General features: G+C 38.5%; 7 protein-coding genes across 7 annotated transcripts; 6 read left to right on the plus strand and 1 right to left on the minus strand.

Annotated features, from left to right (window-relative positions):
- The first annotated feature begins 26,216 nt into the window (after positions 1 to 26,216).
- On the plus strand, positions 26,217 to 32,751 carry ndufv1 (NADH:ubiquinone oxidoreductase core subunit V1). Its single transcript, XM_083899863.1, has 11 exons — positions 26,217 to 26,272; positions 27,114 to 27,223; positions 27,305 to 27,387; positions 27,596 to 27,766; positions 28,383 to 28,566; positions 29,411 to 29,600; positions 31,056 to 31,268; positions 31,427 to 31,593; positions 31,680 to 31,761; positions 31,916 to 32,061; positions 32,493 to 32,751. Exons 2-11 carry the CDS (start codon positions 27,119 to 27,121, stop codon positions 32,577 to 32,579), a joined length of 1,428 nt encoding a protein of 475 aa, XP_083755989.1. The 5' UTR covers positions 26,217 to 26,272; positions 27,114 to 27,118; the 3' UTR covers positions 32,580 to 32,751.
- A 590-nt stretch (positions 32,752 to 33,341) lies between these two features.
- Positions 33,342 to 38,132, plus strand: LOC310935947 (uncharacterized protein). The gene is made up of 5 exons (XM_083899954.1): positions 33,342 to 33,382; positions 34,419 to 34,553; positions 34,778 to 34,896; positions 36,750 to 36,899; positions 37,030 to 38,132. The coding sequence occupies exons 2-5, from the start codon at positions 34,454 to 34,456 to the stop codon at positions 37,531 to 37,533; spliced, it is 873 nt and encodes a 290-aa protein (XP_083756080.1). The 5' UTR covers positions 33,342 to 33,382; positions 34,419 to 34,453; the 3' UTR covers positions 37,534 to 38,132.
- An 893-nt stretch (positions 38,133 to 39,025) lies between these two features.
- On the plus strand, positions 39,026 to 67,440 carry kmt2ba (lysine (K)-specific methyltransferase 2Ba; the record flags this gene model as incomplete). The annotated part of the gene is made up of 36 exons (XM_083899392.1): positions 39,026 to 39,328; positions 42,788 to 44,228; positions 44,505 to 44,671; positions 44,964 to 45,044; positions 45,268 to 45,424; positions 48,187 to 48,451; positions 49,172 to 49,233; positions 49,352 to 49,564; positions 49,965 to 50,068; positions 52,905 to 53,009; positions 53,279 to 53,392; positions 53,593 to 53,739; positions 53,881 to 53,973; positions 54,104 to 54,221; positions 54,435 to 54,548; positions 54,995 to 55,185; positions 55,273 to 55,374; positions 55,523 to 55,633; positions 55,773 to 55,849; positions 56,404 to 56,546; positions 56,743 to 56,831; positions 57,197 to 57,331; positions 57,481 to 57,639; positions 57,728 to 57,845; positions 57,989 to 58,067; positions 58,261 to 58,421; positions 58,700 to 58,861; positions 58,995 to 61,245; positions 61,637 to 61,753; positions 62,443 to 62,558; positions 62,855 to 62,980; positions 63,225 to 63,477; positions 63,907 to 64,017; positions 64,138 to 64,221; positions 64,315 to 64,444; positions 65,803 to 67,440. The coding sequence occupies 36 exons, from the start codon at positions 39,026 to 39,028 to the stop codon at positions 66,076 to 66,078; spliced, it is 8,475 nt and encodes a 2,824-aa protein (XP_083755518.1). The 3' UTR covers positions 66,079 to 67,440.
- Positions 67,441 to 68,697: 1,257 nt separating this feature from the next.
- On the plus strand, positions 68,698 to 71,730 carry LOC310935415 (trypsin-like; the record flags this gene model as incomplete). The annotated part of the gene is made up of 5 exons (XM_083899309.1): positions 68,698 to 68,737; positions 68,823 to 68,976; positions 69,674 to 69,927; positions 70,201 to 70,337; positions 71,581 to 71,730. 5 exons carry the CDS (start codon positions 68,698 to 68,700, stop codon positions 71,728 to 71,730), a joined length of 735 nt encoding a protein of 244 aa, XP_083755435.1.
- A 438-nt stretch (positions 71,731 to 72,168) lies between these two features.
- LOC310935545 (small ribosomal subunit protein eS19) lies at positions 72,169 to 76,231 on the minus strand (the record flags this gene model as incomplete). Its single annotated transcript, XM_083899474.1, has 5 exons — positions 72,169 to 72,216; positions 72,753 to 72,807; positions 73,395 to 73,578; positions 74,661 to 74,761; positions 76,161 to 76,231. 5 exons carry the CDS (start codon positions 76,229 to 76,231, stop codon positions 72,169 to 72,171), a joined length of 459 nt encoding a protein of 152 aa, XP_083755600.1.
- Positions 76,232 to 110,127: 33,896 nt separating this feature from the next.
- Positions 110,128 to 114,417, plus strand: LOC310935945 (uncharacterized protein). The gene is made up of 2 exons (XM_083899952.1): positions 110,128 to 110,219; positions 111,600 to 114,417. The coding sequence occupies exon 2, from the start codon at positions 111,623 to 111,625 to the stop codon at positions 113,177 to 113,179; it is 1,557 nt and encodes a 518-aa protein (XP_083756078.1). The 5' UTR covers positions 110,128 to 110,219; positions 111,600 to 111,622; the 3' UTR covers positions 113,180 to 114,417.
- Positions 114,418 to 119,664: 5,247 nt separating this feature from the next.
- LOC310935546 (uncharacterized protein) lies at positions 119,665 to 124,090 on the plus strand (the record flags this gene model as incomplete). Its single annotated transcript, XM_083899475.1, has 4 exons — positions 119,665 to 120,355; positions 121,630 to 121,824; positions 121,908 to 122,130; positions 123,898 to 124,090. The coding sequence occupies 4 exons, from the start codon at positions 119,665 to 119,667 to the stop codon at positions 124,088 to 124,090; spliced, it is 1,302 nt and encodes a 433-aa protein (XP_083755601.1).
- Between the last annotated feature and the right edge of the window lie 20,089 nt (positions 124,091 to 144,179).

Below are 144,179 nucleotides of genomic sequence, written 5' to 3' on the forward strand. Positions count from 1 at the left end.
TGTCATGCCGTGGAGGGGCTACTTGTGTGTGCTAAGGAGATTTCATTCATACCTCTATCCCAGCACATGAGGAAGGGGCTACAGCCACTTGTTGCCATGGAAACACATGTCTGTCCCTGCCTGTGTCTTCCCGAGTCAAGGACAGAGAGACAGCTTGCACCTTCGCAACCGCGCATCACATACGGTGAACTTCTTGTGCAAACAAATGCACTGACTGAGGTTCTGCCACAACTGCACCAGCGCTCTCAGATAACCCAAACACCAGTTCACTCTCTGTACGCATACACACAGAACTCTTGTTTCCAACTTTTGTCAACAGCTTCGTTAGCCAACAGTTTCTGGCAGAACTCCTCAAACAGGGAAATATTAAGGTCTGTTGACACACAAATCATGGAAAATGTAGAAGATTCCCATCCACCATAGACTTTCTTCTCAGACAAGTTTTGTCTTTTTAATATTTTCTTGTTATCCACAGCCGCAAGACAAAAATCATCCGCAGAGAAGCAAGTCAGTCTCATCCATGAAGTCCTCTTTTTCTGTCCACTTCTGAAGTACTCCTCCTCAGTGGCCCCTCTCTGATGACAACACTGTTTGTTTTTTGCCTGAATTCTGCCCCATGCCTGCGATCCGTAGTTACACAGTTGCCAGGACCCCGTGATGGTGAAAAGAGACCGATCCTTCGGCAAAAGTCCAAATCCAAATCCAGCAAGTAAAATGTTGATTCCAAATAGATATTGAGTCAGTAACTACTGTGCTCACATAAAACAGAAGGCAAATGAAAACAGAAAAAAAGGAAACAGAGACAGTGGGGCAGAGAGAGAGAGGGAAAAGTGCAGCAATTGTTTCAAGTTGAATGAGAGGAAAAGGAGGACAGAGCAGCACAACTGACAGAAAGTTGAGTGGGGAACAAGGGAACTTGAGAGAGTGCTGCTGCAAGAGCAGGAGGAGCCAAAAACTATTAATATGCTAATCTTGTCTCTGCCATTCATTGGTAACCACTCCCACTTCTGTTTATGAAGCTGATCTCAAAACAGACTGAACTAACATTGTTAAAGAGGAGAAAGGAGAGGAGAGAGGGCCAGATTTGTTTTTTGTTGCAAACAAATCTGTTACTCTGGCAGAAATTAGCATGTGAACTCCCAGCTGTTATGATTAAACTTCCAAAACACAAGGTCTCATTCGATAATACTGCACACTTTTGTGGTCATACTACATTTCTGAGGTACGTTCAAGTCAGCACTTGGGAAACTGTCTCCAGGGTAACGTATTATCTACAGTTCCATAGAAGCACCTTATGTTATGAGGTGGTGAGCATTACTGCTAACCAGCTACCACTTTAATCAAGTGGACATTTGTGAGGCTGAACACCTTCTTAAACTAGGATCCAAGACTTTACAGGTGTGTAGCATTTATTTTTTTATTAAAGAGACATCGACACCAGCTGATATTGGCTGCTATAAACTAGTGGACAACTCAAAGTATTACTTTAGGCGACATGGACACCAACCAAATCTGCACCATCCCACATTCCCACCAGCCACACACCTGCCACCACAAGAATCTATATAAACACTTTTATCATGTTTCAGATAATCTTGTCATACAGTGTTTTGTGTGCTTTGTATGCTTTTTTATGACCCCATTTAGAACTGGTATTAACATGTATCCCGAGTCATCCTATCACATGCTAACAGCAGTAAGTACAGGTCTGAATTTACCATAACTCTTCGAATCTGATAACAAACATCACATTGTGAGGTGGTTTGGGACACATGGCCACATTTTTTTCTTTTCTTATTTTTTGTCCTCTGAGCCGCTGCTGCACACAGTATTTTTATACTTCTCAATCAATCAAGTATTAATCAATTACTAAATGAATCAATAATTAATACAATTAAAATTAAAACAAGCTCTTATCTTCTTAAATGTGAATATTTTCTTGTTTCTTTGCTCCATGTAACAAAGACATTATTAAAAGTGAGTAATTTTGGTTTGTGGACAAAATTAATTTAAGAACATCATCATTTAGAGTTTTGGAAAAACACTGATCACATTATCTAACATTTAATGGACCAAACTACTAGTCAACTACATTCACACAGCCCACCCTGACTCTTTTTTTTCCTCTTTTCTCTCTGCCACTCAAATCTGTGTGAGTGAATAAATACCAGGTGTGAACAGTCATACTTAATGCTGTCCACTTGTGATCAAATTTCTAACGATAGATCTTAACACAATGTCTGAACAGAGCCTAAGTGCACGTGTGGGTTTCCTGTAATTTGTGCTCCATCCCAGGCGGTGGCCATTGTTATGAAAATCTGGTGGGAGAGGGGGGGTGGGGGGGGTCTAGTACAAAGTGTGCTTGCATGTGCATGTATGTGTGTGTGCATGAAGACGATTGAAAGCCTTTTGTCAGAAGGCCGGATGTTGCCATGAATGGGAAGCCCTCTCCTGGGGATGAGCCAGAGTCTCTGTATCTATTCCTATATTAATGTGTGTTTATTTTTTTATTATTTTTATTGGGGAAGAAAAACACAGAACTACTCACATGCTACTAAATGCAAATCAACTTCCTTCCTTACTTCCTTGCAGCTGCAGTCAGGTATTCGGAAACACATTTACAGGAGAGGATACTTAGCTGAAAAAAAGAACCAACCAAAGAAATGTGTGGCTGGAGAAAAGAACTTGTGCAGTTAATTTGTGGGGGTCAGTTTTAGAAGGTGCACTGCCTTTTAGGTCAATGAGCTCAAAAGGAATGGCTTGTGATATTTACAACAGTGTTGGACCCTGGTATTTCATCTGTGTTAAGTGGCCAGCAGGGCGTGCTTTCTGGGCATGATGATGCCATGATACCTGAATATGCTGCCATGCTTTATTCATCCCAGTAACACAAAGGAAAACACATTTCCACCCTCAAGCTCTCGGGAACATATTTGGTTTGTGGTATCTACTGTGTGAAATTCACAATTAGTCACACACATGTCCACTCTTTCACTCATTGCTGTCTGCACTAATGAGATCAAGATACACAGATAAAGTCTCACACTAACCATTTTTCCTGTAATTATCCTGTGCATTCATAATTATGACTCACAGACGGACAGAGACGTTTCTTACTACAAGCAGACAAAGATTTACTCCCAGCATGATGGTTCTATCATTATGTTGAAAAACAGACACACAACAAGGGCTGCAACTATTGATTAATTATAGATTAGTAAAAAATCAATTACTAAATTCATTGTCAACTATTCTGATAACCTGTAAAATTACAAAAAGTTATTCTTTATGTGAATATGAGATTTCTTTGCTCCATATAATAAAGAATTGTTTTGGTTCATGGCCAAACCAAGACATTTGGGAGCATCATCATTTCAAGGTTTGGGAAACGCCAATCAACCTTTTCTTTTACGAGACTGTTTGTGGTTCAGTGCTTTTCATCCCTGGACATATGACAACAGCTCGTTTGCAGCTGTGCTTCATTATACATCGACTGTCCAAAGTCCATCATGATGCCAGCTTGTTAGTTTCACTTGAGTGAATTAGCCAACACCATCCATCCATCCATTCCTTCAATCATCCATCCATCCACCCATCCTTCCATTGCTGGACCGTCTCTAAGGTCAAGAATGAAGTTACCACCATAGTGGTGCTCTTTGACCTCCACAGCAGAGAGTGTGGTAGTTAAACAGTTTCATCATGGCTTCATTGTTCTGCTATGTGGGGCAGCTTCTGTGAATGTGTCAGGCTCTTCTTTCTCACATGCTCAGGGTAAATACGGTTTTGACACTGCAAGATACCTTTTCTGTATTAATCTGTTTTAACACCAATGTGAAGCAAACAAGTAATGTAATGTGATATTTGGTAAATGTTTAGTTTGAAAATATCAAAGAATCAGGACTGCTGCATCAGCAATTTGTAGAATTTTCAGCATGACTGGGGTTGAAGTCATTCATTCATTCAGTCAGGTTTCTCTGGCTGGATTCAAACAAATGGCAAATTTACAGCATTTTCTTTTCAAGACATTTTAGCAAACATATTAGAGTATAAATGTTAGTAAATGTATGAACCTGCCGAACGATTCTGAATGGTGCAACTGCTCACCTGTGTAGTAGACAATCCTGGAAATATCTGAAAAACAAACAGAAATAAGAGTTTATTACGAGGATCAGCGTAAAGAGCTAATCTGACGTTTATAAGGTCTCACAGCTCTCTTACAGAGGGGCGACCAGCGCTCGCTCCATAATGCTTACCAAATGAAATGTCAATATCCTGTTGACATTTCAAATGAGTATTGATTCCATTGTTACACAAATTATTCACTAACCCCCTTCATTGGGTTGCTGTAGTTTAAAGAGCTAATTGGGTCATAACAAGGAACAGCTTAGTTGTTCAGTACCAGTACCAGTTTTTAGACTAGCCTAGTCTTTGATGAACAAATACAACAGGATATGTGGTTGTCCTAATAAATGTTGTCCACGTCAAGGTTTTGAAGCACAACAAAATCATTTCTAACAATGCTAAACTGGCTTCTGGGATGTTCATAAGGCTGTGGATTAGCATTTGAACTGTTGTTGCGTGTGGAGATGAAACATAATTCAGGGCTAAATTTAGCATAAAATGCTGATTGGTTTATAAATTGAAACTATATGGTATATATATATGGTAGAGTGCAACTCCTTTTATTGAGTGGATATAGGTTCACCGCACTTTATTGACACTACTGCTCCCAAACTCTCACAGGAAGCTCAAGATGAGCCTTTTGGGAACCTGACACCCATTTAGAGCAGTGAAAGGGACTCTATGTATGAGGTCAGCAGGATAAGTGTCAAAGTGCTTAGACACCCTGATGTACACACAACTACTGGGTGTACACACACAGAGGGGTGAAATGACAGCAGGGTTGTCAACAAAGTCTGATGTAATGGTGAGAGGAAAACCCTCAGTGAAAGGGAAATGCCAATGAGGTGACTCATGGTGTGTGTGTGTGTGTGTGTGTGTGTGTGTGTGTGTGTGTGTGTGTGTGTGTGTGTGTGTGTGTGTGTGTGTGTGTGTGTGTGTGTGTGTGTGTGTGTGTGTGTGTGTGTGTGTGCGTGTGTGTGTGTGTGCAAACCCTTTGAAAAACAAAACCATAACCTTAGAGTTGAGCAAATACAGTAAAGGGGATTAATCATAACAGGAAGATGATAATTAGCATTAATCAATAGCATCTCAATTACAGATAGTTTTAACACACTATTCTCCGGGAACTTATTACCTTCCTTTTCTTCAAATTCAATGTTCGCATTAAACAACATTAATTTCAACATTAAAATGAAGATTTTGTTCCTTTATGCAAGCTTCCATCTCACTGCTCTGAACTCAGAGCTGATATCAAGCCCCATTTACTATGTCCAATGCCCCATTGACAAATTACAAGATAATGATGTTTTTCATCAATAGCATAATATTGGGGCAAAATCCCATCATAAAGTCATTTATTTCATAACATATTATAGTTCTATTGAATCTAAATCTGCAGGTACATTCAATTTAATACTATACTAGCAATTTTTATAAATGTTTGCCCTACTATATATCCATTACGGAGTGGTTAAAAGAGACCATATGTCCTTTCCTCTGTGACTTTACCTGTCTCTTTTGTAGACATGTGATGTAAGTGATATGTAGCCTGACATCTGCAGCCCTGGTAATTTTCCTGCAGTCTAGGCTAAAACCTGAAGAGCTGCTGGAAAGTGTTAGCTGGACATTCTTTTTCCTCAAGCGTTCCCTTATTTGCCCTTAGTGTGACGACCCTATTGTAATTCTGTATTAAAACTGTACTTGCTTTTGTTTTTCAGGCGTTGATTTGAAAATGTCTGGGTTGAAAGGTGCTGGCTCAAGCTCATAACGTCATTGTTTCTTCATGGAATATTATGCAGGAGCACCAGCATGGTGCTAATTACATACTAGTCTGTTTAACAGCCTTCACTGCACACACACATACACACACAGAGAGACTGGCAGACAGCCCAAAACACCTGCTCCTCAAGCTGTTGTCAAAAAAGAAAAGAGCTGAGAAGAGCGGCAGGAATTTCACAAGTTTGTATTTTTCAAATGTATTTGACTATAATTATCATAAATGATGCTAAAAAAAATTTACTTGATGCATAACAATACCCTCTTTGGCACTGCAAATATTGTTTAACTGTGAGTTTGTGGCCTAAACAGTCTCTTGTGTAGGAGTGTTAGTAAAACAAAGAAAAGGCGTCAGTCTCATGCTAAAACAATAGCTTACACAATTGTAATTCTCAGTGCTGACGATTAAGGAGAAAATATGGTCTTCACTATGGGGGATGGGGGGTGGTTTATAGCCTCATGTTTTGACTTGTGTGGTAGGAAGCATATATAGAAGATGTTTGTATATGTATATAGATGTGCACAACTATTTACACACCATGAAACTGCATTTAGGTGTCAGAAATCATAAATATGTGTGGTCATTGCTGCTGTGGGCCTATTTCAGGGTACACAATGCAGTACAGTGAACGACTGAGATGGTAGGTGTCCTTCCAGTATTAGGCACAACTAAATCAGAAACTACTAATTATTTTGCCCATCTCTGTCTGCTGATGAAAGTGAATCTATTTTAACTGTCTGCCAAGATGCTGACAGTCAGGGGTTTCTCACAGTTTTACTGACAGCCACTTCAACTTTGCCAGGCCCACACATTGGATACAGAAGGAAAGCCCACTTGCATTCAGCACCAATGTGCATCAAGTCCGACAAAGCGTGGGCCTCCCAGTGATCACCTGCACTTGTTGTCTGGTCTTTTTTCCTGGATGTGCTGTGGAAGCAAATCTGTCCGGAAAACACACTCAAATGTAATATATAGAAGTCTCATAAATGTATTGTATACCATCTAAAATGCTCATATTCTAATAAATCATCATTGTCTTCCTTTTCACACACCTCTATGCCTCCCTTCACTAACACAGCTGTTTTTGCATATGCGTTTTTAAATATATATACATTCAATTAACACTGAGCACAGACATAGTCCATATTTGTCATTAAAAGAAAGGAAGAGATATGCACAAGCATAGAGGAACAGTTACCAGTTACAGGGCCAGAAAAAGTGTGGACCAGCATGTGTGCAAAATGTGAAGTTTCCACATCCAGTGTGGCCTGGGTGAACAGCACATACTATTATTACTGTTCATGTCTGTGCAGTAGTACCAGCTACAAGAAATGTAACAGTGACAAACCAAATTGGTTGAGGAGTAGCAGAGCCAGATGTGAAAGCACTCCTCTTATAAGAATCAACTGATTCAACTTAAGAAGAGCAGCCAGCTGCTCTGCCTCAATGCTCAGTGTTTATTGGCTAACCTTCAAACTGAGCTGGCACACATCTGCATGTGTGTGTGCGTGTGTGTGTGTGTGTGTGTGTGCGTGAGAGCGTCTGACCCCCCTGGACAATGGGCTGTTACTGGAGCGTGCAGTCTTACGACGCAGCAACATAACGCCTGAGGCATCAGTCACACCTGCCACACACACACAAAATCAGACAATCAAACCAATTTTTTTTGTCCCTGCACAGTTTTGACTTTGACCATGATAATGTGCTTATTATGTTATAATACTGGGGCCAAGATGGTGTTTTAAATGACTTTATTTAGGAAATAAATAGTGGCATGGTGAGATTGAGGGGGCATAAGAAAATATTTATCCACCAAAATATTGCAATATTTCATGATGTAATACTGTATTGATTCTTTGAAGCGCTGTGTCCATATATGAGAAATATATTTGACAGAGGTAGTTGGCAGCAGGCCTTCACATTTGACTTTCTCCCCCTACTTCCACTCCTCTCTCTCGACAAAGCACATTTTATATTGTTTATGCATGTAACACTGTTAGTTTTACTGTAAAACTGCCCAATGTGAGGGGAAAACTCCCACTACACTGCAATATATAATTTTTGCCAATGCACAGCCCCACTGAGTTGTACAGGTAATGTCTTCCAACAGAAGTACATCACATTATTTAATTATTTAAACCTGCACAGACACACAGCGCGCACACAGATGATGCATACTCCAGATAAGTCCTACACACATGCAATATAATAAGGTCATGTTAACACATGAGTGCTCATACACATTTATCTGCAAAAAGCACACACTGCAGTGACACACGCACGCACGCACATTCATTCAAGTGTGTTCAGTTCAGGTGCAATGATGAAGCTAACTGGCTTACTAGAGCAGCACGCATGTTGACGTATCATACTCACTCCAGATACACCATTATGTATAATTCAACACAACAGATTGAGGGCGAATGAGCGAGGGAGATAAGCGCCACGAGTTCACACATGATACCAGTCGATGCTTTTTAAATAAATAAAAAGAAAAACATCTGACATCACTATCAACCGACATCTTAAAGTGCTGTCCCAGGTGAGGGTTAAAGCATAAATTTACACATGCTTACCCAGTAAAAACATTTGGTCAGAAGAAATTGAAACTGAACATTAAAAATTGAAAGCTTCTTTGATTTTTAATGATAGCAAACACTGGGGAGCTGGTTAATTAGGCTAAAAAAATGAATCCTTAATTAACTGGGCTCTATGCTTGCTTTGATGGTACATTTGATGCAAGTAATAACAGACAATGCTATTGTATCTTTGCGTGTATATTTAACAGTTTGAATTATGCAAACCATTCCAGACCTTCGAACAGAAAGGGAATAAACTCTATTTTATGTTCTCTAGCCCTAACTGGATCAAGTGTCTTAGGATAAAGGATAATTAATAATAAGCAGATGAGTCCAAACCTCTTGACATTTTAGGGTACATAAATAAATTAAATGTTACTTTTTATTGTTGCATTTTTATCTGTTGTGCTTCTGTTTAACCTGCATGGGATCTCTATTGCAGAATGTGAGGCAAGTAAAGTTGACCTCTGTGCGTGTGTGTGAAAGATGGTTGCTCTGTTCCTTGTTAAATAAATCTCCATCAATTATGAGCCAAGATCAAACAATTAAAATACACTGAAATATAGATGATTCAACCTAGAAACAAAACGCTGCAGGATGATTACAAACACACACACACACACACACACATCTAAACGTCCAACAAATGTACACAAAGATAGAACACACACAAATACACACTAGCATCTACACACGGGGCCACACTGGCAACATCACTGCACATAAACCATGTATCCCTGTACTTTAAACCGACTCATTTTATACAAATAGCATCTCTGTCAAATCCACTCCACCTCCCACACATGCACACAAATAAACACAACTGTAAACACATTAGCACACACATTAGTACACACAAGTGCACACATGCTGCGCTCACCCCTAACATCACTGCACACGCACACTTGAAGTCTTCTTACAGGCAACCAAAGACATCGTAAACCTAATTGCATAGAACTTCAAATGCTGGAGTCAATTATAGAGCATCCAAACTGACTTTGATCCAACTTCTATTACGGATTAATGTGGTACCATTTTCTTATTTATCAAACAACAATGCGTGACACAGATAGAGCAAAACCTACACTTACAAATACAAAGTTGTTCACAAAGACATGAAACCACAAATGTTTCACATTTGTCTTTTTTTGCTTAAAAATAATTTCAATGAAAAGATTAAACAATCGTTTTCAGCTCTTGTTTCAATTACAGTTCAGCGCATGCAGGTGTGTTTTATAGTTTTGCAACTCCTTTAGCCCCTCCTCGTAATCATCATCATCACTACAGTAACAACTTTTGAACTACATGCATCATAGTTGAACCCATACTTCAGGTCACAAATCACTATCTTGAAATTACAGAATTTCAACACACAGCACTAATATACAGTATATACACACAAGAAGGTGACACAAACGGGACAAGTTACTTCAATGTGTTAAAACCCTTACCATGATATAGTCCTTCCATGGAGAAGAGAAGAGAAGACTCTTCCTGACAGTGACTGACAGTTAGATAAGGGAAAGCCAAAATCCTGGGCTTCTGTCTTCTTTGGGTTTACTCTTTATGATGTGCTAGCCAGCTAACTCAGTAATGATGATGAGCTTAAAGCCCAGCCTCCTCATCCTCCTCCTCCTCCTCTACGACTACTACAAATACTGCTGCGACTACACACTGACACACACACAGCAGGAGTGGGAGTAGAAGAGCACGGAAGAGAGAGAGAGCAGAGGGAGAGAGGCAGTGGTAGCCTCTGACCGTGAATGGGGGGAGGGAGGCAAAAGAGAGGAAAGGAGGAAGGAGGTGGATGGGGGAGAATGAGGGGGAGGGGGTATCTTTGTCTCCCTAGAGAGGGATGGAGGCAGCAGTGGGAGGGTGAGATGTTCAAAAGGCAGAGGGAAATAGATGATAAGAGAGGGGAGAGGAGTGATGCAACTACTGCAAGAAAGGGGGGGGGGAGAAGCTAATGGGACGATGCAGGAAAAATTGATGATAAAGTGAGGAGGAAATAAAAAGTGAAGAAGAGGATGACCTCACAGGTTTAGGACAAGAGTATGGTTGATTTAAACAATGGGCTGGAGAGCTGTGTTGCCTTTGGCTGTTCTGTCTCTCAGATACAAATGAAGCCCTGAGGAGCTACTCAATTAGTGATAATGCGACTCCTCACTGTCCCCATGGAATAATCCATCTTCAGAACAGACTCGAGAAACTGTGGGACTTCAGGAGGAAACAGTCAGCTGTTCAACTGACTTGGTTAAATTGATGTAAGGACATAGAGGAGGGTTAAAATGCAAACTATTATGGACATAACTTTTAAATAACCAGACAGAACAGTTTACTCACCCTATGGATGTAAATCACGGCAACTGATTCCTAAATACATGAATAAAGTGAGACAAGGATGTATGTAAGCATCACCGATCCTTACATGGTCATATTAATTTAGCCATGCATGTAAATGTTAGATGAAGATTATGGAAAAGTTGCGGGAAAAAATAAAATAATAATACAAGTACATTTTTATTTTAGTTTGTGACTTTTAATTTAATTTACACTCTTCTGTAATATCCTGAATTCATGCTATGTTCAACAACCAACAGACTGACTGCCTGTGACATGGTGTCCTTGATGAAACACTGAGCTTTTCATTTTTCTAAGTCCATATAAGCTTGACCAGACAGGGATATTCCTAACAGCACAATTCAAAGATGACCTGCTGGTGGTGTATGAGTAAATGTCAGGGGACTAATCAGAAAGAGTAGGATTTTACACCACAGATGGTAACGGCACGGTGGTGCTGAAAGAAAACTCGGGACAACAGAGGAAATGTGTGGTGGTGGCTGAAGCGCAACTGCCATAAATGACCCTTTCCCGATGTTAGTGCCATCATGAATTAACAACTAAATGTTCTCAAAGTGTCATAAAGATCATGCAGTCATCCTGGCGCTGACTTCTGCACCATCCACCCTAGATACTGTGAACACTGAGAAGGCAAGAATAAATCTCTAGTTCTTTCACACACACAAACTATATATTCAGTGTAATACAGACACATCCACAAGTACAGTATTATGGCATGTGCATGCGCACACACACATACTGTACACGCTCTGGCACAGACACAACTCACACAATCCCAACAGGCAAACAGAAAGGACAAGAGTTGCTCATGAGTGAAGCAGATTAATGGGCCACTGGATTAGTGGGCCAAGATGTCAGAGTCTCTGTCACACACACACACACACACACACACACACACAGGTTTGTGCAGCTATTCTCATTAGGACACTGCATTGACCTCCATTCATTTGGACAGCCTAAACAAAGTATTGTCCCCTAATGTTAACCATAACAACGTAACGAATTAAGACTTAACCTGAACCTTAACCTAACCACAACCTTTGTCCAAAAGTTAACCACTTCCTCAGGACCAGGTTTTGGTCACAGTGAGGTCTACTGGTCCAGACAAGGTCGGCGTTTATGCCAGATCAAGGTCCTAAAAGAGGTAACAAGTACAAGCACCCACACAAGAATGTGCCTAATGCATCTAAACTATGCCTCCTGATTAATGAGTAGATGTGTTAACATCGCCCTCTGGTGGTGGTGGTGCATTTTGAAGTGATGTGTCCTGTGTCTAATTAGAAGCCTGCAGCTGGTTCATCCTAAAACAATACATCCAGGCACAAGGAAAACCAGATTTGAGCAACTTCATAAAACATTCACCTTATAAAACCTATGCCCAATGCCTATGCCTCCTGTAGTCTTTGACATCTTAGAATATGTAACTAGTCACATTATTTCACTGGTTCTGACAACCTTTTCTGACTGGCAACATAAGTTTGTGAACTTCTCACTCTACCGCATCAGAGTCCATAAAAAAAGCAATTTGGGCTGTCAGGAACACAGGAGCCGCTGGACTTCTGCTGCCTCACTTCGTTAGTTCCTGTCACTCAGGTAAACCTGAATGAAGGATTCCAAAAACAGGAATCTCAAAACACAATAGAACTTACTGACAACAGCAGTGGATCAATAATTCCTGTGTGCCATGATGTAAAATCACTGATTTTCTCTATGGACTGTATAGTGTGTGTCGAGCACTTTACAGGGCAACACAAACTTATTTTTCCAGTGGGAAAAGACCGACGAGATAAAGCTTAAATCTTTAATGCAGACAATTCTTGGGGAGAAATAAACCACAAGCATCATGTTTCTGACATGTCTTTCATTACCCTGTTTACTAGCGTTTGCAAAAACTGAAAACAAAAAACCCATCTAACAGACGGAGAGAGAGGAAGACAGAGAGACAAGACAGCCTCGAGACAGTCTATTCTTCAATGAACCTTTGTTACAGGAGAGCGCCTGCTGGTGACTAATGACACAGACACACACTGTGGCATTACACCCACTGCTGACCTCAGCAAAAACCCGTCTGTGAGTACATGTGTGTGTGATGTCACACCTATGGCACGTATCCAGGTATTTCACAATGTGTGTGAGAGAGAGAGGGAGAGAGAGAGAGACTTCTGTGATCTATTATGACTGTACGTTTATATGGGTGCGTGGGTGCATAGTGTTTGTATGTCTGTGGCTGTGCATGAATATAGAGATGAGGTCATTGGTTTGGTGAAGCAGACACTGAGAGTCTCTCTCTCTCTCTCCATCATACTACTCACACTTGTTATTTTGAGGGTTTTCTTCAAACAGAGATTTAAACAACCAGCGTGGTGGATTTAGAGCAGGGTTCATACACCTCTTCTCAGGTCAAATTCAAGTACCTTTCAAGCACTTTCACTGTCCATTTTCAAGTGTGTTCAGCCCCTTTCCAGCTGTGGAAAGTTACATAATATCTGTAAAACCAATACATACACTTTTTTAAACCACATTAAAACAAACAACGTTGTGCTAACGATGACCTAAATTGTATTTTGTATCAGCAGAAACATTTGAAGAAAAAGATGTCACCTAAGTAGACTTACAGCAAAAGTTTTCATTTTCCAATTTTTTTCATTTCTCCATCGAATAAGCAAACTCCTCACACTACGTTTGTGAATGAAATACACTAACATTTTCAAGCACTTTTGGAACCTTGAGAACACAAAGTTCAAGCACTTTCAGGGATTTCAAGTACATGTTCAAACCCTGCTAGAGGCATCTACTGTATCAGTGAGTCTGAGTACAGTATTCAAACATAATAGCACTCACCTCCACCCTCCCTCCCTCCCTGTGGCCCTCCGGTAACATAAAAATGGGAAAGCCCCCCGTTCTTATTCATAGTCCATAAAAAACATGACATTGCAACAGGACACACTTCATTAAACAGCACCTTCTCTGAATGTGAATATGAATTCTACACTAATAAAACCCTACACAACAATTCTTATAGTTTCAGGCAGAAATGAAGAGTAAATCTAACCTCTGGCACAAAAAAATATCCTGTTTCACTTTCTATGAAAGAGCTGGAGGGTGAATAGCACTCGTCTTTTTTTCTTTATCATGTCATACGTATTCACATAACTGCTTTCCCGTTCGCATTCATGTTTCTTCTATAGAAACAACATACACAACAGAATACAAAGAAATGAAAAAAAAACATGTTAAAAGTTTTTGTTTTTTTTAAGAGAAAACGTGGTTTCTATGGTATTTTAATTATGTTCCACTTTATTTTCTGAGTCATCTTCTATGTTGATTTGTGTTTTTCCATACGATTACATATCTCCTTTCTTCAATTTACAAACTCCATCGAGCAGCATTTCTAAAATAATTTTTTAACACAATGTGCTGAACTTCACCAAAATGTAAGAAGAACAAGCTGCAAAAGACATCACCCAGAAATAGTGACATTCAACACTACTGTGTTACGAAGGGATTAAGTCTCGTTCTACACTTTGATTACATCTGGTAAGCTCTTGTTGTAGATTCATAGTGACCTACACAGATATGACAGCGACTCTTATCTTTTCATCCGTCTCACTACACAAAAGGCATTAAAAAAATATAGCGTAACTACAACCTAATCACTGTCCTGATCAAAAGTTTTTACTGTACAAGAGTTGGGAAATTAAACATCCTGCCTATGAAGCTAAAATATATTTGGTGTTCATGTCACATTTTCAATGTATACAAAAGTAATAGGAGGAAGAACAGGAGGAGGAGAAGGAGGTCCTATCTCTGGATCATTCCTCCTTCAGCCTCTCTTCTTCCCTCATCTCATTCTTTCTGTTTTTTTCTCCTACAACCTCTTTTCTCTGTCTATATGACAAAGCCGAACAATTGCTTCTTTCTCTCTCTTGCTGTCTGACTCACTGCAATGTAATTACGGTGGCTGTCCACTCTCTCACACACACACACACACACACACACAAACAGAAAGAGCAAGAAAGACATTCACTTATGTAGAATATCTGTGATTGTAATTGTTCTTTCAAAGAGTGTGCTTCACTTACTGTTTTTATCAAAGAAGATTTAAGGGACAACGATTGTTATAAGTTAAGCCAAGGAGTCAGCTTTATGCAAATACACTCACATACACCATTTATACACCAGAGGAAACCACTATCTTCCAGTTCTCTCCATGTGTGCACTTTTTGTCACCATTTTAGGGCATTTTTCTGGCATAACCACTATCCTTGTCAGGACCAGTAGGCCTCATGGAGACCAAAAATCTGGAACCTCATTCCTTAAGTTAAGATATATGGCTTAATGGATTATAGTTTTTGTTTGGATTGTTAACAAATTAATAGAAGTAAATGCAGTGAAGAACAGCTGCAAATGTATGTGTGTGCGTGTGTGTCCCAAGGAGTTACAAGTCATTAACTATGATGTAATTTCCTTCCATTGTAGACAATTTCAGCACACACTACACTGTCACAGTCCATCCACACACAAGCTCACACTGGCAACCGTATCACCTTGCTCAGAAAACCTCATATGGTACTATTTTCCATTAAACTGTGCAGATGTTACGTAACTTTTACCATAGATGAAATACAATACTATAAATGTCATAGCCACCTGCTTCAAATTATTTCTATACATGTTGCAATACATGCAAGTCCACACAACCATACACACACACACTCACACTCAGTGAAGTTTTATTATGAGATAATGATATTAAGGAAGAAGAAGGAAGGAAGAAACTATTGGATTAAGTTAAACATTACATTAAAATACAAACTCTCTTAACGCATTTAGCCACACAACTGCCTGTTGTACTCACTTCAGTAATATAATGTTAACAAAATAAATTACACATGCCACAGAATCAGAAAATTTAAGCAATCAATCCCCCTTGCTATAATCTAAATGCCCCTCACCCTAAATTCCTAGGGTTATACCCTTACCCTAACCCATTAACCAAAACCTATACCAGTATAAGTTCTACCTAACCTGAATTCTGAATCCAAGTCTTAACCATCAAACAGCCTTTTCACGTTGTGAGGGCCAGCCCAACGACCTCACAATGATGGTTTTAAACCAACATTTGACCACACACACACGTGTGCACAGACATGAACACACACTCATCAAAACACACATAAAGTCTAAGAGAATCCTGAATAGTGTTACTGCTGCTTCTGAGAGGAAGAAGGCGTTTTCCTTTTCAGCTCCTGAGGGACACAGCATGTTTTAGGATGTACAGTAAGTGCTCTGTGACTGTGTGTGTGTGTTTACAGACTAATGAAGGTCCTTTCCCTTTGCTTCTGGATTGGTTGCATTCAGGAAGCAGCCCCCACACCCTTCCATGCACATGCACATGCACGTGCGTGCGCGCGCACACACACACACACACACACACACACACACTTTTTACTTCATAGAGGAAGAAACCACATGCAGAAGGATGCAAGGGAATACCAATTAATCATTTAGTTGTTTTCGGTCGGTAAAATATCCTCAAATGGGGAGAAATGTCGACCTGCATTTCCGTCTCAAAAAAGACAACGTTCTCAAAGGTTTTTCATTTTGACTGCAAAACAAAAATATTCAGTTTATTGAAGAAAAGAATAATACATATGGTTAAATTAGTCATCTAGTCAAACTAGTCAATATAATCAATCAGTTCTAGCAGCCCTAATATGCAGGTGTACGCAAACATACGTACACATCCCTATCCCTATAACCTTAACCTTAACTAGTTAACCAGTTAACCCTCTATAACAATAACCTTAGACTAACTACAATTCAAATATTAACCCTAAACTTAAACAGGCTCTGTCTCTTTCAGACCAGGTTTTGGTCTCCATGAGGACTCCATCAGCGCTTATGCTAGAAAAGAGTTAACAAAAACAAGTATCCACGCAAAAAACCCACACACATAACTAAATTAAGTTGCTGGTGCAAAACAAAGGACCTCAGTTGTCCGGGTCAACTATTCATTCATGTTTTTTTCCTTCCTGAGGTGAGTATGCAAATCGCACTCATACATTTGTGCAGGATACGAGACATCCTCACAGCTGCATGTATTTACACAGTAGGTACGAAGTGGCCAATCACTGGAGGAGGAAAAATGCCAATGTGTTTGCTGGAAAAGAACAAGCAACGTATTCAAAAAATGCTGAGGTACAGAGTGATACTTTTAACCCAGTCAAATTACTTCATTTGGCATCATGAATTCCTCATGACATACAGATATTAAGAGCACACAGGCATATTCATGGACTCTACGTGCCTCCACACACTCATAGTTTGCCTCTACAGTGATTGCTATCATTAGTTAGAGTCATTATGTGTCCCACCACATGCTGCAATCTACTGACACTAGACTGCTGCCTTTGTTGCACTCTTTATGTCGTTCTGTGTGGTTCTTAAATCTAACAGTATATCTAGAAAACTACAGGACATAATATAAATCTAAAATATGTAGAAAACAGGTAGAATACATTGACCAAAAACACAGGATGATCACAGGAAAAAAAAGAGAGACATCAGGAGAGTGATGGATTGGATCTCTCTGCCATGTAGTGGACTGGTCCTGTAAGTGTGTAGTCAAAGTGTTTCTATAAATACAGGCCTCCGGCACTGCTCTGCAATTTACACACACACAAACATGTACTTCTGTCTCAGCGAGGACACTCACTGACATAATTCATACTACAGTTTAACCACAATAATTAAACCCCAACCTTTACCCTTAACCTAAATATAAACTCAATCCTCAAACCAAGTTTTAACCATCAAACGGCTGTTTGAAGTCATGACGATTGGCCAAAAAGACCTCAATCTGTCAGATCTGTTACTCAAACTTGTCTGCACAAAAACTGAAATACAAATACACGGGAAAAGTGGAATCAGAAAGGTGACACTACTACACCAGTTTACTATCGCAAAGCCTCCTACATTTCATTTGCACAGCAATGCAAATTTTGTGAAATACTAAAACCTGAATGAGACAATCCACATAAATGGATTTACCAGAGGCACATGGTGTATGTCTAAAAATGAAGCAAAACAACTACTTTTCCCGCGTGTTTCACACAAACGAGGTAATGAGAAGTTTCTGCTGGAGATAATGGATTACACTGCATTCATTTTGGTTATATGACACCAATTTAGGAAACTGGGACTGAACCATATGGTTCAAATCCACATATTTGGGAGTGCTGCCTCAGACAAACGTCATTATATATCAACATATAAAAGTTGAGAGCCAGCATTTGACACACATGCACAGTAAATGTTCTGCACAAATGTGTAATTGAACATGGTAAATGGGTTTATGAATGCAGCCAGAGTAGGACTGAATTTAAGCGCATGATGAACTGAATAAGATAAGTAGCATTGATGTGGCTTCTTTGCTGGTGTGTTCTGTGAATGACTCTCCCAACTAATTACTTTTAAATTAATAGGTGAGAAGATTTGGTTTTACAGTTAACAGCGTTTGGAGCTAAGCGGTTGCAACAAAAGATTTCATATGAGAGAAATCATTTTAACTCCAGCTAGTGTAGGAAATAAAGTCTGCAGGACATCATCCTGGCAAAGGTTATCTACTCATCAGAACAGTGATTCTTCAGATGGCATGGATTTTATTGTTACACCTCACCTTTTTCAGTAAATGAATAAATTATACCCTGTGTGAATTTAACATACCTGAATCAAATATGACACAATCATGCATAACACTATTGTGCATGTAACAGATTAAATTGTGTCAGTGATACATTTCTTCACTGCTGATTTTGGTTTGGCTCGTCCAGAGAATTGCAAATGTTAGTGTGCATAACGACACTCTTATCTGGTCTGAAGCTTCAGTGGCCTCGGGATACTGCAATTCATTAGCATTTTCTTGCATCTGGAATGTGAAGTGGAGGTAAAAAGAAAATAAATAAATAAAAAGCACAGCATCGTGTGGGAAATGCAGAGCATCCAGTGTGTTTTCTATGAGGAGTAAGTGACAAGCAGGTTGAATATTTGGCAGTAACTGATTTTTTAAAGGGGAAACCTTATCAAAGCTGAAGTCATTTTTTGACAAGGCTTGAAGATGCTCCAATATGCCAGGAAATAAATTACTTCATTCATTCATTCATTCATTCTCCATTGTGTTCCCCATGGATTAATTGAATCAAATGTATGTTCAATAAATAAAAAAAGTCCTCCGAACCCAGCCCAAAAACTTGTCCAAACCAGATGTCAATCATTAAAAATCCTCACTGAAGTCAGAGACCCTCTGTGACACTGACCCACTAACGTTAGTAGTCAATAACTTACTGTGATACAGTGCACCGATTTCCATAAACTACACATTTCTTTATAGATTTCTTATAATATTGTTACATATATTTCATTTTTACAGTATAGTTTCTTGAAATGTACGCAAAAGTAATTTATCACCAAAACGCCAAAGCAAATTCCTCTAATGTGAAAACCTACTTGAATAATCAGACTAAAGCAAATCATTTGCGTAATTAAATACCTGAAATTACTAAAGTAATCATGTTGCTACAAATGGCCAAAAAACGGTATGGTACCAATGGTTTAAATATTGGAATGCTGGCCAAACAAGAGCCAAACTGTAGTGGAAATGTGCTGCTAATTAAGTGAATAATGGAACAGTCAAAGCACTATTTATTGCACTATATGTGAACACAACATTTAGAAATAAATGTAAGTGTTAATCTGTTGTTTAGTCTGTGTAAACTTATATATATACATATATATATATATATATATATATATATGTATATATATAAATCACTATATCACTAATTATTGGTGTTGATCATCAACAATAATAATCACGAAAAACTACTACAATACTACAATGAATCATGTTGTTGGTTTAGTGCCAGGTCCTTAATTTGACAGTTTTAGGTGTAATTTGCAAGATAAAACATGGATGTGGATGTTGAACTCTGCAGGCTCTATACTATTAAAGGTGCCATATGTAAGAATGTGGCCAAAAACAATTACTACATTCAAATTCAAAATACCAAGGTCTTTTAGGTTTGTTTTCTGTCATAACTGGCAACCCGTGGTTGCTTGGCAGCTGAGACTCTACTGACTGCAATGATTGGTAGACGGCGGTGGGTGGCGCCACATGCCAAAATATGATTTCAAAACATTAACATGATTTGCAGTCTGCAAAATAATTTTTTTAATGCAAATATTCTGGCTATACTGTTGCTGTTGGTGTTGTTGGTTTGTTATATGAACATTATTCCTGAGTCTCTGTGACATATTAGGAGGATTTTATGGCCAGTTGATTTAGATGTATTACATAATGCACCTTTAACAAAACCTCATATAACCCTTCATATCTTAAACTTAAGATGAACTTTAAGTCTTTACTGTAACTAAATGGGGGAAAAGAAACAGAACTGCTCCATTAAGATATAAATAAGGAGTTCAGCAAGTTGAGACAAATCAAGGTGGCAGGGCAGACATGAGTAGGTGAGATAGTAGGAGGGGGGGAAACTAACGCTGAATGAAAAGAGATTTAGGAACTGAATGTAGGTTAATCCGGTTCACTTCATTTGGTGAGTTAACCTTTCTCCGCAGTCACTCCTCCATGTGACGAGCTCAGTTTGATGGCAGTCAGTGGGTCACTCTTCTTTACAACTTACTGTAAAAGGAAAACTACTGCTGCTGTGAGGCTAAGCTAACTTCACCGCTCACTTTGAAGTCAGTAAAACTGTACATGTGTTCAAATGTCCGGCAGAGGAAAAGGCTAACGACAGGACGGACGTGGAGAGAAGAAGAAGAAAAAAGAAGCAACGGCATCACACAATTTCTCAAAACTGCTGAAATAATCCCAGAAACACGACGTCACTCACGTTGACTTGTTCCAGGAGACGTCAGCGACGTTTGTTAGGACTTAAGTTGCGGGAGAAGCTGCTCACAGTCGGTAGATAGTCCGTTATTTCAGTCGCAGAGCTGGGAGAAGTTGCTGGTGGTGTTTTTTCACTCCTAGCTGTGTCTGTCCTCATTCCCTCATTCCCTCCTTCTCTCCCTCTCTCCTTCCCTCCTTCTCTCCCTCGCACTCTATCGCGTCGCCTGTTCCTGCTTCCCCCCTCTCCACATCGAGCATTCCAATATGGCTGCTGCTGGGAGCGAAACACACACGGGTTTGCGCTGGTAGTCTTATCAGGACACAACGTTGACCAACCCGAAACTTTAAGGAAAACCGTGACCACAACCAAGTCAAAGACATACCTCAACCTAATCATGATTTACACATGTACATTAAACCTTAATAAGTTCCTGTCTCCCCATGACCAGGCTTTTGTCTCCACGAGGACAATACTCGTCTTGGTAAGTTCATATCAGGAAAGGTCCTAACGAGGACACAAATACAAGTATGCACACACACAGAGTGTGTGAGGGTGTGAGTGTGTGAGTGAGAAACCTCATTGCAGCAAGCAAACCCATGAATGAATGAATGAATGTGTGCATACTTAACAAGTTATTACGTGGTTATTGTACCATAGTACAAGGGAGTGGTGCAGTTCATACTGATATGTGTCTTACATAAACTGAGGAAAAAAACACTTTGAATGTTTACTTAAATGTACAGATATAATGTCACACACTCCACATTTTACTGTAATAAAAGTACAAAATCAATATAGCAACAATACACAAGGATCATCAGATCATCATCAGACTAATGTCAAGGAATAACAATTCTAATAACTTGATTATTATAGTTATATTGATTGTCTCAATCTAAATAAAATGTCATTAAAAAAACATCTGAAATATTTATTTCAGTGCACCATATATACTGAGATGACCCAAGAGGTTTTGAGGAGGCCCCTAGTATTTAAATAAACAATATTAGAATTTGACAGTGAGCATGATTGACAACATCCTCTACAGGCTAAATATTCGTATCAAATCCCTGTAAATCCCTCACCTTTAGCCTGCAGTGAAATGCTTTCACTTATTTATATCACTGTCAGATTCTGCTCTGGAATGGAATACAGTGCTTGAAACACTGTTCAAAGCTGACATCTGGTGGTCATTACTCGCTAGTGCATGTGCATTATCTGGGAACATGGATTTTTGCAGTTTTGCATTATTGTGTCCCTGCAAATTAATCGTTAATGCTTTGGTTTTGACACATTAAATCAAATTCGTTGTTTCTGTGGTTCCTTGGTACTTTTCTGTCTGTCTGGCCAAGTCCTCTGTGTAAAAGCTGCCGTGACCCGGATTCGAACCGGGGTTGCTGCGGCCACAACGCAGAGTACTAACCACTATACGATCACGGCTGCCAGATCACCTCCTCTCGTTTCAGCCGAGTCTTTCATATCCACTTCCCCCTTCAATACTGAGCATGACTTTAAAATCACCAGCGCCCCTAATAGTGTGAGGATAAAGAAAACAACGTTAGAAAACAACTTTATGACAACATCCTCTACAGGCTAAATATTCCTATCAAATCCCTGTAAATGCCTCACCTTTAGTCAGCAGTGAAACGCTCTCACTTATATTTATATCACTGTCAGATTCTGCTTTGCAAGGGAATACAGTATGTGTGTGAAACATTGTTCAAAGCTGACATCTGGTGGTCATTACTCGCTAGTGCAGCGTATGCATTACCTGAGGACATGGATTTTTATTGGTTTACATTATTTTGTCCCTGTAAATGAAGGGTAAACGTTTCGGTTTTGCCTGCTATCTCAACAACACTGGCACCAGCGATTGCATCAAAGTCGTTTCTTTTCAAATTCTTTAGCACTTTTCTTTCTAAGTCCTCTATACAAAAACTGCCGTGACCCGGATTCGAACCGGGGTTGCTGCGGCCACAACGCAGAGTACTAACCACTATACGATCACGGCTGCCAGTTTTACCCTTCGCTATCTCTGCTGACTCATCCAGTTCTGCTTCCCCTCTGAATACTGAGCATGACTGAAAATCACCAGGGCCCCCAATAGTGCATATTAAAGAAATCGAAATATTTTAGATACAAAGATATTTAGATAGAAATAGTAATAATACAGGATGAGAAATGTAAAAATATTGCAGTCAATACAGTCAATACTGCAGTAATCATTAACATACTTTTCTCTACAGGGGTGAATTACATCAAGCTAATGCCAACCAATAATAATTCTAATAGTTTGTTTATTACATTACTATTGATTATGTATATATAAGAACACTTCCTCTGAAATATTTATTTTAGTGCACCACATACTGAGATGAACTGAGGGCTTTTGATAACCCTACTATAAACAATATTTATATTTGACAACTTAATGACATCATCCTCCACGGTGAATTCGTTTTATCTTCGTTTCTATCGTACGTTTCTGCCTGTTTGCCCAGGTCCTCTGTGTAAAAGCTGCCGTGACCCGGATTCGAACCGGGGTTGCTGCGGCCACAACACAGAGTACTAACCACTATACGATCACGGCTGACGATTTCACATCCTCACTTTTGCGCCACAGTCTTTCAGCTCTCTTTCCGCCTTCAATACTGAGGATGACTGTAAAATCACCAGGGCCCCCAATAGTGTGAGGATAAAGAAAATATTTTTACATATTAAATAAATCTACATATGTTTTAGATATAAAGATATTTAGATAGAAATATTGAAAGTGCTCATAATGCAGGATGAGAAATGTAAAACTATTGTGTGTCATATTATTTATCTGTTAATGACAAATACTGCAGTAATTATATAATGTACTTTTCTCTACAGGGATGAATAGCTTCAGACTAATACCAACCAATAACTATTCTAATAGCTTGTTTATACATTTCTATTGATTATGTATATATATATAGGAACACTTCCTCTGAAATATTTATTTTAGTGCACCACATACTGAGAGGAAGTTGGGGATGTTGACGCTATTTAGATAAAAGATATTTTGATTTTACAACTTTATGACACCATCCTCTACAGCACGTGTCAAACTCAAGGCCCGGGGGCCAGATGTGGGCCGCCACATCATTTTATGTGGCTCGCGAGTGATTAATTGGTTTTAAAAAGCTGTATTAAAATAGGTCTATGCTGCTTTAAGGCGTGCGTAGACCATAAACTACATTTCCCACAGTGCATGGCGATTGCGTTACCTGCAAAGTGATGGTACCTCCACTGAATCGCAGTGTATCATTGTATATGCATCATGCAACAAGTGAAATTGAATAAGTAAATACAGAAAGTTATTTAGCAATATTTTACAGAGTAGTTGCCTTTATTTTACATTACATTTGGTTACATTTAGTTGCATTTATTCTGTATGACTGTTACATCTGGCCCTTTGAGGGTAACCATTATGCTGTTGTGGCTCTCAGTGAAAATAAGTTTGACACCCATGATGCACAGTGAATTAATTGTATCTTTGTTTTTATTGTACTTTTCTGTCTGTCTGCCCAAGTCCTCTGTGTAAAAGCTGCCGTGACCCGGATTCGAACCGGGGTTGCTGCGGCCACAACGCAGAGTACTAACCACCATACGATCACGGCTGCCAGATCACCTCCTCTCGTTTCAGCCGAGTCTTTCCTCTCCACTTGCCCCTTCAATACTGAGCATGACTTTAAAATCACCAGCGCCCCCAATAGTGAGGACAAAGAAAACAACGTTAGAAGACAACTTTATGACAACATCCTCTACAGGCTAAATACTCGTATCAAATCCCTGTAAATGCCTCACCTTTAGTCTGCAGTGAAACGCTCTCACTTATTTATATCACTGTCAGATTCTGCTTTGCAAGGGAATACAGTATGTGTGTGAAACATTGTTCAAAGCTGACATCTGGTGGTCATTACTCGCTAGTGCAGCGTATGCATTACCTGAGGACATGGGTTTTTATTGGTTTACATTGTTTTGTCCCTGTAAATGAAGGGTAAACGTTTCGGTTTTGCCTGCTATCTCAATAACACTGGCACCAGCGATTGCATCAAAGTTGTTTTTTTTTTTTATTCTGTTGCACTTTTCTTTCTAAGTCCTCTATACAAAAACTGCCGTGACCCGGATTCGAACCGGGGTTGCTGCGGCCACAACGCAGAGTACTAACCACTATACGATCACGGCTGCCAGTTGTCCTCCGCCCGTTTTTCACATGACTCTGACAACAGTCATCAAGCTTCCCTGCCCCCATCAACACTGAATGTCACTGTAAATTCACCAGCCCCCCGCCCAATAGTGTGAGGATAAAGAAAACATTTTAACATATTAAAGAAATCGTTTGTTGGATTAGTTAAAGTTTGCATATTTAGTGCACATTTGCATATCTGTTTTAAGTTTAAAAAAAGCAAAATCATTAAACCATACAAAAGTGAAAAAAGACGTGTGCTTTTACTAATGCTCTGTTCACATCGAACAGGATGGTGAAAAGAAATGACGACTTTATTACACAATTGTAATAAATGCAAATTATAGTCTTACATTTGTATGAATAACATTCAAGCAGTGGCTACTCCAAGGCGTTGGGAGGGGGGTCTACAAATCAAATTCAGCTTAGGGCCCTATAAAGTCTTGAACTGGCCCTGCCATGGATAATTTAAAAAAAACTTTGAACAATTCTATGTGTATGACTTAATGTTGAACAAATATGACAGAAGTGTAATTAACAGTTATTTAAGCAGCAGAGTGTTTTACTATTGGCGCAAGCGGCAGCAATCTTGGAGTCTTGGAATAAATGATTTGATTGCTCCTACTCTGTGAGTTCGGACCTTTTTTGGTTAGTGATCATGTTGGATTAAATTGTGTGAAATGAATCTGTGTTTTTTCTGTTAGTTGGATATTCACACCAAAATAAAATATATTACTTTGTAATATTATTTTTTGAAGTCAACCTTCAGTGTAGTCTTCACTATGTGGAGCATTACCACCACACAATCAAACCATTTGAATGTAGTAACTGTTTTTGGCCACATTCTTACATATTGCACCTTTAACTAATCTAACCCTTATGAACGATATTTTTATTGCTGTAGAACACAGAACAATTTAATCAGGATAATATCTGCAAGGTCATTTTTACTTGTCAAAACTACAGTGTTAGATATCTGTAATTCCGTTTTTACTAGTAAGATTTAAATTACTTTTGCAATTCATGTGTATGGAGTTCGTCATTATAGATATATCTGTAACTGAATTATAGATATCTCTATAATTCAGTTACAGGGAATAAAGGATGTAAAATGTGGAGAAAGTCGACAAGGCGTATAGTTCCTGTCTGTGTGGATATTGCAGGAATTAACTGACACCAGAGGGTGGCAGTAATGAAGTCAATAATATATTATATGTAAACTGCTGTTAGACACCATAGAAGAAGAATGAGGAGGACGAGGAGGAGGAGGGCACTTCCTGTCACTATTTCATAAACTCGGGACGTAGAGGTAAGTAAGCTACACCGATTGTTTGCTTTCGTACATCGAAGCTTTCTTCGCGTGACTGGTTTGAAAGCAAATGTTATCATTAACAGTTGTATTAATATGTTGTGACTGTGCAATCTGCAGACTGTGTCGTGGATGCGCTGCTTTTATTTTGACATTACAAGGTTAACTGCGCGCTCACTCGGCTAAGCTAGGCTAGAAATAGCACAATGAACATGGAGGTCAGTGTGAACTCTTAAAAGCGAGGCAAAAGCGTCCAAATATACCAGTGGTTATTTAGTTAAGTACGTGGCTTTGTTGAACTAAATTGTCACAATTGGACAGTTGGTTCAGAGCAATCCCTGTTGTCTTCGCTTCGCGTTTGTTTGCTAGCGTAGCAACACCTCTGACATCACATTACTTAAGAGGTTACACAAGGTGTCTGATATAACAAAGAAAATTAAGGATGTCTTTCAAAAAATATTGCAGTGTCACGCAAATGTACTCTACATATCTATAGCCTGAAGTGTCTGTGAATTAGGTGTCCTTTTGAAATAAATTCTTCAGCCATAATCCAGTACAGCTTATGTTTTGATGCTGTTCTGCAAGATGTAAATTGCAACCAAACGTTATTTTTGCTTATTGCAACATTAATCTTGTTTTTATATGGACTGATGTCAACTGCCGGAGCCCTAACCCCAGTTAGAGATCTGTTAATAAGTCTTATTAGTACACATTATGTAGTAAAGTATAGGGTTAGGATATAGGATTAGTATTCCTGTGTAATCTTGGACAAAGTTACGTGCAGTTTCTTTGCATCATGATTGTATGTATATAACATGTTGGCATCTGTCCATGCCCCCAGGAAGGATGTTGTCCCTCTCTCGTGCTGTGGTGTGCGGTGTGACTCGAGCCCCGGCTGCCATCACTCAAGGTGGAGTGACTGCTTTAACTCGATTCAACAGCACAGCGCAGGTAAATGGACTGAATTCATTTGCAACAACTGTAAAGCCAGAAGTTGCATTTACCTTATGTGTCTTTGCATTACTTTTCCAGAGTGCTCCAAAGAAAACCACATATGGTGGACTGGCAGATGAGGACAGAATTTTCACAAACCTTTATGGCCGTCATGAGTGGAGGTAACATCATCAATGTTACAGTCTAAAGTCTTGTTGCAGTCTCTTACCACTACATATGTTTTTCATCTCCTTATACAATGTAAAATATTGGGCATTGCAGTAAGGATAAAGTCATTGTTGTTAACCTGACACTTTGTTGGATTAAAACCTAATTTCATAATTTCTTTAAACAGAAAACAGTCCTAAGCTGTTCCTATTTGTGCTTCAGGTTGAATGGAGCTTTGAAACGTGGTGACTGGTACAAAACCAAGGAGATCCTTCTGAAGGGTGTTGACTGGATCCTCAATGAGATTAAGGTCTCTGGTCTGCGTGGGAGAGGTGGAGCTGGTTTCCCTACAGGCATGAAATGGGGCTTCATGAACAAGCCCAGCGACGGCAGGTCAGTGAGGAGAACGACAGGCATGCACACATTTACATTTCCCCCTCATATTAATCGAAAATATTTTCCGATTTATATCAAAACAAAAAAAGGAGTCAGTGAAATGGCAGGCTTTCAGATTTCATCTCATGAATAAGTATTTGCACTGATTTTGGTTACCAAGGATACTTATGAAGCACATAAGTGACTAATCCAATCTTAAAGTTGCAGTGTGTAAAATTTTGCAAGATTTCATGTTTCATGTTGCCATTCAATTAATTTGTCCCTTACAAATATGTTGTTCTAATTATGAGCTGTTGCGGATCCTGATTTAAATATTAAAGGCTCATTCTCTCTTAATGAAAAACAACAATTTCTACAATGAGGTGATTGTACAATGGTAACATTTAAGTATTAATCTTTTATTTTCAGTTTCTGAAAATAAGTTCACTTAAATTTTTAGTGTAATACCTGTGTCTTGTATGAACTACACAGAACTACAATAGCTTCAAAATATGTAATACAGACCAGACATGAACAAAAGGTCCAGAGTATTTTGGCATTGACTGAACATAGTTGCTGCTTTTGAAAATATAAAAATAAATAAAGACTTCACTGTGTTCTGTTCTTTTTGTAGACCAAAATATCTGGTGGTGAATGCAGATGAAGGAGAGCCTGGCACCTGTAAGGACAGGGAGATCATGAGGCATGACCCACACAAGCTGGTGGAAGGCTGTCTGATCGCAGGGAGGGCCATGGGTGCACGTGCTGCCTATATCTACATCAGAGGAGAGTTTTACAACGAGTCATCCAACCTGCAGGTGAATATGACACTGTTGAATACAGAGTGTGGGTGATTGAACTAATACCACAGTACTTTAAAATTGCTTAAATATGACAACAGTAACAAATACAGTTAGAATGATGTCACTTGTGCGGCGGAATTGTGCATTTCCTTCTCGTTAAGGTATTTAGGTTTATGACAGAACATCGCTAGATTTGTTGCTGTTTGTTATTTATTTATTTTTTTTAAGAAAAAGTCACATGGGGTCTGTAAAGTAATATGCACTCGAAAACGACATGGAACGTAAACAAGTCATCTTCTCTGTTTTTTTGTGGAGTGCTACAACACAACTTTCACTCCTGTCGCATGTACTACAGCCAATGGCGATATTTCCTGAAAGAATGCCAAGTTTATGGGGAACTTTTTTGAAAACTGCAAAGGAAAAAAAAGATTGTTTACGTTTCGTGCCGGTTCCATCTAGACTTGGCCACAGTCTCTCCCTCTTGTTTATCGCTCATCTTCAGTGTGGTGTGTGAGGGACAGCATGTGCATAGGGGGAGGGACTGACTGTGAGCTAACTTCTCAGAAAGTGAGTGAGTGAGAGAGAGAGAGCAGAACAAGGAGTTGGTTCAGAGATGCTTTTCTGAAGCAAAACAAAAGTTGACATCTAAAGAAAGAGATGACTTTGCACATCCATGACCGCAACAATGTATAGATGGATGTAACTTTTCTTGTGGAAATAAGGCATCACCAACTATGGCAAGTCCAGATGGACCAAATTAGAATGTTGCTTCACCATAATAAGAATAGTAAAAACAAAACTTCTTTCAATTCATCCTGTATTTTTAATTATATCTTCATTATCGCATCACTTTTCCTAGGTTGCTATCAATGAGGCATATGCTGCTGGGATGATTGGAAAGAACGCCTGTGAATCTGGTTATGACTTTGATGTGTTTGTGATGCGTGGAGCTGGAGCATATATCTGCGGAGAGGAAACTGCTCTCATTGAGTCCCTGGAGGGAAAGCAAGGAAAGCCCCGTCTGAAGCCTCCATTTCCTGCAGATGTGGGTGAGTTTCACCAGAAAAGGGGATTTTGGAAGTTCGGACATTTGATCTTCGTTTGTAATTGGTGCTTGTCTTTTACATTGGTAATATTTTCTCCAGCCTGCCAGCAATTGTAATCTGGGGCCGTATTTATCAAGCGTCTTAGAGTGCCATTTTACACTTAAGTCCTGAGAATTTGTGAAATTTAGTCCTACTCTCAAACTTAAGAATAAAAGCTATTCATCAACTTTTTAAGTCTAAGAATCACTCCTACTCTCCCAGATATTTACAAGACCTCCAGAGGTGTCTTAAGTGGTTAGGAGTTGCCAGCAGGGGGCAGCACTGAGGTGAGAAGGATGTCCTGGCTTTGTTATATGACGAGCAGCTGATCAAACGTCAGGGGCGCGGATTTATGTTTTTGCTGATGAGTTCTCATCATCGTGCTTGCATGATTGTTGCTATTTTGACACGCGCACATTCGTCTCATAGTAAAACACATTAGATCAATTAACAGCAGCGGCCGCAATGAACGCACGCACGCAACCGTAACCGCCGTAACCGCCTATAAGTTTAAGGTAATAACAGCCTACCAACCGAACTGCAACGTCACTCATTAATTAATCAAAAGCTGATATTAATTATACTGTTATACTGATCATAACTGGTTTTAATGACACAAATGTAGGTTAAATCTAAAAGTGTTACTAACTACACACACCAGGAAAGAAATAATCATATCCACCAAAACTACAGCAAAAAGGCAACGCAAATCATGGACCAAATCCGCAATTCAAAACCATCCCAACACATCCTTTAAAACACAGTACCACAGTAGGCTATAACAAATATTTAATTTGTCGTTTTGTCACTCACCATTATTTTTAATTGGTGATGAATGCGTTTCCTCTGGTAGCGGTGCGTCTTACAAACTGGTCCGCGATTATTTCCAGGTTGTTATTCCTTGACAATGTCTTGTGACAGTTCAGCCTTGGTCTATTGTTGACCGCAGATAGGTTTTCCGACATTACAATGCAACCCGTTAGGTATTGGTCATTAACAAATCAATGACAAGCGTAGGCTGGCACATGTGAGTGCTCGACAATCTCCGTGGGTGCTCGGCAATATCCGGGAGCACTATTCTTAGACATGGGATTCCCTTCCGTGATTGGTAATTTCTATGGACACGGAAGTGACGTCACCTAAAATTCAGTTTACGGCACAAAGTACTGTCGTAATTCAACTCTGAGAGTGACACTTAAGATTCAGTCCTACACTCCGCTGAAACTGTGAGTAAGACGCTTGATAACTAACTTTTAAGTGCAACTTTCAGCGAATAATTTTTTTACTCATAAGTCTACTCTTAGCAGGGTTCTTAGGAGTAATTCTAAGACGCTTGATAAATACGGGCCCTGATCTTTAATTCTTGCCTAATTAAAATGGTTTAAAAAAAACAAAACTTGTTTTAAACTCATTTTACAGGGGTGTTTGGTTGCCCGACAACTGTTGCTAATGTGGAGACGGTAGCTGTGGCGCCCACCATTTGTCGCCGTGGAGGCTCATGGTTTCTGGGCTTTGGCAGGGAGAGAAATTCGGGCACAAAGCTCTTCAACATCTCAGGCCATGTTAATCAACCCTGCACTGTGGAGGAGGAGATGTCCATCCCTCTGAAAGACCTCATTGAGAGGCATGCAGGTATACATGACGTCAATGTTGCAAAGAGCCCAGACAAAACAACAAAAATTATATCTGGATTGCATTTCTCTCTACTCATGGCCTGAAAATATTAAGATGGCTTAAGCACATCTCAGTTTAAACATTGTAACTCCGTTGAATCAACACCTGTCTTGTAGGTGGAGTTCGTGGTGGGTGGGACAACCTGCTGGCTGTAATCCCCGGTGGCTCCTCAACACCACTCATTCCTAAGAGTGTGTGTGAAGACGTGCTGATGGACTTTGACGGCCTCGTTCAAGCTCAGACTGGGCTTGGCACGGCGGCTCTTATTGTCATGGACAAATCTGTGAGTTTCCCTTCTGGAGCATAATTGATATTACATAAAGACGTTTGCAAACATGTAAAACATTGACTGATGCTTTGTTTCTGCAGACTGACGTTATCCGAGCCATTGCACGTCTGATAGAGTTCTACAAACATGAGAGCTGTGGCCAGTGTACTCCATGCAGAGAAGGTAAGGATGGCTTCAGTGTCATTTAATACAATCTACAGTGCCATAGTTAAGTTTCACATGCCGGGCCTTGGTTAGGGTTTCTCACTGTCTGGCCTCTTCTCTTACAAATGTCAAAATTATTAAATACTATTTTCCTCCTCCTCTTTTTCTCCAGGGGTGGACTGGATGAACAATATGATGTGGCGTTTTGTACGCGGTGATGCACAGTCGTCAGAGATCGACATGATTTGGGAGCTCAGTAAGCAGATTGAGGGTCACACCATTTGTGCCTTGGGAGATGGTGCGGCGTGGCCAGTGCAGGTATCCACATTTGTTCTCATAATGCATTTTCACACTTCTATGATGATTTACCAAATGGAAAAGTGTTGAAATTTTGCAGACTGTGGTTTGTGGTGCCATTAAATCGTACTGCATTACATTAAAAGCGTTCTATACTGATGGTTAACAATCTCAAAATTCAACCAATACCTCTCCAACTGTAAAATAAAATCCTCTTGATGATGAAAGGATTTGTTGCACATATATTATATTGATTTGTAACAGATTTAGCAAGGTATAACAAAGAAGAGTAAACTCACAAATACAAATCATAACCTCAGAAAGTTCATAGACGTAATGCTTTAAAAGTGATGGACATACATTTTTTTTTCTGCATCTGTTCTTAATCTGCATCAATGCAATCATGATTAATGTATTAATTCCCTATTGTGGACTTTTTGTCTCTTTCATAGGGATTAATCAGACACTTGAGGCCTGTGATGGAAAGTCGAATTGCTGAATACCAGCAGCAGCAGCAGCAGCAGCAGGCCAGGGCTTAAATGTTTCTTCTCTGTCCTTTAAATTCCTTTCTCTCATTCATGCCCAAAGTCCCATGTTTGTGTCACTGAAGAATTATTTAAGATAACATGCTGTTCACTTCACCATCAAGTGTTGCATTGATGAGTCGGCCTTGTCTGAAGATATTGTCAATAAAGTTCTATGAACCATAAATTGTCATTTGACTTGTTTCTTAAGTCTTTTTATTTTAAGCCAATTTGTTGTCACAATATTTTTGTTCGAATGCCAATATAACAAAAATCACAAATGTATAGGGATTTTGAATTGTACAAACACACTTAAAGTTGTAAAAAAATTATTGTTTTTAATGTTTACCACACACTTGTTTGTGTAAGGTTTTTCACAGGTGCAAAATTTAGTCTGAAGTTAAATGACATTTGTCAGAATAAGATTTGAAAATATGTCAGCTTAACTTTTTCATATCACCCACTCCTAGTTTTAAATCACTTGAGCTCCAAAGGCTTATGCAGTCGCTACCCTGAAGCATTCAGCAGCTCATAACAACAAAAACATTTATTGGCAAAGTGTTTCAAAAGTGAATAATTATAGCACATTATTGCTTTTAATGTTTTGTCTCAGTAACAGGGGTTGGTTGACAACCATGTCTGTCTTTGTTAAGTTTATTTCCAAATTGTTTTATGTGTGCCTGAGTCCAATAAAGATTTGATATTGATCCCGGTGACGCTGAATTTTCATAATCTCGCGATAACGCCATGTCCGCAGTCTTGGTCGTGTCACGTGACGTGGCCAGCCTGCAGCTTCCTTTCAGTGGACGAGCCAAACGGTAAGAAGCAGTTACCTTTTCGAATTGTTTTCAGAGACCACATACAGCTTCAAATACAACCAAAACAAGAAATAAGTAAGCCCACATTTGAAATGCTGTTGAAATATATTAGGACATCCATCTAGCTCTGCTCACGGCCTCTTCCTCCATCCTTCTCTCAGCTAGCTTAGGCCTAGCATTCGCTGTTTTGTTTTTATATCATCACTAGTAGGCCTCATAATATATGGAACTTCACTCTGTTATTTGGGGTTCATCTTTAAATAATTCGCGTAAACACCCGGGATGCACTGAAAATCCGGCCACCGAAACATATTGGCCGTAAATGGCCAAAAAAGGCATTTTCGGTTTTCGGCCGAAAGACACCGAACACCTAAACAAGGACGGTGAAATGATGCATGCACGCAGAAACTGCGGCCAGCACACGCCTGTCTATTCCCGTTTGCAGCCTGTCCAAGATCAGTTTGAAACACCGATAAAACGGTTCCAAAGAGATGCAAGAACAGTAAATGCTGGAAAGTATTTTTGCGCAAAAGAGAAACTTGGCTGCATACAGCACAGACTGTGAACTCCCCGCGACATTCACTCGGATCCCCTATACTTAAACGCGACTGTACGCGATCCTCGTCATAAAGATCATTACTTGTACGTGGGGAGTGCGTCGAGTAATGATCCATACTGCGTTGGATACCGAGAGCGCGGATACGGAGAGCAGATGAGCACCCTCTTCCTAAATATTTTCATAATTTCTTAATTGAGTTATTATTTGAAGCATGAAAATTAATCTATAGATCTAAAATATAATCAACACAATTGCAATGCCTTGACTTTAGTAAGGTTAGTACACAGAAAGTTTACATCATTTCGTTTGGGGTTTCGGCCAAGTGTTCCTGGTTTTCATTTTGGACAACAATTTTCATTTCGGTGCATCCCTAGTAAACACCCGGGTGCTGCTATGATTTCAGCTGTATCCACAAACTTAACATGCATGGTGCACATCCTGTGTGTGTATGAAACAACAGTGTGTTCTTTATTACAGGTCTATGTGGCTGGGAGGTGTGAGGCAGCATCAGCATGGAAATGTTAAAGATAGAGCAAGTCATTGTTGGGAGTGAGGTGAAATCCACTTCAACAGAGATCAAGTCTGAGCCTGTGGTTATACCACTGCAACCAAGTAAGCTGACATTTACTATGTACCTGATACCTAGATGGGCTTTAATACCCATTTATACAGTCTTTTCTTCCACAGTTGCAAAAAAAAAGTGAATTTCTCTGTGAGGTGAATAAAGTATCTATCTATCTATCTATCTATCTATCTATCTATCTATCTATCTATCTATCTATCTATCTATCTATCTATCTAATCACCACACCACTTGTCATGTTATTGCTATGCAGATCATCAACATGAGGGTCTGCAGTGTTTCCAGTGCCTAATCACCTTCTCTGACTTCAAAGCCAAGGAGAGACACATGAAGAAAACTCATCGGGAACAGTACAAAAACCACCTGCAGCAGGTAGAAAATAGCAGACATAAATTACGAAGCCAAATATTGAGTAAACAAACTAAGTAATTCATGTCATATACAGTACAATACTTATGATTATTGTTTCTACGGCCTATTATTTTGCATATCAATTATAAACTATTAAATGGCTTATACAACTGTGAAATTGCAGACAATAATATTTTTCACTTTATTATGTATTCAGTAGGGATGCAACGTTACAGTTTCTCCATGGTTCAGTATGTATCATGGTTTTGGGGCCACAGTATCGATACTGTTACGATATCTTAATATAAAACTACTCAGATTAGCAAAGGCAATATCACATTTTAACAATATTTCAAAGCACAGATATAATATATATCTATATATATAACACACCACAAACTTTATTTAAACAATAGTGCACTATCGGATCAAATGAAACAGCAAACATGATACCACAGAAATTAAAAATAAGTAAAGTTTAGTGCTATCCAACAAAAATAAACAACATTTTAACCCACTCACAGAAACTACAACTACAACTACAAATACACGATGCTGCTCCAAGTGAAAGAGACGGATAATGATGCTTGCTCTGGGTGGCGCTGTAGAGCACGTGTCTGTCCAATATCCAACTTCAAACCAACTTCACTGCGCTCCATAACAGATGCTTGCACACCGTGCATCTAACAGAATTACTGCAGTAGATTAACTTAGGATGGTCTATTTTACTGTCATGAATACTGTAGAATAACTCCACACTAGTACAGGTTTGCATGGCCCCAGAAAATAATGCTTTAACAAAGAAGAGCTACTCATGATTCTAATGAAGTGAGGAATTGGAATGCAAAGACAATTTACAGAACACGGACTGTGCAAATCAACATCTTTTATAAAAATCCCTGTGTTACCTGCTGATGTGGAGGGTGCTGACCTTAACTTCATGCATTCTCGATATTCCAAGACATGCTTACTAGGGCTATCAAAAATGCTCAAAAAAGATATTCGAATATTCCCTCTAAAAAACACAGATATTCGAATATATTCTCATAGTATTTGCATCGCGCATCTGGGGTGCGTTGCATCCGCTGCATCTGGAGGCTTTCAATCAGTCAGACTGTCAGGTGATGACAGCATGACGTCAATAACAGGACAAACTAATATAACGAGACATAACTACCTGTAGATGTAGTTTATTTAAGTGTAAACATATTTCACAACATATTACCTACACAAAAATAAGTAAATGAACTAATGACCAAGAGCGCACGCACTCGCTCGCTTTCTCTCTCTCTCCAGCCCCGTGCCAAAAATGCCTCGCGCTCTCCGCGCACACAGGTTTAAATGACCAACAAACAAATGCTGAGTGCTGATCAATAGTTTTGTGCAAGTGATTTAAGATCCTGACTCTTGTCCCAAATATGACATGCTTTGTTCAGTGATAAAAAAAAAAGAAAAAAAAGAATCTGCGCGGATGCTGTGTAATCAAATATACCGGTATGGCGGTATATTCAAAATTCATATTGTGACGGAAAAAAAAAAACGGTATTCGGTATGAACCGGTATACTGCCCAGCCCTTCGTATTGAACCGAATGGTTCGGTAAAATACAGAATACTGTTGCATCCCTAGTATTCAGTGGATCTTTTGTACACCTGTAAGTCCAAATCCTTATTACTTTTAGTTAACTACTTCTTGGAAATCTTGCTGTGAGGTGGATACGTGATTAATGTTTAGGCTTGACTACAGTTGAGAGAGAAATTTGCTTATATATGATATGGTAAACCTGTCCCCTTCTTAATAAAATAAACCATTGAGAGAAGTGTCAAGTTGGGATTTCATTATTGTTTAACCAATTTTCTGATCATCTCTTTTCAGGTTAATACACTCTTTACTTGTTACCGGTGTGACAAGTGCTTTTCCTCCTCGGACGAGCTCAGTGAGCACCAGGCTACCCATAGCTCAGGGGACGGGGACAAGCCCTTCCTCTGCATTTACTGCCAGAAAAGCTTCCATACCTTCACTGAGGTGAGGACACCACAGGCTACATCCAAGTCTGCTTTTTCTGCAGTATATTATATACATATAATATATGTAGTTCTGTTTGAAAATGATAAGATAACTGTGTATTGTTCTTGTGTCATCTGTCTCACTGCAGGTGAACAAACACAGAGGAAATGATTGCAAAGAACGACAGTATCCCTGCAGGGACTGTGTCGCCGTGTTCCCCAGTCGTCCACGACTTCGCAGGCATCGCAAATCAGTGCACGTCGAGCTGCCGGAGGACCCTGATGAAATCTGCACCTACCAATGCTACAAATGTTGTCGTGGCTTTCAGACCGAAGAACAGCTCCTGCAGCACCTTGAGAGAGTTGCCAATGATGTAGACTGTGAAACTAAGTTGCCAGGTAAAAAACGTGGCCGTAAACCCAAGAACACAGTTCAAGGAGGGATAGTTGATGTCAAGAAGATCAAACAAGAAGAAGAAACGGGGGGATTGGAAGGATATGGTGAGTCTCTGACAGAGGGATGTCGCTCCAAGGAGAAGCAATCGCAGCTAAAGATCCCTTGTTCTGAAACAGCTTGTGACCTCGAATTCCCTTCTGTTGCAGCCCTACGGGCACACAAGAGGGAGAAACATGGTCTTCCTTGCAAGACTTAGACTTGCACAGAGTCTAGTGAGAGCAATGCTTGACCGGAGCAGCTCAAAGCACTCGAGCTGTGGACATACCTGAGGAAAGAGCTTTGCACGAGAAGATCCACCAGAATACCCAAACTGGGGTAGCAGAAAAAAAATGAACTATATGGGGAAAAGACTGCAGCTTACTCTTATAACACTCAATGAAAGAATTTATAAGAGTATTTCTTACCATATTCTCTACAGTAAGAGGATGATTTTTATGTGAATCATTAGGGAGCAAGTTTTTGACACAAGGTTGCAATGTGTTGCAGCACCTTTTGAATTATGGATGCTTTTTTCCGGAACTTTTTTTCCTTTAAGGTCTCTTTCACTTGTAATGAAGAGCCTGTGCATCATTATGATTTACAGTATGTCCACCGTGAGATCGCATCACTCTTGCTACTCGTATTTCCTCTGTTGTCACTAATAATGTAAGTAGTTAATTCTTAAAGTGTGACAATGATTTACCTTAAACTGTATTTCATTTTCAGGAACACTAGTGAAAGTGACAACTTCATGGAAGATCCTCAACATAAAATCCAAAATCTGGTGGGCAAATGTATTACTCTTGTGGTATAATTTGTCCTCCAAAAAGTAAATAATTGTTGCATTAAATAATACGTCACGTGTCTGAGGTGTTTTGTCTGTTATTGTCTCTTCAATTACTATTGTGATACTTGGTGATAAAATAGCATTCATTCACTGTCAAGAGGTGGTTGTATATGTGGGCCACTAATTGGTGTGGTACCATGATGTAAATTTCTGAATTTATCATGATCTCCATTATTGGCAGTGATTGTTATCTGCTCTTAGCTATGCTAATGTGCAGTAGTGAATACTGCATGTGAACATTTCATTAATTCTCAACACACCAGTGGTGAGTGCAGCTTGAGGCATTTTATAGGTCTTCATCACCAACACTGACAAGAAAGTGCAATTCTCTAATGTCAATATTTGCTCTTTAGAGTTCTATGTTTTTAAAACTTTTTCAGTTTGGTAATAGAAAGATACCTTAGGAAGATTTCCTAAGGTTTGAGGTGTATGTCACAGTACAAGAACCACAACGTAGGTACACATTTATGAGGGTCAAACATGAGACATTCACATGGAAAAAGATCAGGGCCATTTGTTTTGATTTTTTGTGGAAAGAAAGAAAACAACAAATAGACAGAAGGCAGAATACCGAGATCAAAGTCAAAATGATGGCTTTAATCCCAGAATTCTGCCTTTGTTTAAAAAAAACGCATGTGGTCCTTAACCTCTTCCGTACATTTAAGGTCACTGGTGCTCTGAGAATTTGCTTAACTCAAGCGAAGTCGAACAGGGGTGGCACTGCGCCGGCGAAGTTCGTTTTCCCATGATGCCTCTGTGTTTTTTGCTATCTCGCGCCTTTGCCTCAGAGCTGTCCATCTTACCTCTCACAGCGCTGCAGTCTCCGTCCGCCTGCGCGCAGTCTGTGTTGTTGTAGTAAATAATGGCGGCATCGGGAGGCGGATTATCATCTCCCGCTACTGTCGCGGGCTTGAACACCCAGGCTCCGGCCCGGGCTCGCTTCCCAGGTCGACCGTGCTCGCTACGCAGCAGGCTGCGGTCGGAGAAACGTACCCGACGCGGAAGGTTGGGCTCCGACGACGGGGAGCTGGATGTCGAAGGGCCGAGGCCCGTAAACATCGGGCTCGCGTTGAGCGAGGATCCGTATCTACTGCGCCTTCTTGGGGTGACTGAGAAGTACAGGCGGCAGGGAGATGCGGGCTTTGACTCGAGCAACAGCGAGGAGGTGAATAAGCTAACTAATAGCATGTCAACTGGATTTGCAAGTGTGCCCTAACAGCACACGGGTCCATATTGTTTTAATGACGGGCATTTAAACTGTTTGTTTGCTGTTTACAAAAAGTATTTAAGCTAACGTAAAGCTAGTTAGCGGCAAGTTGGCTTACATTCTCTCATTTTTAAATGTTGCTTTGTAGCTAGCTCTCTGTTATGCAGGGTATTCTTCAGAGGGGTTGATATGTGACTATTTAGTCTGCACTCATTAGTATTAAATTGTTTTGAAATGCCAGCAGTTTACATGCACAGAGACCACTGTCTCCACAGCTGTGTGTGTTTGCATGATAAGGGCATTAGGCGGAAACTTTGGCGGTATGTTAGAAACTGTAAGTGCGTTTTGTTTGTCGAAACCAGGATGTGCCTTTGTTCATGTGCATCCCTGACATATTTTACAGAGCTTAAGCTCCCAATCTGAGCTGAAATCCACGGGCTGCTAATCTTGTCGTACATAGAACGTTTCTGGGGATAACTTGCAGAGACCACACATCCCCACGCTGTCAGCTGACCGCTGGGTGTTTCTAACGTCAGTCTAACGCAGGGGTGCAACTGAAGGGTACACATAAAGCTCCAGGTTACTCTTGCGATGTTTGTTTTTTTTAAACCAACACTTGGTTTTGCACAGTATATCATCACGGAAAAATAATTCTGACACTTATTTACATTTTTAGTTCCTGTCTATTTCAGAGAGTATGAAAACTAGAGAGGGTGCAAATCTACACCAAGGCTTCTCAATTTGTAACCGTGTTAATATGCGTCTGATTCCATATCGCAACCAAAATCCATTCTTAATCTAATCTCCAGAAAATGTATTTTATGTCTATCCTTTACTTTGAGTTATGCTGCTCAGAGACTAACAAACAAACACTGCCACAAACAGGATGTAAAAATGTGTATGTGAAGTGGGGACTGGATAGTTGTGCTGGAACACTGATATTCTTAAGTGGAGCTCTAAGTCTAAAAAGTAGTCAGTGATAGAAAAATATATCAAAGTTAGCAGTGTAAATCCTCTGATAAAGGCTTTGTGCCAAAATGTGTTTTGTGCTGTAGTGAAATTTATTTGTCCTTACTGCTAAATGGGAATGTGCTTCCTATGATATATATTTTTATTCAATAAATATATTTGTTAGTACCCTGCACCCTGCAACACAATTTTAATGAGAGCTATTTCTAATTGTTAATAGATTGATGGTCATTATTTCAAATGTTGTTGACTGCAATACACGAGCGGGTACAAGGTCAATTGGGGTGACATTTTTTAATGGTATTACGCTGATTTCATCCTTGGTGAAAGGCGCACCATTATGCCATTCAAGTTGTCAAACATCTGGAAAAGCAGTTTAAATTTTGTAACGGTGTGAATTCCAAACTCTTTGTGTACTTTTTACGAGCGACATTAGCTACGGCTGCAATTTGCTCTTATTTTCACCAGTGATTGATCATTTTATCCTTTTAACACTTTATCAGAAAGCTGTGAAAAAAAACAAAACATGAAAAGTTCTTGGTCCAAAAGATGATTGTTTCAACCAGTGGTCTAAACCATGAATATCTGCTCTGTACAACCATAAAATACATTTTAGACATTGTTGCCCCTTTTCACCTTAAGAATGTGTTTTCTGTGATCAGACAGCGATCAGATAGCTCTTCACCACATGCATTTACACCTGGTATTAACGTGCGTCTCCGGTGTCCACATCAAGATCCATCCAATCGTTTTCGAAGCAGGGGGAAAACTATGAAAGCAGAGGAGAAAGCGCAGCTTTGTCGCTGCTGTTGCGTTAGCTGTGCTTGGAGCCACCAAGTACCTCCGCTCTGCTCAGTTATTGTGGGTGGAGCCGGGAAGCATCTCATTTACACTGTACAAAGAAAACACATTTTAATGCCACGTGTAAAGGGGGCCTATATGAACAGCACAGAGGATTCAGATATGTCCATGTGTTGATATTGCTTCTTTACAGATTGCTTCTTTTGTGTGCTCGAGCATTCTCAGGTGGTGTTTTCTCAGCAGCAGCTACACAGATGGATGGTGATAATGATATAATCCCGAATTGGATCTAATCATATTACTGACGCTCCATCACAGGGGCTTTTGTATCTGACATCAGCCAGACTTCACTGATGCAATTCCCTCAGTGTGGACAGTAACAGTCACATGGCTCATGCTAAACCTTGTGGGTGATGCAAGTGGTGAAGTGCCTCACACTTGTGTTCTGCAGTGGGAAGAAGGAGGTTTCATTGGAGTAGTTTCATCTCTGACCGATCTACTGTGTTGCTATTTTGCGTGTGAAGATGGATGTGAGTAATTGGAAACCAAGTTGTCGGTGTGCTTTTGATCTGCTATAGTATGCAGTCAAAGTGTCTCTGTGGTGCCTGAATTAGAGGATGCTAGACACTAATCGCGTTTCAGAGCTCCCTAAACTTTGGTGGTGCTGCATTACTGCTAGATTACAGATTATTGCACCTTATTAAAGCTTTTGTGCTCATGTGCACGGAGATGGTGCTGCTGCTCAGGTAGAAATCTGCCAAGTTAATTCTCATAGCTGACTCAGAACTGTATTATCTAAGACATGGGGGTAAGGATGCTGTTGATAGTTGATGTTTTAATGCCTGTAATGAAGTGGGTGAAAAAAAATATTTCCTTAAAGATACAGTGTGAACAATGTAGCAGTATTTATTGGTGAAGTTGCATGTTGCAGCCTAATATCCCCCTTCACTTCCAAGTGTGTAGGAGAACTTATGTAGCATTTGTTTACTAGCAAAGCTCAAAAGACGTTTAGTTTGTCCATTGTAGGCTATTGTAAAAAACAAACAAACATGGTGGTCTAAAATGATGGCCTCTGTCAAGCTGACCATGCTCCTGATATAAATTTAAAAGGCTCATTCTAAGCTAATAAAAAATCATACAATCATGCGATTGAAAGATGAAATGTATTTAATCCAAAACACACTTAACCCTCTGGACAAGGAAATAATTTATCTTCAGTTTGATTTGTATATTGCCTCAGATGTGAGTGTAATTTAAGATCAATTGCATTAACAGCTGTGCTGCAGCATGTCATCATGATAGAAGGAATGTGACATCCCACACACTTGGAAACCTGAGCACCTGCTGAACCCATTAATTGCATTAATTGTCCTTGCTTAATTGGTAATAAACTAATAATTGATTCATTCGATATATTTTCATCATATTTATCCTCCCTTAACTATGGAAATAATATTTCCAACTGTGGTGTATGTCATTCTTTCATTCATTCATTCATTCATTCATTCATTCATTCAATATTTTTGTGTTTATACACATATAAGACATTATTCAACTGAGTTTTAATATGCTGTATATCAACTCAATACTTGAATCTTTTGTTTTTATCAGTTAAGTTTTAAAATATTCTTCTTTTTTTTCCTCTAGGAGGAAGATTTCACTGGATTTGGGACCACAACAGTTTGTCCACAAAAAACTCGCCCTGTTTCTCGGTCTTCAACTTTGAGCCAAGCAAAGTCTTCTAGTGCTTCAGACCCAAAATCAGCTCTGATTGGGAAAATTGTACGGAGGCTTCCCAAAGACGGACAGAGTGTTAGAGAAACCCCTGGAGAAAACAAACCATCACCCAAGGTGGTAATTAAACTGCAGAGTGAGCGTGCAACTCCCACTACAAAAGCCAAACATGCAGTTGAGGAGGTGTCAGGTAGACAGAGTAGTACACGATCAGCTGCCTTTATCAAGAAGTCACGAGAAACAGCCAACTCAAGCACCAAGCAAAACCAAACAGACATCACCCCGGCTGGCAGCAAGCACTATAAGCTGGTGAGCACTCTGACAGCTGTCAAGGGTGCAGAAAAACCTACCAAGGTCAAAGAACAAGGTCAGGTGTCAGAGGACCAGCCACAGACTGCTGTAAAACGATTTATTCACACCAGACGCACATCTCAAGCAGTTGCTCTGTCCTTTACAACCTTCCACAAACGGCGAAGGAAGAGGATCACTAAGAATATGGGTGCCTCTCCTGAGGCTGCAGCTGAGGCTGGTGCTCACAGCGGTGTGGAGGCAGCGATGCCTCTCGAGTGTAAGCCTGCACAGTCTCCTGCAAAACGAAGGCATAGAAGACCACGCAAGTCTTTGTTTGGGACCAAGAGAAAACCACCATCAACAAGTAACCCCCCAAAAGTGCGTTGTTCTCGCCCTCGGCGGGTATTTTACGCATATGTTACAGAGCCTGTTCCAGCCACAATGAAGCAGGATGACAACAAGGAGGAAGCACAAGGTCAGAATGTCACTCAGTCGAAGGGGGAACCCAGTTCGATATTGGAACAAGTCCAGCAGAGCTCAAACACCTCCACTCCTGTAACCAGTGCACGGTCCTCCCGAGTTATTAAAGCTCCAAAGAGGTTCTTTGATGAGGAGATGATTCGCTTTCCAAAGGGTCATGTGTCAGCATGGCTCAAGAATCAACAGATAGAGGATGAAAAACACAGTGCATCATCGAATGAGTCGAATTGTGACGGCAAGTCTCTACAATCAGACAACAATTCTTTTTCTGTTTTTAACAACCCGTCTGCTGGGGCGAAGTCCCCATCAAAGCCTAGTCCAGGTGCAAGCCACATAGAAATTTACAAGAACCTGAAAAAACTGACCTTGAAGCTGGCAGAGAAAAAGAAAGGCCAAAGTGACACCCAGGGGGATTATACACATCATGAAGATGGCTTAACTTCCCATGTCAGGAAGAGGCGGCGATCAAAGATCATGATGGAGGAAATGGACTCTCCTGGAGTCGTGAGGAAACTAGCAGTGGTGGTGAACACTGATGAGAAAACACCCTCTCAAGCGCCAGTGGAAGATACTGGAAGCAAAAGTAAGGAATGCCCCTTTTTTTATCATAATTATTTAGAAATTCAGCAAAGGTTTTCTAAAAACAAATTGGTTGATTTGATTTTATAAGTTGAATGCAACACATCTCTAGACCCAAGAAACTCATAATTTTCAATGTCCCACAAAAGATAAGTAGGCACATTTAAGTGTTTGCTTCACTTCTTCATGTTTGTGTTTTTGTAATGTGGGCCTGCACCTATGAAGCATTTGCTTGCACCCAATCTAATCAGAGCTCCTCTGTTCATTCTGTTTGGTGCAGATCAACCAGGAAGTATGACGGGAGACGGTCACGAGGTGTCTGAAGTCACTGCACCCAGCTTTCGAATTGGTCTCAGTGGAGCTAATAAGAGGATGCTCCACCTGCTGAAGAAAGCCAAAGTGCAGCTCATCAAGATTGATCAGCAGAAGCAGCTCAAATTGTCACAGGTAAGAATCCACCTCATCAAATCTGTGCAGAAGAAAAACTGAAGGAGGTGTTGTCATGGTTATTGAACCAATGCTGCTCAAGTGGGGCATATGGTTGTCAATTGTAAATTCACTAATCTGCATGAGGAAAAAGGCAAATATTCAGGTTATTGTTATGATTATAAATTAAATCAGAGGTATCTAAATCAGAGCACTGTGTTTTGCATTTTCTCCATTTCATATCTGTAGGAATATAATGTTACCATTCTGTTTTTTTCTAAAACTTTTTTCTTTCATTTTTCTACTAAAAAAGTTGGGCTCCAAAGAGTCACAAGGCCCAGTGACTGAGAGGAGGAGGAGACTTGGTGCATCCCCAAAAGATACCAATCGTCAGGTAATGCTTAATATGTTTGATTAAATCTGCATGTGTGCATGAGTGTACTCTATTTCATTGAGGCAGTCAGTGTTTTGTTTCATGTGTGCTGCTGTCTGCAACACAGACACTCATGAGAAACTCCAGAAATGCGCAGTATAAAGGTGCTGAGCTGTGACAGCAGAGTAACTAATTGGTTGTTCTTTTACCCCCAAATATTTCTCTGTTCTTGTTTATTGTGCAGGAGCAGCCACTGGGTGGTCCCAGGATCAAACATGTCTGTAGGGCGGCTGCTGTGGCTTTGGGGCAGCCACGTGCCACGGTGCCAGATGATATTCCCAGACTGAGTGCCCTGCCACTGCACGAGAGAGAGGGCATCACCTTCTCACCAGCTACTGAAGGTACAGTGTATTGACAGAAGTGAATGTCTCTTTGAATTTAGTTTAAAATAGTATTTTGCAATGCACTGTGTGTGTATATGCTTATGAGGGCCACGTCATACTTTCTGGGTTCCATGTCTGCAGATATGCAATTCATGATCCACGATACAAAGATTCTGTGATAATCAGTGTATTGCGACAGATATCTGTCCAACTGGAGGAAACGTCCATGAAAAGTTAAAATTACAGGAGTTTTCTGTTTATTCACATCATGGAGAATAAAGTGCATAAAGTCTATGTTTTTAATGTAGACCAGGTATCTCTAAAAGTAGCATTCTCCGATGTTATCTCGCTGTAAACTCCTCTTCTTTGACCAGGTAACTTCTGCCCGTTTCACTCAATCATTTGAGCAGCGCTGTTGTGAGGAGACATGACGTAGTGACAAAACTGACAGGGACTGTTTACCGTAGAGCGCTTTAGTTTGTTAATTAAAATATCAATATTTGCCCTGACACATCAATTGTTGTATTGCATGAGGAAGGACGACGAACGATGTATCACCAAATGCATATTTTTAACCGAATGCCCTCGGTTCCATTCATCCTGCACGAGAGTCCAAGCTGGTGTAGTACTTTGCACATGCATTCTCAAATTCTATTCCATTAGTTATTTCTCAGCCCTCTTTTGTATGTCCTTGTATTCTTTAAGAGCCGAGCTGTACGTCTGTGTGTGTGTACTGTCGGACCTCCTCCCATGATCTCAAGCATGTTTCCATGGCTACCATCTGCTTCATTGTATGCTAAAATTTCACATGATATGAACAGGCTCGGTGTTTCCTCTACCGTTAAGTTGGAGCAATATTTGCATTTTTCAGTTCAGTGTTTGTGTGTTTTGTAGTGCGTTTGTTTGCAACTTTGCTGTTGTGGGGACATCCTCGTGTGTTCTTATTTGTATGTTGCTTTGACTGAGAAAATCCTCCTCTCCTCGACACAACACCACAGGTTTAAAAGTGAAAGTACAGTGATTCAATACGGCCTGTAGCTCTCAGACCTAAACTCAAAGTAAAGCTACACCACATGACCAGGAGGAAAAAGAGATGGAACCATCTGTCTCTTAATAATGTATATTTTAAATGCACTCACTAATGGTCACATAATTTATCAACTTTTTATAAACCAACAACCATGCCCATTCCTCCTGTTTGTCTGCCTGGAGTTTGTATGGACCACTGTGGAAATGGATGAATTGCAAAATTTAGGTTATGCGGACCTCTGCAGACATGTGGATGCATAAAGTATGATCTGGGCTTAATAGTAATTGTTTTTATTATTACCGTTTTAGTAATACAGAATTCTTTTAAAGGTGTGTTGACATTCCCAATAGGTTGCAGGAATTTCCTCATTGTAAACTTTGTGAATGACATACAAGTTCTTTGTATTGGTAAGTTGTATATAAAGTCAGGTGTGTGTGTGTCCCCTTTCCTTTGGAGCAGCAAAGTGCACCAGCAAATCCAAGAAGTGGAAGCAGAGTAATCATGGCCTTTGGTGCCATGAAACACCCGATGCTGTTAACAGAGGCACTGAATGTCCTCGTTCACAGCTAAATATAATCGGGTTGAAATGCCCAGAAACTGACACTAAGGAACACACAACATACAAAGGAAAACCAAGTATAGAGTCACATTCTACGTGATCTTAAACGGTCTTAAGTAAATGTAAAAAAAGCTTGCTGACGCTTTCATCGTTCAAAAGCCCATGACCTCCCAGTATATAGAAAGGTGGAATAATTACTGCAACCCTGAAATAGGCAGAATTGATCCAGTATATAACCATGATCTGTTATATTTCAATCCATTAATACTCCTCTGGCTTTTTCCATTCTTTATCTGCCATTTTGTTTGACAAAGCTGCACTGTAGTTTATTTTAAACTGGCATAAATAAATTCCTGCAATTTGTAAACGCAATCAAACCATAGAATATTTTTATTTTGGGAATAAAAATGCTTTTGGCCATTTTAATTTGCTGAGCAAGAAACTGCTTTGTTAGCTCAATGTAGTTGTTACTAAAAATTATTTGCCAGCAAAAAATTATATCTTTTGTCACACACAGATTAGCCACCGCTGTTGGAAAGCTATACCCAACACTGGTCGAGTGAGCATCACTCAGTATAAGGTGAGGAAGTGCTGTTTGACAAATAGATTCACTGCCCTGAATCTTTTCTCCTAATGAACACATCTAGTGCTGTTGGGGGGGGGGGGGGGACAGAGCTGTACACCAAGTACTACATTATTCTTTTTATTTTTTTTTTAATTATGCCATGACTCACAACCTCCAAGTATGTGAAGTTGCTTTGTGTCAGCTCACATTTACATGTTACCGCTAAAAGATGCAGGATGCATTATCAAAACTTTATTTTATTTATGCATTTCTTTTTTCTTAATAACCATAACTATTACGGGAATTCTTACCAATTTTCACCAATGGATTTCTCTCAGACTCCTGATGTGTTCATTCTAGATTGATTTCTGGATATCCAACCCTGATGAGAGCCACTAGTCACCACCTGTAGCTATAGAAACCAAGCTTGTTTATTGGACGGAAGACCAGTAAATGAGAGTAAATGTGTACAGAACACCCCCAAAACACAGCATTTAGAGCTGTAATGTTTTCTCCAGACTGAGTAGTAAGTTTCGGCATACAAAGACATCATGTGTCTGTCTTAATTGTTGTCATCTCTGTTGGCGGCAGCTCATTTACTCGCCCACTCTGTCTCTCACCCGCAGATGTGGCAGATGACGACGAGGATCAGGGCAGAGCTCAGTGGGCTGTCACGCAGGAAAACATCCAGCAGCGGAGTAGAGGGAGAGGAAGAGGAAGGGGCCGCAAGGTCTCGAGGAAGATGCTGAGTCGCTATAAATCCAATGGAATTCGCTCCCGTCGTTGTGGACATTGCGAGGGCTGCTTGATCGACGAGGACTGTGCCAAGTGTATCAACTGCCTGGATAAACCTAAATTTGGAGGGCCCAATACCAAGCGGCAGTGCTGCATGTGAGTCAGACAAATCATGAATTTTATTTTTGCTGATTCTTGTGACAAAACTGGAAACTTTTACAAGCTCGGCACCCAAGTGATATGATTCTTAATTGGTCTCACTGTGGAACTGTAATGTCAATCAAACAGTGTGTCTCTATTTCAACTTTACATTTTCCCCAGTAGTTTGAAGGTAATCATTTGGGGAGATGAGCTCCCTGGTGAGTTATGTAAAAAGATCAGTATCATTCATATCTTGTTTTATTTTTACACTTTATTTTTGCATCTTTCATAGAAACAAGGTAAAATGTGCTGATTCTTCAAAAATGGCTAGAGCTTTACCTTAGGATAGAGCGAGTTCACACTTTTCAGATCCGAAGATGAGCTCCTTCTGGCATCATTTCTTTTTTATCATTCAGACACGATTGGTAACAACTTATTCCGAGCAAGAAAGTGAAAACCATCTCTCTCCCAAAATGTCACAATTTTGATTTGAAGATTGACAGCACTTATCACCCAGCTGTCAGTTTTGGGGGATAAAAAGTAGCAATGATGTTATTTGAATTTTTAAATTTTTTAAATTGAAGGCATTCTTTTGAACATTAAACTTTTTATTACTTGCTGGTAAATTAAACCATTTTACAATCAAGTTCATCAAGACAAGTTAAATAAAGATTTTATGGATGGGTACATATGAGCTTTACTGTGGACATGTTACAAATACTCCTCTGTTCTCAGATATAGAAAGTGTGACCGGATTGAGAGAGCAAAGATGGATCGCATTTTCAAACCACTGAAAGGTATGTCTCTAATGCTGTAATTGTACATGTCCCCTGATATGTTTTGCACTAATTCTAAGTAAATCTGAAATGACATCTTATTATGCACATGATTAATAATGAGGCTTCTGTTTCTCAGTCAAAGCGAGGCAGTTCTCCGGCGGCTCCATGTCCAGCAGTGAGGATGGAAACTGGGGAAATGGAGCAGGCGAGGGGTCGTCCTCCATGGTAGGGGTCAGGAAACAGTCCCTGCGTAACATCACACCACGCTCGTACAGTAACCTGCTGAAGTCCGAATCCGAAGGAGAAGAGGAGATACCTGAAAAGGCGACAGCTCCTGCTAGCAACCAAGGTAGTAAAGCTACTTTTATGGTGTTTAAACATTTCCACCTGTCAAACAAAATTCACCTGTGTGATTGTGTTGAATCACCATTCACTCATGGGTGGACACATAGCATTACTCGTTGCAGCAAACCTTACTTTTTACAGTTTGAGACAATGCTCAGTCATTCTTATTTCATCAGTCAGAGGATCTGAGTGATCAACTGAAAGAGAGAAACCAAAGTTAAAGATACAAACTAGTAACCACTGTAACATTGTCACTGAGCTCCATAATTGTCGTGTTCTTTCTTCTTTGAGTGGAAAAAAACAGACTGTTTCTACTGATTTGTAGTGCAATTTGGGTACAATTTTACATAAAAAAATCTTCAGCAGACTCTAAGGTCTAAAATTTTTTTTTTCTTTTCTTGGAGATCCTGCGTCTCAAGATGTAGCACCTAACGACCCTCCATCTGAAGCGTTGAAGCACCGCCGGCTGTTCTCCAGAGGAGTGGTGAGCAGACCCAGAGCATACAAGGTAAAAACATGCAGCAGATTTCCCTCCTTGTCCAGTGAGCTACCTAATCAAGCCTGGGTAAATTGTATTTTTTTGGAAAATGGTTTTGTCCTGCAATGGTCTTGCACTGTCTAGATACGTGCTTTACCAAATTTAAATAATACAAAAAACAGTTTCTTGTTAAATATACATATATAATAATAATGTAGCAATAACATTTTGATCTATATTGTAAATAATAATCATTTGGACAGCAATCAAAGCCTTGTTACTTCCAAATAAAAATTTGCCCAGGTCTTTATCTCACTTTCACTTTCACTTTTTTTCTGCATTTTCAACTTAATCATCTTTTAAATAAGTTTTTATAAATATAGTCCTGCTTTGTTTTCTCATTCACCTTTACCACCTTGCATGCATTAACCTCAATGATAAACTCCATTCATAATATTGATGGTGTTTCACACATGGTTTTTGTTATTTACCACAACTTTTTGACCTCCAGGTTTAACTTTTTCTACTCTCTAATCTTGATCTTGATGTTCTTATCCAGAAGAAAAACCCTCATGGTGACAAATACTTCACCATAAGGCAAACGGGCAACAGGGTTTTTTTATATTCTGCCGGTGTCGGATAGAGATGGCTGTGTATTTATAGTCGGTAAACAACACCACTATTTTGTCACTGACATGGACATTCACACAGCACATCTATATGCATCATTTCTTCTGTCGCGTCAATTGCACAGTGTCTTGCTCAAGGACACTGACTTGAGGCCCTGGGAAGTGAATCATTGACCTTCTGCAGATTGAACAACCCGCTTTACCTCAGTATGTCTGATCAGGAAGCCCCACCAATGCTTGCTTTACTCCACTAATTGAGATGTTGAAAGAGCTGTCGGTTGTACTGTGTGATAATTCAAGCTACACTCATCCCAGTGGCTGCACCACTTTATTCTCTGCTTCTGCTTCTGATTGAGGTTGGCATGTAAAACCCCTCAAGTTACATGCCAATGAATCCAATCTTAAAGAGCTCATCTTTTTTTTCTAACCTTTAAATTTCTACAGCTTGAATCATCCATCATGACCCTGTTTTTTGATCATATTCGTCATATATCACACACTGATAATCCCATTTTCCTCCATCCAAAATGCACAAATAACAATAGAAGCCAACATATTTTAATGAAGCTGGTGTACAAAATCAACCATGTATGCAGGTTAGTTTGATTTTATGTTTGTGGAAGCATTTATCTCTTTCTGCTGACAGTTCACACAAGCAGCTGAAAAAAGTAACGCTGACACCTAAAATAATAATAATTAGCACAACTGATGTTTTTTTGCACCTTAACTGTTACAAAACAAAAAATCTTCAGAATCCTAAAGACAAAAAAATGTTTTTTGGTCTCGAACAAACTAAATACTTTCTCCTGAGGAGCAGGATTGTTGGGCCAGTGAATTCCTGCTGCACTGCAGATTTTCTTCCTCATGCTGTTTTGACAATCATTTTGTCTCAAGTAATTTCAGTGTCTTTGGTTATATTCCAATTATGAATATTTTGCAGTTAATCTCACAATCCCTATCTATAAAGGTCATTAGTAGAGACCCACTGTTCAGGAAATACTTTTAAAATGTACATCTAAATGAAGTACCTTCACGAATTCTTCTTTGAAATTTCACTACAGGTACTTGCAAGGCACTTCTAAACACACTGCATGTACATGTGTGTCAGTGTCACTAGATGAACACCTTTACACAGTTGTAATCTGTTGCTCTTGTTGGTACTGTAGTTGTAAAGCAGCACTGGAAATATGAAAAAAAAAACTAATTTGAAACTAACAAACTAAGAACGCCTCTTTGCCATTAATCTGCCTTTTTAAGTGTTAACAAAAATGCTTTACCCTTGTTGAGCTTTGCTTTGCTGTTTGTTTTGCAACTTCTTTTACCTTTGCACCCCATCACACCTGACTCCATATCTATTGCATTTGCTAAATTCTACTTCACCTTTTCTCAATTATTTGTCTTGCCTAACACCCTTGAAATGTGTCAACTGTCCCCTTTTTCTGTTACACTGGCTGCTGTCGGCCGCCGCCTCTGCATGCCACTACTATTAGTGTCACTTTGGAACCTGTCTTGCTGGTTGGCTTAGGCAGTCCCCTCCTCCGCAGGAACAAGAGAACATGGAAGTGATGGAGGCCCGAGAAACTTTCCCCGATACCAGCCCGCCCAGGAGCCCACTGCCGAAGCTGCAGCAGCAGCTAAAAATACACTTACACCGTCTGCCCGATTTTATCCTGCAGTCTGGTCTTGCTTTTACACAGCAGTTGGCCAAGTGTCTGGATCAGTGTACTGCACAGCTGCAACCAAAACTGTCCCAGCATGTAACGCAGCCCACCATTTCACATTCATTGCACTCCACCACTCAGACTCTTCCAGATTTGCCACAGTCTGTTGCTCCCCACCCTGCTCCTCTGATTTCCACACAACCCATAACAAACCCTCCACAGAAATATCTGCGGTTACGTTTACACCGTTTGCCCAAATCTGCGGTGCAGTCAGGCAAATATATGTTATTGCCATCCCAACATTACCAGACGCTTCTGCAGTCGACTCCTAAAGAAGTTTCTTCAAAGTTGTGTTTGCAGGAACAGACTGAGACACACAGTGATGACAAAGCTCAAACTGTGCTGGTGCCGTCTCAGACGGTTGATCCAGACACAGAGTTACAGCAGGGCAAACAAGATGAGCTGGAGGACCAACGAGTGGATCAGCCCCAAGAAGAGGAGGAGGACGCCGCTGTAAAAGAGACAGTGCTGAAAAACTGTCCAGCAACTGACACGCACTATCTCCTTCATTCCCAGAATCCTGCAGAGTGTGCATCAGTGAACACCCTGACGGGGTTAACTAATGGAAATCCCAATAAGGGCCTGTTGCAGAACAAGTACAAGATCCGCGTTGACTTCAAGGTGGGTTTAAAAATTTAGAATAGAGATTTTTCATGAGTGAATTGCTTTTATCCTGATACATTTAGTAAAAGTTTTATTTTTGTAACATGTTCTATCCAGTCAGTCACTAAGCTCTCCTGGCAGGATTGTATCAAAGCTGCTTCTTTCCACACATTTTAATTAAAAAGAAAAACTTTGATCATCTTTCATACTCGTATGGAACAAAGCACTGGTTGCCTTTTTAATGCTAGTTTGATTGTGTTTATTTTTCCTTTACTTGTGTCTACCAGGAGGACTGTGCTGTCCAGAATGTTTGGCTAATGGGAGGCCTCAGTGTCCTCACCTCTGTCCCGACCACACCACATCCAGTTTGTTTGCTCTGTGCCAGTAAAGGACAACATGAGGTGTGTAACTCTTAAATACAAACAAATGTCCGTTAGGTTCAAACCATTGTCAAATACTGTAAATTCACACAATGCTGATTAAGCCTCTCAGCTCCCCAATCTCTCTGTTTTTCTCAACTCAACAGTGCTTTCAAAGAGTTTTTGTTTCACCCACCTAGTTGTTGCTTTCTGTTACATGTAATCTTTTTTTCTGCCCTCAGATGATTTTCTGCCAGGTCTGCTGCGAACCTTTCCACAGTTTCTGCCTCTCGCCAGATGAATGCCCCCAGGAGAAGAACAAGGAGAACTGGTGCTGCAGACGCTGCAAATTCTGTCACGTGTGTGGACGTAAAAGCAAGACCACAAAGGTATGCAGCCCAGCAGAGTTCTCACGGCGTCAATCTACTGTATATGTGGTTTCTTTGTTGAAAACTGTCAGAGGTGCTAACCTCACAGATAAACTTGACCCTTCATAGATGTTCCCTTCTCTGTGTTTATTCCACTTGTAGCCCGTGTTGCAGTGCAGACGTTGCCAAACCTCCTACCATCCTTCCTGCTTGGGACCAACGTACCCTAAACCTATGAACTGCAAAATTCCCTGGGTAGTGCTTTTAATTACTTGAAACTCTCTTTTTATGGTCTGTACTTTGCGTCATTAGGAATTGTGCAGAGCAAAAAGAAATCTCTGGATTTCCTATTTTGTGCCACTTTCTGACTGTTTATGCTATATAGGTGTGTATGACGTGCATTCGTTGTAAAAGCTGCGGTGTGACGCCTGGTAAAACCTGGGACTTGGCCTGGAACCACGAGCAGGATCTTTGTCCCGACTGCACGTCTCTCCACAGCAAAGGTAAGACACCGGTATTTCCTGAAAGCTTTGCAGCTAACGGTAAATACACGGTTCACTGCTCACAGGGCTCTTTGACCCAGTAATTAATTAACCGAACAAATTCAGTGGTGCTTCAAGGAACTACTTGTATTTGTTTGCATAGAAGACACTCTGTGTACAGTATATACCAAATGGATGACATGCAAGGTACTAAAAATGTTTTTTTTATGTCAGGTAACTTCTGCACTGTCTGCCAAAAGTGCTATGAAGACAACAACCAACATTCGCAGATGATTCAGTGTTCAGCGTGCAGCCACTGGATTCATTACACATGTGAAGGACTTTCAGGTGAGTGACTTTATTTAGAAATGCTTTTTAATAGAAAGAAAACCTTAAATCAGAAGATTTCACTCATAAATATCTGCTCTTTGTTGACAGGTTTATTATTTATATTTATAATAAATACAGATGTTTTCCATCTTTGTCATTGACTGATATGAAACGAATCAGATTTTTCAAAATAAAACACCTGTTGTGCTGTGTAAAATATCTCATCACAGAAACACACACGCAATACTTCTAAATACATCTTACCCACATTAATAAATCAAGGAGAAATAACTATGTCTATCAAATCAAAAATATTCACATTTAAGAAGCTAAAGGAAATCCAATAACTTAATTCTTAAAAAAATAGTTATTAAAAGAAAAAACTGAAGCCGATTTATCAGTTTTACCAAATGTTATTTTGTAAGAAGCAGATGTATTCAAAACTGTTTTGCGTGTCATTGTAGAGGAGCTGTGTGGATTGCTGTCCAGCCAAACGACGGAGGTGGTTTTCACTTGTTCACCGTGCAGCCAGGACCAGACTGGAAACAACGGGTTGAAGGAGGAGCTTCAGAGCAGGCTGTTGGCTGGGCTGGAACAGGTGCTCACTGACCTCCTCTGCAGTGAAGCCACAAAGCACCTCCACATCTGTAAAGAAGTAAGAGATTTCTGCATACCCACGACAGACAATATGACAGTTGTAAATCATTTCTTTGTAATTAATTTGGAAATCTTTGTCTTTCAGTGTCGGGAAACAAACAACTCAGGGTTTTTCAGGGAACAGCAACCAGTCTGTGATCTACAATTCATGGACAAGAAGTTTCAAGGGAATGGCTACCACTCAATTGTTAGTGTTTTCTTGATTATAATCTGTCACCACATTCATCTCAATGAAAATTATGATATTACCACTGTATTTGTTGCTCTTTTCTTTTTCTGATTTTTATTTTTTTTTGTAAGATGATCTTGATATATTTTCCCTATTCTCTATTCAGAAAACTTTCCATATGGATTTCATGTCTCTGACGAGGAAGTGTCTGAAGGAGGAAGATCTTCTCCCTGAGGATCAGAGGCCATCTACTCAGGCCAGAGCGCACTATTTCAAAGTAAGTCTCCTACTCACATATGTTGAGCTGAGTCACTGAACAATAGATGGTCAAAATGATGCTGACTTGGATGTTGCCTCATGTATTGACATTAATGTAACTTTGGTCTGATCTGAATTTCATTATATTTTTCTCACAGTTGCTGGAGCGAGTTTTCACTTGGTTTCCTCAACGTATTCTTAAAAAGTGGAACTCATTCTCTGAAGAATGTCCAAGGTACATTTATGACTAATGTATGACTAATATACTAGGGCTGCAACTAACGATTATTTTCATAATCTATTATTTGTGGATTATTTTCTCAATTAATCAAGTAATCTTTTGGTCCATAAAATGTTGAAAAAATATTGAAATCAACTGGAAATGATGATGTTCTCAAATGTCTTGTTTTGTCCACAAAACAAAATGATTTGGTTTTTAATGATTTCTTAGTTATATGGAGCAAAGAAACCAGATAATATTCACATTTAAGAAGCTGAAAAATCCCAGAAACTGGTTTTAATTATTTTGAAAACACTCAAACCGAATAATCGATAATCAAAATAGTTGATGATTAATTTAGTAACTGATTAATCGAGTAATAATTGCAGCCCTAGAATATACACATTCTCCTTAGTTCCTTGGTTATGTGCATTTTTCTATAATATAGTTGTGACTTCAGGTGAGTGTTCATCCTAAATAAATGCAATTCAAACTACTTCTACAATGTTGTGTCTAATGTCTTCTCTGGTCTTCCCCTCTGTTTGAATTATGTATCCATCGCTCTGCAGTGGCATGCTCCCTGATGCCGTCCTCCCACCGTCTAAGGAGCACAGTTATGCACAGTGGCTGGAGAGGAAGCCGGGCTCTCTTTCATTTTCACTCGCTATGCAGCAGTGTGGTTCATCAAACAGCTTCCCTCTGCATTCGCACGGTATGGAAATTACTGTATTCTTCTCTCTATCATGTGGTCTCAGTAAGAACCTCCAGACATACATTTTACGAGTTTAATATCACATCTGTATAGTTTATCACCTGCATGTACATTTTTATTTGCTGTATTTCGGAATTAATGCTGTTTGATTAGGTTTAAAACAAAAAAATGTTAATGTGTGGCTCCTTCCTCACAGATGTAAAAGGAAACCTTTTACCAAAACCAAGGACTGACGACATGAGGCAGTGTGCGCTGTGCCAACAATATGGAGACTACGCTCCTCGTGTGAGTTGAGCTATTTTACTGGAACCAAAACTCCAAATAAAATATGTTTTTACAATGTTGACGATTTATTTTAGTCATTATAATATTCAGAATATTAAGCAAGAATATTCAGTCTTAGTTTAAAGAACCACAAAAGGAAGGAAGCATCAAGTCCTTTTTGTATATATATATATATATCTTTGTGTATATATATCTTTGTGTATATATGCTGCTTTAGAGGCTCTATGTTTTTAACAGATACATATTTGACGACAGAACAGGATGCACCGTGTTTACACTGCAGATCTGTCTCATGTTGACTTCATGTCCTGTAAAAGTTTGCTTCTTTTTCCTGCTCATTAAGCGAACCGTTTCTATTTCCATAGGATGCAGGACGCCTGTTGTACTTGGGACAAAATGATTGGGCTCACATCAACTGCTGCCTCTGGTCTGCTGAGGTGTATGAGAACAATAATGCTCTGTTGCAAGTGCACACGGCTGTCTCAAGAGGGCGCCACCTGGTAAGACATTATCAGGAAATAAGCAGTTGTGATGTTTCGAGGGGTTCATTTTGTACAAGTTGCAGATCTCTTTTTTTCCAGAACTGTATGAGAATGACGATAATGGACATTAAGATTACAACGTGAATGTTTTTTTTTGTCATCGTCAGCGTTGTGATCGTTGTGGACAGTCAGGAGCCACAGTGGGGTGTTGTCTTTCCACCTGCCAGAGTAATTTCCACTTCATGTGCGCTCGTGCCCAGAATTGTTTGTTTCAGCAAGACAGGAAGATGTACTGCTACAAACACAGGGATCTTGTCAGTGCAAAGGTATTGTTGAGTTCATTTTGTCATTAAATGATATGGTTTGTCTTCATGTCTGATCAAACCCTAATAAAATTCTTTACTTTCCTTGCAGGTGGTGTCTGGGAAAGGATTTGAAGTCCCTCGGCGAGTGTTCATAGACTTTGAGGGCATTACGTTCAGGAGAAAGTTCCTCACAGGCCTTGAGCCAGAAACCATAAGCATGACCATAGGTAAGAAGATCTGTGTTGTCTGTTGAATACTGCTGTGTGTGGGTGTATTTTGTAATGGCAACAAAAATGTTGCTTTAATGTATGTCGGATGATCTTCAGAGTGCTGAACGTCCTCGTTTATTTTTCTTTCCCAACTTTTTCAGGCTCTCTGCAGATTCAGAAACTCGGTGTGTTGTCAGAGCTGTCGTCTAATGGGAGAACGCTGTATCCTGTTGGTTATCAGTGAGTAGTCACATTTTTATGTCCCATTTAGGTCATGGAAGATTTGTTAAAGACACATTTCTTCGTAAGAACTATTTATTCCACTCTTGTTAAATACCAGTCTGTTATATTTAGTTTTTTTTCTATGCACCTACACTTTATAATACGGTGTGTATGATTTATAACGCACTCTTCTTCTGTTTTTCCTTTTTAGATGTTCTCGGTTGTACTGGAGCACTGTGGACCCCCGCAGGCGCTGTAAGTACACTTGTAAGGTGACAGAAGTGAGTACACCTCTCCCTGGTGAGGAGCAAGATCCGAGATGGGATCATGGAGAGAATCACACCATCGTCCACAGCCCCAAACACCACAGAGGTGAGGAGAACCTCGAGGTCCCACTAAGATTTGAACCAATGATACGCTTTAACACCACCCCACCCCAAAGGAAGAGGGCTGAAAATACAAAGGCTGAAAGAAGTGAAAAATTATCATTTGATCTGTGGGGAACTGCAGTGAAGATTTTGCTTTTACCACTCGCTTTCTTACACTGCAAGTTGATCAGTTCCCAACTGAAAAATATTGATTAGAACAACTTAAGATAATATTTAGTTTTTTTGTTCTACTGTGTTTCAACAAGATTCTTATTATTACAGATATGGAGTCCCCAGATCGTTTAAGCTCCTCATCCAGCCCCATAAAGTCCACTACTCCATCACCCGACTCTAAACTGCACTATAGCCCTGGATCTAAAAGTCCTGGTTACACACAGACCAGGAGACCAGCAGGAGGATCATCTCGACCGCTCCCATCTCCAGGTAAATAGTGAAACTATAATCAATCATTTACCTATGCAATGGTGTTTTATCTTGTGTTTCCAGTTTGAAGTGATATATCAAAGTGCACTCATTAGGTAGAGCCCATTAATCACTGTAATTTTGTGAATTTCAGGATCTGTGCTCCCCAAATCACATCACATCTTGACACTAAGGGACCTGGAGGAGACCCGCCGCCCTCGCAGGCTCTCATCAAGAAGCCGCTGCAGTTCCTCTCCCACTGACAGCGACCCATCTGCCCCAATGACCCTTCGCTCTGGAGGCACCATCCACTCCAGATGTGCTCTGTTTGGCTCTCCACCAAGAACCTCAAGCTTTGGACCAGCCTCGCCTCCGCTGTCACGGCAAAACTCAACATCACCAGTGTGGAGCTCCCCGCCCAGATCCAACTCCAGCATTTCTGCAGGGATGTCACCTCGGCAAGGGGTCATCACTCACTCCCCACGAGGGAGACAAAACTTTAAAATCACGGCTCCTGTCTCTGCTGAGGTTCCCCAGGACTTCTTGGCATCGTCTGAGGCTGAAGACGCAGCAGTGGCCACGACTAACGGGATCTCACTGGCGCCTGATAACTTAGAAGAGGAAGTTGCCCACCTGATTTCCCAGGAGCTGCCTTACACTGTGTTTGACACTGACACAGAGGTAGCAGTGGCTTCCATGCTCAATACAAAGCTAGATTTTGATGAATCCCTGCTTACTGAGAACTTAGTACTGCACTGTGTAGCACAAGGCGGCCGAGGTGAGGTGGAAGGAGCAGTGCAGGATGTAGAAATTCAGGAACACAATCGGGAGAATGACTCTGAAGATGAAGACTCGAGCCATTACATTAAGTTTTCAAGGACAGTGGTGTGTGATGCAGCCAGTGGCTCCGAGGCCCCTGATCAGCTCCCTTCCACACAGACGATCTCACAGTTAGATGGAGCAGACAGTGGATCAGAGAGTGATGAAAGTGAAGTGAGCAGTGATGAAAGTGATGACACTGATGTTCACACAGATAATCCTACACCGACTAAACAGCTGTCGATTGCTCTGAAGAGGCTGGAGTCGATCTACACTGGCTCAAAGTCAAACGTCCAACCCGAAACAACTCAGTCAGGGTTCCAGGAAAATTCTGCTCTTCTTGAAACCTGCTATGCACACGATGACCTGTCACTTCAGGAAGAAGAAGTTCCAATGAGATCTCAAAGTGACATTCTTTTACATTCTGACTCTGGCCAGTTTGTCTCTAAGGATGGCTCTGGAGTGCGACCAAGTAACATTCAACAAGTTGATGAGGATGACAGTACCTCATCAGCTTCAGATTCTGTGGAAGGATTTAAAGATGATTTAACTGACCCAGATTACTCACCAGAATTTACAAGTAAAAAATCCCCCCCTATACCACAGATGAAAAAACCTCCCGCATTAAACCTCAAACACATCACAATACATCCTCCTCCACCCAGGCAAACTATAAGTAATGCACCCATTTCCCCCGCTCCTGCCACTTTTTGCATAGCTCCACGCACAGTCACATCCCCCATTGTGATTAATGGCTTAAACACTTTACCTGTGCAGGCTGGTGTCAGACAATGCAAAACGTTTGCCATTCGATTGGACAAACCCAGTCCACAAAGTCAGCAGCAGTTGGTGATTCCAAATCAGGCTGCAGCAACTAACTCCCCTCAGGTTCCTCCCCCTGCCCCTCAAGTTCTGCTGGTCAACCGTCAAGGTCAGATTCTCATCAAAGACCAGAGATCGAACACATACCAGATGCTCAATTCAAATTCTGCGGCTTATCACAAAATAAGCCAGATAGGCAAGATTCTCCACAGCAGTGGCGTTGGGCAGCGACCTACCGCTCGAGTCATCGTTAAGCCTCGATCCAACCCCTCCTCCACAGTCACCCCTGCTGCCAGTAACCACACACCTCCAACTGAGAAAAAAATCATTATCAGAGTGATGCCCTTTAAAAGTGGAGGTACTTCCTCCTCCGCAGCGCCTGCTCGCGTGCCGAGTATTCCAAAACCTATTATCCTAAACACAGAACAAAGCACAGCTCAGGCCATCATTGAGAGAGCCATGGCTTCCCATCGCAACTCGGAAAAGACAACACCCAACATTCTTGGTAAAACTCAAAAGCTAAAGGCCAAATGTCAAATATCATCCCATGTTCAGGACGCAGAGAAATCAGATCAGTCACCTGCCGCACAGTCGGCGTCGCCCAGTGGATTAACGTGTGAACCCAATGTGAAATTGCAACCGACACCTGCCCCATCACACTCGCAGGTGAGAGTCAAGAGAGTGTCATCATCATCTGAAAGACCCTCGAGGAAGAAATCCAAGATGGACTTCTTGGTGGATCCCTCAAGTGAGCTGGAAGCAAGGTATTAAAAAGATTTCTAATTCTTCTCTCAGCATCGTTATAAAGACAGTAACTCAACATTACTAGTATAGTGATACAGTAACTGTATCACTAACGGCATCACAAACTCAACACATTGCCTTTGCGTATCCTCTCTCTATTGGACAGAGAGATGGACAATCTTTGAATTAATAGATAAATGTTTAATATCAGTAGGTACTTCATAACTTCTCTACATAAAGGTGTACCACTTCTTGGCACCCCGAAGTGCTATGTTTGGTCTGGATACTGGAATTTCCCTAAGAGGAGGAATAAAGTTGATGTCTATATTGTCCATCTAACTTCTCTTCGTTGTTATCTAAATGAACACATGATTAAAATCTCAACTAATGTACCGAGCCACTTTTACTCAGCAGATCGAGTGGTGTGAGAATGAAAGCTCCAACCATGAAGGACGTTCTTGATCTAGACGAAGAGAAAGTGCGTGAGCCGTTGAGAATTACCGCTCCTCCCCTTCCCAAAAGTCCAAGGTTAGTTCCTTATTTTGAGCCTTAAGATGGTGCAGGCAAATGTTCACTCACTTCTGTGCCAACTTTCACACATAATATTCATTGCATTTGCACACGGAATGTCCCCATCCAGATCTCGAGTATTCTAGTGGAGCGGATCAGGGCTTTTTTTTTTAACAGATCGGCAATCATCCTGATCAGTAACACAGGTGCCGTTTTTTCCCCTGTCACCTGTGTTTGATGTAATTTGTCATATTTTAATATGGTGCCTCATTTTAAACCGCTTCGGTGAGGCCCTCTCTGCCCTAAGCACTGTAACACACACACACACACATGGACACGGTGGGTGAACATCACTGTAACTCAATTTCCATTTGGATTTTTCTCCATCTGATGAAGGAAAATGATTTTTTTCTATGCAAATGTAAGTCAGGAATATTATTTATTTTAATGACTGTAAGCATTTGTTTTAAAATGGGCTACGATGCATCTTTGGTATCCAGGCAAATGTAAGTGTCAGGACTCTGATTGGCAGATACTAAAAATTAAGGATCAAGATCATAATAATAAAAAAAATAAAAAGTTTAAATACAATTTAAAGAAAATCTTGTAGCATTTTATTTTGTAAAATAAACTATAAAATCGTTTGATAAAAACCGCCAACAGAATTAGTTTGTAATATTTCTTATGTGTCTTCCCTTTCTCTTCAGACCTTCTCCGGTTGGGAGTCCAACTGCACAAAGTGATACACCCGGTACTGAGACTAAAACACACAAGTGGGTCAGCGCTCGCCATGGAGACCTCTCTGAATGGGGTCCTTATTCAGGTGTGTGTCTGAAATATTGAATGTCTATTTATTTAATGCTCCATCGTCCGTGCTACAGCATCTCTTCTTGGTGTCAACAAGAAAAAAGGGTGTAATTAAATCGGTCAACAATTAGTTGTTAAATCTGTCTGTGAAACACAGCCACAGCTATTCAGAGATCGACTGTGTCTTTTTTTTAACCTATTTCTCTAAATACAAGAGAATACAATACTTGACTTGGGTCAAATTCTTAAATTGCTTAGTCAAAGTCGTAGCTGCAGTGGGAATGTACCATTATTTTTGTTTCAATTGCACAGGTTTCAGCTCGGAAGAAGAAGGTCATGCGCCTAAAGCCAGGAAGAAAACCTACATGAACCAGCCTCACCTGCGCTTTGAAATCACCAGTGACGACGGCTTTAGTGTAAAAGCCAACAGCATCGAGGGTAAGAGCTTCTGTTAGAAACAGCACAGTTAACGCCACTTAAACCACTAACTTAAGTACATATTTTAAGAATACATAAACTATTAATAGAATGTTATTCGATGTTATGGTCAGTAAGCGAGGAATACTTTTTAGAGTATACATTTTATTTAGATAAGATGAACCAACCTCGTATATATAAAAAAAAAGTAATTGTAGAGTGTGTGCAGAGCTCCCACACCTTCCTCATATCTCGTCTCCCTCAGTCGCCTGGCGTGCAGTGATCGACGGTGTTCTCGAAGCTCGCGCGGGCTTCCACCTGAAGCATCTGCCCCTGGGCGGGATGACCGGGCCGCGGGTGCTCGGTGTCCTCCACGATGCCGTCATCTTCCTGCTGGAGCAGCTGCAGGGGGCCACACACTGCAAACACCACCGCTTCCGCTTCCACCGCTGCGATGACATCGAGGAGGAGCTTCCACTCAACCCAAGTGGCTGTGCACGAACTGAAATCTACACGAGGTATTCTGTCACTTCTCTTTACTCTTGTCTTTTCTCTTTTAAGGGATCCATTTCTTTTTGTAAAACTGACATGATACAGAAAAATATGTACACAGACTTAAATATAATGCAATGTGTAATGTGTATATATGTCGCATTTAAATGATACATAAAATCGCCATCGACTAGTACATAAAGTCACTAATATAAACTGTACTGGCAGCATGGCAATTAATGATGATAAAAATAATAGGGGAGTAGCAAAAGAATATTAAAACAATTATTTTACCAGCCTCTAGGGGGAGGAAATGGACCTAAAATAAATACAAAGTTTTCACAGAACATCACCAGTAAAGTCCCAGATACTTTTCTTCAAATGCTGTTGTGTGATCTCTCAGTTTCCATTTTGTGTCTGCGATTTGTCATTTTCTTTCCTTCTTCTCTACTTAGGAAAGCAACGTTTGATATGTTCAACTTCCTGGCGTCACAGCACAGAAACCCCCCCGACATAATAGGGCCCTTCGAAGAAGAAGAGGATGAATTCCCACTAAAATCTTCAAGGTGAGAGATTTTTGTTACCCACAGCCCACCACACTGAACATGAGTTTAAAATGTCCTAAAAGGAAGTGACGTGTTTCCACGTTGACACTAATCTCTTGTGACTGTGTGTGACTGTGACAGGCGAGCCACCAGCAGTGAGCTTCCAATGGCCATGAGATTCAGACACCTGGAAAAAACGTCCAAAGAGGCAGTGGGAGTTTACAGGTAATGACAAACAGGAGTGTGCACAAATCAACACAGATGCTCATATAAATGAAACATGAATAAATTAAATCAATACCTCTGTGCATTAATCAGGTCTGAAATTCACGGACGTGGACTTTACTGCAAGAGGAACATTGACGCTGGGGAGATGGTGATCGAGTACGCTGGCACCGTCATTCGCTCCGTCCTGACTGATAAACGGGAGAAATATTACGACGGCAAGGTCAGTGAACATAGTACAAGCTTCTGTTTTTTGTTTTTTTTAAGAACTTATCATCCTCCTCATGACAGTCAGACTCTGTAGATGAATTCCAGCGTGAACAGTTTACCAGTTAATGGCCGCATTCCTGGAAAGTCTTTGTGTGTGAGCTGAACTTTCTGTGAACTTTGCCTTTTATTTCGAGGGGAACTCTGCTCTGAGATACTGAAAAGATTCATGGTGTCAGGAAAACGGTGGATATCTGTAACGAAAGCACGCTTTATATTTGCGAAATTTCTATTTTTTAAATCCAAATTTGTTCATAATGTGCATCCTGATACTGCACATCCATAGGATAAGAGGGATGTCTTAACTTCAGGAACAAGGGCCTGATGTGATCATTTAAAGATTACCAGGGGCCTATGGTCCCTTGGACCCTTTTTTTAACAGTAAAAGTTACTTACAAATGAACAGTTTTATAATAATTTTATTTTCCTTGTCACAATCCAAATTTTGTTTTAAATGGCAATGTAACCAAATCTAAGTCACACAGTAGTGAACAAATGAAAGAATTCTAACTCTCTATCACATCTGGAGTCAGATAACATAATTGGAGGTGAATGGATGTATCTGTCTGTCACAGCTGGGTTGTGAACCCGGGACTCTGGTTTTAAAGCACATGAGCTAATGGAGATGACATGTGACTGGGGTCTAAAGTCAGATAAAGTTGAACTTGAAAATGAATTTCGAAGTTCCTTTACTAGTGAAATTGAAAAACAAACCAATGCTTCTGCAGTCGAGCTGCAGCTTTGAGGAATCGGAAAATTGGCAATAATTCTCTTATCAATGGAGTGCTGTCCATGTCTGTATCACAGTGTTTATTGTATTGTGGGTTTCCATCCACAGTTGGGGGTTTAGTGTAAAATAAAATTGTGTTTATTAGCACATGGAATAGGATCATTAAAAGCATTAATGATAGGGTGAGGAGCTCTGGCATTTGGGAGGGGCTCAGAGTAGATCCACTGCTCCTCCACGTTGAGGGGAGCCAGCTGAGGTGGTTCGGGGCCTCCTGGATGTTTCCCTGGGGAGGTGTTTGAGGCATGTCCTTCTGGGAGGAGAACCCAGGGCCGACCCAGGACACGCTGGAGGGATTATATCTCTCAGCTGGCCTGGAAACGCCTTTGGATTCCCCCCCAGAGGAGTTGGTAAAAGTGTCTAGGGAGAGGGCTGTCTAGGCCTCCTTGCTAAGGCTGCTGCTGATAAGCAGAACAGAACGAAATGGAAACCTTAAACTAAAATATGAGCTCTGCACAAATTGTAGTCAAGCCATTGTTTAAAATGGTGCTGAAATGCTAACTCTTACCTTAACAACTCTCCACCAGGGCATCGGCTGCTACATGTTCCGCATCGACGACTTCGACGTGGTGGACGCGACGATGCAAGGCAACGCCGCGCGCTTCATCAACCACTCGTGCGAACCCAACTGCTACTCCCGCGTCATCAACGTGGACGGCCGCAAGCACATCGTCATCTTCGCCCTGAGGAAGATCTACCGCGGCGAGGAGCTCACCTACGACTACAAGTTCACCATCGAGGACGAAGACAATAAGCTACACTGCAACTGCGGGACGAGACGATGCCGCCGCTTCCTGAATTAGTACAGCATTGTCGCTGTCGTGCACAGACCTGAACTACTGCATCTTTACTCCGCTTATTATATGATCAGACCAGTGACGGTCAGAATCCACATTGGAGCCATATGTCAAAACTTGGGATGAAGATTATTTATATAATTTTTGACTGCTGGAAAGTTGGTCTCTTTTTGCTTGGTTGTTTATTTTTATTCATCTACTGTTTGACCGTATCCATACACCACACTCTTTTACTCTTGGACTGTTCAACATGTCGTTGTCACCAGCCTCTTCTGTAGCTCAGAAGCCAGGAAGTGATGGATACCAGCCACATCCTAAAAATAACCTGAATACAGTTGTTGAGGCTTAAAAGAGGGATCCAGTGCTATGCTGCTGACAGAGTGTCTTTGTAAAGGTCTCAGAAATGAGGGCAGTTAATTTCGTGTGGCACTTTTATGTTGCGAAAGACGCTCTCTGGCAGCACTGGTGTCACGGCAACCGAGAGGAATTTAATTTTAGAACAAATTTGACACAAACTGAAAGCACCTTTTTGTACATTGTAGTGCAGCTACATTTTAACATAACTCTGGATAACAGGGAGTCCTGTAGTTGCTGTAGCTGCTGACCACAGTTCCCCTAAAAGGTAGTTTTAATGGTCACACAAACCTTTTCCACCGTTCACTTCAGTTGAAATGTCTCGTTTTTATTTGTAACAGGCAGAGATGCTGTAATTGTGACTCTTTTATCCTATGATAACCGTCTGTTCTTCTGTTCATTTGTGCCGTTTGTGTGTTTTAAGGTCTACGAGGGAGTTTCAGTGGTGCAGGGTTTATAATGACTATATACTGATCTTGCTCTGCTCAGTCCCTTATATATCTTTTTGTATTTTTGTATATTTGAACAATAAATGTATAGCTGATGGAATTACACGTGTTTGAGATTTTACCTTTCTTTTCTGTAAGTGAAGGTTGACTTAACAACTAAAGCTGGTGCTGAGCAGTGAGGTTTGTGTTATTTGTGATTGCAGTCGTTTTGCACTCTCTCATCCTCTTGTTCTCGTCTCACAGGTTTACTACCTCAAACATGTTTATGAAGCGAGATGCGTTTGAATTACACAAAAGTATCTGGTGGAAAAATGGCTTCCTTGTTTCCCTCATGTGCAGTCTCGTATCGTTACATTATTACAGTGTAAAAACCACCCATTTCAGAGGTGTTTAACATTGACTGACGATTATACCGACAACTATTCCATAAGGAACCCTGTTTTTTGTCACCACCCAGTCAATGGGTGCAGGTGGATCTGAAGCGGAAGGCTGACTGCTGTCGGTGAATGTTTTGTTTTGTAGGGTTGATGATTGAATTTGTCGCGCAGCTTTGTTACTTCGTCGGTTTATAATGGATCCGTGTCTGTATATAGTTGTATAAAGAATTTATAAACCTGTTAAATATTTTTTATCTACGTTTTTTATTTATGTTCAATAAAAGCTGAAATGTTTGCCATTTCCTAGTGTCTTTTTTTTTTCAGTTTGATAGTGTACACTACTGTTCAAAAGTTTGGGTTCACCCATAATTGTAATTTTTTCCATTAAAATTCACACTTTTATTCATCAAAAGAGTTGCAAAATGAATAGAAAATATAGTCAAGACATTGACAAGATTAGAGATAATGATTTTTATTCAAAATAATATTTTTGCCCTTTCGTCAAAGAACCAGCAAAACTGTTTTCAGCTGTGCTAACATCATTGCACAAAGGGTTTTCTAATCATCCAATAGCCTTCTAACGTGATTAGCAAACACAATGTACCATTAGAACACTGGAGAGATGGTTGCTGTAAATGGGCCTCTATACACCTATTCCATTAAAAAACAGACGTTTGCACATTTCTGATTAATTTAATGTTATATTCATTGAAAAAAGTGCTTTTCCTACAAAAATAGACATTTCTAAGTAACACCCAACATTTGAACAGTACTGTATTTGTTAAAAGAATTCAGCTACAACATACACCTTCACCAAGAAAAAGTTAATACATTTTTACACACTGTATTATAATAATAATATACATCACTTATTTCCACCAGATGAATTAATTATGTTCCTGACACTAATCTCATGGATTACAGGCCCTGACCTCCAGGATGGTGATAAATGTAATTTTAACTCCCTCTTTTTTTTCCCCTCTGTGTCAGTGCTGCAGTTGTGGAACTGTCTTATCAGGTTTTATGAAAAAACTGACCAATGACACCTGTGAATGTTAGCTGTTATCAGACATATCCACAGCTGAATTGACCTGCTGTACCTCGCTGTACCAAATATGCACACTGTAGGAAACGTGACATACAGTATTATTTCACATTATAGTCATTTGAAAACACATACATTGCTGTTATAATTGTCAGTTGAATCAGAACTAAAACCAAGGCCCAATAGGTTTTTATCCAAAATTGCTCATTCAACATTACCCACAATGCTGGGTTATTTGTTCAACATTGCTCAAGGTTCTTGTGTTCCTCACTGTCATATGGCTTTTTCCCAGATTCATTTTGCCTTGTGACCTTGACAAAGAGATGAATGGAGCGTCCAGGACAGGTGTATATAAGGAGCTACAGCGTGGTTCTTTCTCTCAGTTCTCACGGTTGTCACCATGAAGGTCCTGATTTTCCTGGCGTTGCTTGGAGCAGCATGTAAGACAATTACTATCTTTCTTTTTTGGTCGCAGAACTTGAAACAGATGGCATTTCTATTTCTATCCATAATGTGCAATTGCAGTTGCCGCAGCTGATGATGAAAAGGTTGTAGGAGGGTATGAGTGTCCCAGGAACTCCGTTCCCTACCAGGTGTCTCTGAACGCTGGATACCACTTCTGCGGCGGATCCCTCATCTCCAGCCAGTGGGTGGTGTCAGCTGCTCACTGCTACAAATCGTAAGTACAGCAATTCACACTCCGCATGACCTTTTGTTCCATACTGGGGAGCAAATCATCCAAAATATGCATTGAGAGACCTCCTCCGGGCATAATTAAGACTTATATCAGCACAAGTCTTGCTAGATACAAAATAGCTCCTATTTTATTCATAATGTAAATCCAAGGAGGGTATGTGGGTGGAAATGTTTGGATGTGTGCAACATAATAATAACTAAAACAAGTAAAGAATGGATATACATTTTGGTGGTGATCAACATAAAGATAGGGTTAGTAGTAGCTAACGTTATATATAGAGGAGTGTACCGACACTGTGTGAAACTGAATGGCCTTGACGTACATATAGTCATACGTATGCACTCTCCTCTGCACTCGCTGTGGTGTATGAACACATCTTAAAGCCCCAGTGTGCAAGTTTTGTCACCAAGCCACTGCTAGAATCACTGAAAGGACAACTCTAGGTCCCAGAGTCTCACTACCTCCCTCGTGTTTCAGAGAACCAGGGTTAATTCCTCAACCTTAAATGAGCGATCTCACCTTTTTAAGCACCTTACACAGTCACTGCTATACTGACAAATACAGAGGGTTGCGTGGTGCTCAATCAGCATTTAGTGAACTCAACTGTCACTTTATGGTGGGAAGTTTTTCAAACTTATTCACACTCCATACCTTCATTTTTCTTTACTTTTCTCACCAGTCGTATCCAGGTTCGTCTCGGCGAGCACAACATTGCCGTGAACGAGGGCACCGAGCAGTGGATCGACGGCGCCAAGATGATCAAGCACCCACAGTACAACAGCTACAACCTGGACAACGACATCATGCTGATCAAACTGAGCCGCCCCGCCGCCCTCAACAACTACGTCAAGACCGTGGCCCTGCCCTCTCGCTGCCCTGTGGCCGATGAGAACTGCATGGTGTCCGGCTGGGGCAACACATCTGCCAACGGCAGTAAGTTACACCTGTAATTTGAGCTTACTACGTAAACAAAGGAGAACGACATCCTTTCTGGTATGTGAAGGCCACCGTAGTTGGGAAGGATGATGTTGGGAAAGGGAAGGATGAGGACCTTTAAAATCTCCAAAATTTAGATCTAACGTTGATTTTCATTATGTCCCATCCTTTCAAACTGCTGTATAATGTTAACTGTTTGCAAATCTCACCTTGACAATGTCAGAACAACACATCTGTCAGGTAGTTAACTCTTACCCTCCTGCTCTCCAGACAACTACCCCGACAGGCTGCAGTGCCTGAGGCAGCCCATCATCGATGACAGGATCTGCAAGAACGCCTACTCCAGCCTGCTCACCGAGAACATGGTTTGCTCCGGGTTCATGAGCGGAGGTGCCAGCAGCTGCCAGGTGAGATGGACACAGGAAACACAGAGGGAGTCAGTCACGTGGTCCACTGCAACACTGCATCACCTTCAAGCACTCAGTGATTCAGTGCTGTGGTACACACACACCATAGAGAGTAGACACACTATTTTTAAGACTATTTCTTAACACATTATGATTGAGAATGTAAGAACAGAAGAGGAAGAAGTCATATCCATTTATTTGGTCTAACCATAAAGTATATGATTAGGAACAATAAATATCAAAATAAAGTAATTGATACTCGTAAAACCATATGTGGATGGTTTTCAGTGTGTTATACTGAAATCTTAAAACAGCACATCATTATATACATGCTTTAAATATACAACTCACAAATACCTGCACTAACACACATTTGAAAACCTAATATCTGTCAATATAGTGATTGTAATCTAACACATTGGTGATATTAGCGCAGTATTGAGTTTGGAAGAGCAATATGATAATATGCAACGTGAGGTGATGAAAAACATGTTGTATTTTTTCTTTTCAACACTAAAGCTGTTGTCAACCATCTCTTAAATATCTCTAAGGTCATACTGGGCAATGTGGAGAATCATTTTACTTCATTACAACTATTCTCTATATACTGCAACAATATTATATGTTGAGAAAGAAGCTTTTATCTGTCCAACACAGAACCTAGTCCTAAATGTGAGGATTAAATTAAAGTGTAACTTGACAATCCCTTACAATCTTGTACACCTGCTGCTGTGATGTCGTGAACATGGTGGTTTTAGACTTCACCAAATAGGTGAAACAGACATTTAACCAGAGACAGCAGCGAAACACAGCTCATCACACTCGCCATGATGCTCAATTGTTCGAATTGTGTTGCTTTGCTTCTGTGTTTCTCATGTTTCCCTCACTATTATTGTGCGTGCTTTGTTAGTAATAAAGCATGTTGTAAACTTTTTAAAGGTGATCTTGGGTTACAACAACAACAAAAGGTGCCTTTTCACCACAGGAACTAATACCAGGAACTTGTGAATTTACTAGGAAATATAAGCATTTCTATCCCAGGAACCAGGAACTCGTGTGTAGATATGTTTTTTTTTGGCCCAAAAAATTCCCTGCTCAGGGACTGGTTGACTGGTAATGCTCTGGCATTTTATTCCAGCTACTCAATCTCTCTCATTAAACCCCCTCACATTAACAATCCAGTAGATATTATTAACAATGAGAAGGATCATTTAAATCCAAGTTCTTCCTTGTTTGTTTGCAGGGAGACTCCGGTGGTCCTCTGGTGTGCAACGGCCAGCTGCAGGGAGTGGTGTCCTGGGGTTATGACTGTGCCATGAGCGGACACCCCAGCGTCTATGCCCGTGTGTGCCGCTACAACAACTGGATCAGCAGTGTTATGAGGAGCAACTAAAGACAACCAGCCATAACGTTCACACATCAGCCGACAGTTTATTTAGAACACCTTGTGTATAATTTTGTCATTCTCACAAACAGATTGTTTGAGCATAACATGCTGTAACCAACACAAAACTGGATGAATTAATAAAATATACATTAGCATCCATTTAAGCTATTTGTTGTTGTTGTTTTTTTTTACATTCTGTTTCATGCAGAGACAACATTAAAATGTTAATGAGCTCATTCAGTTTTTCTGTCTCAAGGCCACTGTTATCTTGACATTCATAATAAATTAATGTACTCACTGTAGTATAGATACATGCTTCTTCGTGAAATGCCTCTTGTACTTGATTAATGTGCGGGGCACCGCAGTGATAAGGGAGCCAAGTGCAGTAAATATGTGTGAGGCATAACTGCATTAACGTTGCTCTGGTGTCTTTGCATTCTCTCCTCAGACGGCGATTTGTAAACTCCGCTGTTTCTTGTTTGCCGCAGCAACCTTTACATGCAGAGAAGAAGACAGAGGACAGCAGGAGGTGGTAGTCATGTAGTTGCATGTGCAGTGCAGCAGTCGTGAAAGTTATTTTGTTAAATACAAAGCACAGTTTCACTTTAATCGTTGTTTTTATGGCAACAACTGACACAGGACACAAGAGGGAGCTACTAATATGTCACACACTGCAGTGGAGTGGACAGAGCAAGAGTCATACTCAAACAGAACTGTATATAGAATTAAAACTATGGTGTAATGTGCTCTGTATTCTTCATATTCTTTTTGTTTTGTTCTTTTTGAGTCACTAAATTAGAGGCATTGCTTACAACAGTCCATGGCTGGAGTGTAATGCTATCACTACTACTTAATCATACTGTGCACTTACCGTCTCAGACTTGCATTCTTTGCTTTTTCTAGACCAGCGTAATAGTAATAATAATAATAATAATATTATAATAATATAAAGTCAGTGCTCATCTTGCACAGAATTATTATATTTGGTCATGTTCTGTAGTTCTGTAGTTATTACAGTAAAAACCCACCTGACCTGCGATCCTGTCCAGATCTCTCTGGCCCTGAGAGGTAAGTCTCCGTCCACTAGAGGCAAAATGTTAAAACAAACATGTATCGCTCATTCAGCTCAGCACATTACAGTCCTACACCCAAAATATAAGTGATTTGGCACCAATGTCATGTAATCTACTTATTTTAAGTCAGTTATTTGTGGATCAGTTGTTAATTGAGCAAAAGAAAACAATGTTGATACTTTGTGAACATAATATTGAAGTATGACTTAAAGGGATACTTCACCGATTTGAATGTGGCTTTGTATTGCTAGAATAGCAGTAGTATTTTTAGAAAATGTGCTTCCCTCCCTCAGTTTTTCACTGAGTTGTAAAAAAAAGTTTTTCATTTTCATTTGCCCTACTGTGATGCAAAACGCATCATTTGACTCACAGTAGGGCACATTTGGATAAGGGAAAACAGTTTTTTTGTACAAGTCAGGGAAAAACTGAGGGAGGGAAGCACATTTTCTAAAAAATACTACTGCTATTCTAGCAATACAAAGCCACATTCAAATCGGTGAAGTATCCCTTTAACATTTGATGGTTGTAGGTTATTTTTTTACAATGGAGAATTGACTCATTTTCATACAATATACTGTATGTGTACACCTCTCTTACCCACTGGGGTCCTTCTCCACCATCTTGAGGCCCTCCAGAGCCTGGAGGACTTTCCTCGCCACATTCCTGGAGCCCACACTGAAGTGGGCGGGGCACACTCCGTTCCTCTGACGCCCGCCGTAGATCTTAATCATGGAGCCGACGCCCACTCCTCCTCGCAGGTACAGGTGACGCGCCGTGGACGCTGGTGAGACGGATATATACAGTATATGGTCTGAAATGATCTGGACTTCTTGGACAAAAAGACATGAAATCAAACATTCCAACTTAATCGAATGTATGAAAATCTTTTGTGGGTCAATATATACTTAGGATGATAACATACAGACCAGCTGTGGGACCATTGTGCACATATGCACTGCACAGCATATACGGTACCAGTTGCAGAAAATCTGATAGGACGGACCAATATTACACAATGTATATGATAATTTACAACACGTAAATGAAATGGGTACCAGAGGGTTATCACCAGATATATCACCATCTGTGCCTGTTCCTCGGGCACAAAGTGAAATATACATGAAGAATAAACTGTAAATATCAAGCTCATATTCTGTGAATTTATTGTCTATAATGTATATTCTACTTTTACCTTTTTAGTGTCTTACTGTTGATATTTTTCTATATTTCACAGGTGTGAAAATGCACGTTTATCATTTTATTACCATTATCTTTACTGTCTTTGCTGCCGTGACATTGTAAATTCCCCCATTGCAGGAATGATAAAAGACTATCTTATCTTATCTCGATGACATTTTTGTTCCTTGGTAAAGGCTAAATCCTAAAGCTATGTTTTAGCTTTTAGTCAGTGTCAAATTATCAAAACAATAATTGCAAGGTAACTGTGAGATAAGTTTGATTATTTATGCCATTTTTTTGTCCCCAATATGTTACATTTTCCCTTCCATGAGCACCAGTGGTTTGAGATGTTGTTTTTAATGTTTTTTAATCACTGTTTCATTTTACTTTGTCTGTTTTGTAATTCTATTAAATTCATCTTTATTTATCAGGGGCAATGCACTGAGATATAAAATGCATCTGATGTACGGCACATAATATTTGATTAAAACATACATATATTTAGGAAAACTTAAGGTCCTATTGCTACATGAGATTTATTTCAACATGGTTATTACCTTTCAAAATGTCAAAAAGATCAAACTGATTCCAGGGTTAATTTTCTGCCGGTTTCTGCAGCGGCTGAGGATGAACATATGAACAGATGAACTGATGAACTGATGAAACACCTCCAGTGACACCAACCTGCTCTGGTGTAAAACCAGTTGTCATCACAAGGAGCCAGCTCCTTGTGCCTGGCAAGCTTTACAGTGTCAACCCATTCTGGGACCTTCAGTTTGCCAGACCTGGAAATAAATCAAATAAATAAACAAATAAAAATATCAGTTAATGTGACAAATCAACTGACTGCATTTCCTCAAACAACATATGCCATGGGGAAATTGTAATTGTAATGCTTGCATTGCTGTTTTCAAGTATCTGTAAATACCTCTATTATTATTATTATAATAAGTATTATTATTATTATTATTATTAATAATATTGTTAAATACAATTTAAGACTGTGAATGGGAATTTAATGAGTCACAATAAGCATGTTTACAGTAAAACATAAACCAGTAAAAATCCATGAAATAAATAACGACAAATATACTGTACGTCCGATGAATGTCCAGCATATTTATTGTGAAACTGGCAAGTACAACTTTAAAGATGTTAATATTACACAGCTATTATAATACTAATATATAATATAATGACACATTTTAATACCAGCCAAGCCCTCATTCCTGCGTTTTATTTGTGAGGACTTCCTTTTTATCAATTCTTATAAATGAAATATAATTTTGTACAGTTTTGAAATTATATTTAGTGTTTAGGGAACATTTAAACATATCCCCACCTTTTGTTCACCAGAGGAAAATCCTCTTGGATTGAATCCATAGTCTTTTGTTTCTTTCAATGTTTTCATTAGAACTATATTTTAGTGTAGTACTTAATTCTACATGAGGAAACCTCAGTGTTTCTTAATTAAGTAAACATTTTAATACCAAACTCATTTCAGATTTTCATTGATGAGGATCTCTTTTGCATTTCCAATGAAAAACTTTTTATAACTTTAATAAGTATTTGGAGCGACCACATGAGAAATTGGCATGTTGTATATATGATGATTCATTAAAAATTGGGGATACCGTTTTTTTCGTGTCCGATACCGATATCATAACCCTGAGTACTATATATCAGTATGATACAGTCATTTTAGACCTTTGAAACTATGAAGCTTTTAAAAACACTTTTGTGCCTTTCATAGCATTTCAAGCTGTTTCAAAGACATAATTCTCCAAATATGTGACAAATATTCTTCTCCCATAAAGAAGAAATAAACAGACCACAACATGACTCAGCTAAAATACTTTCACTGATTTATTTTAATTGACATTTTTACAGTCTGTGCATAGTAAAGAATGTGATATATAGGATTTTTGATTGTATATTTTTATCTGTCCAGTGATTTTGACCAATATCAGACCGATATTAATACTAAGTATAGTGTTGACTCATTCCTATTATAAATATTATATTATTTGTAGTTTTTTTGGTCTAAAATAGTTATCATTACTTTTATATTTGAATATATCAGTTTATGAATGCGGAAACGCATTTTTTTTATTTTTTTTAAATTAGCCTGAGTGATTGACAGGTGGCTCTCATCCTGCACCGCTGCACTTGAGCCTTACTTACTTCTTAAGGAAAGCAGACAAAGCTCTGACAAACTCCTGTTGGTTGACATCTTTCACCGTGACACTTGGCATCTACGGGACAAAATGGAGACGAGGGTGAGCTCAAAGTTTACCGTCAAATGTTGTCAGCGTGGCTTTAGGGGTCAAAAATTCACCGCATCCCGTGCTAACGCTAGCCACCAAGCTAGGAAGGCACCTAGCTAAAGTAACTGATAGCATGCAAGTCGCTTCATGAGCCTCTGAGTTAGCAGCACATGCAGCTCTGCTGCGTCATTTGTTGAGGTTATGACCAGCGTCTTACTTTTCATATACCAGACAAAGCCGACAGTCTAGTGGTCAGGAGTTTAGCCACAGTTTGTCCTGTAGGTAATGCGACAGAGCAGCTGAAAGAATGGTGCTGAGGAGGGAGGGGAGAAGGAGAGAGGGATGAAGAGGAGGATGATGATAAAGCAGCCTGAACTGACCTCAACAGCAGCTGAAAGTGATGCTCGTCCATCCCAGTCCTTCGACACAATTAAAATAAACACCAATTATCTAAAATTCTACATCTCTACTGTAAATAGAACAATATTGTTTTTTGTCCAGGGTCAATGCCGATCTGTAGGAATCAGGACACCTGACAAATAATGCAGATCTTTTTATGGCTGATATGTTTGGCGGGTTTTCTATTTATTATGCCCATCTGTTAAAATGTAATAGTTTAATAATATCAAATTACACAATTGCTTAAATTAAACCCCAATCTCCAGTCTCCTGGAGACTAAACTAACAAAACTCCTTTTTGTATGCACTGTTTTAAGTAAAAATAACAGTTTATCCTCATTATTGGCACTAAATCTACACTATCCAATGTTGACAGTTTTCCCCTCACCATCGACACCTCCTCAGTTTCCCCCTCCCTTCAGGTTAAGAGTCTGGGTGTCCTCTTTTCGACAGCACACTATCATTCCAATCCCACATCAATAATATTACCTGGTCTGCATATTTCCATCAACACAACATTAATCGCCTCTGCCCTTCCCTTACCCCCATACAACTTCAATCCTTGTTCACAGCCTGGTCACCCCCACAATAAACTTTAACTGGTCCAGAATTCAGCCGCCCGCCCCATCCTGCAACAACTCCACTGGCTCCCGGTTAATCTCAGAATTAAATTCAAAATCCTCCTGTATGCTTTCAAGGCCATCCACAACCTTGTCCCTCCATATCTCTCCGACCTCCTCCACATCGCCACTTCCTCCTGCTCCCTCAGATCCTCCTCCTCCTCCATCCACCTCATTGTGCCCTCTGCCTGCCTCAGCACCATGGGGAGCAAAGCTTTCAGCTTCTTTGCTCCCCATCTCTGGAATTCACTCCCACCAGGCATCCTGAACTCTTCCCCTCTTCAAATCCAGACTCAAAACCCACCTGTTCAAAATAAATAAAATGCATTATTATTACCAAAATGGTGTAGAAACTATGCTTTAAATTATGAAACAAGTTATCAATGAAACAGGTCATCAATATGGCTGGGTCAAAATATCAATTTGGTCAATATCGTTGTCCTTCCTCGTGCAATATGATAATCGATACACCAGGGCTAAATATCGATATTTGAATTCAATAATTAAGATGTTCTAAGTAAACAGTCCCTGCCAGTTTCACTCGCCGGGCATCACTACTTGATGTCTCCTCGCGACGGCGCTGCTCAAATGAATGAGGGAAGAAGAGGGAGTTTACAGCGGGATAATGGCGGAGAAAGCTACGTTAAGAGATGCTATATCCATTTTCAATTGATCGACTTTATACACTTTGTTCTGTATGTTGTCAATAAATAGAGAAATCCTGCAATTTCAACTTTTCAGTTTTTTTCCAGTTAACAAATATTGTGATTTATTGTTATATGATTGTCTTGCAGTACATTGATGATCACAAAATCGTTGTATCGCGTATCGTATCGTGAGGTACCCTGTGATTCCCACCAATAGTAGTCAAAAACCTAAACTTACTTTTAAATACTGAGAAAAGAAATGTGTAAACGTACAAGTACACAACTCAGTAATAATTGCTTGATGACGATCAATTGGTCTGCTTCTAATTGTAACCCTCATTTCTGGATGGGTTGCTCTCACTTTGCTCACTGGGCTGCGGGGTTACAGCCTCTTTCACTCAGGTCCACTAATTGGTGCAAAGGAAAGAGAAGAAGAAGCAGGCAGTAATGCAACACTGTGGATGCCATCTGTCAACTATGAAGAAGGAGGTCCACATACTATTACTGACATGGCAGGACATTTCTAACATCTGGCTTTATTTACTCATTTGCACATGCTCAACTCCATCTGTCATCTTCAACAGATCCCCCAGAAACACTGGCAGATAAGAACGAAAAGCAAGAGGAAGGTAAATAAAAACCTAAATATATGTATTTATATTACTACACAGATCTTATTAAGATACTGTGATAATTACTATTACATGCACTATTATAATCATATCAAACAATGACATAACATATTATATAACTCTGCCCTAGAATTGTGTTACACGAAAAATGCAACAGAAATTATAATAATGTATCATCATTGTAACCTAAACATAATATAAATTATAGCATAACTGAGGATACATTATCGTAAGTGTAAGCTACTGGTGTCAAAGTGATGGTTAAACAATTTAAAATCAAATAGAGAGTTCTTAACTGTGATGATGCTGGGTGTGAGTTACTCCCTGTGAATCCCAGCAGAGGGTAGAATTGTGTCATTTTTTTTTTTTTTACATCTCTGGCCTGTTTCTCTGGTTTTTTTTTAATCAGAGCCAGAGATTTTTTCTCGAGAAGTGCTGCTGTCAGCAGGAGAGGAGAAAGCACCTGAGTGAGGACGACACCACCGGTGGAAGTTTAGTTTCCCTTTACCGCTCTGGCATCCAACTGTGCTCAAACCTGACACATTGACCTTGAAACAGACCAGGTGTTAACATCTGTCCTCTAAGTGATCATCCAGATTGTGGTAAGTACAGCTCTGAATGCTCAGTGACCTGGGTGTTGCTCTGTGTATGTGAGGTGGCATGAAGATGGCAGTCACGTCTTGTTTCAGTTACGGACAGAATATAAGCAGTTGAAAGTATAATAAACCTTGGTTTTATTAAGTCTAACACTGGCAATTGGACTTGAATGCATCGTCAGAGTTGATCACAAAACTGACGTTCAAAGGTGGTTATAGGATGCGTATGTCACATTCCTGAGCTACATGAACACAATCTGTCTTCAGAACAAAATGGCAACCACCACCTCAGCTGACACCAGCTGATGTTTTTTACACTGATCGAAGCTCATATGATAATATATTTGTAGATATCCCTGCACTCTTAAAATACAGTCATTTCTTTCTTGAATGGTTAACATTTTATTTAATGTTACAGCAACATGAGTAGAGCTTTGTTAACTGAAGCTTCTCTCGTCTTCTCTCTTTTGTCTCATTTAAAATATGTATTTCAAATACAAAATATTATTTTGTAATTTGTATTTAATTGAGATGATGAAAATTAATTAATTTGAAGCAACATCATAAGAACGCAAAATGTGAAGTGCGGCTGCAGATCAGACAACCAAGGAAGTTGATTGAATACACATTTATCTCAACTATTAATTAGTTTCAATCTTGACAAGTTCAGTGCACGTTAGTTGTTAGGTGTTCTTTGTAGAAGCGAGGTTATTTAACCCGTGAATGTTAGCCGCTACCTCTCACTGTTAACTTGACGTTAGCTCGTCTCTTTTAGTTTGATTTTTGTCAGCTGTATACAACATAAGAGTCATGTTTCAAAGTTGTTAATGCGATGACACTGCATGGTGCCATTTTGTATCATGCAGAGGAGTTTTGTACCTCAATGTCAGTCATTACTGTGTGCTGCAGCAGCACAACCCCATATTCCACTACTCTCCGTACTTCTGCCTCATATCATGGGCTATTTAAGCAACTTTTTTGTTACAAATGTCCCCAAATAAGGTTGTGCTATTGGCTGTATCGACACAGCATTTACAGTAGACTATGTGCATCCGGCAGACCTTTTTGTTTAGTCAAAGTCAGGGAGTACTTCTGGTATTTTGAAAATACAAAAATACTGTATTTTATTTCGATATGTGGCATGAAATTGTTCTAATGAGATGATTTTGTCAGCCCTTTATCTGCCAAGGTAACTACCATCCTTGGTAGACTACCATCCAGTGTGTAATGACAGTCAATATACAGTGCTACAAATGTATTGGACCACCACCGAAATCCATAGGTACCCTAAATTAACAGCATTGGTAATTATCAAAATATATTTTTTTATGTTTCTGGAATGGATAATACACTTCTTAATGCTAAATTATTATATTATTATTATTGTTAATCATGAATTTTCAAGTGCATTATTATTTCTTGATTGAGACGTCAAATTATACTTATTAACTTGCATTCCTGAAAGATATTTATGTTTTCTCATGTTTATGACAGGTGGTCTAATACATGTGTTAAACACTCTATGTCATTTAAATAATATCTCTCAATTCTGTTGCAAATGCAGTTTGTGCAAAGAGAAAGTTTCCTTCCACCTTTCTCCTTTCACTTCCTAATTTTCTTCATATTTATATTCATATTGATAAACACCAATTATTACAGATGTTTAAAACTTAATTCATTGCATAATTTACTGTACTCAAGCTGTGAACTGCATATAAATACAATATAATTGTACATGTGGTTTTGTAGGAAATGTTCCCTTTTAAAGACACTTACAGATGAAACAATTACCTGACACTGAGCAGGTAAAATATACTTGAACTTCAACTAATTGTTATTTTTTACTCTTACTAAATATTTACTTGGTTTTTATTTTTTAAATAAATTAATAATAAATAAATTAAAATATGACATATATTGGGAATTGCCAGGTACAAGTTATCAGACTTGTGATCTGAAACAGAAAACTATGTCTTCAATTGTGAATTTTCTCTCCAAAATCAAACCAGTTATTTATTTATTGATCAATTTGATTTTTTGTTTTGCAGGTCAGAACTACAACGATTCAAAAATAATCAATAATTTTACTACATTTGATGATTGTTGGTTTTAAGTTTTGAGAACTCACTGCTTATCTTAGCCTCACATGTTCACGTTTAATAGACGGAACAAGAGTTATAACTTATTATGAACAACAGTTATTATCATAATGTATTTAACATTTTAAAACTCCGTTCATCTGCAAACAATCTGATCCTGTGTGTGTGTGTGTGGGTGTGTGTGTGTGTGTGTGTGTGTGTGTGTGTGTGTGTGTGTGTGTGTGTGTGTGTGTGTGTGTGTGTGTGTGACTACGTGTGTGTGACTACGTGTGTGTGACTACATGCATGTACTGAAGTTTGGACTTACTCTCACAGGAGGATGTGTTTAGAGTCTGTCAACATGTTGAAGATTTGTCACTTAAAAAGCAAAATCATAATCTGGGTGAAGATGTCTGGTTTTGACTCTGATAACTTGTGATAAGACTTTTTGTTATTTGTGACGTTTTCTTTTTAACTTAACGATTGACTGACACATCATTATTATTGTATTGTATTATTGCATGTAAAAACAAGGTAAATGAATGTGTTTACAAGTGTGAAGGCACATTCATATGTATGCGCATACACACACACACACAGAGCAGCCCTACGCTTTCTGTGTGTCAGTCGACTAGGCTTCTTCCCCTCCCCCCTCAACATCTCTCTCCCCTTTTTTGTCCCCCTCACCCTCTCCTTTTCCCTCCCACTTGCTCTCTCCTGCCTGCTAGCACTATTTCAAGCCTCGGCCTCAGAGAGATCGAGGGAGGGAGAGAGAGAGAGCGAGAGAGAGAGCGGGGAGGGGAGGGGAAAGCAGACAGGATTTAGAGTTCAAGTGCACGTGCAGAAAAAAGGCTGAATAGAGGAGAGTCAGAGCAGAAAGGAAACCAGGAAAAGGAACGGCAGGGGCGGGAGACAAAGCACACAGAAACTCTTTCTATTCCTCATTTCTTTCTCTCTGTTTTCTTCTCACAGAAATTGAAAGTATTAGCCTTGGAATGGGGCTGTGAAAAAAAAATGAAAAAGCTCAAAATTCTAATACTGTGAGTGTAAAAAAAAGAAAGAAGAAATTCCTATTCCTGCCCCCTCCTCTATCCTCTCCTCATCGACACACTCCTCCTCTATCCCTCCCTCTTGGATATTTCTCTATGAACCCCATGCTCTATCTCTTTCTCTCTCTCACTCTCCCTCGCTCTCTCTCTCTCTTCTCACTGCCTTTTTCTCCCCACCCACCTTACATGCACACACCCCGGACTCCTTCCCACTCCTCCTCACGCGCGCTTACTGGGGACTGACTGCAACAAGCTCAGTTTTTTCCTTCTTTTTCTTTTGCTTGCCATTCTTTCCTTTTGGTTATGCCCTCATGTACGGAGGCATCACTTCACTGACGCTTCTCTACTGTAAGTGGCGCCTCTGAAAAATGTAGGCCATGGATTGTCCCTGCGTTAGACTGCATGCCACAAACTGCAGTATTTTTTCCCCAACTTGATTGAAAACTCGATTTCAGTTTAGAAACGTTTTTTTTTTTTAAGCGTATCTGTATTTTGAAGTGTTAGTCTGGTGTTGAAGAAAAGGAAAAGTGTCCGATTAATGGACAGATGAGGGGGACGCAGGCAAAGAATGAGGGGAAAATGGAGAGCATGGTCTGCGGGAGAAAGTGAGAAAGACAGAGAGAGAGCGGTAGGAAAATGAGTACCGGCACTGGCAAGAAAAACGGGAGGGGTAAGGGAAGAGAAGGGGGACCAGTAGGGGATAGACTTTGGAAGGAGGGACAGTTGGATAGGAATTGGCAAAATCGCGGGAAAAAGAAGAAAAAATAAAACTCCAAAATGAGAAGAAGCTGGACTTCTTGCCAAACACTGGCATGCAGTCTGATCACCTTTCATTTTTGTTTTTTGCCATGATTTTTCATCACTTCTGCGGGGCGCACTCTCATTCATCTGTGAGTATACTGTGTGAACACATTCTTTCCCTTTCTCACGTACCCATCCTTGCTGTGTGCCCTTTTCCTCCTCTCCTCCGCCTGCTTAATTTTTCAACTGTCCTCTTTTTTCTTGTTTGAAAAATGTGTTCCCTAGGTTGCTAATCCCTTCATCCTGTTTGTGTATCCCATCTCGCGCTCCACCTCTCTCCCTCTTTCACTGTCTCCCTCTTTCCTCCTTCAGCTCCTCTTTATCATGGGTTATAGCTGTTCTCTTTGCTTCTCCTTGAAGGATTACCTCTGCTCACATTCAGATGAGGGCTTTGGGAAAAGGGATCACTGAGTGCACCCCGTTTTAGGGGGCCCATGCATGGAAGGCTAGCACATGAAGGAGACAGGGTGTGTGCATGTGTCTGTCTGTCTGTGTAAGTCATGTATATCTGTGTGTCCGTGCATGTATGTGTTCCTATGTTGAGGTGTGATTTAGAGTTAAAGGAGCCGGTAGTGGTGGACAGTCACGCCACCTTGCGCATGCGTGGGTTTACACAATCACGTTTCATGTTTCATATTCACACACGATATAAATTACTTATAAAATGCACAGAACTGAAAGGTGAGGGGTTAGATCGAGAGGGAATGACGAGATGGAAACATCAAATGTACCGCAGGTTATTTTCTTTCGCCTCTCTTATTAGATTTTTTTTTTTTTTACTCCTCCCGTGCTTTCCCCCTCTTTTCTATCCCGTCTTTCATCCATTCATCCGGGTATCCCCCACTTTATCTGTTGGTTTGCCTATAAAGACAAAACCCATAATCCAAGACATAGTTCGGTGTTAACAAAAGATAAGGATGGATTTATTTAAAGGCCTAAACTATGTTACATCCTGCAGTCAGTTTGAAGAAGTTTATCTTTTTCTGCATCCTTTGTAGTCGGTTAAGGCGACTTTTGTCTGATGGCGTGAAGTTTTCGGTAAAGATGGAGGCTTTTAGTGCAAATCTGCGACGTACAGATGTCGACAGTTATGGATTACATGAATACATATTTGCACTCTAAATACAGTGCGTACAGACAGACAGGCATTAAACTGCGTGTCCATTTGATCGGCTATACCTCTCTCTCCTGTGGTATCAGCCTCAGATATCTTCCGGCATCTCTTTCCTTTCACTTTTTTTTCCGCTCCTGTATTTTATATCTGCCTGTTCTGTTTTTTATTTTTCCAGCCACCTCTTATCTCAGCCCACATTCTCCCTATCATTTGGCAAATCCGATATTGTTCTCTAGTGGCGTTCCAAAAGCAGTGTCCATACATGTGCGTGTGTGTCCTCTGATTTATGTTCTTTATGTTGGTGTGATTGGGTCAACAATAAGCTGTAAAACCTCTCATAATTCAGTTTTTGTCTTTATTGTAAAACCTCATATGTTTGTGAATGTGACGAGGTTACGGTTAAGTTAGGCGTCAGAAAAGTTTTGTTTAAAAACAGTATAGACATTTTTTTTAAATAAAATATTAAATTATGCATCGACTGAATCGTATTATCTGTTAAGCTGATGCCGTTAGGTAACAGTTAGTGGCCTAGTTATTTAATAACGTGCTTTTTTTTTTTTTTTTTCATAATCCGCGCCAGATGAATTCACATGTAATGATTTAATTAAAACACAATTCTTTCATAAGCAAAGGGGGAGGATGCTTTTGTTTAGTAGCGTCCCTGCCATGACCTTTCCCTGACCTCCTCTTTAGGTTGATAAAATGAAGCGAGAATTAAAAAAAAAAAAATTGTATTAAACATCTGCACATGGCAGCTAAAGACAAAGAAAAGATGAGAGGCAAATCCTCTTAGAGAACCTAGTCAATTTTTTTATTTTTTTTTTAACCAGCCAAGCACCTTCGATTCCACTCTTGAGGGGGTTTGACGGTAATGCCAGTGTAATCAGACCCCCAGGTTATGAAATATTACTCAGACAGACCTAGTGTTATGTAATCTTACATAACTGAGGCGGCAGCTCAGCAGGCTCGTGATCAGAGACTCCGGAGGAGAGGCTATATGGGTCTGCTTATGGTATGAACTCACTGACAGGGTCAACACACTCACTGAATACCTGGGCCTTAAAGGGGAAGAGGCCCCTTCTGCAGTATCTACACATATGGACCCAAGTGCTTGACACCTAAAGGCTGAGAAAGTAAAGTAACCTCACCTATAGCAGGTTGTAGTCTTTGTGCCTCCTATAGTATTTAAATGTACACTTCTGTGTAGGATAAGGGTCCTGCAATCCACTGCTGTTCCCATGATTCTCTACCACCTCTCTGTTTCTCATTCATAATTGATGACATTCAACCACAGCATACATTAATGGATCGAACAGACCTCAGGAATTCCCATGCAAGCTGCCATTGTGTGTAGCAGGTTTGAGTTTGTGCCACCGAATCTGCTGGAAACCGACAAACTGACTAGTGTTCATACAACAATCTAACAGGCCTGGTGTGAAACTCAAATAGCACAGATGCCTGCACGAATCAAGAGTGCTGTATTTATTAGAGGATTTAAAAAAACAACAAAACAATGTTAAACATGTAATAAGGAGGGATCTTTAACATACAATTAATACACATAATCCAGAATAATTTCAAAAACTAAATCAAATCTCTATGCTTTAATAATGCCAAAAATTTGTTTTTGTTTTTCAGATTAAGACGCAGAGACAAAGCAAGCTTTTTTTTAAATTGAAGATGTGATTTTTTATCAGGTAAGGTAACATTTCCTGTTCATTTATTTATTCAGAAACTGTCCTTAATTAGCATCAGAGATTTAACTTTCTACTTGTCCTAGAAAAAAAAATGCATGTATGTAGTTTTTGTTCGGTTCATGCACTTCACTGACTAGATTTGTTCTTAATGGCAGTCAGCAGTCAGACACACTTGGTCGGCCATTTTAGTCTACGGACTGATCGAAATGTCAATACCTCATCAGAATCATCGAATTAGTGTTCCCTGAGTCATTCTGCCGTGATTAACCTCACAAATATGTGCAAACCTTTGGCCCGTTTAAATACAACAAGAAGACAATGTTTAGTTTTTCTACTGTAGCACACCTCGGTTTGGTGCAAAGCAGTGGACTGTGACTTATCTTAGTAAGCAACTTGCGAAAGGTCATCCGTTGGTCATGTCCCGATTATCAGATGTTGCTGAAAAGTGAGAGAGTGCAGGTATAAAGAGAGGCCTGTGGTCTAGCCTTGAAGCTAGCTTTGGAGATGCCTCACATTACATTTTTGTCTTTGTGCTGATGTCACCTCCGTGCCCCCGGTCCAGCAGCAGGAGAATAAGAGCTACATTCTGCCTCCATGACACAATAGAGCCCTTCTTGGCCTGATATTTTCACAATGTGTTTTTGCAGAGCGCTGTGCACACATGCACACACAGACACACACACATACGCACACACGCACTCAGCAGGCGACACAGAACATTGATTCAGGGCTGTTTGAGCTGTGCACTTTACCTAATATTTCCATTCTTGTTGAAAGTGTTTGCTCAGAGATTTGTAGTGCTTTGCTCCCACTGTCGGGAAGTGCCTCGTAAATCCACTGCAGATCATTTATTAGATTTACTCACGGCACCCGTTCAAAATTAGAAATGTTAATTCGGCTTTATAATCCAAGTGTTGTATGCAGCGTATCGTATCAGAGTGGCGTTTTCATGGGTCGGAGACACGGAAAAGCCACTGCGGTACAGTAGGGTGGTGTGGCATGGGTTAACGTCTGAGGACTGGAGGAATGTGTCCGGGTCGACGGGTAGAATTCCTCAGTCTTGGCGACTAGGTCACTGCACTGACAAGAGTCTGCCACCTTTTTCAGCATGCGCAGTGCCGCCCTGCGCCTCTGTCTCATTGCTGTCCTCTATCTTTTTCTAATTCTGCCTGCCTATCTCACCCCCACCCCCCGCCCCCCTCTCTCTCTGTCTCTCTCTCATCCTTACTCTCTCTATCTCTGTCTGGTTCCAAGTCTCTCCTGCCCTCTCCACTTCCCTTCTTTTGCGTTTCATCATTTCACCTTTTGTTCTTTGTGCTCGCTCTTTGTCTGTCCCAGTCTCTCCTTTATCTCCTTTATTTAATCTATCGTTCAGTCATACTTTCTATTTTGCTCTTCTAATAGGCCTTGTGTTATTCGCCGTTGTCTTTGTGTCTTTTATTTGTTGCCGTGCACACAGTGCTTCAGTCTTTCATCTTGAAATATATATTTCTTATTCTTGTAGCGTTGTTTTTCTGCCATTGCTGCGTGGTTTATAATTTCCCCAACGCTTCACCCTCCTGTCTTTTCTGTTTCAAGTCTGTCTCTACTTATGTGTTTTACTTTTTTTTTCTGTGGCGACATTGAGTTCTGTGCTGCAGTGATTAGAGGAAGACATGTTGGGAGGGCATGAGACAAAAGAAGATGCAGGCATTCGCATTCTCTGTATGCTTGTGAATATGACACTGGCATGCTTGTTATTAATGTAGTGCTTTAGCATGCATATGGTGCCTGGTGGTGTTTGATTTATGTGGTGTGTTCCCACACACAGGCTGAGGCTTACATGCTACATGCATCTGAGTGAAGGAGTTTGCGAACTCACACCCCAGCAGACAGTGGAGTTGACAGATCAACCCCCGGGTTCTGAGGTGTTTCTGCTGATGGCAGATGTGGTGATTTGACACAGTCTGGAAGTTGCACACGCTCACTGAATAGAAGCACATTTCTTCCCTTTGCGCAGATGCAGAGTGTGCAAAGCTTCATAACTTAAACAGAGGGAGAGTCAGATGGAATTCTCATGTTCTTTTGTACACTACATTCATACACATGTAATTTACCAGTGAAATGCAATTTATTGCTTCACCTTACATCAGTGACAGATGGACATTTTGTGCCTTGTTGAGATTTTAAATTGTAAAATTAAAAGCAAAAATAAAATTTTAGATTTTATTTTTTTATTACATTATCGGCTGTTCTGTCATGTGTTTCGAATAGGACTGCCATGAAAGATTATTTTCATTATTGATTCTTATTACTTGTTTGGTTCAGTAAATGCAGATTATGATGTAAAACGTTTTGTTTTGTCCACACATCAAAGACATTCAGTTAACTGTGATAAAAGAGCAAAGAAAGCAGAAAATACTCACATTTAAGAGTTTGAAACCATATTTCTTTGTTTTTTATTTCTTACAAAGCAAACAGCATACAAATAATTTAATAGTCAGTTGCTCAATGATTAATCAATTAATTGTTAATCATTTTACAAAATGGCTCCTTCTAAATTAAATTGATGGTACAAAAATACAACATAGAACATTTAGTTGATTGAATTCTTGATGAACCGATTGTTAGAATAACATTCATGATTTATTAATTGTTTTATTGGTAAGCCAGTGTGATCAGTCTCTGTAAATATACATTTTTGCTCATTTTAATGGCCTTGCATCAGAGTAAGTCAACTATCTCTTGTCTTGTTGGTTGGATCAAACAAAGACAGCAACTTAGTCTTCACAAACACACATGGACATTTTCAACATGTTATTGGCTAAATAATAATAATAATATTTTATGATAATAATTACTTGGAAAATCAACAGATTTCTCACTCATTAAGATAAAAGGTGCAACATCAGTCATTTTGCATTTGTTGCTGTGACTGATTGATTGTTCAGCTGTGCCCGTTTTTCTACTAACTACAAAGTTAGTAGAAAAGTTTAATTCCTTATTTATATTAAATAGACATGTTCAACAAACTGACTCCTGGGACAAATTGATTGCTTTTATATTTGTTTACGTAAAGGTAATAAAACCCACCAAGTGTGAATTGTATAGCAAGCACAAACATTTCATTTTGCTTTGACAACATGGGTTTGAATTAGTGTTTGTTTGTAGTGTTTGTTTTGTTTGTCTGTGCGCCCACAACTCAACACCTGAAGCCGTGGCAGTTTCAGTGGGATGAGGTGAGATGTGAGTAATAATAGTGACTGATGATGTCACAAACAGCCTCATGCTGCATCAGCTGCCCCCATAACCCGGCTTTAGGAGGGCGACAGCAGCATGCGAGCACCTGTGGGAAACACACGCCAGAGCACATTAGACGAAAGGGAGACGGAGGGAGGCAAGGAATGGTACACACAGAACATGGCTCAGGGGGACAGAGAGCGAGAGGGAGAGACACACACACACAGAGAGTGAGCAAGAGATAGAGACAGTCAGAGAGGGTGAGGCTGTCAGATTAAAGAGAATACAGAGACAGAGAAGCTGAGAGACATCTCCACATTATTTTAGAAGACTGTCGGGTTGGACTTGATGTTCTACATGACTGCTTTAAGTATCTTTCTGACTGTCTGTTGCACGAGCTCCATAAAAATGGATCGCACATTTTTACCAAAATATCGAAGAGTCTATTTAAGAAAATGCACATTTATCTGTTTTTCCATCAACTCCTTTATTGAGAGTTAAGTCTGTGTCATCACAAAAGCATGCAGAGGCGCGACTCGATGGCGTAAATAGACAGCACCACTAGCTTTCATTGCTGCATCAATTTATTATTGTAGTAACATAGACCTCTTGTGCTAAGTCGAGGAATGTTGTGGTATCCTCATTAGTACGCACATTCCTCATTTCGCCTGCTGGATCCACTGTTTCCGTTATTTATTCAGTGCAATGAAATGCAGAAGTACGATGCACGTTGCAGTCACATGATTTCTAAATGTCGTCTTTTATTCGACTCATTCACATCTAACTTTTAGCAATACACCATTCTTCCCATTTAGATGTACAAATTGAAAATGCACTTAAAAACTTACTTTCTGTAGGCTTTGATTTCTTTTTCACTTTAAAGAAAATAATGATAAATCCAAATATATAAATAAAGGAAGTGGTAATATGTGACATTGTGACCTGTAAAAAAAAAAAAAGTAAAGACAGTATTACGCTAACGTTTAATTTAGCTGAGAATTTTAACAAATAACAAAAGACAAATCTTCATCTTAAATGTCAATATATTCTCTTTTCCAGCAGTAAATTGAAACACGTTTAGTTCAAGCTGTTGGTTTTCAAGTTATTATACAGCAGGTATCCTCTTGACTTAAACAATATCACTTTCACCTATAGAATATTCTCTGGGGAATCAATGATATAGCATTCAAACCTACTTGAGACATTTATCTGTGAAATCCATCTCAAAAGCTGGGAAACCTTGAGTGGGAAGTGAAGAGTGCCCATTCACAAGTGCTCCACAGCAGCTATGTGTATGTTTCCGACAGTATCAGTTCAAAGACTCATTCAATCCCGACTCCCAAATGGCTCTTGTTGCTTTGATCTCGGAGCTGAGATATTAGCAGATACACAAAGCCAAGCATTCCTGTTTGCAGTTTCAAAGCAAAAGAAGAATCAAATGCTTTACAGCAGAAGTGGAATTCGCTCCTCTGGTTTGACAACCAACATCTCATCAGCAGACTGAATGAAGATACAGCATACATAAATCTATAGCATATCATTGATCTAAAGTCCTCAAATGGTCAAAAGGTTATATTAAGAAGGTTATGTCACCAGAGCCGCTTTCACGTATGTATCGCTCAGCTCAAAAGAATATTTTCAGCAATAGATATATGATAGTTGATCAAAGCTCCAGTCATTTCTCAGAGTCTAGACGACTATAGTGGATGGGTATATCGTATATCGTATATCACCAGAGTACCTATATAACATATGCTGTTATGTAGAAATACAGCATTTGAATTAGGCATTTTAGAGAGAGAAAAATTTAATAAAACCCAAACTTTAGAGATGACACTAATGGTTAATGCATATTTTTTGGACAATGTATAATGGTGGTTTAAGTTTCTAAAATGTTATTTTTAGTCACTGAAAATGAATGTTTAAATAATTGGAAAAAAATGTGAGTTGAGACTTTAGCCCCACACGTATTTAAAGGGAACATACCTGAATTTTCTATAGTAGTTTATAGTAAAAATAACAGATGAATTCACAGTGAAAGTGACTTGAAGTTGTTCAGCGCTTGTGTTAAATGTGTTTGAAGTACAGCACTATCCAGACTTTCCCCATAAAACACACTATTCAAAAAGTCTAAGCATCTTCCAATTTCTGCCAACTCTGAGTATAATAAATTAATTTCTGGGAGGACATTTCTAATCATACCGTTCTCTACAATAAGGAAATGTGTTATTAGTAAAAGGTTGATGGCAGATGGTACTAGTGTGTGTTTTTACAGGAATGATCCTCTTCAATCCATAATCATCTCACTAATCTCTGACTGTACGCCATGATTTTTATTTTTTGTAAAGCTTGACATGCATGAAAAATGAGTTAAATACAAAAGAAAATAAGTAGTTAGTAAGTCAGGCATTGTTTTTTTGTGGAAAAAAAAACAAGAAACAACAAAGAGAGAACAAATATGTCACCAGAAAATGACCTTCATGAAGAAATTGATGCACAATCCAGCCACATTTCATTGTTACTATCCACCAAAACCAATCACACACCAGTGACGCAGGATCGCCCGAGTTTTTCACCAGTGCGCTGCTGCTCTCATGTATCTCTCTCTCTCTCTCTCTCTCTCTCTCTCTCTCTCTCTCTCTCTCTCTCTCTCTCTCTCTCTCTCTCTCTCTCTCTCTCTCTAACTCGCTTAACCATCCATTTTAACAATCAATGACCTCAAAGCACTGAGGTTTTGACTTTAGAAATGAGTGGTCCTTCCCAAGTGTGCTGTTAGTCGCTGTGCTGCTGGTAACACATCATCCCTCCAACCCACCACCACCACTATCACCACCACCACCACCACCACCACCTCCTCCTTTCTGGTGCATCACCCCACTCACTCACTTTCAGTCTCTCCTCTCTCCTTCACTCGTTGCCTTCATATTGATCTGAATTCATTTGCTTTCTATTGATCTGCCACTCCACCCTCTGCCGCATTGAGCAAACACAAGGAGTGCGCACAAGACTCAAACTAAAACACCTATTTACAATACTATTTTACCTAAGCTGCTTTGAAGGTCAATATGCACATTCATTCACTGCAGATGCACACACCTGAAATCCCACACTCTGCATATGAGAGATTTTAGAAGCTGAAGACACAAAAGGCTTGGAGGTGTTTCAGCTTGAGCTGCAAACAAGCTAATGACATACAAAGGAACCTGGATTTCGTATTCATCCAACACCTCAGGGGAGAGTATGAAAACACAGACAGTCTTGCTCTGGAACCAACAGGCAATGCAATTACAGCTGCAGTTCATTTGATTGTACCGAGAATAATTAATACAATAAATTAGAAGGAATTCCATTTGGTGCCAATTACTCAGAGGAATATATGAGCCCAGTCATCATTGGTTGCAGCAATGTTTTGTGAAGATCATGTATATAAAAGACATTGAGTCAAATCATCAAAGTATAAGGTTATGCACTTTAAATGGCTTTCCCAAAAGTGTACTGTAGATAATACAGAGGAATCTAAAACTATAGAGGAAGCAAAAGAATCAACTTGATGTTGTAATGATCGTACACAGTAAACGGCATCATTACTACAAACGTAGTCCACCAGGAATGCAAACATGTATATGATTTTTGTGATTTGAATTAAATGATATGCCTTTATTGTCACTGTAAGTAATGCAAACTACAACATTAGTGTGAGTGGAACTCTTTTTCTGGTGCATAAAAAAACACACAGATGCAGGCATAAGACATAAACAAGTAAACAGTGAGTAATAAAAAGACCAAACAAAATAAATGTCACAGTAAACTGCATGTGAAATAGAAACATATTTTTGTCGTCAAGTACATGGTTAAAGCAGCAGTATTGTCTGTAGGGTTGTCCCAAGAGAATAGTTACTGACAGATGCATGTTCAAGTTTAGTTTATGGATAGCTGTGGGCAAGAAACCAGTTCATACTGAAAACTGGATTATTTATTTTTTTATGATATGAATTTCTTGTATACCGCAAGACCAGTATGTTAAAAACGGAACGCACATGCTTCAGGCTTAGCTGAAAAAGTAACTTTGTCAGTAATTGCAGAAATTATCATTTTACTTCACCACCTTAGCAGAAACCAAGTCTGGGAGTAACAAGAATGTAGTTACGTTAACAGACACGCACTCAGCTGCTCCGCTTCCTTTCTCTCACTTGACCACTCGCCCAATACGAGCACACGCGCAACTGTGTCTCTCTCTCTCTCTCGAGCAGTCACACATGCAAAAAATAATGTTGTATACCGTTAAACTGTTGAAAATATACCGTGATAGAAATTTTTGGTCATAATGCCCAGCACTAGATCTGTAGCACCTGCCAGAGGGCAGCAGTTCAAGCATGGAATGGTCAGGATGGGAAGCGTCTCTGATTATGTTTAACGCGCTTTTGAGGTAGTGAGAAGTGTTAATGTGGTCTAGTGAGGGCAGTCGATGATTTTTTTTATGGTGCTTACACCTTGTCGTGTTTTTTGACGAGCAGCCTGTATACCGCGCTGAGTGGCAGTGTGGTAATCCGATCCAATTTATATGTAAAGCACATTAAAAACAACACACTTGACCGAAGTGCTCTACACTATTAAAGCACACATTTGAAAAAGAAAAAACATGAGGCTTTTCTATTGTGTAGCAGCAAACCATTCGTTTTTTTTAAACGACTAAGAGCAGCTGATCAGTTAAGGCACTCTCAATGGCTGCCGGGGAGAAGGCAACCAGCAGTCTCCTCTCAATGTTGTTTCTTCTCAGTACTTGCAGGAAGAGGAATTATGGTAGGGTGTGGTCCCTCAAAAGTGGAGCCAGGTTCAGCCTTTTTGCTGCAAATGTTAACTCTTTGCTTGTATGTCTATCACTTTTTTTCATTCGGTGACATTAGCATTCTAACCAACAAGCCCTTATCTTTTCGGACCATCCTCATCCTGACAGTGTATCACTGTTGTCTGCTCTGAGGAAGAAGCAGCAATGCACAGAGAGCATATTGTAACCACTTCTACTCTGCTGAAGCTCTAGAAAAGTGATCGTCATTGCCAAATGCTCTTGGCAGAAAGCAGGGTCCACAGTGGAGGAAAGAAATAGAAATGACACCTTTTTAAAATGAATCACAAAAGCGTACAGTGACGCAACACATCCTATTGTGATGCTTTAAATCGTTTCTGTTTATCCTTTATGGTGTAGCATTTAATTTAGCATTCTGATTTCATCAATCGTCTCTTTGCCCCACTAGCCCCTCTATAAACTTTAGCTTGGTGGCATTGAGTTGCTGTGAAACAAGACTGTTTGTCCTGCCCTCTGACCTCTTTCTAGGACACGCTGTGCTCAGTCAGAATGCATCTCCAGCAGTAACTTTAGTTCAAAGGGCCAGGGGGGAAAGGCACGGGGGGAGAGAGGCTAAGCTTCCTCTTGGTAATATTAGATAAGATGCACCGTAGGCTATACTCGCACTCCCTAAGTACATGCAGGCAGGAACACACAGAGCCATTATATTTACACATGTGGGAATTAATGAGCATGCACCAACACAAAAGCAGTACATCGATGTCTTTCATGGTGTTGCAGTTTCATAATTATTGCATTTGTTTGGCTTTCTGCTGTTTAATTTACAGCTGATTGTATTCTCCACCATTATTAATGTATTATTCATCACCATTGTCTTGAAACGTCTTTCCTCTTCATGTATTTTTGTATCATCTCATTCATGCATTGTTGATGACTAAAGAACTAATTCTCATCATTATAAACCACTTTGTTAATCCAATTCCTACTTACAATGTGTGACACATCTTCCGTTATATATATGTACATATATATACGTGTGTGTGTGTGTTTACATTAATTTATTGTTGTCTAATCAGGGATTGGTCCATCATGATTTAATAGTCTTTCATGTGTGAACCCAGGATGGTTTTTGCTGTAAATGGCATGCGGCCTGGACAGAAGCCCAGATAGGGTTGTGTCTGTGTGGCTGACGTTATTCATTTACTTTTGCAACTTCATGGCTAAATGTGTTAATTGATGTTCCCATTCCTATCCTGTGGTATGCTAATAATCTGCACGATGCTCTGCTGGTTTCAGGAATGCCACGGTCAGCCACAGAACGTCCATAGTGAGAGCAGAGCCATGGGAAAAGCATCAAACTAGATCCCGGGTTGAGAGGTAAATGTTTTGCCAACATCTTCCCCATTCCTTCCCAGTTTATACCAACAGAAACTCTTGAAAGAGCTTGAGAGATCAGAGCTAGTGATGGAGAAAGTCAGCCTTTTAGTAAACAGACATACACTAACATTTCTATGTCTTTTATGTTCTTTTTATTGCTTGACAGTCTCTCTCTCTGTCTCTCCACTTCTGTTTTATTCACACTGTTACATCACTGCCATTATAAACACACTACTTCCCAAGTGTTATCACAGCACCTACACAGTTAAGTTGTTATTGTTATTCAGTTTAATTGCATATGGGACCTCACATAACTGCATGCATGATTATTCTGTCTTTTTCTTCACTTTACCAAGAAAAAAAGAAGATACATATATTAGCTAACAAAAGCAGCCTCCCACCATTTGCCACCCACAGAGTGGAGCCATCAACAAAACCAATTCAGAAGAATATGTATTATTTAAATAATGACATATTGGAAACATATAGAGCGATCATTGTGGAATAAAAACATTAAAATTGTTCCCTATTGGTAAACATGCATATACAGCAGCACCTCTCCCACTCTGACACAACAACACACACATATGTAGGACATGCGCTCTCACAGACTGGCCCACACAACCAATAGCCACTGACAACAGTGCCCTAGCAACCATTGGGCATCATGCCAAGCCACTGAGGTTGCCTAGTAGTGTGTTCCCATGGTAACATTTTCTGCCTTTGTAAATAAGGTACAAGAAGAGTGAAGAGGGGGTTTTGGAGAAATTGCACTACAGAGTCTCATTTTATCCTGCGAGAGCTAATAATGCGGGGTTTGTGAGAAGCACATACTCATCCTGCCCCTGCACCAAGTCGTCATCTGTCTGAAGGGGGGTGCATTAGTATCAATGGTGGTCTTGGGTCCGAATCCTGCCCACACAGCGTCAGGTCCAGTATTGTGATCTCAGTCCTCTTTGTTTCTAACTGATGTTTTTCTCCGAAATGTTCCTGGAAAAGTACTGAGCACACTCCGCTGTAGTTGCTGGTAAAATAAAATTTTTGATGTTTTTTGTTTGTTTGTTTATCACATCACAGTGACTCGTCATAGTATTATTCTATTTTGCTTTGTTTTGTTGTAATTATCTTAATTACGACAGAATTATATTAATTTCGACAGCGTTTGTCCCTTTGATAATATCAACAGAAGCAGCGGTCCTTTGCCCTGAATTTGAGAAGCACTGTCTGCAGCCTGCATTCCTGTCGAGGTGGCATTTGCCAGACGATTCATAGCTGCAGTTAACAGTTTATTTGCTGTCACTGGGCAGATTTCGCTCCTCTGTGCCCCTACATTTTTGGGTGTAATCTGTGCACCACTTTACAAAGACGGCAAGTGGTTAAGAGCAACGTGAAATCTTTGTTCCATCTTTGACAGCAGAGTCTAAATAATTCAGCGAAATGTCTTGTTGTGAGGCAGCTCTGCACTTTTCACGTAACATTTCTGGTGTAAAATACAATGTGGTTTTTGACATTTGATGGCTTTTTCTCACTCTATTACATTTTTGGTAAGCACAATATTTACTGTTTTAATTTCACCACTTCTCAAATTCATAGCAAGCTAAAATCCCTATAAGTCGCAGTCATTTTTATTTTTATTTTAGTTTCGGTGAGGACATTAAATAAAATGTCTAATTTGAACTGTTTATTTATTTTCTATTTAATTTTGTTTAACAAAGACATGAACTGTATTGTTTCTTTAAAAAATATTTTTATCCGACCTTTCATGTCAGTTTAAATAGATCAAGCTAGATAATAGTCATTTTGCTCAGTGTCAGTATTATGGCTAATTTTTATTTGACTTTAGCCGCATCATTTGATGAGTTGTAAAACTGAAGACATGAACATGAATATTAATGGGCTGTTATATAGTAAAATAACTTTAAAAGTAAACAGTTATTTATTTTTTTTAAAGAAAGAAAGAAAAGAAACTCCTGCAGTATTCAGGTTATCGTCCATAAGCCTTCCTGAATATGGTCACATGTTGCTCCATTTGAGCACATGATGATTTATTCTGACACAGTCAACATATAATCTTATTTTCATATTCTAAAATACTGGTTTTATTAGATGTCATCAGTCCCACTCTGCACCATGCTTCATTATAAAATCCAGGCAGCCAAGCAGGAGGCGACGGCTGAATCTTAGATTCAATCGTTAACCAGCTCTCTCTCTCTGTATATAAAGATTTTGTTAAACTGATTTTGTGTGGTGAGTGTAGCAGTTTTTATTGTGGAGCCAACTAATTGTGCAATGAGCATATCCCTAATCCTGATCCACTGGTAGCACAACTTATTTTCTACAAACATCATCGAGATAAATCCAAATTTTGGTGGTTTTAGTGAACATGATTTTTTACTCTCTCAAGAGGACAAATTTGTGATTTACACAAAGCTTCACCTGACCCGACACTGGTCTGCAAAGATTCCCACCATACTTGCTCTGGCAAGCAAACACACCCAGGCAGATTGGCAAAGAGCTGGCATTGGCACAACCATGCCGCATTCGTGCGTGATTCGACTGCGAATGAGACGGTGAGAGAGGTTAAAAAAGAGGAGGTGAGGAATCAAGGGGATGGGGGAGACGTAGTTAGTATGAACAGAGGAGATTTTCTCAGGGGAAAAAGTTGTAAAAGAGTTTTAGGTTTGAAATGTTGGATGATGACGGACAAATAAGAGGCACTTAGAGGCGCAGGAGGACGACCAAAGAAAGAAAATAAAGGGGAAGGCAGAGGGTGGGCTTTTAACTTGGCAGAGGGCAGTGGGGAGAGGCAGGGTGAATGGGTTTGCATTTGGAAGCCGGCCAGTAAGAACAACAATCTATGTCTTTATGAAGCATATGTTGCTGCGATACTTTGAAAATTATTCTTGACTTATTTTCAATTTAATGACGGTTACGTCGTACATTTTCAGAGCAATAAACAAAATGAGACTATTTACAGTACACTTGATTCCCTTTAATGTAACTGAACTAGACTAATCACAGCTATTAATCATCTTATGCACATTAACTGTGCTGCGCGGTTTAGAGTAGCATTTTTTGAGAAATATTTAAACTGAGATAAGATTTCTAATTGGTACTATTGATCATCTTTTTCATCAGCTGTCATTTTCTCAAACAAAACAATCAAATCATAAATATTTGGCATTTTGGCATCTGTCAACAAAGATTTCTGTGAATTTCTGTTATTTTGTGATTAATTGTGGAGCCATAGTGCAGTCCATATTAGTATGCAGTTCTGGTCCTGGGAGGCAATAGCATGAGACACCTTTTTTAAGGAATCAGTGATCATCAGTGCATTTGAATCCAGCTTCATCAGTGAGGCCCCAGTCACCAAAGACGCAAAGGTTGTAGTTTTGGTGCATTGACCACGATGAAAAGGAGGCCTAGCAACTGTGCTGTGCAGCAGCTATCAAGTAATCAATGAGTCCTCGAGGCACGCACACACACACACACACACACACACACACACACACACAGAGTCAAAACACAGTCACTGTCTGCTCACAACATCCAATTTGTTGCTTTTGCAGGAGATCACCTCCGCTATACATTGAATGTGTGGGTGCTTCCCATTATTTATGTAGGATAATGAGGGAGATTGACTGGATAGTGTTGTTACTCCAAATTGGCATTCAATTGCTCACTCATTAGATCCTGTTTGCCACACTGAAAAGTGCTCCACAGTGCACCAATTTCTGCCTCACCCTGAATGTACCTCATCAAATCGTGCACAACTCCTTATCCTGTTGAAATGTGCTCAGATATCTGACACCATTCTGGGGGTGGGTAAAGAAGTAAATGATCAAACAAATAATGATAAAAAAAAAACAATACTACAGTTATTTAGATTTTTTTTCTAGGAAGTACATGGTTAATTATTCGACTCATTCATGCATTTTGGCCTTTCCATTGCTGTAAGAGGCTTTGTCTTTTCAACAGGCGACACTCCAGCACTGCTGTTTGGTCTTATTAATACATAAATCCCTACTGCAGCTTTGCAAGGCTTAAAGAACATTTGACCACATTATTGTTGCTGGATGGAGAGAGACGGAAAAACATGATCCTAAAAGTCTTTAAAGCAGGAACCAGGTGCTGATTTCATAGTTCCCAGCATTCTTTCATAAATACTTGCTTTCAGTGTGCAAATACTACAGGGGGCTGCCACATGCTCATGCCTGGATTCCAAATGTATTGTATTGGTTTTGATTAATTCAAGGTGTCAAAATTAGACATGTAAATGATTTTAAGCTGAAAATCACAGTTTTTACCAACAAGCTCCCTGTTTGTACGACAGGCCCGGGTTAAATAAATACCTGCTCTACAGACCTAACGGTTGAGCAAAAAGCCTGAAGATGCAACAAATTATACAAAGTTGAAATAATGAGGCATATTTTCATGCCTTGAAGGCATTTGTTTATTGTGTTTTGGTATGCCTAGTGTATTCAGGGTGCATAAAAACCCTCACAACACAACACAACAGCTCTGCAGACCTTGCCACACAGGCGAGATGTTGCTTTTTTTTAAATTACAGAAAGCTTTAGACACAGCTTCAGGTGTTTTTTTTTTTTTTTTACACTGGCAATAATTTGAAGCCTTGATATGGATGATTTTTTTTTTTTTTTTTATCAACTTTTACCAAGGGATCAAAAGGATATACGGTGGACAAACACATACAGATTGAAAAGCTAGAAGATTAAAAAAATAAGCTGAATAAAACATGCTCAATTTGAATAGTGAAAATTACAGCACAGGGTGTATGGATGAAAAACCAACTGTGTGTTTTACAAAGTGCATTTATATACAAGTAAGGCACAGAAGATACCCTTGAAAGAAAATGTAAGTGGTTCAAAAATATATATATTAATGAAATAAGGAAATATAGTACATTTCCTGTATGTGTCACACTTTATACTGTATGAATCAGTCAAATATCCACAGACTTCTTACAGTGCATTTCACTGCACCTGGTAAATTAGGGAATGCACGGGTTGTGGGTTATTACTGAGAAAGTTCACACTTGACTTGATGGACACATTGTGTTTTATTAACAAAACAATCTTTCACAAACCTTCAAAATTTAAACTGAACCACAGACGGGGAGGTGGAGTTAGCACCTGATGACAACTGGTATATATATATACATATATATATATATGTATATATATATATATATAAAGGGGAAATGTATATCTTAATTGGAATAGTACTTAGTAATCAGTCAACCGAATGCAAGATGGGAGACATTTGCTAGTTCCCACTGCACAGACATGAAGACTTTCTACTCTTTTTACAATGAAATGGTAAAATAATTAGACAAAATCTGACATTTTAAACCGTTCAATCGTCAAAATGTTCCGTCGCACATTCTGATAAACAACAGCGGTCTCATTCTTACAGTGCTTTAACTCTTAGTCATATTTGTCTTAATGTTTTATGTACAGTAAAGTAAAGAGAAAAGATGCTCCTACGCACACTTGAGACTACAATATCTAACCTCGAATGAAACCAGAGGATTTGACTTTAACCCCCAGAATGACAATGAAATACTGCTCAGCAGTGCTGAAAGGAGTCTTTGAGGATATGGAAGATTCCACCAGCTCCACTTGCAGAAGTAGGTCAGGCAGACGCCTACAGTAAGCAACTGCAGGTTAAGTGCTTGTCTTTGTACTCAGAGACAGCATTGGCCTCTAGTGGGGTGGAAGGGGGGTGGGGCTATGTTCAGTGTCTACCCACAAGAGGGAGACAAGTCCACAAAAATGCATGGAGTGCAGTTAGTCTGCTATTATATTCCTTTTAGATTCCAACAGTAGTACAATGATCAACTCAAATCTAACAATGAACAGAACTTTATTTTATTCATGCATATTATTTGATATTAATTTGTCATTGTCACATTTCTGTGACAAAATAATGGAAAGCTTTATGATGAACATCCACAACTGTGAAGTGTGAGACAAGGGTGAGACAGATAGAGACAGATAGAGACAGATAGAGACAGATAGAGACAGATAGAGACAGACATAAAGACCCTGCAAGGACGAAGAAACTCCGGCGCTGCTCCTGCTCCGGTGCTCTGCAGTGTGAGGTAGTTGGTTGTATGGTTTCGCATAATAAACAGCCTGGAGATAACTGTACAACCTTCTAGCTTTCCCTGCGGTGTCGCCCAGACTTCGTGTGGATGCCTCCAACATCCGGGCCTTTTCGAAGTGGTAAGTACGAAGACAGACGTTAGGAAAGGACAAAGAGTTCTAACACTGACTGACTTTAGATAGGTGGATAGAAACATCACAGAGTGATATACAGAAAAGAAAAGTCTGGATTTTGTACAAAAGCACTGTCATAGCAGCAAAACCATTTTCAAACTCATCATCATAATAATGATAATGACACAGACTTTGAATCTGAAACAACTAATATAACAATAAGGTTTGGTTGTTGAGGTCGGGCTAATCCAGACATCGATAGACTCACCTTGTTCTGCAGTGCTGTTTGATTTGTTATTTGGTGCAGTCCAATGGGGTACAGAGCCAGCTGTCGATGGCTGGGTGTTTTTTTTCTTAGCGTGCTGTGAACAAAAACACAGTGTTTCTTTAGAGGTCATTATGCGGGGATGCTAAAACCACTAAGAACAAGAAAGCTTGTGTTTTCATCAATGTCATTTTGTGTCGGGGTCATTTTAGCCGTTTGTAATGTGCTGTACATCAGGTGTGGCTCCATCAACCTCGACTCAAACAGTTTTTAAAAAACTGCATCACGATGATACAAATATACAGAATTTTACAAATCACACACACTGTCGTTTTCGTAACAGTTTTCACTTTCTACGTTTGTGCTGCTTTAAGGGCAAATAATGACAGTGTGGCCAGACATCAGTGCCAGTGTGTCCTGAAACTCCGGGGCTGTATATGAACTTGTTCACCGCCTCCGCCTCCTTCCCATAGCCTTCCTGGGCCCCCCACCACCCCTCCTCACTCTCTCCCGCCCTCACCACCACCACCCCCCTCCTCTGTCCCCCAGTGTGTCTGGCTAGTGGCTCAGACACTCAGTATCCGCATTGCGTTGCAGTACTCCAGCGAGGAGGGGAGAAAAAGAGCATATATCAGCAATCTCTGCCGAGCACTGCTCTTTTCTGTACGCACAAAGAAACGACTCGCCAGCATGTTCCAATTCAAGAGGAAATACATTCACAATAGAGCCACCAGCTATTTTATTAGCAGTGGCAGATTTGGGCATTACGTTTTCATTTAATGCTAACATTCCACATATGACTCTGACTGATATTTCCCCTATTAACGGCACCATTTTCTTAATCTCACTTAAATCGAAGGTATTATGTTCAGATTAATCACGACACAACAGTTTTTAACATATATTTTTTTTTAAATCTATATTCTTTTATTGAAAATGATCTCAACCAATGTCTTCAAAGTTCGACTATTTGGTCTCCGACTTAAACGGACACTTTCTCATCGCTCGTCATGCGATAGTGGATTCTTGTGCAACAAAGGCGGTTTCGACTGATATGTGATGAACTGTGCAAACAGCCTGAATGTTGTGTTAATGAAATATTGTGGTCACAATGGCTGGGGGGGGGGGGTTAATCACCTTTGGGCTCGCTGTGGCTTTGCTTCTCATGCTGTGCAAAAATCCACAGACACCGTCTGTGAGATGATCCCCCCCTCAATCCCACCACCCTCTGTTCCCTCCTCTGCTCTGCTCACACACGCATTATACACACACCTCACACACATGCGCCTCCCTTGACTCTTTCTCCTCCAGATGTACCAACAGAGCAGTGCAAGTTCAAACACACACACACAAACAAACACACCCATGTCATAGACGCCCATGTAGAGAGAGAGAGAGAGAGAGAGAGAGAGAGAAAAGGCATCATGTGAACGTACACCGCAAGATGGGTGAGACAGGACGTCATGCCTGGAAAAAAAAAATGTAAAGGGTTAGAGTATAAGAGAGGTGGGTGGGTGAGGGAATGAGGGGAAGAGCTGAGAGAGAGCACGGGGAGGCGGGGACAGCGTGATAGAGAGTGTTCAGGCAAGAGAAGAAGAAGAAAGAACGATAGCTTGAGATACTGCATGCTTGCATAAGTGTCTGGAAGTGAGAGTGTGTGTGTGTGTGTGTGTGTGTGTGTGTGTGTGTGTGTGTGCATGTGTGTGATATATGTAGGTGACACAGATTTATGAACGGAGAGGGTCATAGATGGAGGCGCTGTTGGTGATTGTTGGGGGTTGGGGGAAGTGGAGGGTGTTGGTACAGCACCAGATAATGGAAACAATGCAATTGTCTGTGTGTGTTTTACTCTCTGTGTGTGTGTGTGTGGCGTACCTGCCTCATACACGTTGCTTTGCTTGGACTCTAATTGCCTGGAGAATTAGTGATGTGACTTGGCAGAGGGAAACAGGCACAAAACAGAGCCAGGGACAGCGCCTGAGAGAGGGATAGAAGAAGAACAGAGAGAGACAGAAAAAGAGCGAGAGAGCGAGCGATGGAGGGGTAGAGAGAAGGGGAATAGCTCCTCTGTTTGCCGCTGCGTGCAGCGCTTCACAGACGAGGAAGACTGAAGACGGGGCAGCAGGGTAGGTTTTATCAAGCGTTAGTTTCATTACAACTGGATTAGTTGATTATTTTTTCTCTCTCTCAGGGGAAAAACGGATCAATAACTCATCGTAAGAGTGAGTTGTGTTCTGTGTGTGTGTGTGTGTGTCTGTGTGTGTGTGAGTACCTGTTATATGTACATGCACTTGTTGTATGCATGAGTACATATGCATGTGTGTAACGAACACCAGGCAAAGGCAAATGGTGAGTTCATAATGACTGTAACGGGCCGGATAACAAATCATCTGACCGTGTCTGCCTGCTTCATTTGTGTCCACCCTCCATCATCTCATCCTTTAGTTTATTTTTTTTTATTTTTTTTTTTATTTTCATAATATTTCACTTGATTCTCTCTTGATCCAGCAGCAGTCTTTGTCTGTGGTGCTTGAGCGGGAGCAGCAGCAGAGAGCTCATAAAACTGGGACAGAGGGAAATATCTCAAAGCACAGAGACAAAGAGGAAACAGAGAGCCAGTCTTCATTTTTTTCACACCAGCAGCAAAAGGCTTCATGTTCTGTGTTTCTTTGTGTAGCTGCGCGTTTGTCTGCATGCGTGTGCACCTACGGCCACAGACAGCAAGTTGGGAGACATGTTCTGGATCATTAGCGGACGAGGGATCAGTCGTCCGCAACCAACTTAACATGTGATGGAAGATTTTTCGGTTCCTGTTGTTTGAACCCTGGCTCGGCTTCTTCACGTGGCATCTGCAGTGTCAGGCTTGTGTCACATTTATTTTGTCTGGGCAGGAGTAAATCAGAGCTATACTCCCTAAAGGCTGAACATCTTTGTCATGGGGGAGTGATTGCATAATCCTGTGAGATCATAAGGCCTGTAGGAAAATGGAAGATGACAGTGTTGTCTGCGGCTCCAGGCACAGCTGTCTGTGGACGTTCCGTGTGCGTGTGCATGTGCACAAGGCGAAACGTTGACTGTATGTATGTACGTGTGTGTGTCTGAACTGTATGACCGCTCTGTGGGAGCTTAACGCTCATACAGGCTACACAACCATATGTTCATCCAATTTGCAAAGTCGGATATATATATATATATATATATATTTATATATATACATTAAATTTGAGAATTTTCCATCGCGCATGTGTCTGCCCTCAAACGCTTTTTCTGTCTGTCTGTGTGTCTGTCTGCCAGCAGGGGGCATTTTGTTAGAGCGTTTCACTGCACAGACCTGCACTGAACAACAGGCGCTGGCTATGTCAGGAGGAGAAGACAGTGGAAGGGCCCTGAAACGGAAAAGAAACAGATAGTGACGCTGTGAGAAATGATACTGATATGTTTGACTAATGCCTTTCACTTTGATTTCTCTTGTCTTTTGCAGGGTGCGGTCCAGTCCGCTTTCTGCAGACGCGTCGAGGCGAAAACACGTCATGTCGGACGGCAACGACTTACAGTAGTTCCAGACGGTAACCATCAAGTTTGACACGTTAACTGTCTCTCATTTATTGTAATATACTGCACAATACTGCTATGTATCCATCATCCATTCAAATGCTTAATTTGTCGAGTTAATTAAAATGTATATTAATATACCTGTCACATATACTGTGAAAGATATTGTTTTATGTAAGATTGATAGACATAGGTAGATACATGCATACTTTATTGTCTCAGAGGGACATCTGTCTGTCTTGAGATCAAACGAAGGTAGACCCATTAGTGCAGAATATAGGAGTAGACATAAAAGGATCACATGAGAAGAAAAACAACATCGTTATATAAAAAACAGTTGCGTAAACCAGCAGCAAACTGGCAGTCGAGGCTTGCAGCAAATGCCACGACTGGATTGGAGCTGTGTGCAGCAGCCGCCGCCGCAGTGCCGTCTGTCACTGTGTCCGTCTTTGTCCCTGAGACCCTTAACCTGTGATGATGTGAAAGGTCACAGGTGAGGTCCTTGGGAACAGAGGTGCATGCAGCTGCATCTGGAAAACCACGGCACTTCCTGTCACGTACACAGTGAGGAAACTTCTGATGCTGCCAGACAACACGTCATTTACTTTTCTTTTTTTTTTTCAATAATGAGATTATCACAAATATCAGAAAATGTACAACGGATCGGAGCAAATTTCGAGTGCATGAAGTCATCTGGAGAGAATTTCCCCTGATTTTTCCAGACGTCAGGAGAAGCCAAGAAGAGACGACGTGGTTCTGCAGAGGGGACAGTACCTATTGGCAGGCTTTGTGTGATGAATACATTATAAAAAAAGACTGCCAAGGTTCGTGACCCCGATAAATGATTCATGTGGGATTTTTTTTAATCTGGTCCCAGGGACTGAAAATGACGACACTGCAAACCTGTTGTGAACAGCAGGGATAAATTCTGATGGAAGTGTTATCACCTTGATATTTTATCTTCTCAGCATCTGGTGTGTTAATACTTGGCTTGAAATAAAATATGTTGGCAACAATAAAAAAAAATATGCATTTTGATAGCGGTGCAAATAACAGCAGTTTAAATGCACATTAAAAAAATTCCTAAACTGAATGAAATGTAACAAGGAAAAGCAGCAGTGGAGGAAAATGTTCGAACAATAACTTATCATAGTTGCTGGTTTAATTTCTGTTGCTCAGTTTTAATTAAAATTCTATGGATGAATTATATGAACTGTGTTTTAGATAATCTTTTGTGAAAATATGATAATAAAGTTAAAGAAATTTTCAAAACATCTTGTGTGGTTTATTTTTACATAGACATATGTTTAAAAATTTTAAATTTAAATAATTTGAAAGTGTATTATTTTAGCTTGTATTTTGTGGTACATGAGCAGCATACAACACATTTTTTCGATCACCAGGTGAGGAATGTAATGTGAGGATGAGGAAGCTCCACATGTAATATTAGGCTCATGCTGCTTCACGTTCATATTTTACTGACCTCTTAACAAACCGGCTGACAGTTTGGAGGTGAATAAATGAAAGCGACGTAGCCTTTTGTCAGACCCTCAGTCTGTGTGGCTCAGTGTTCTCTGGCTCTCAGCCTCCGTTATGTTTGTGCATCCCAGGACAGTTGACATTGATTGTGCAGGAGACGGACTGAGACACATTAGTACCCAGCTCGGGACTGCCGCTGAAAAACACATTAACTGACTGCATTGGGAGCCCTGTCTGGTAACCATGGCAAAGCACACAGAGGGGGAGGGGGTGGGGGTGAGACGGGGCAACGGGTTCAACGCAGTCTCTCAGGATTGTCTTTCTCAAACACTCCTCTCCTTTCCTTCGGCCATGTCTGTCATTTTCTCTCAGCTTCTCTCTCCCGCTTTTAAAGTGACAGCCCCTCTCTCTCGGCCTCTCTCCCTCTCTCTCTGCACTCGCATATAAACACAATTTGCATATATCTTTCTCTTCTCTTGCATTCTTCTCATTGATGTTGACCTCATCACTCCGGCCTCGCCTCATTCTCCGCTTCTTTCTCTAATATGTCTCGCGCTCTCTCTCCCTCTCTTTGCCTTTTCCCCTTCATGCCTTTTGTTCTCTTGTCAATAAATGGTTCCCCTCTGTGGAGAGATACAGTAAAGACAAGAGGGAGGTAAAACTCAGCAAAAGCTAAGACGTTTAAACCATGTGAAAGACAAATTGTGTACAGTGTGTTTAGTAACATACCATCTTAACTTCTATTTTAGTGTTAAGAATTCCTACTAAGGAATTGTAAAGGTATAAACCCAGTTTTTTGAGAACCTAGAGTGTGGGCTGTGAAGCACGGTGCTACAGGTTCAGGTCAGACTTTCTGTTGTTTGCTGCATTACAGGAGATGTCTCACCATTTTGAGCCCCATGGTGCATGGAGATACTGCTGCTGTTAAATAGTTAATTCTTCACCTACACATTCATCTGTAGGGGACAGTGCTGAGCTACATTCCCACAGACAACGTGCTTAGTTGAAGTGGTGTTGTGAAACACTAGAAGTAGACTTAGTTGTAATTAAGGTTAAATAACTATAAAGCAGTACATCATACTTCAGCTGAGTGGACATTGTTGCCTCGCAGTAAGAAGGTCACTGTTTGAATCCTTTCTTCCGTTGTGTGTGGAGCTTGCATGTTAGTTGGAGACTCTTACAGTAATAGACCATTGAGTGTGAATGGTTGTTTGTCTCTCTGTATGCAGTCTCGTATAAAGTACCTTAAAGGGATACTTGAGTACAAGTATCTCATCAGAAAATGACTTTGTAGAAGCTGAAGTCACCTTTTTTATAATTATTTTTATTATTATGTATTCTTTTACTTAAGTAAAAGTCTTCAAGTATATGACATTTAATGTAAGTATCAAAAGTCATTTTCTGATATAAAACGTGTTTAAGTTTTAGAAGTAAAAGTATTTCAGCTGGAAGGTTGTGGGTTCAATCCTGGCTCTGATAGTCTATAATGTCCTTGAGCAAGACACTTAACCCCATGTTGAAGTGTGTGAATGGGTATGAAAGATGTGTGAATGGATGAATGACAGAGCTAGTGTAAAGCAGCTCAACTACAAAAGCTCTATATAAATACAGACCATTACAAAGTCTTCTTCTGATTTGATTGGGTAGTAAGGAGTCAAAAGACAGAGGAAATGTAGGGGAGCAGAAGTAAATATTGCTAGAAAAATAACAGTAAAGTTCAGATACATGAGTTTGATACTTAAGTACAGTAACACAGTATTTGTACTTTGTTACATTACAACACTGTCTGTATGTTGTCCAGGGTGAACTTTCTCCTGATTGGCTCCAGCTCTCCCTGTGACCCTCAAACGCTAAGTAGTAGGTGATGAATGAATGAATGAATGAATATCCACTGTGTGATACCAGTTTACTCTATCGTACATCTCAGAGTCAGATAAATATTTTAGGTCGTTGCTGGTTTTCTTCTGAAATGTAGGTCATGGCCTAAAGAGTATAGGTTGTATAAAAGACAACCAGTACTTGCTATTTCAATTTGTTTTTTTATTTATGTACCTATTTTTTAGTGGGTTGATCAAAACAGGGACAGTGCACACTGAGAATCATTTCTGTGAATGAGCTAAAATTAGCCAAGTGTCTATTTTCATATGTTGTGTCAAGTAAGTAGCACAGTAACAGAAATCGGTGTTTATATAAAAATAACACAGGACACCGTATTACATTAACAGGTACAAAACTGTGCAGCATTTATAAATTAAAAATAAAAGACATAAACAGTGTATATGTGAGATTTTTTTTTTGGCAGAAATTGAAGGCACAGCCATCAGGAGCAACAGAGGATTAAGTAGTTTGCCCAGGGACACATCAGCATGTAGACAAGCAGAGCTGGGAGATGAACCCTCAACCTTCCAGTTACAGCCTGACACAGCTAAGTACAATAAAAGACATGCAAAGACTCTCACTGTTTTTTCATGGATATTTCTGATAGATTCCATATACCGTTATGTTAATATGTACAAACTCACATGTTTCTTGCATGGTTAGGTTTAAATCAGTATCAAGATAATCACCAACATCAAATCAATTTGTCCTTGGGCTATAACCTAGATTCCAATAAAATGTTATAAAATGATCATTGAATTTATTATTTTGCGTATTCTCACTTAGAAAAACACAAACATGGCCAAAATGATAACATGTGGACATAGAAAAAAGAGAAATAATTAAAGAGGGATTGTCAAATATATTATTATAATATTAACAGAAATCATTCTGAGCCTTATGCGGTTTTAAACAGCATGTGAAACAGTTAACTATAGTCTTTGTAGTGTGTGTGCATCAGGTATCAAAATACGTTGAAATGGCATTTATCAAAGACATTTAGTCTATAGCTTCTGAATCAAAGCCTCTTCTTTGTGTGGTATGAAGTATCTTTGATGGCATTGTCTTTCATGATCAGAGAAATTGTTTTTATGACTGACAGGTCTATAGGTTCTGTGGGTATCATTTATTGTAGCCTGTAAATCAGTCTTTCTCAGAGACTGGGTTGAGATTTTACAGTAATTCTACAAGAGTATATGCTTGGCAACACGCCAAAAACAGATAGTGTAAATATTTAAGAATATTGAGGTCAAATAATAATATGTGAAGACACCTAGGTGGACTGTGGCTGTGAATCTACATGTGTGACAAGTCAACGTAACGACCTTAGAGGGGGGAACCAAAGTTGTGCGCCGCGGTTTACATCGGAGCTCTTTAAATGTCACGGACGGACGGAAGTGGTTGCAAATTTGAACAGTAACCACCACGGCAACAATAACGGCCTACTTTTACTACACGGACCGTCGGACAAATCAATATTCGATAAAAGAAAACATTGTCAAAAATCATAACGAGGATTTATTTAAGGTAAGCTACACTCTCCGTACATAACATTATTTTTACGAGCTTTGCGCCGCTCGCTTTTCTCCACTGCCGTCGATTTTGAATTTGACTATTACCCGGAAAACAATCTGCTCCACAGTCATCGCGGTCTTTCAGGCCTCGTCTCCGAACACATTAACTGTATTTCTAGTTCAGCTGTGTGTGTATTCGGTCAGTACGTTTATTTAATTAAGCATCCTGTCTTTGTATGTGTAAAACGGTGGCCCGGTGACACGTAATAATTGGTACTTTTTTCGGGAGACGTAAACACACATGTTGTTGCTAAGTTAACCTCCTGAGTCCCGGCGATGCACCTTCCCGCCATTGGGAGACTTTTTTTTCCCCCAGTCAATAGACACAGCCGAGTAAAACCGATAAATAAGAATAGAAATCTGAAAACTCGAATTCAATTGTATTAAAAATAATAATTAAAAACATGTTTCACATATGCACCTTAGTTTGTGTACTGGTTGTTTGTGCAGACTATGTTTTAATTAGCTTTTATTTCTCAGAAGAGTAAAAATATTATTTTCGAATTTAAAAATATTAAATATTACAATAATAATTTTAATCACACTTTGCTGAAATATTAAATCTTTTGTTTGTTTACTTGCTTTAGTAAATTACAGCTGTTAAGTTTTTCACTCGCGTTTCCTTGGTCAAATCAGCCGCACGTTTTTTTTCTGGTGGGCGAATCTACAAACATTTACGGTAATCGTAATGAAGCTGCAGTGAAGAGCTGCTGGACTTGTTACTCGCTAGACTATCTGCCAGCATAATATGACGTACTTTTACCGTGTACCTTTTGAGAAATCCTGTGTCAAAATCCTTAACAGAGGACAAGATGAAGTATATTTCGCCAAACTTTGACGTGGAATAAAAAGCTTATTTTGGACTATAAGTAGTCCAACATTCATACACAACTGAACTTCGTACTTCCTAGATTACCTGCATGCATAATATGAAGTACTTTTACTGTGTACGTTTTGAGTAAAAACGATCCTTAAGTTTGTGATCTGGTCAGATAATGCAATAAGTTTTGCTTGTTTTTTAGCTTGTTTTGAGCTTGTTTAAATGATTGCTTGATTGCTAATTGCATTTTGTCTGTAAAGCATCAGAAAACTGAAGCATTTATTTGATCCTGGAGTTCATTTTAATGTAAAGTATGGTCAAGAAACGCAGCCTGTTATCTAATTTTTCGAATCTCATAAAAAATGTCTATTTTATTTAGCATATATGGTTTTTAAATTCATGACAAAATCAAGTCCAGAATTGTGCAAAACTGTAGTTCTGCGCAATTCCAAACATTGCTTATTGTACACTTTATCTTAATATTAATTGTGCTTTTCAATGTTTGATTTAAAGGTGCAAACAAAACAGAAGGAAGTATGGAAGAAGAAATTAATATGGCCGACACAGAACAAGGAGATGGTTCAAGCAAAGATCGAGAGTCCAGTGTAGATGCAACAAACAACAGTCCAGTGAAAAGAGGAAGGGGGAGGTCACAAGGTTCAAAGAAGCTTAAGGTTTGTGTAACAGACCTTAATCTTATGGAGAAGATTTCAGGTATTTCCAATGGTGACTCCACACCAATCAAGAGAGGAAGAGGGCGTCCAAAAACCAAGGAACAAACCGTGCAAGAAGAATCTGGAGACGACCATGCTGGTGATACTGTGCAGACTCTTAGCGGTGAAGGGAGCCCCAAAGGGTCCACCAAAAACACCAGTGGTGGAGACAATCCTATAACAGGCCATTCAAAGAAAAGAGGCAGACCTAAAAAATCCCTTAGCAAAAGCTCCACTAAGACAGCTGCTGCAGACTTGGCCAATGGCGGCTCTGGTACTCCAAAACTGAGAAGGGGTCGTCCAAAAGGATCCACAAAGCGCATGTCTGAAAGTTTAACAAGTGGTGATGAGGATGAAAGCAGTTCTCCAAAACCAAGGAAAAGAGGCCGACCAAAGGGTTCCCCCAATAAGGTTCCCAGACTGCTGGCAGAGCTGAGCAGTGATGGGGAGGCAGAAACTGAGGGAAGCCTAAGCCCACCAACTGTGAGACGTCGACTCGGGAAGACTAGGGGAAATTACAGACGGAGGTTGACACAGAAAACATCAAATGCCACCACAAACGCTGCTCGCAGAGGGAGGGGAAGGCCGAGAAAAAGTATCCAACAGAAGAGTGGCGATCAACAAAATGGTTCCCCGACAGCTAAAAGGGGAAGAGGTCGACCCAAAGGCTCTTTTGGCAAGACACCTCCTGCTATTGCTTCCCCTACAAAAGGTAAGCGTGGTCGACCAAGACTGCAACCAGCCAAGACAAGGGGAAGACCCAGGAAGAATCCTCTTCCATCACCTGAAGACCTGAAAACGCCAAGAGTATGGAAGCCACTCGGACGGCCGCGGAAATACCCACGTGAAGATCCTCCAGAGGGCGATTTATCACTCCCTCGCAGGAGCCGTGGTCGGCCTCGCAAGACTGAGTCTAAGAAAGGTGCGCACTTGCGCAAGAATATGCCAACTACTTCAGGCTCCACACACAACCTTGATGATGATGACGATGATGATGACGATGATGATGATGTTGTTGATGAACCACCAAGAAAAAGAGGCCGACCCCCAAGTGCTGCGAAAACTGTCGCGGCGCGGAAAAGGGGCCGCCCTAAAGGTTCGCTCAAAAAAGAAAATGTCAGTAGTGAAACAGAGATCGACGACACACACAGCCATTCAAAAGAAGTGAGTGATATCTCTGCTGTTGGAGTGGAATATGAAGGAGTGTCCGGAGAGGAGGTGGTGGAGGTTGACAAGGAGGTTGACACGAAGGTTGACAAGGTGGTTGACACGGAGCTTGACAAGGAGGTTGACACGGCAGTTGACACGGCGGTTGACAAGGAGGTTGACACGGCGGTCGTCAAACAGAACGATAACCCTGATGTTGGTAACCAGGCTTGATGAATAATCCCGGTCTAATCAAAACATTTGCTGTTGTAATTGCCGTTTTTAAACCATAGAACACAATCTTTATTAATGAAAACGAGCATTTTTAACGTTTTTGTCAGTCGGGTAGGATAGATATACAGCAGCTCCTCTGTTTTCCTAGCTAACCTTTTCATCTTGTTTTAATGTGCTTGATATTTTTTTTTAAGGAAACATGTACATTATTTCTGTCATTCAAGTAAGCAGTGCTAATAATCTTTTACTAGAACTGGCATGTAAAGAAGTATTATAGACTGATTGTTCAAGTTTTCATTTAGCATTCAGATGTATTTGTCAGTTTAAATGTGACGGTTATGGTGCTGGAGTATGACAAGGAGGTTAACGAGTTTAGACAAATGTTGGAAATGAGGAGTAAAAAGAACAGTGAAAACATAGAGAGCCAAAGTCCTGGCCTCACATCCAGCCTGTAGCTTTTCATCCAGTAATTTACCGTTTCCCTTATTTGTCTTTGGAAAGATTAAATAATACAATCCTCCTTTTTTTTAAAAGAACATATGTTTTTATTTCCCCCGAGAAATATCTGCAGTTTAATAGCTCACATAATAATTAATTGAAATTAAATGAAATTGAATTTGAAATGTCATTTAAGTTAATCACAGTATTGGAATCATGCAAATACTGTTGGTAAGTAAGTTATTTCTTTAACATCAGGGTGAATGTAAATGAAGTTCAACCAGGTTCACTTTGGCTCTCTATTAAGTAGCTGTTGAGTTTTAGGGTTTGCAAAATGAAATTATTATTATGATGTTATTTTTTACACCATTTTGCAGTTGATCATGTTTGGTTTTTGCGTTAATTGTCAAAGGTTTGAATGTATCATGGGTTTCTTTTAATTCACATTAATCTGTTGTCCTTCCTGCCGCTCACAGTTGCTCTGACGGTTTCCTCCATTTTAACCTTTTTTTTAGTTTCAGTTGTTTCACCCTTTTATCTTAATGTCTGGGTGTAGCTGTGAAATCCTTTTTTATTACTTGGGAAGGTCATGAGATCGATTTCACAAACATTACTTGTTGTTGAGCACCGTAAAAAAAAAAGTTTTTGTGTGTCATGTACATCCTGATTGTTGATGTTACACTGTCATGATTTGAGTCAAGCGATTGCCAAATTGTGTTTTCTGTGTCCAGTTATGGAAGATGATTTGAGACGAGGATGAATAATAGTCTCAAGGTTTTAAAAATCGCGGTGAAATTTGATCTGACGGTGTCAAGTCAAATAATTTTAAATGGACATATTTGCATTTAGTGTGTTTTGAGCAAGAATCCAACAATTTGTGATGATATGGTCTTGAAATAAAATGGTGATCTTGCAGTTTTATTTTTCACTGTGGTCTGACTTTCTTTTTATTTCTGTAGATTGTGATTTAAATTCTGCTTTTATTTACACTCAACAAAAATATAAACACACGAAGAATAACTTGCTTAACTTGGTTATTGTTATGTGACAAAACAGTAACATTCCAAAAATAACAGTACAACTTTATCAATAAAGTGGCTTTAATTTGCGAGCATTAGGATGAATTTCAAAACAAAAGTCCTGGAGTAATGGCAGGAAGAACACAATGGGGGTCGATGATCCAAGTTCACAAACTTCAATAACGTGTGTCCACCATTAGCCTCACGCAGAGCGGTACACCGGCGACGCATGGACATCACCAGGTTGTCGATCGTGGCCTGGGGGATGTTGTCCCATTCCTCCTGCAGAGCCACTTGAAGTTGGTGGCCGTTCTGGGGAACTGGAACCCGGTTTGCTGACTTTCCAGTCTCTCTGAAACGAGTCCACAGGCGGCTGACAGTGGAATGGTGCACATTCAGTTGTGTTGCCACAGCTGTAACACTCAACCCAGCACTCGGCATGCCAATGGCACGCTCCCTCATGATTTGTGACATCTGTGGCATATTGACAAGTGACAAAAGTCCACATTTTGGTGTGCCCTTTTATTGACCAGACCATAAGGAGTGTCTGTGTACTGGTCACGCATATTAACCACCACTCTGCCATGCTCCATGACTCTCCTGAGTTGAAATACTCGATCTGAGATTGTAGTCGATAGGAGTGGCCAAGTGACACGACATTCTATTTTTGTTCACCATTTCAAGTTTGTGCGTTTATATTTTTGTTGAATATACTTCCAGACAGTTTACATGAGTTAATGAGATGTGTACATCCACAGGCAGACATGAGCTCTTAATCACACAGTTGGTGGGCAGCAGCTCCACCCTATGACTAATGCACTATTCACCTGAGTTCAAGCGAAATCAAAGGTTGTATGTGTTCTGACAGATGAATCACTACAAAATGGAAAACCTTTTCTCATCAAAACAAATAAAATATATATTTTTTTCCTCTTAAAATATTTTACTTGAACCATTAACTTCTTACTCAGCCAATACTTTATTCTTTGTAATCTTTGCATACTTTATGTATACATAAATTATACCCAGAAAATGTATTCACACCTGCTTTGTGTATGAGTTTCTGTCACAGTATGTTACTTCTTAGAATTGTATTACTTAGTCCAAGATAAAGGTCCACACAAAGAGTTGTCTATTGAGTGTATTTTTCTCGTGCAAGGCAGTTCCAGCTATTGTGACATTACTACACCATTTATGACAGGGACAAAGTCTATTCAGAGAAAGACAGACGTGTGTAATTCAAAAATCACTTTAAACCTAGTGATATGTCAACTGCAGTATTAAGCCTAACGATAAGTTGGCACTTAAAGTAAAAAGTGTTTTCATTTATTTTCATGCTGATCAGATATAATTGTCAAAAACTTTCCACCCTGCTGAGTTAGCACTTGGCAGCAGTGACCGGAAGGAAAAAAAAAACCTCAAGCAGAAACATCAGGTGGCACACAGTAAGAACGGTAATGGTTTTCTTTTTCACTTGGGCCTTCTATAAATCACACGTCACATCAAAATAATGCATGAGTTGTGTTCTCATTTTCCTGTCTCCAACCAGGGAGCGAAACCGAAACCCCCACTTCCTCAAATTATCATTTCCAGGAGTAATGGTGGTTTGGGTGCCTTGCTCAGGGGCACCCCAGCCCAGTCGTTCATGGGATGTGATCTTGTCAACCTTCCATTTACAAGCCCAATTCCTTTCTTCTTGACCATTGGCTTTCTGTGAGGGTAACTGTGAGACTGGGTGGTTGTTCATCCCTGTGATGGACTGACAAGAGTCCAGGGTCCAAGGTTTATTCAATCATTCTTATATATATATATACATATATGTATATATATATATATTTTTTTTTGAACAGTATTTTTGAGAGTTGCCAGTAATTAATAGTAATTCATTTTAAACTTTTCTATTTATTTATTTATTTATTTACTTACTTACATATTTTGCTGTACACATCTACAGTATACATAAACAACAGCTGGACTTGAAGGGAGAGAAAGTATGAATGACCACATCATTAGTACAAAACGTGTGCTCTTCATACAGTAGTGATGCCTGACTGCCTCCCTGGACACGAGGGCGTGGTTTCATCGCGTTTATTTGAAGATTTAAAGTGGCAGTAAACTGAAGGACGACGCAAACAGATGTTTTGTTGATAACAAACAGAAAAAAGTGTTTCCTCCTCCGCAGCAGCTGCATTTATATGTGACAGGACGCTTACAAGGACGTAGTGACATTAAGTTTGACGGGCTTTCCGTTGACGTTTCTTCACTTGGTACATGGAATTTGCCGCAGAGTGAGACCTCTTCCCCGCCTCCTGGTCTCTGTGTAGAGAGTGGATTGTGGACCTGGTCACACCTGCTAGGTAAGTTTTTTTTTCTCTTAACATGGAGAGAAACAACTGAACGAGTGTCTTTACCTCCTGTTAACGGCTTGTCCTCAGCGATGTGAGCGAATAAAAGACACAGGTACGTCAAACTTTAACGATACTAAGGTGCTTTTACTGAGAAAACTCGCTCTTGAAGAGAAAAGTTGTCAAAATAGTCTCAGGTGTTTGGCCGAAACTACACACGTCTGTGGTGTGAACCAGGCCGAAACAGCTGAGTTAGACTGTAACGCAACATTGTGTGTGTGTGTGTGTGTGTATGTGTGTGTGTGTGTGTGTGTGTGTGTATGTGTGTGTGTGAGACACATGAGGAAAACAATGAGGGAAATGGACGCATTTCAAAAGCAGAGACTCTACTAAATGTATTTTCAAGCCTTGAAATGGTGGTTATTTTGTTCACAAACTAGAACTAAACAATTGTCACGATTTCTTTGTTATATGGAGCAAATAAACCAGCAAATATTCACATTTGAGAAGCTGAAAACTCAAACTATCTATCGATTAATCACTGCAGCCTTCAAAGCAATATGACTTTCTTCAGTATCAGTGTAACAAAGGCTTAATACAATGTTTATGCACTGTGAAGACACACTTTGACACACATATTTACTAATGTGTGTTTGTTGTTTTCTCTCCTTAAATACTTTTAAAACCACAATGAACAGTTTTCACGCTCGCTCAGACTTTTATTTATCTGGTTTATGGAATTACACATGATATTATTGAAGAAAAGAAACTGGCATTGTTGCATAATTATACATGTGTGTGTGTGTATACAGATTCATGGCAAGTATAAAGACGCAAGAATAGGAAATACTAGGTGTTCTATCTGGAAGAAGTTTTTTTTATGTCCAATCATATCATTAGCATAGATATACATCTATAGATAGAAGTCTTTTAATCATTTAGATTGTGTTTTAAAGGCCCTGCAGTAACACTTTAAAACTGGATAAGCTGGGTTCATGTTAATGCACGACACCTAGCAAATAGAAACTGCTCGCTTACTGTAAAAACATTGGTTTAAACAGCCTAATTAAACTTTACTTGAATATAAAGACATGTAGCTGCTGTAGTGTCAGTGTTTTGTATATGAGTATCTGACAGGCAAAGTCCAGGCAGCTGTGTGTGTGTGTGTGTGTGTGTGTGTGTGTGTGTGTGTGTGTGTGTGTGTGTGTGTGTGTGTGTGTGTGTGTGTGTACAGGGAGCAGGAATGCAGCCATGTTTATTTAGCTGTTCCTCACGTTGTAGCTGATCAGTATAATAGAGGAGTAGTTTGTTTATCAGTGCTGTGTGTTAATTATTGTCCAGTTAGACAAAACCTCACAGAGTCAGTAAACTAAAGTAGGGATGAGAGGGATTAGTCTTGTCTCTCTGTTATGTTTTTGAGGGTAAAACATTGTGTACATTTATGACTGTGTAGACAAAAGCTGTTGGACTTTTATTTAAAGAACCTCAATTATATTTCAGGTTTGTTTATTGTATCTTTTTATAACTTGAATATGTTTTGATTCAAAACCCAATGTTGCTCAATTTCCCTCGATAACTGCTAGATCTAATCGTATCTTACTATCTAGAGCTGCATTATATGCTTTAAAAATGTATTGTCAATATTTCTGATAGATATTGGAACTGTGATGCAATTCGAATTTGGTAAAGCTGAAAAGATTTTACATTATTGTGAATCTGTTAACAAACAAAATGTTTTCTTATCTGAAAAGCAAGATTTTGGGCCAGTGAATTCCTGTAGAACTGCAGAATTTCATCACAACACTTTTGTTGGTCGTGACATTCAGCCTCCAGAATCACACCATCTTGACGTTTTGCAATTAGAAGTTATTTATATACCAACTGGCACTCACACTGGTCTATGCACATATATGTCATAGTTTATTATCTATTAATAAAATTACATCATGTTTTTATTGAAACTAGTGATTGAGACCATTATCTCCTCAGGAAAATGTTTACTGACTTAATAAACAATCTTCCCATAGATTTCGATTCAAACAGACTTCTTACTTCTTAATTAATTTCACTAAGGAAACCAGAAGTCTCTGTATTTTTGTTATAATAATAATTGCAGTGTCTTGCAGAATTAATGGATATTGCACTCGTTGATATTGCTGCTGTTATTATTTCACGAGAATCAGTGCTCAGCGCCACTCATTGGCGGAGGTAGTAGTAGTAGTAGTAGTAGTAGTGGTAATAATAATAATAATATTTATTAGAATAATTTTATATGGGGCTTTCAAATGTGCTCAAAGAAAATTAAAAACAAATAAAATAACGTTCTAATTAGTTCCATATTATATTTCCCATTCTTCACAGCTCAATACTTTGAGGTCACACACCTATTCTCTTTTTTAAGAGTGATTTCCCTGATTTTGTAACATCTCCTCAAACAGGACTGACAGCCCTGTAAGCTCATGTGAGGGCAGTAAGTCACATGCCAACACGCCCATCATTTACAGTGAACTTTGATTCCCTCTTCTTTTTTTTTTCAGGATGTAAATTGATGTTATTCGTTTTTTCCCCCTCACAGAGCAATCATCAAACATGACTATGAGCAAGCGGACAAAGCTTTACTAACAACAGACTCTTGACAGAGCGACAGCTACTAACAGGATATAAAGACACAAGTGTTAGGAGGATGTCTGGCCTGGGTGGAATAATCTCAGAGCTAATTGCAGACGTGGCTTTATCACCTGATGTTCCACCTGCAGAGCCACAAGTAGGTGGAAGGAAAAACCCACAATGTGAGGACAGACCCAAAATTTCAGATGAGGAGGGAAATGTAGAGGAAGAAGACAACGAAGAAGAAGAGATGACCAGCTCTGCTCGCCTGGAGCCCAGCACGTTGCCATGGCCCGGAGACAAAGATAAGTGGCCGCAAGCAGACATCAGTGATACAGTGTGGTCAGAAAAAGGAACTTCAGAGCCTGAAGATACAGGGATCAGCGGAGGAAGCCAAGACCTGTCTGAGAGACAGAGCCCGGCGAGTGACCTAAAGAGCAAGGACAAGTGGAGGGAGAGCATGCCAGAGGGAGAGAGGTGGAGGGACGATGAGATTGAGGTGCAGCGGGACGATAAAGGGGACGGCTCACAGGCAGATGATGAAGATGAGGGGGATGATGAAGAAGACGATGACGAGTCGCAGTGGATGTTGGAGAAACCTGCTCTGGGCTTCACTCCAAAAGTCACAATTGTGCGTCGGTCGAGCAAAAAGCTTCTTGACGAGACTCATCTCTACATCGAGAAGGACCCGGAGAAGGAGCCGCAGATGGAGCCTGACTCTGCGGTGCAGTACAACCCAGAGTGGACCGAGGAGGATGACAAGTACTGTGAGTATGACACAAACTGGGCAAACTCAGTGTTCTGGGCCTCTAGAATGTTCCAGATAATTTCAGGACACGTGTAATACCACATATCTAAAGCAGTATTGTGTAACCTTTATATATAAACAAATGTCTGTTGCCTTGTGTCAGATGAGTTCACATACATACATACCTGATTTAGCCAATCAGCTTCATAGCTCTTTCAGTATAGAGGTGGTGTGTTTGACGATGGAAGAAACGGGTTGGAACAGGTTGGAACGTGGCTGAAGAATGTCTTTGGAGGTTCTCCATTATCCAGGTCATTGTATCTTCAGGAGTGAGCTCTAGCCAACTGAGAATGAAAACCTACCTTAAGCAAGTCCAGTTCCCTATCACTAACTCCTGAAGATACTATCTTGCAGACAACCTTTACATTTTGAACAGGCCATGCATTCACACTGGAAATAAATTGGTTAAGAATCTGAAAAGATGGTGATGGTGCCGAGCAGGAACCAAATAATACTTGTTTTTTTTTTCCTTGCCAACCATTCTGTCATCAGTGGGAGTGTCAGTGTGAGCTGTAGACAGGAGGAAGAAGGAGGACAATATAGCAATGAAAATAGTAAAGTAAACAAAGAACATACAGTGGTTTCCATAGGATTTTCTGAATGAACAGAATTGTTTTAGTGTTTAGTTCCACTCGCGTTGTGCGTTGAAGCAAAGCAAAGCCGCTGTTGATGGTGCCTTGTGCCACTCAGGCTGGATTTCTAAGAGCATGAAGGTACTGAATGGATCTACAACCCAAACCGGAACATGAATGTGATCGTGTGATGAGACGCGTCTCCTCCAAACCAATCAGCTCAGTTCATGTCTGTTTTTATTTCGAGCAGCTTGTTTTTAAGCTTTAGAAATGATCAGGAAAAATAACAGTCGCTCTCTGCATCACTGCTGCTCTCTTCAACATCTACATTGCTTCTCGCTGAAGTGGAGAAGACATAGTGAAAGTATCAAGTGGATTATACTGCTTAAAATAAAACATGGACATTCAGCAGTTCCACAGGATAAAGGAAGAAGGTGGTAGGAGGCCTTGGAGCGGGACAGTGTGTCAGAATATAATGTGTCAGATTGCTGATGTTAGTTAAATCTAAACAGGTCAAACATTTTCAACAGCACTCAGTCACTAAATTCTCTAATAGCCCTGTGGCACGGTGTAATCTTTCCTGCTTAATCAGATAAAAACACTCAGGTTGTTGCCTCACTCACTCGGGTGTAAAAAAAACATTTCTGCTTTTCCCCCTCAGACCTGTGTGATCATGGTTCAGTTGGAAAGCTGGGGATGGTTCTGTCTCTTGTAGCCGCAGCAGTCCTCTTCCCTCTCCTCGTGTGGGGAGGTTACGAACTCCTTCCCTTTGACTCTCCGAAGCTGCAGAGCACCCCCCTGAGAGTGATTTACACACTACGCTGCTCCTTCTTCGCCATCCTCCCGATCCTGCTGGGTAAGACATCAGCATTTTTCGCTGTTACGTTTGTGTTTGAACAGATCAGCGAAGGTTAACGATGGTCCCTCGTCTCTCTGCAGGTGTACTGGTGCAGGGTTTGGCCCGGCTGCGTTACAGCGAGCTCAAGCCGCTCTATCAGAATTCAATGGTGAACAGAGAGGTGGCCGTGCACTGGCACTACGTCAACGAATCACTGGTGCTCTTCCTTTTCTACTTCCTGCAGCTCGCCGTCATGGCAACCTACATCAGCCAGGAGCTGGTCAAGCTGGTGCCACTGCTGACCATCATATTTGTTTTCGGAAGGTAGGGATGTTTTCTGTCACACTCAATCGTCGGGAAACACAACTAACCTTTATATGAAGGCTTTTCTTTTTCGTTCTTAAAAAGTTTTCAATAAACACGGCAGCATTTCAAGTCTTCATGTACACAAACAACTCTAAATGCTGTAGTGTATGTGGCGCTGTAACCACAGAAATAACCAAAAAAACAGAGAAGACGACGTGGAGCGTGCTGTGTACGGACTCTGAATACAAGAGAAAGATGATGACAAAGATGGCGACGGCAAATGCAAGACAGATTTGTGTCATGAGATTTTTTTTCTGTCAGGGACCCGTTTTTTCCAAATATAGCCTACAAAAGACAAAATCCCTGCATGTACAGGCTCTTAGATTGAGTCCAAGTAAAGGGGGATTTGATGTTTATGGTGTTTATGGTGTTTGAGAGTAAATCCTGACAATTTATGTTTTTAATCTATCACAGTTTATTGCCGAACCTTCCATAGGTAGGTAAAATATCTACCATGATCATTATTACATTTTAGCCAGTGATTTAACCTCTCACAGTTCTATATAGGACCACAGTTCAGGATCCACAACCACAAAACATCCCACGATTGTTTCACATTGGTCATATTTGTCTGGGTCAGACCAAAATCATTAAGTGTATCATGGAGCATCATAAACCTTCAGAGAGACAGGAAACACCGGATTGATTAAATCAGTCACACTTCCAGGTGTTAATCAGATCTTCCTAATCCGAATACCTTTCATGTTACAGGACACTTGAGTGTCACCTGACTTTATCTCTCAGCAGGAACATAGATGTCATCTGACCACTACTAAAAGCTTTATATAGACAAATCACCTGATGGAGGTCACAAAACATCATCCCCCATGATCATTCAAGAGAATACAGTTTATCGGCACATCTGCATTGGCCTTACTTTCTGGATTCTGAGATGATTTTTCCATTATATACTGTATTAACAGTCTGTGGCAGCCATCACAAAAGATGAACAATGTGAGCCAATTCAAATCTCTCATGTTGTCTGCAAAATATATTATTATATTAATAGTTTAGCCCAAATGCTGTGACTTCATGGCCCAGCAGGAGGCTGTGTCCCACACATTTGGAATCCATGGACCAGGGATTTAAAGGAATAAGTGAAACCACAAAAAAATGCCAGGTTGCTATGAATGAAAGTAAAGTAACCATTAATCTGACAGGTTTGTGAGCATGTGTGAAATAAACAAACACTGAGTGAATCCATGAGTGATGAGACGGGATGAAAACAAACCCTCACTAACCACATTATTATAACCACTTCATACAGTATGTGAGAGTGTAGGTGAATGTTTAGCTTATTGTGTAACTTATTGTGTCTGCTGATATTTCATGCTGTGACTTTGACCTGTTGACTTTGTCATAAATGATACGTGTCATGTTTTTAGCTGTCAGTTTTTGTTATAAACTTGTTTGATCAGAGCTGCAGGTACAATAAGGATTTATTCACCACTGCATTTGTATTTTATCTGTAAACATTTGAAATAGTGCACACTAGAGGGGAAAAGAAAATAAGAATCGAGGGAATCATTAATCCTCCTTCAAATCATCAAGCACTAGACTAAAATAATGATCGAGAACATGAAGAATGTTGAAAAATGTTGGTCTGATGTCATTAAATCTTCTGTCATTGTGTAAAATAAATCATGCTGATTATAAATGAATTCTGCAGATAAATGTGTGGGTACATTTGTCTCATGTCATGATCTTGTCTTCCCTGTGCTGCAGGCTGATCTACTGGCTCTGCCTCTCTCTGGGCAGCAGCATCAGAGGCTTCGGCTTCGGCTTCTCCTTCTTCCCCATACTGGTCATGCTGGGCGCCAACTTCTACTTCATCTGCTCGTCAGTCGGACACGAGGCCGTTTTTGAAGTGGCCCCGCCCACTGTAGCTCCTCCTCCCAGGCAGCGCTGGTGGGGTTAAAGGACAGAACAGTCGTCAAGAAAAAGTGATAAGACAAAGACTGATATCACAACAAAGGAGCACACTTACACAGAACATCTAACAAAGCTTTCATCCTTAAGACTAGAAATAATTGCACTGTTTGTTTCATATCAGAGCCATTATACCAGCTTTACAGTTAAACATACTCTTAACTTAATCAAAGATTAAAAAACAATCTGCTGATGGAAAACGGCAGGAAATTACTGTTGATTATTGTTGTGTTGACACTCGGCGTGAACACACGTCCCGTGGCTGCTTCACAACAAAATCCACCCCATTTAAAGCTGCTCTCTGTAAAAATTATTTGAAAGAAATTCCTGCAAAATTGCTCCACACTCTTGTTGGCTGTCACTCATCTAGAATATTCAGTTCATCTGGAGTGTTTAGTTTGACATGTTTCTCTCAGTTTCAGTGAATCTAATGGTGCTTTTCCACTACATGGTACCGACTCGGCTCAGCTCGGTTTGGTTGGTTCCATTACAATATAGTACCTCCATAATGTGGGCGGAGTCATCACCACATGGATGCATGAAGCTGCCGTGACTTCAATTTATATACTCAACACACAACAGTGCCTTGTAAAGCAGTTATTTTCGATGTACTGAATCATTAGAATCACTTAATTAATCAGATTAGTTCAGTACTTCCTCCATGACCGAAGCACAGACGCCCTCTGAAACAGTCACTGAACTGACATACAGTGGCAATGTTTTTGATGCGACTCACTGCTCGTGATCGCAGACTTTCAGCAGTGCTGTCGCTAAATACACGCCTGTTAAATAATGACATTTTGAGATTTTAGACAATGATGAGATTTTAGACATGTCCTTGCTAAATGTTGAAGATTAACGCACGTTTTCAGGATTTTTAGTTTGGTTTGATTTTTGTATCGGACGTCTTGCTCATGACTCTTCCAGTGACGACACTCTCTGACCAATCAGTGACGGGCAGTCTGACGGCATCATGCATTGTATCGGCTCAGCTCACTTGGAACCTCATCAGAACAGGTACTAGAAAAAGCAACAGCAACTATCGCTAATGGAAAAGCAAAATAGCCGCGCCGAAGCGAGGCGATTCGTGCTAGTGGAAAAGCGCCATAACTTCCCATCTAATCCTTTTTAAACAGGTTTTTAACCAGTGGATTAAATGACTCCGTAATCCGCACAGGTTCAGCTCTGATCCTGTGCAAACGCTATGACGCACATACTTTTTTTTCAGCCATGAATGACTGCAGCGAATAGTGCTAAATATTTTTTACTTCAGTAAAAGTTGTGTAAAATGGAAATCATGAAATTCACTACATCACCATTCCCACATTGATGACGGGGGTCAGCCCTATGTGAAGTGGGTGATGTTGGGTACAAACCTCCAACTTATAAACGTTAAGTTTAGTGTGAAAGAAACTGTTTGCGTATTTTACAACCCCTTAACTTATCATGAACCAGAACTCTACTGTTATCAATCCAGTGCAGTCATGGTGAACTCCTAATTTCTAATTACTTCATATATATGTGTATATAAAATAACAAAAACAAAGTCTGAGTTCATGATAATCTTAAGGATTATAACTGCAATATTTGATCTGAACTTTAAGTGAATGTCTTAGTTCAGAACAATATCCCGATTTTTATTTAAAAAAAATTTACAAAAATGTTTTATTCCACTGAAAGGCCCTCAGTGATTTGACCAGAGAAGGTGTTTGTCCACACTGTGAGTTCATGAATGTGTATTTGCTTCTTTCTTTATTACAAACCTTTTAACGTCGTGTAACAGTGTCACAAACAGATGAAATCCAGTTTTGAGGCTGAATAGTTTCCATGTGACTCATCCAGGGTTTGGTCTGTGATGCAGCAAAACTCATGGACAAATGAACACATGAGACACTTGGTTTTAAGCACTCAATCAAAAATACCTGTGTATAAACAGTGAATAGTTCAGGGTTATATCAATTATTATTTTTTACGAGGTTGAATTATTTGCATTATGTTATTATTTTTATTTTTTTTAATGAATTCTGCCACTTTATTTTGTTGCAGAACTTGTACAAGTGGTAATCTTTCAACTTTGTATTTATAACTGAGACTTTGTTTTATTGATCAAAGCCTTTTGTTCAAGCAGCTTTAGTTGCTGGGCTGTTATTATTTTTTTGTTTTTAAAAATAGACTGTTTTCATTCTGTCAAAGATCCTTCTCAGTGTATTAATGAATGCATTTGTATATAAAGTAAATATCACCTATATTTTGGACCTTGAAAGAATTAAATAAAGCTTCTTTACCAAATAACCAATATATCTTCTGGGACCTCCTTTAATCACGATTATGATTCACAAGGCAAGTTTCAACAGCATCAAATCATCTGACTCCAAATTCAGAGGCGGCTAAAATATGCAGCCAGTTCTGAAACAACAACAAATAAAACCACAGACAGAAAGAAGCAAACAGTCTTGGTGAAAGACGATCGAGAAAGACTACAACAAAGTTGCATCACTCACAATCCTTAAAATTGTGTAATACAGATCTTCCTACAAATACATTTTGATTGTCAAAAATCAATATATTTGGATATTGGCAAACTTAACGTAGACAAACAAACTTCACAGTTGTCTTACATTATGATAATTGATATTCTGTTCACCTTCATAAGTCTGTGCATATATGTTTCATGAGTGAAAAACCTGTTACAACCTGAACACGTTTCCCAGAGCTGGTTCTGTGAACAGATGCTTCACTCGGACTGGAAAACAAGATTATTAGACAATCTCCAACAGAAAGGAGCACGACTCTGAGCTCACTGTGAGTCATTGTGGATCAAAACAGAAAAAATCATCCTGAATAACAACATTCAAACATCTGTGCTTTAAAATTTTAAAGCACACGTTTTATTTTTTAATTATTGTTTTGGTAACACTTTACAATAAGGTTGACTTCATACATTATGAAGTGTAAACATGAATCCTTAGGAAATGCATGACAGAGTTAAAAAAGCATTACTTAACCACTATTAGTTGAAATGTAGTTGAAGAAATCACATGAAGCATTTTAAACATTTAATTTAAGACATTAAAACAGATATTTATCGATAACATCTCAATTTTGGGAGAACCTTGAGCAAACATGATCATATGATCTCTTAATTAGTAAGTAGACAAGTGGTAGGCTAGTATGTCGTCCAAAATTTGACAAAAACATCATACTATACTATGTCATCCAAAATTTAACAAAAACGTCATACGTTGCTGTCGTCGAAAATTTGACAGTTAAAAAAAATATATATATAACTTTTTCGTCCAAAATTTGACAAAAACTTCATACTATACTATGTCGTCCAAAATTTGATAAAAACGTCATCCTATAGTATGTCGTCGAAAATTTGACAAAAATGTCATATTATACTATGTCGTCCAAAATTTGATAAAAACGTCATATAATACTATGTTGTCCAAAATTTGACAAAAACATCATACTATATATGCCGTCTAAAATTTGACAAAATTGTCATACAATACTATGTAGTCCAAAATGTGACCAAAATGTCATACTATACTATTACGTTCAAAATCTGACAATTTTTTGAAAAAAAAAACTTGGTCCAAAATTTCACAAAAACGTCATACTATACTATGTCGTCCAAAATCTGATAATTCTTTGAAAAATAGTTTTTAGTCCGAAATGTGACAAAAACGTCATACTATTCTATGTCGTCAATCAACATGTCATACCACACCATAACGTACAAAATCTGACCATTTTTTTGAAAAAAAACATTTGGTCCAAAATTTGACAAAAATCTCATACTATACTATGTCGTCCAAAATCTGATAATTTTTTGAAAAATTGTTTTTAGTCCAAAATGTAACCGAAACCATTACGTACAAACCATTACGTACAAATCTGACAATTTTTAAAAAAAAAAAAACATCTGGTCCAAAATTTGACAAAATAAAAAAAAAATAGTATCAAAAAATGTCATACTACACCATTACGTACAAAATCTGACCATTTAAAAAAAAAAAAAAATCTGGTCCAAAATTTGACAAAAACGTCATACTATACTATGTCGTCCAAAATCTGATAATTTTTGAAAAATTGTTTTTAGTGCAAAATGTGACCAAAACGTCATACTATTCTATGTCGTCAATCAAAATCTCATACTATACTATGTCGTCCAAAATCTGATAATTTTTTGAAAAATTGTTTTTAGTCCAAAATGTAACCGAAACCATTACGTACAAACCATTACATACAAAATCTGGCAATTTTTAAAAAAAAAAACATCTGGTCCAAAATTTGACAAAAATCTCATACTATACTATGTCGTCCAAAATCTGATAATTTTTTTTGAAATTATTTTTAGTCCAAAATGTAACCAAAACGTCATACTATACTATGTCGTCGATCAAAATGTCATACTACACCATTACGTACAAAATCTGACATTTTTATTGAAAAAATAATCTGGTCCAAAATTTGACAAAAATGTCATACTATACACATTTTGATGTCATACCACACCATAACGTACAAAATCTGACCATTTTTTTGAAAAAGAAATTTGGTCCAAAATTTGACAAAAATCTCATACTATACTATGTCGTCCAAAATCTGATAATTTTTTGAAAAATTGTTTTTAGTCCAAAATGTAACCGAAACGTCATACTATACTATGTCGTCGATCAAAATGTCATACTACACCATTACGTACAAAATCTGACCATTTAAAAAAAAAAAAAAATCTGGTCCAAAATTTGACAAAAACGTCATACTATACGATGTCGTCCAAAATCAGATAATTTTTGAAAAATTGTTTTTAGTGCAAAATGTGACCAAAACGTCATACTATTCTATGTCGTCAATCAAAATGTCATACTACACCATTACGTACAAAATCTGACCATTTTTTTGAAAAAAAATTTGGTCCAAAATTTGACAAAAATGTCATACTATACTATGTCGTCCAAAATCTGATAATTTTTTTTGAAATTATTTTTAGTCCAAAATGTAACCAAAACGTCATACTATACTATGTCGTCGATCAAAATGTCATACTACACCATTACGTACAAAATCTGACATTTTTATTGAAAAAATAATCTGGTCCAAAATTTGACAAAAATGTCATACTATACTATGTCGTCCAAAATCTGATAATTTTTTGAAAAATTGTTTTTAGTGCAAAATGTAACCAAAAGGTCATACTATTCTATGTCGTCAATCAAAATGTCATACTACACCATTACGTACAAAATCTGATCATTTTTTTGAAAAAAGAAATTTTGGTCCTAAATTTGACAAAAAAGTCATACTATACTATGTCGTTTAAATCTGATAATTTTTTTGAAAAATTGTTTTTAGTCCAAAATGTAACCAAAACGTCATACTATACTATGTCGTCGATTAAAATGTCATACTACACCATTACGTACAAAATCTGACAATTTTTTTGAAAAAATAATCTGGTCCAAAATTTGACAAAAATGTCATACTATACTATGTCGTCCAAAATCTGATAATTTTTTGAAAAATTGTTTTTAGTGCAAAATGTAACCAAAACGTCATACTATTCTATGTCGTCAATCAAAATGTCATACTACACCATTACGTACAAAATCTGACAATTTTTTTGAAAACAAAATCTGGTCCAAAATTTGACAAAAATGTCATACTATACTATGTCGTCCAAAATCTGATAATTTTTTTTGAAATTGTTTTTAGTCCAAAATGTAACCAAAACGTCATACTATACTATGTCGTCGATCAAAATGTCATACTACACAATTACGTACAAAATCTGACCATTTAAAAAAAATAATAATAATTGGTCCAAAATTTGACAAAAACGTCATACTATACTATGTCGTCCAAAATCGAATAATTTTTTTGACAAATAGTTTTAAGTCCAAAATGTCACCAAAACGTCATACTATTCTATGTCGTCAATCAAAATGTCATACTACACCATTACGTACAAAATCTGATCATTTTTTTGAAAAAAGAAATTTGGTCCAAAATTTGACAAAAATGTCATACTATACTATGTCGTCCAAAATCTGATAATTTTTTTGACAAATTGTTTTTAGTCCAAAATGTCACCAAAACGTCATACTATACTATGTCGTCGATCAAAATGTCATACTACACCATTACGTACAAAATCTGACCATTTATTAGAAAAAAATAAATTTGGTCCAAAATTTGACAAAAATGTCATACTATACTATGTCGTCCAAAATCTGATAATTTTTTTGAAAAATTGTTTTTAGTCCAAAATGTCCCCAAAACATCATACTATACTATGTCGTCGATCAAAATGTCATACTACACCATTACGTACAAAATCTGACCATTTATTAGAAAAAAAAGAATTTGGTCCAAAATTTCACAAAAACGTCATACTATACTATGTCGTCCAAAATCTGATAATTTTTTGAAAAATTGTTTTTAGTCCAAAATGTGACCAAAACGTCATACTATACTATGTCGTCGATCAAAATGTCATACTACACCATTACGTACAAAATCTGACCATTTTTTTGAAAACAAAATCTGGTCCAAAATTTGACAAAAATGTCATACTATACTATGTCGTCCAAAATCTGATAATTTTTTTTGAAATTATTTTTAGTCCAAAATGTAACCAAAACGTCATACTATACTATGTCGTCGATCAAAATGTCATACTACACCATTACGTACAAAATCTGACAATTTTTTTGAAAACAAAATCTGGTCCAAAATTTGACAAAAATGTCATACTATACTATGTCGTCCAAAATCTGATATTTTTTTTTGAAATTGTTTTTAGTCCAAAATGTAACCAAAACGTCATACTATACTATGGCGTCGATCAAAATGTCATACTACACCATTACGTACAAAATCTGACCATTTATTAGAAAAAAAAGAATTTGGTCCAAAATTTGACAAAAATGTCATACTATACTATGTCGTCCAAAATCTGATAATTTTTTTGAAAAATTGTTTTTAGTCCAAAATGTCCCCAAAACATCATACTATACTATGTCGTCGATCAAAATGTCATACTACACCATTACGTACAAAATCTGACCATTTATTAGAAAAAAAAGAATTTGGTCCAAAATTTCACAGAAACGTCATACTATACTATGTCGTCCAAAATCGGATAATTCTTTGAAAAATAGTTTTTAGTCCGAAATGTGACAAAAACGTCATACTATTCTATGTCGTCAATCAACATGTCATACTACACCATAACGTACAAAATCTGACCATTTTTTTGAAAAAAAAATTGGTCCAAAATTTGACCAAAATGTCATACTATACTATGTCGTCCAAAATCTAATAATTTTTTTTGAAATTGTTTTTAGTCCAAAATGTAACCAAAACGTCATACTATACTATGTCGTTGATCAAAATGTCATACTACACCATTACGTACAAAATCTGACCATTTTTAAAAAAAGAAAAATCTGGTCCAAAATTTGACAAAAACGTCATACTATACTATGTCGTCCAAAATCTGATAATTCTTTGAAAAATAGTTTTTAGTCCGAAATGTGACAAAAACGTCATACTATACTATGTCGTCAATCAACATGTAATACTACACCATTACGTACAAAATCTGACCATTTTTTTGAAAAAAAACTTTGGTCCAAAATTTGACAAAAATGTCATACTATACTATGTCGTCCAAAATCAGATAATTTTTTGAAAAATTGTTTTTAGTCCAAAATGTGACCAAAACGTCATACTATACTATGTCGTCGATCAAAATGTCATACTACACCATAACGTACAAAATCTGACAATTTTTTTGAAAAAATAATCTGGTCCAAAATTTAACAAAAATGTCATACTATACTATGTCGTCCAAAATCTGATAATTTTTTGAAAAATTGTTTTTAGTGCAAAATGTAACCAAAACGTCATACTATTCTATGTCGTCAATCAAAATGTCATACTACACCATTACGTACAAAATCTGATCATTTTTTTGAAAAAATAAATTTTGGTCCAAAATTTGACAAAAATGTCATACTATACTATGTCGTCGATCAAAATGTCATACTACACCATTACGTACAAAATCTGACAATTTTTTTGAAAACAAAATCTGGTCCAAAATTTGACAAAAATGTCATACTATACTATGTCGTCCAAAATCTGATAATTTTTTTTGAAATTGTTTTTAGTCCAAAATGTAACCAAAACGTCATACTATACTATGTCGTTGATCAAAATGTCATACTACACCATTACGTACAAAATCTGACAATTTTTAAAAATAGAAAAATCTGGTCCAAAATTTGACAAAAACGTCATACTATACTATGTCGTCCAAAATCGAATAATTTTTTTGACAAATAGTTTTAAGTCCAAAATGTCACCAAAACGTCATTCTATTCTATGTCGTCAATCAAAATGTCATACTACACCATAACGTACAAAATCTGACCATTTTTTTGAAAAAAAAATTGGTCCAAAATTTGACAAAAATGTCATACTATACTATGTCGTCCAAAATCTGATAATTTTTTTAGAAATTGTTTTTAGTCCAAAATGTAACCAAAACGTCATACTATACTATGTCGTTGATCAAAATGTCATACTACACCATTACGTACAAAATCTGACCATTTTTAAAAATAGAAAAATCTGGTCCAAAATTTGACAAAAACGTCATACTATACTATGTCGTCCAAAATCTGATAATTCTTTGAAAAATAGTTTTTAGTCCGAAATGTGACAAAAAAGTCATACTATTCTATGTCGTCAATCAACATGTCATACTACACCATTACGCACAAAATCTGACCATTTTTTTGAAAAAAAATTTGGTCCAAAATTTGACAAAAATGTCATACTATACTATGTCGTCCAAAATCAGATAATTTTTTGAAAAATTGTTTTTAGTCCAAAATGTGACCAAAACCTCATACTATACTATGTCGTCGATCAAAATGTCATACTACACCATTACGTACAAAATCTGACCATTTATTAGAAAAAAAAGAATTTGGTCCAAAATTTGACAAAAATGTCATACTATATACTTTGTCGTCCAAAATCTGATTATTTTTTGAAAAATTGTTTTTAGTCCAAAATGTGACCAAAACGTCATACTATACTATGTCGTCGATCAAAATGTCATACTACACCATTACGTACAAAATCTGACAATTTTTTTGAAAAAATAATCTGGTCAAAATTTGACAAAAATGTCATACTATACTATGTTGTCCAAAATCTGATAATTTTTTTAGAAATTGTTTTTAGTCCAAAATGTAACCAAAACGTCATACTATACTATGTCGTTGATCAAAATGTCATACTCCACCATTACGTACAAAATCTGACCATTTTTAAAAAAAGAAAAATCTGGTCCAAAATTTGACAAAAACGTCATACTACACCATTACGTACAAAATCTGACAATTTTTTTGAAAACAAAATCTGGTCCAAAATTTTACAAAAATGTCATACAATACTATGTCGTCCAAAATCTGATATTTTTTTTTGAAATTGTTTTTAGTCCAAAATGTAACCAAAACGTCATACTATACTATGTCGTCGATCAAAATGTCATACTACACCATTACGTACAAAATTTGACCATTTTTTAAAAAAAAAAATCTGGTCCAAAATTTGACAAAAATGTCATACTATACTATGTCGTCCAAAATCAGATAATTTTTTTTGAAATTATTTTTAGTCCAAAATGTAACCACAACGTCATACTATACTATGTCGTCGATCAAAATGTCATACTACACCATTACGTACAAAATTTGACCATTTTTTTGAAAAAAAATTTGGTCCAAAATTTGACAAAAATGTCATACTATACTATGTCGTCCAAAATCAGATAATTTTTTTTGAAATTGTTTTTAGTCCAAAATGTAACCAAAACGTCATACTATACTATGTCGTCGATCAAAATGTCATACTACACCATTACGTACAAAATTTGACCATTTTTAAAAATAGAAAAATCTGGTCCAAAATTTGACAAAAACGTCATACTATACTATGTCGTCCAAAATCTGATAATTCTTTGAAAAATAGTTTTTAGTCCGAAATGTGACAAAAACGTCATACTATTCTATGTCGTCAATCAACATGTCATACTACACCATTACGTACAAAATCTGACCATTTTTTTGAAAAAAAATTTGGTCCAAAATTTGACAAAAATGTCATACTATACTATGTCGTCCAAAATCAGATAATTTTTTTTGAAATTATTTTTAGTCCAAAATGTAACCACAACGTCATACTATACTATGTCGTCGATCAAAATGTCATACTACACCATTACGTACAAAATCTGACAATTTTATTGAAAAAAGAAATTTTGGTCCTAAATTTGACAAAAATGTCATACTATACTATGTCGTCCAAAATCTGATAATTTTTTTGAAAAGTTGTTTTTAGTCCAAAATGTCACCAAAACGTCATACTATACTATGTCGTCGATCAAAATGTCATACTACACCATTACGTACAAAATCTGACAATTTTTAAAAAAAAAAATCTGGTCCAAAATTTGACAAAAACGTCATACTACACCATTACGTACAAAATCTGACAATTTTTTTGAAAACAAAATCTGGTCCAAAATTTGACAAAAATGTCATACAATACTATGTCGTCCAAAATCTGATAATTTTTTTTGAAATAGTTTTTAGTCCAAAATGTAACCAAAACGTCATACTATACTATGTCGTCGATCAAAATGTCATACTACACCATTACGTACAAAATTTGACCATTTTTAAAAAAAAAAAATCTGGTCCAAAATTTGACAAAAATGTCATACTATACTATGTCGTTTAAATCTGATAATTTTTTTGAAAAATTGTTTTTAGTCCAAAATGTAACCAAAACGTCATACTATACTATGTCGTCGATTAAAATGTCATACTACACCATTACGTACAAAATCTGACAATTTTTTTGAAAAAATAATCTGGTCCAAAATTTGACAAAAATGTCATACTATACTATGTCGTCCAAAATCTGATAATTTTTTGAAAAATTGTTTTTAGTGCAAAATGTAACCAAAACGTCATACTATTCTATGTCGTCAATCAAAATGTCATACTACACCATTACGTACAAAATCTGATCATTTTTTTGAAAAAAGAAATTTTGGTCCTAAATTTGACAAAAAAGTCATACTATACTATGTCGTTTAAATCTGATAATTTTTTTGAAAAATTGTTTTTAGTCCAAAATGTAACCAAAACGTCATACTATACTATGTCGTCGATTAAAATGTCATACTACACCATTACGTACAAAATCTGACAATTTTTTTGAAAAAATAATCTGGTCCAAAATTTGACAAAAATGTCATACTATACTATGTCGTCCAAAATCTGATAATTTTTTGAAAAATTGTTTTTAGTGCAAAATGTAACCAAAACGTCATACTATTCTATGTCGTCAATCAAAATGTCATACTACACCATTACGTACAAAATCTGACAATTTTTTTGAAAACAAAATCTGGTCCAAAATTTGACAAAAATGTCATACTATACTATGTCGTCCAAAATCTGATAATTTTTTTTGAAATTGTTTTTAGTCCAAAATGTAACCAAAACGTCATACTATACTATGTCGTCGATCAAAATGTCATACTACACAATTACGTACAAAATCTGACCATTTAAAAAAAATAATAATAATTGGTCCAAAATTTGACAAAAACGTCATACTATACTATGTCGTCCAAAATCGAATAATTTTTTTGACAAATAGTTTTAAGTCCAAAATGTCACCAAAACGTCATACTATTCTATGTCGTCAATCAAAATGTCATACTACACCATTACGTACAAAATCTGATCATTTTTTTGAAAAAAGAAATTTGGTCCAAAATTTGACAAAAATGTCATACTATACTATGTCGTCCAAAATCTGATAATTTTTTTGACAAATTGTTTTTAGTCCAAAATGTCACCAAAACGTCATACTATACTATGTCGTCGATCAAAATGTCATACTACACCATTACGTACAAAATCTGACCATTTATTAGAAAAAAATAAATTTGGTCCAAAATTTGACAAAAATGTCATACTATACTATGTCGTCCAAAATCTGATAATTTTTTTGAAAAATTGTTTTTAGTCCAAAATGTCCCCAAAACATCATACTATACTATGTCGTCGATCAAAATGTCATACTACACCATTACGTACAAAATCTGACCATTTATTAGAAAAAAAAGAATTTGGTCCAAAATTTCACAAAAACGTCATACTATACTATGTCGTCCAAAATCTGATAATTTTTTGAAAAATTGTTTTTAGTCCAAAATGTGACCAAAACGTCATACTATACTATGTCGTCGATCAAAATGTCATACTACACCATTACGTACAAAATCTGACCATTTTTTTGAAAACAAAATCTGGTCCAAAATTTGACAAAAATGTCATACTATACTATGTCGTCCAAAATCTGATAATTTTTTTTGAAATTATTTTTAGTCCAAAATGTAACCAAAACGTCATACTATACTATGTCGTCGATCAAAATGTCATACTACACCATTACGTACAAAATCTGACAATTTTTTTGAAAACAAAATCTGGTCCAAAATTTGACAAAAATGTCATACTATACTATGTCGTCCAAAATCTGATATTTTTTTTTGAAATTGTTTTTAGTCCAAAATGTAACCAAAACGTCATACTATACTATGTCGTCGATCAAAATGTCATACTACACCATTACGTACAAAATCTGACCATTTATTAGAAAAAAAAGAATTTGGTCCAAAATTTGACAAAAATGTCATACTATACTATGTCGTCCAAAATCTGATAATTTTTTTGAAAAATTGTTTTTAGTCCAAAATGTCCCCAAAACATCATACTATACTATGTCGTCGATCAAAATGTCATACTACACCATTACGTACAAAATCTGACCATTTATTAGAAAAAAAAGAATTTGGTCCAAAATTTCACAGAAACGTCATACTATACTATGTCGTCCAAAATCGGATAATTCTTTGAAAAATAGTTTTTAGTCCGAAATGTGACAAAAACGTCATACTATTCTATGTCGTCAATCAACATGTCATACTACACCATAACGTACAAAATCTGACCATTTTTTTGAAAAAAAAATTGGTCCAAAATTTGACCAAAATGTCATACTATACTATGTCGTCCAAAATCTAATAATTTTTTTTGAAATTGTTTTTAGTCCAAAATGTAACCAAAACGTCATACTATACTATGTCGTTGATCAAAATGTCATACTACACCATTACGTACAAAATCTGACCATTTTTAAAAAAAGAAAAATCTGGTCCAAAATTTGACAAAAACGTCATACTATACTATGTCGTCCAAAATCTGATAATTCTTTGAAAAATAGTTTTTAGTCCGAAATGTGACAAAAACGTCATACTATACTATGTCGTCAATCAACATGTAATACTACACCATTACGTACAAAATCTGACCATTTTTTTGAAAAAAAACTTTGGTCCAAAATTTGACAAAAATGTCATACTATACTATGTCGTCCAAAATCAGATAATTTTTTGAAAAATTGTTTTTAGTCCAAAATGTGACCAAAACGTCATACTATACTATGTCGTCGATCAAAATGTCATACTACACCATAACGTACAAAATCTGACAATTTTTTTGAAAAAATAATCTGGTCCAAAATTTAACAAAAATGTCATACTATACTATGTCGTCCAAAATCTGATAATTTTTTGAAAAATTGTTTTTAGTGCAAAATGTAACCAAAACGTCATACTATTCTATGTCGTCAATCAAAATGTCATACTACACCATTACGTACAAAATCTGATCATTTTTTTGAAAAAAGAAATTTTGGTCCAAAATTTGACAAAAATGTCATACTATACTATGTCGTCGATCAAAATGTCATACTACACCATTACGTACAAAATCTGACAATTTTTTTGAAAACAAAATCTGGTCCAAAATTTGACAAAAATGTCATACTATACTATGTCGTCCAAAATCTGATAATTTTTTTTGAAATTGTTTTTAGTCCAAAATGTAACCAAAACGTCATACTATACTATGTCGTTGATCAAAATGTCATACTACACCATTACGTACAAAATCTGACAATTTTTAAAAATAGAAAAATCTGGTCCAAAATTTGACAAAAACGTCATACTATACTATGTCGTCCAAAATCTGATAATATTTTGAAAAATTGTTTTTAGTCCAAAATGTAACCAAAACGTCATACTATACTATGTCGTCGATCAAAATGTCATACTACACCATTACGTACAAAATCTGACAATTTTTTTGAAAACAAAATCTGGTCCAAAATTTGACAAAAATGTCAAACTATATACTATGTCGTCCAAAATCTGATATTTCTTTTTTGAAATTGTTTTTAGTCCAAAATGTAACCAAAACGTCATGCTATACTATGTCGTCGATCAAAATGTCATACTACACCATTACGTACAAAATCTGACCATTTATTAGAAAAAAAAGAATTTGGTCCAAAATTTGACAAAAATGTCATACTATACTATGTCGTCCAAAATCTGATAATTTTTTTGAAAAATTGTTTTCATTCCAAAATGTCCCCAAAACATCATACTATACTATGTCGTCGATCAAAATGTCATACTACACCATTACGTACAAAATCTGACCATTTATTAGAAAAAAAAGAATTTGGTCCAAAATTTCACAAAAACGTCATACTATACTATGTCGTCCAAAATCTGATAATTTTTTGAAAAATTGTTTTTAGTCCAAAATGTGACCAAAACGTCATACTATACTATGTCGTCGATCAAAATGTCATACTACACCATTACGTACAAAATCTGACAATTTTTTTGAAAACAAAATCTGGTCCAAAATTTGACAAAAATGTCATACTATACTATGTCGTCCAAAATCTGATAATTTTTTTGAAATTATTTTTAGTCCAAAATGTAACCAAAACGTCATACTATACTATGTCGTCGATCAAAATGTCATACTACACCATTACGTACAAAATCTGACAATTTTTTTGAAAACAAAATCTGGTCCAAAATTTGACAAAAATGTCATACTATACTATGTCGTCCAAAATCTGATATTTTTTTTTGAAATTGTTTTTAGTCCAAAATGTAACCAAAACGTCATACTATACTATGTCGTCGATCAAAATGTCATACTACACCATTACGTACAAAATCTGACCATTTATTAGAAAAAAAAGAATTTGGTCCAAAATTTGACAAAAATGTCATACTATACTATGTCGTCCAAAATCTGATAATTTTTTTGAAAAATTGTTTTTAGTCCAAAATGTCCCCAAAACATCATACTATACTATGTCGTCGATCAAATTGTCATACTACACCATTACGTACAAAATCTGACAATTTTTTTGAAAAAAAAATCTGGTCCAAAATTTGACAAAAATGTCATACTATACTGTCGTCCAAAATCTGATAATTTTTTGAAAAATTGTTTTTAGTGCAAAATGTAACCAAAACGTCAGACTATTCTATGTCGTCAATCAAAATGTCATACTACACCATTACGTACAAAATCTGACCATTTATTAGAAAAAAAAGAATTTGGTCCAAAATTTGACAAAAATGTCATACTATACTATGTCGTCCAAAATCAGATAATTTTTTTTGAAATTATTTTTAGTCCAAAATGTAACCACAACGTCATACTATACTATGTCGTCGATCAAAATGTCATACTACACCATTACGTACAAAATCTGACAATTTTATTGAAAAAAGAAATTTTGGTCCTAAATTTGACAAAAATGTCATACTATACTATGTCGTCCAAAATCTGATAACTTTTTTTGAAAAGTTGTTTTTAGTCCAAAATGTCACCAAAACGTCATACTATACTATGTCGTCGATCAAAATGTCATACTACACCATTACGTACAAAATCTGACAATTTTTTAAAAAAAAAATCTGGTCCAAAATTTGACAAAAACGTCATACTACACCATTACGTACAAAATCTGACAATTTTTTTGAAAACAAAATCTGGTCCAAAATTTGACAAAAATGTCATACAATACTATGTCGTCCAAAATCTGATAATTTTTTTTGAAATTGTTTTTAGTCCAAAATGTAACCAAAACGTCATACTATACTATGTCGTCGATCAAAATGTCATACTACACCATTACGTACAAAATTTGACCATTTTTAAAAAAAAGAAAATCTGGTCCAAAATTTGACAAAAATGTCATACTATATACTATGTCGTCCAAAATCAGATAATTTTTTTTGAAATTATTTTTAGTCCAAAATGTAACCAAAACGTCATACTTTACTATGTCGTCGATCAAAATGTCACACTACACCATTACGTACAAAATCTGACAATTTTTTTGAAAAAAAATCTGGTCCAAAATTTGACAAAAATGTCATACTATACTATGTCGTCCAAAATCTGATAATTTTTTGAAAAATTGTTTTTAGTGCAAAATGTAACCAAAACGTCATACTCTTCTATGTCGTCAATCAAAATGTCATACTACACCATTACGTACAAAATCTGATCATTTTTTTGAAAAAATTAATTTTGGTCCAAAATTTGACAAAAATGTCATACTATACTATGTCGTCCAAAATCTGATAATATTTTGAAAAATTGTTTTTAGTCCAAAATGTAACCAAAACGTCATACTATACTATGTCGTCGATCAAAATGTCATACTACACCAATACGTACAAAATCTGACAATTTTTTTGAAAACAAAATCTGGTCCAAAATTTGACAAAAATGTCAAACTATATACTATGTCGTCCAAAATCTGATATTTCTTTTTTGAAATTGTTTTTAGTCCAAAATGTAACCAAAACGTCATGCTATACTATGTCGTCGATCAAAATGTCATACTACACCATTACGTACAAAATCTGACCATTTATTAGAAAAAAAAGAATTTGGTCCAAAATTTGACAAAAATGTCATACTATACTATGTCGTCCAAAATCTGATAATTTTTTTGAAAAATTGTTTTCATTCCAAAATGTCCCCAAAACATCATACTATACTATGTCGTCGATCAAAATGTCATACTACACCATTACGTACAAAATCTGACCATTTATTAGAAAAAAAAGAATTTGGTCCAAAATTTCACAAAAACGTCATACTATACTATGTCGTCCAAAATCTGATAATTTTTTGAAAAATTGTTTTTAGTCCAAAATGTGACCAAAACGTCATACTATACTATGTCGTCGATCAAAATGTCATACTACACCATTACGTACAAAATCTGACAATTTTTTTGAAAACAAAATCTGGTCCAAAATTTGACAAAAATGTCATACTATACTATGTCGTCCAAAATCTGATAATTTTTTTGAAATTATTTTTAGTCCAAAATGTAACCAAAACGTCATACTATACTATGTCGTCGATCAAAATGTCATACTACACCATTACGTACAAAATCTGACAATTTTTTTGAAAACAAAATCTGGTCCAAAATTTGACAAAAATGTCATACTATACTATGTCGTCCAAAATCTGATATTTTTTTTTGAAATTGTTTTTAGTCCAAAATGTAACCAAAACGTCATACTATACTATGTCGTCGATCAAAATGTCATACTACACCATTACGTACAAAATCTGACCATTTATTAGAAAAAAAAGAATTTGGTCCAAAATTTGACAAAAATGTCATACTATACTATGTCGTCCAAAATCTGATAATTTTTTTGAAAAATTGTTTTTAGTCCAAAATGTCCCCAAAACATCATACTATACTATGTCGTCGATCAAAATGTCATACTACACCATTACGTACAAAATCTGACAATTTTTTTGAAAACAAAATCTGGTCCAAAATTTGACAAAAATGTCATACTATACTATGTCGTCCAAAATCTGATAATTTTTTGGAAAAATTGTTTTTAGTCCAAAATGTCACCAAAACGTCATACTATACTATGTCGTCGATCAAAATGTCATACTACACCATTACGTACAAAATCTGACAATTTTTTTGAAAAAAAAATCTGGTCCAAAATTTGACAAAAATGTCATACTATACTATGTCGTCCAAAATCTGATAATTTTTTGAAAAATTGTTTTTAGTGCAAAATGTAACCAAAACGTCATACTATTCTATGTCGTCAATCAAAATGTCATACTACACCATTACGTACAAAATCTGATCATTTTTTTGAAAAAATAAATTTTGGTCCAAAATTTGACAAAAATGTCATACTATACTATGTCGTCCAAAATCTGATAATTTTTTTTGAAATTGTTTTTAGTCCAAAATGTAACCAAAACGTCATACTATACTATGTCGTCGATCAAAATGTCATACTACACCATTACGTACAAAATCTGACAATTTTTTTGAAAAAAAAATCTGGTCCAAAATTTGACAAAAATGTCATACTATATACTATGTCGTCCAAAATCTGATATTTCTTTTTTGAAATTGTTTTTAGTCCAAAATGTAACCAAAACGTCATGCTATACTATGTCGTCGATCAAAATGTCATACTACACCATTACGTACAAAATCTGACCATTTATAAGAAAAAAAAGAATTTGGTCCAAAATTTGACAAAAATTTCATACTATACTATGTCGTCCAAAATCTGATAATTTTTTGAAAAATTGTTTTTAGTGCAAAATGTAACCAAAACGTCATACTATTCTATGTCGTCAATCAAAATGTCATACTACACCATTACGTACAAAATCTGATCATTTTTTTGAAAAAAGAAATTTTGGTGCAAAATTTGACAAAAATGTCATACTATACTATGTCGTCCAAAATCTGATATTTTTTTTTGAAATTGTTTTTAGTCCAAAATGTAACCAAAACGTCATACTATACTATGTCGTCGATCAAAATGTCATACTACACCATTACGTACAAAATCTGACAATTTTTTTGAAAAAAAAATCTGGTCCAAAATTTGACAAAAATGTCATACTATACTATGTCTCCAAAATCTGATAATTTTTTTTGAAATTATTTTTAGTCCAAAATGTAACCAAAACGTCATACTATACTATGTCGTCGATCAAAATGTCATACTACACCATTACGTACAAAATCTGACAATTTTTTTGAAAAAAAAATCTGGTCCAAAATTTGACAAAAATGTCATACTATACTATGTCGTCCAAAATCTGATAATTTTTTGAAAAATTGTTTTTAGTGCAAAATGTAACCAAAACGTCATACTATTCTATGTCGTCAATCAAAATGTCATACTACACCATTACGTACAAAATCTGATCATTTTTTTGAAAAAAGAAATTTTGGTCCAAAATTTGACAAAAATGTCATACTATACTATGTCGTCTAAAATCTGATAATTTTTTTTGAAATTGTTTTTAGTCCAAAATGTAACCAAAACGTCATACTATACTATGTCGTTGATCAAAATGTCATACTACACCATTACGTACAAAATCTGACAATTTTTTTGGAAACAAAATCTGGTCCAAAATTTGACAAAAATGTCATACTCTACTATGTCGTCCAAAATCTGATAATTTTTTTGAAAATTGTTTTTAGTCCAAAATGTCCCCAAAACATCATACTATACTATGTCGTCAATCAAAATGTCATACTACACCATTACGTACAAAATCTGACAATTTTTTTGAAAACAAAATCTGGTCCAAAATTTGACAAAAATGTCATACTATACTATGTCGTCCAAAATCGTATAATTTTTTTGACAAATAGTTTTTAGTCCAAAATGTAACCAAAACGTCATACTATTCTATGTCGTCAATCAAAATGTCAAACTACACCATTACGTACAAAATCTGATCATTTTTTTGAAAAAAGAAATTTTGGTCCAAAATTTGACAAAAATGTCATACTATACTATGTTGTCTAAAATCTGATAATATTTTTTGAAATTGTTTTTAGTCCAAAATGTAACCAAAACGTCATACTATACTATGTCGTCGATCAAAATGTCATACTACACCATTACGTACAAAATCTGACAATTTTTTTGAAAACAAAATCTGGTCCAAAATTTGACAAAAATGTCATACTATACTATGTCGTCCAAAATCTGATAA

The sequence above is a fragment of the Microchirus variegatus genome (assembly GCF_963457635.1).
Source record: "Microchirus variegatus genome assembly, chromosome: 13".
Classification (NCBI taxonomy): Eukaryota; Metazoa; Chordata; class Actinopteri; order Pleuronectiformes; family Soleidae; genus Microchirus; species Microchirus variegatus.

Bases quoted from the DNA above. Each gene is read 5' to 3' on its own strand.
- ndufv1 (XM_083899863.1), top strand. From the start codon at position 27,119: ATGTTGTCCCTCTCTCGTGCTGTGGTGTGCGGTGTGACTCGAGCCCCG. The intron at 27,224-27,304 runs GTAAATGGACTG...TTACTTTTCCAG, and splicing joins GATTCAACAGCACAGCGCAG to AGTGCTCCAAAGAAAACCAC. The intron at 27,767-28,382 runs GTCAGTGAGGAG...TTCTTTTTGTAG, and splicing joins AACAAGCCCAGCGACGGCAG to ACCAAAATATCTGGTGGTGA.
- LOC310935947 (XM_083899954.1), top strand. From the start codon at position 34,454: ATGGAAATGTTAAAGATAGAGCAAGTCATTGTTGGGAGTGAGGTGAAA. The intron at 34,554-34,777 runs GTAAGCTGACAT...ATTGCTATGCAG, and splicing joins GGTTATACCACTGCAACCAA to ATCATCAACATGAGGGTCTG. The intron at 36,900-37,029 runs GTGAGGACACCA...GTCTCACTGCAG, and splicing joins GCTTCCATACCTTCACTGAG to GTGAACAAACACAGAGGAAA.
- LOC310935945 (XM_083899952.1), top strand. From the start codon at position 111,623: ATGGAAGAAGAAATTAATATGGCCGACACAGAACAAGGAGATGGTTCA.